The following is a 144179-nucleotide window of genomic DNA, read 5'->3' on the forward strand; positions in this document are numbered from 1 at the left end:
TGCAACTTGCTTTAACATGTTTAACAGTGCATGAATTGTTGTCTAAAACAAAAAAGAATGATGCATTGTATGGCCGGATCTGGTTTTATCACATTCTGAATTGAACGTTGAAAATGAGCTTTTCAGAGCCAGCAGAGGTCAAAATAAGCAGTAATGCAAACTCAGTCAGAGACATAGATTTTCACTTGCAACTTGCTTTAACATGTTTAACAGTGCATGAATTGTTGTCTAAAACAAAAAAGAATGATGCATTTTATGGCTGGATCTGTTTTTATCACTTTCTGAATTGGACGTTGAAAATGGTGCATTTTATGGCTGGATCTGTTTTTATCACTTTCTGAATTGGACGTTGAAAATGAGCTTATCTCAGCGAGCAGAGAGGTCAAATCACAGTAATGCAAACTCAGTCAGAGACATAGATTTTCACCTGCAACTTGCTTTAACATGTTTAACAGTGCATGAAATGTTGTCTAAAACAAAAAAGAATGATGCATTTTATGGCTGGATCTGTTTTATCACTTTCTGAATTGGACGTTGAAAATGAGCTTATCTCAGCCAGCAGAGAGGTCAAATCACAGTAATGCAAACTCAGTCAGAGACATAGATTTTCACTTGCAACTTGCTTTAACATGTTTAACAGTGCATGAATTGTTGTCTTAAACAAAAAAGAATGATGCATTTTATGGTTGGATCTGTTTTATCACTTTCTGAATTGCACGTTGAAAATGAGCTTATCTCAGCCAGCAGAGAGGTCAAATCACAGTAATGCAAACTCAGTCAGAGACATAGATTTTCACTTGCAACTTGCTTTAACATGTTTAACAGTGCATGAATTGTTGTCTAAAACAAAAAAGAATGATGCATTTTATGGCTGGATCTGTTTTTATCACTTTCTGAATTGCACGTTGAAAATGAGCTTATCTCAGCCAGCAGAGAGGTCAAATCACAGTAATGCAAACTCAGTCAGAGACATAGATTTTCACTTGCAACTTGCTTTAACATGTTTAACAGTGCATGAATTGTTGTCTAAAACAAAAAAGAATGATGCATTTTATGGCTGGATCTGGTTTTATCACATTCTGAATTGAACGTTGAAAATGAGCTTTTCAGAGCCAGCAGAGGTCAAAATAAGCAGTAATGCAAACTCAGTCAGAGACGTAGATTTTCACTTGCAACTTGCTTTAACATGTTTAACAATGCATGAATTGTTGTCTAAAACAAAAAAGAATGATGCATTTTATGGCTGGATCTGTTTTATCACTTTCTGAATTGGACGTTGAAAATGAGCTTATCTCAGCCAGCAGCGAGGTCAAATCACATTAATGCAAACTCAGTCAGAGACATAGATTTTCACTTGCAACTTGTTTTAACATGTTTAACAGTGCTTGAAATGTTGTCTAAAACAAAAAAGTATGGTGCATTTTATGGCTGGATCTGGTTTTATCACACTCTGAATTGAACGTTGAAAATGAGCTTTTCAGAGCCAGCAGAGGTCAAAATAAGCAGTAATGCAAACTCAGTCAGAGACATAGATATTCACTTGCAACTTGCTTTAACATGTTTAACAGTGCATGAATTGTTGTTTAAAACAAAAAAGAATGATGCATTTTATGGCTGGATCTGTTTTATCACTTTCTGAATTGGACGTTGAAAATGAGCTTATCTCAGCCAGCAGAGAGGTCAAATCACAGTAATGCAAACTCAGTCAGAGACATAGATTTTCACTTGCAACTTGCTTTAACATGTTTAACAATGCATGAATTGTTGTCTAAAACAAAAAAGAATGATGCATTTTATGGCTGGATCTGTTTTATCACTTTCTGAATTGGACGTTGAAAATGAGCTTATCTCAGCCAGCAGAGAGGTCAAATCACAGTAATGCAAACTCAGTCAGAGACATAGATTTTCACCTGCAACTTGCTTTAACATGTTTAACAGTGCATGAATTGTTGTCTAAAACAAAAAAGAATGATGCATTTTATGGCTGGATCTGTTTTTATCACTTTCTGAATTGCACGTTGAAAATGAGCTTATCTCAGCCAGCAGAGAGGTCAAATCACAGTAATGCAAACTCAGTCAGAGACATAGATTTTCACTTGCAACTTGCTTTAACATGTTTAACAGTGCATGAATTGTTGTCTAAAACAAAAAAGAATGATGCATTTTATGGCTGGATCTGGTTTTATCACATTCTGAATTGAACGTTGAAAATGAGCTTTTCAGAGCCAGCAGAGGTCAAAATAAGCAGTAATGCAAACTCAGTCAGAGACATAGATTTTCACTTGCAACTTGCTTTAACATGTTTAACAGTGCATGAATTGTTGTCTAAAACAAAAAAGAATGATGCATTGTATGGCTGGATCTGGTTTTATCACATTCTGAATTGAACATTGAAAATGAGCTTTTCAGAGCCAGCAGAGGTCAAAATAAGCAGTAATGCAAACTCAGTCAGAGACGTAGATTTTCACTTGCAACTTGCTTTAACATGTTTAACAGTGCATGAATTGTTGTCTAAAACAAAAAAGAATGATGCATTTTATGGCTGGATCTGGTTTTATCACATTCTGAATTGAACGTTGAAAATGAGCTTTTCAGAGCCAGCAGAGGTCAAAATAAGCAGTAATGCAAACTCAGTCAGAGACGTAGATTTTCACTTGCAACTTGCTTTAACATGTTTAACAATGCATGAATTGTTGTCTAAAACAAAAAAGAATGATGCATTTTATGGCTGGATCTGTTTTATCACTTTCTGAATTGGACGTTGAAAATGAGCTTATCTCAGCCAGCAGCGAGGTCAAATCACATTAATGCAAACTCAGTCAGAGACATAGATTTTCACTTGCAACTTGCTTTAACATGTTTAACAGTGCATGAAATGTTGTCTAAAACAAAAAAGTATGGTGCATTTTATGGCTGGATCTGGTTTTATCACATTCTGAATTGAACGTTGAAAATGAGCTTTTCAGAGCCAGCAGAGGTCAAAATAAGCAGTAATGCAAACTCAGTCAGAGACATAGATATTCACTTGCAACTTGCTTTAACATGTTTAACAGTGCATGAATTGTTGTTTAAAACAAAAAAGAATGATGCATTTTATGGCTGGATCTGTTTTATCACTTTCTGAATTGGACGTTGAAAATGAGCTTATCTCAGCCAGCAGAGAGGTCAAATCACAGTAATGCAAACTCAGTCAGAGACATAGATTTTCACTTGCAACTTGCTTTAACATGTTTAACAATGCATGAATTGTTGTCTAAAACAAAAAAGAATGATGCATTTTATGGCTGGATCTGTTTTATCACTTTCTGAATTGGACGTTGAAAATGAGCTTATCTCAGCCAGCAGAGAGGTCAAATCACAGTAATGCAAACTCAGTCAGAGACATAGATTTTCACCTGCAACTTGCTTTAACATGTTTAACAGTGCATGAATTGTTGTCTAAAACAAAAAAGAATGATGCATTTTATGGCTGGATCTGTTTTATCACTTTCTGAATTGGACGTTGAAAATGAGCTTATCTCAGCCAGCAGAGAGGTCAAATCACAGTAATGCAAACTCAGTCAGAGACATAGATTTTCACTTGCAACTTGCTTTAACATGTTTAACAGTGCATGAATTGTTGTCTAAAACAAAAAAGAATGATGCATTTTATGGCTGGATCTGTTTTATCACTTTCTGAATTGCACGTTGAAAATGAGCTTATCTCAGCCAGCAGAGAGGTCAAATCACAGTAATGCAAACTCAGTCAGAGACATAGATTTTCACTTGCAACTTGCTTTAACATGTTTAACAGTGCGTGAATTGTTGTCTAAAACAAAAAAGAATGATGCGTTTTATGGCTGGATCTGGTTTTATCACATTCTGAATTGAACGTTGAAAATGAGCTTTTCAGAGCCAGCAGAGGTCAAAATAAGCAGTAATGCAAACTCAGTCAGAGACATAGATTTTCACTTGCAACTTGCTTTAACATGTTTAACAGTGCATGAATTGTTGTCTAAAACAAAAAAGAATGATGCATTTTATGGCTGGATCTGTTTTATCACTCTCTGAATTGGACGTTGAAAATGAGCTTATCTCAGCCAGCAGAGAGGTCAAATCACAGTATTGCAAACTCAGTCAGAGACATAGATTTTCACTTGCAACTTGCTTTAACATGTTTAACAGTGCATGAATTGTTGTCTAAAACAAAAAAGAATGATGCATTTTATGGCTGGATCTGGTTTTATCACATTCTGAATTGAATGTTGAAAATGAGCTTTTCAGAGCCAGCAGAGGTCAAAATAAGCAGTAATGCAAACTCAGTCAGAGACATAGATTTTCACTTGCAACTTGCTTTAACATGTTTAACAATGCATGAATTGTTGTCTAAAACAAAAAAGAATGATGCATTTTATGGCTGGATCTGTATTTATCACTTTCTGAATTGGACGTTGAAAATGAGCTTATCTTAGCCAGCAGAGAGGTCAAATCACAGTAATGCAAACTCAGTCAGAGACATAGATTTTCACTTGCAACTTGCTTTAACATGTTTAACAGTGCATGAATTGTTGTCTAAAACAAAAAAGAATGATACATTTTATGGCTGGATCTGTTTTATCACTTTCTGAATTGCACGTTGAAAATGAGCTTATCTCAGCCAGCAGAGAGATCAAATCACAGTAATGCAAACTCAGTCAGAGACAAAGATTTTCACTTGCAACTTGCTTTAACATGTTTAACAGTGCATGAATTGTTGTCTAAAACAAAAAAGAATGATGCATTTTATGGCTGGATCTGTTTTTATCACTTTCTGAATTGGACGTTGAAAATGAGCTTATCTCAGCCAGCAGAGAGGTCAAATCACAGTAATGCAAACTCAGTCAGAGACATAGATTTTCACTTGCAACTTGCTTTAACATGTTTAACAGTGCATGAATTGTTGTCTAAAACAAAAAAGAATGATGCATTTTATGGCTGGATCTGGTTTTATCACATTCTGAATTGAACGTTGAAAATGAGCTTTTCAGAGCCAGCAGAGGTCAAAATAAGCAGTAATGCAAACTCAGTCAGAGACATAGATTTTCACTTGCAACTTGCTTTAACATGTTTAACAGTGCATGAATTGTTGTCTAAAACAAAAAAGAATGATGCATTTTATGGCTGGATCTGTTTTATCACTTTCTGAATTGGACGTTGAAAATGAGCTTATCTCAGCCAGCAGAGAGGTCAAATCACAGTAATGCAAACTCAGTCAGAGACATAGATTTTCACTTGCAACTTGCTTTAACATGTTTAACAGTGCATGAATTGTTGTCTAAAACAAAAAAGAATGATGCATTGTATGGCCGGATCTGGTTTTATCACATTCTGAATTGAACGTTGAAAATGAGCTTTTCAGAGCCAGCAGAGGTCAAAATAAGCAGTAATGCAAACTCAGTCAGAGACATAGATTTTCACTTGCAACTTGCTTTAACATGTTTAACAGTGCATGAATTGTTGTCTAAAACAAAAAAGAATGATGCATTTTATGGCTGGATCTGTTTTTATCACTTTCTGAATTGGACGTTGAAAATGGTGCATTTTATGGCTGGATCTGTTTTTATCACTTTCTGAATTGGACGTTGAAAATGAGCTTATCTCAGCGAGCAGAGAGGTCAAATCACAGTAATGCAAACTCAGTCAGAGACATAGATTTTCACCTGCAACTTGCTTTAACATGTTTAACAGTGCATGAAATGTTGTCTAAAACAAAAAAGAATGATGCATTTTATGGCTGGATCTGTTTTATCACTTTCTGAATTGGACGTTGAAAATGAGCTTATCTCAGCCAGCAGAGAGGTCAAATCACAGTAATGCAAACTCAGTCAGAGACATAGATTTTCACTTGCAACTTGCTTTAACATGTTTAACAGTGCATGAATTGTTGTCTTAAACAAAAAAGAATGATGCATTTTATGGCTGGATCTGTTTTATCACTTTCTGAATTGCACGTTGAAAATGAGCTTATCTCAGCCAGCAGAGAGGTCAAATCACAGTAATGCAAACTCAGTCAGAGACATAGATTTTCACTTGCAACTTGCTTTAACATGTTTAACAGTGCATGAATTGTTGTCTAAAACAAAAAAGAATGATGCATTTTATGGCTGGATCTGTTTTTATCACTTTCTGAATTGCACGTTGAAAATGAGCTTATCTCAGCCAGCAGAGAGGTCAAATCACAGTAATGCAAACTCAGTCAGAGACATAGATTTTCACTTGCAACTTGCTTTAACATGTTTAACAGTGCATGAATTGTTGTCTAAAACAAAAAAGAATGATGCATTTTATGGCTGGATCTGGTTTTATCACATTCTGAATTGAACGTTGAAAATGAGCTTTTCAGAGCCAGCAGAGGTCAAAATTAGCAGTAATGCAAACTCAGTCAGAGACATAGATTTTCACTTGCAACTTGCTTTAACATGTTTAACAGTGCATGAAATGTTGTCTAAAACAAAAAAGAATGATGCATTGTATGGCTGGATCTGGTTTTATCACATTCTGAATTGAACGTTGAAAATGAGCTTTTCAGAGCCAGCAGAGGTCAAAATAAGCAGCAATGCAAACTCAGTCAGAGACATAGATTTTCACTTGCAACTTGCTTTAACATGTTTAACAATGCATGAATTGTTGTCTAAAACAAAAAAGAATGATGCATTTTATGGCTGGATCTGTTTTATCACTTTCTGAATTGGACGTTGAAAATGAGCTTATCTCAGCCAGCAGAGAGGTCAAATCACAGTAATGCAAACTCAGTCAGAGACATAGATTTTCACTTGCAACTTGCTTTAACATGTTTAACAGTGCATGAATTGTTGTCTAAAACAAAAAAGAATGATGCATTTTATGGCTGGATCTGGTTTTATCACATTCTGAATTGAACGTTGAAAATGAGCTTTTCAGAGCCAGCAGAGGTCAAAATAAGCAGCAATGCAAACTCAGTCAGATACATAGATTTTCACTTGCAACTTGCTTTAACATGTTTAACAGTGCATGAAATGTTGTCTAAAACAAAAAAGAATGGTGCATTTTATGGCTGGATCTGTTTTATCACTTTCTGAATTGGACGTTGAAAATGAGCTTATCTCAGCCAGCAGAGAGGTCAAATCACAGTAATGCAAACTCAGTCAGAGACATAGATTTTCACTTGCAACTTGCTTTAACATGTTTAACAGTGCATGAATTGTTGTCTAAAACAAAAAAGAATGATGCATTTTATGGCTGGATCTGGTTTTATCACATTCTGAATTGAATGTTGAAAATGAGCTTTTCAGAGCCAGCAGGGGTCAAAATAAGCAGTATTGCAAACTCAGTCAGAGACATAGATTTTCACTTGCAACTTGCTTTAACATGTTTAACAATGCATGAATTGTTGTCTAAAACAAAAAAGAATGATGCATTTTATGGCTGGATCTGTTTTATCACTTTCTGAATTGGACGTTGAAAATGAGCTTATCTCAGCCAGCAGAGAGGTCAAATCACAGTAATGCAAACTCAGTCAGAGACATAGATTTTCACTTGCAACTTGCTTTAACATGTTTAACAGTGCATGAATTGTTGTCTAAAACAAAAAAGAATGATGCATTTTATGGCTGGATCTGGTTTTATCACATTCTGAATTGAACGTTGAAAATGAGCTTTTCAGAGCCAGCAGAGGTCAAAATAAGCAGCAATGCAAACTCAGTCAGAGACATAGATTTTCACTTGCAACTTGCTTTAACATGTTTAACAATGCATGAATTGTTGTCTAAAACAAAAAAGAATGATGCATTTTATGGCTGGATCTGTTTTATCACTTTCTGAATTGGACGTTGAAAATGAGCTTATCTCAGCCAGCAGAGAGGTCAAATCACAGTAATGCAAACTCAGTCAGAGACATAGATTTTCACTTGCAACTTGCTTTAACATGTTTAACAGTGCATGAATTGTTGTCTAAAACAAAAAAGAATGATGCATTTTATGGCTGGATCTGGTTTTATCACATTCTGAATTGAACGTTGAAAATGAGCTTTTCAGAGCCAGCAGAGGTCAAAATAAGCAGCAATGCAAACTCAGTCAGATACATAGATTTTCACTTGCAACTTGCTTTAACATGTTTAACAGTGCATGAAATGTTGTCTAAAACAAAAAAGAATGGTGCATTTTATGGCTGGATCTGTTTTATCACTTTCTGAATTGGACGTTGAAAATGAGCTTATCTCAGCCAGCAGAGAGGTCAAATCACAGTAATGCAAACTCAGTCAGAGACATAGATTTTCACTTGCAACTTGCTTTAACATGTTTAACAGTGCATGAATTGTTGTCTAAAACAAAAAAGAATGATGCATTTTATGGCTGGATCTGGTTTTATCACATTCTGAATTGAATGTTGAAAATGAGCTTTTCAGAGCCAGCAGAGGTCAAAATAAGCAGTAATGCAAACTCAGTCAGAGACATAGATTTTCACTTGCAACTTGCTTTAACATGTTTAACAGTGCATGAATTGCTGTTTAAAACAAAAAAGAATGATGCATTTTATGGCTGGATCTGGTTTTATCACATTCTGAATTGAACGTTGAAAATGAGCTTTTCAGAGCCAGCAGAGGTCAAAATAAGCAGTAATGCAAACTCAGTCAGAGACATAGATTTTCACTTGCAACTTGCTTTAACATGTTTAACAGTGCATGAAATGTTGTCTAAAACAAAAAAGAATGGTGCATTTTATGGCTGGATCTGTTTTTATCACTTTCTGAATTGGACGTTGAAAATGAGCTTATCTTAGCGAGCAGAGAGGTCAAATCACAGTAATGCAAACTCAGTCAGAGACATAGATTTTCACCTGCAACTTGCTTTAACATGTTTAACAGTGCATGAAATGTTGTCTAAAACAAAAAAGAATGATGCATTTTATGGCTGGATCTGGTTTTATCACATTCTGAATTGAATGTTGAAAATGAGCTTTTCAGAGCCAGCAGAGGTCAAAATAAGCAGTAATGCAAACTCAGACAGAGACATAGATTTTCACTTGCAACTTGCTTTAACATGTTTAACAATGCATGAATTGTTGTCTAAAACAAAAAAGAATGATGCATTTTATGGCTGGATCTGTTTTATCACTTTCTGAATTGGACGTTGAAAATGAGCTTATCTCAGCCAGCAGAGAGGTCAAATCACAGTAATGCAAACTCAGTCAGAGACATAGATTTTCACTTGCAACTTGCTTTAACATGTTTAACAGTGCATGAATTGTTGTCTAAAACAAAAAAGAATGATGCATTTTATGGCTGGATCTGTTTTTATCACTTTCTGAATTGGACGTTGAAAATGAGCTTATCTCAGCCAGCAGAGAGGTCAAATCACAGTAATGCAAACTCAGTCAGAGACATAGATTTTCACTTGCAACTTGCTTTAACATGTTTAACAGTGCATGAATTGTTGTCTAAAACAAAAAAGAATGATGCATTTTATGGCTGGATCTGTTTTATCACTTTCTGAATTGGACGTTGAAAATGAGCTTATCTCAGCCAGCAGAGAGGTCAAATCACAGTAATGCAAACTCAGTCAGAGACATAGATTTTCACTTGCAACTTGCTTTAACATGTTTAACAGTGCATGAATTGTTGTCTAAAACAAAAAAGAATGATGCATTTTATGGCTGGATCTGTTTTTATCACTTTCTGAATTGGACGTTGAAAATGAGCTTATCTCAGCCAGCAGAGAGGTCAAATCACAGTAATGCAAACTCAGTCAGAGACATAGATTTTCATTTGCAACTTGCTTTAACATGTTTAACAGTGCATGAATTGTTGTCTAAAACAAAAAAAGAATGATGCATTTTATGGCTGGATCTGGTTTTATCACATTCTGAATTGAATGTTGAAAATGAGCTTTTCAGAGCCAGCAGAGGTCAAAATAAGCAGTATTGCAAACTCAGTCAGAGACATAGATTTTCACTTGCAACTTGCTTTAACATGTTTAACAATGCATGAATTGTTGTCTAAAACAAAAAAGAATGATGCATTTTATGGCTGGATCTGTTTTATCACTTTCTGAATTGGACGTTGAAAATGAGCTTATCTCAGCCAGCAGAGAGGTCAAATCACAGTAATGCAAACTCAGTCAGAGACATAGATTTTCACTTGCAACTTGCTTTAACATGTTTAACAGTGCATGAATTGTTGTCTAAAACAAAAAAGAATGATGCATTTTATGGCTGGATCTGGTTTTATCACATTCTGAATTGAACGTTGAAAATGAGCTTTTCAGAGCCAGCAGAGGTCAAAATAAGCAGCAATGCAAACTCAGTCAGAGACATAGATTTTCACTTGCAACTTGCTTTAACATGTTTAACAGTGCATGAAATGTTGTCTAAAACAAAAAAGAATGGTGCATTTTATGGCTGGATCTGTTTTTATCACTTTCTGAATTGGACGTTGAAAATGAGCTTATCTCAGCGAGCAGAGAGGTCAAATCACAGTAATGCAAACTCAGTCAGAGACATAGATTTTCACCTGCAACTTGCTTTAACATGTTTAACAGTGCATGAAATGTTGTCTAAAACAAAAAAGAATGATGCATTTTATGGCTGGATCTGTTTTATCACTTTCTGAATTGGACGTTGAAAATGAGCTTATCTCAGCCAGCAGAGAGGTCAAATCACAGTAATGCAAACTCAGTCAGAGACATAGATTTTCACTTGCAACTTGCTTTAACATGTTTAACAGTGCATGAATTGTTGTCTTAAACAAAAAAGAATGATGCATTTTATGGCTGGATCTGTTTTATCACTTTCTGAATTGCACGTTGAAAATGAGCTTATCTCAGCCAGCAGAGAGGTCAAATCACAGTAATGCAAACTCAGTCAGAGACATATATTTTCACTTGCAACTTGCTTTAACATGTTTAACAGTGCATGAATTGTTGTCTAAAACAAAAAAGAATGATGCATTTTATGGCTGGATCTGTTTTTATCACTTTCTGAATTGCACGTTGAAAATGAGCTTATCTCAGCCAGCAGAGAGGTCAAATCACAGTAATGCAAACTCAGTCAGAGACATAGATTTTCACTTGCAACTTGCTTTAACATGTTTAACAGTGCATGAATTGTTGTCTAAAACAAAAAAGAATGATGCATTTTATGGCTGGATCTGGTTTTATCACATTCTGAATTGAACGTTGAAAATGAGCTTTTCAGAGCCAGCAGAGGTCAAAATAAGCAGTAATGCAAACTCAGTCAGAGACATAGATTTTCACTTGCAACTTGCTTTAACATGTTTAACAATGCATGAATTGTTGTCTAAAACAAAAAAGAATGATGCATTTTATGGCTGGATCTGTTTTATCACTTTCTGAATTGGACGTTGAAAATGAGCTTATCTCAGCCAGCAGAGAGGTCAAATCACAGTAATGCAAACTCAGTCAGAGACATAGATTTTCACTTGCAACTTGCTTTAACATGTTTAACAGTGCATGAAATGTTGTCTAAAACAAAAAAGWATGGTGCATTTTATGGCTGGATCTGGTTTTATCACATTCTGAATTGAACGTTGAAAATGAGCTTTTCAGAGCCAGCAGAGGTCAAAATAAGCAGGAATGCAAACTCAGTCAGAGACATAGATTTTCACTTGCAACTTGCTTTAACATGTTTAACAGTGCATGAATTGTTGTYTAAAACAAAAAAGAATGATGCATTTTATGGCTGGATCTGTTTTATCACTTTCTGAATTGGACGTTGAAAATGAGCTTATCTCAGCCAGCAGAGAGGTCAAATCACAGTAATGCAAACTCAGTCAGAGACATAGATTTTCACCTGCAACTTGCTTTAACATGTTTAACAGTGCATGAATTGTTGTCTAAAACAAAAAAGAATGATGCATTTTATGGCTGGATCTGTTTTATCACTTTCTGAATTGGACGTTGAAAATGAGCTTATCTCAGCCAGCAGAGAGGTCAAATCACAGTAATGCAAACTCAGTCAGAGACATAGATTTTCACTTGCAACTTGCTTTAACATGTTTAACAGTGCATGAATTGTTGTCTAAAACAAAAAAGAATGATGCATTTTATGGCTGGATCTGGTTTTATCACATTCTGAATTGAACGTTGAAAATGAGCTTTTCAGAGCCAGCAGAGGTCAAAATGAGCAGTAATGCAAACTCAGTCAGAGACATAGATTTTCACTTGCAACTTGCTTTAACATGTTTAACAGTGCATGAATTGTTGTCTAAAACAAAAAAGAATGATGCATTTTATGGCTGGATCTGTTTTTATCACTTTCTGAATTGGACGTTGAAAATGAGCTTATCTCAGCCAGCAGAGAGGTCAAATCACAGTAATGCAAACTCAGTCAGAGACAAAGATTTTCACTTGCAACTTGCTTTAACATGTTTAACAGTGCATGAATTGTTGTCTAAAACAAAAAAGAATGATGCATTTTATGGCTGGATCTGGTTTTATCACATTCTGAATTGAACGTTGAAAATGAGCTTTTCAGAGCCAGCAGAGGTCAAAATAAGCAGTAATGCAAACTCAGTTAGAGACAGAGATTTTCACTTGCAACTTGCTTTAACATGTTTAACAGTGCATGAATTGTTGTCTAAAACAAAAAAGAATGATGCTTTTTATGGCTGGATCTGTTTTATCACTTTCTGAATTGGACGTTGAAAATGAGCTTATCTCAGCCAGCAGAGAGGTCAAATCACAGTAATGCAAACTCAGTCAGAGACATAGATTTTCACTTGCAACTTGCTTTAACATGTTTAACAATGCATGAATTGTTGTCTAAAACAAAAAAGAATGATGCATTTTATGGCTGGATCTGTTTTATCACTTTCTGAATTGGACGTTGAAAATGAGCTTATCTCAGCCAGCAGAGAGGTCAAATCACAGTAATGCAAACTCAGTCAGAGACATAGATTTTCACTTGCAACTTGCTTTAACATGTTTAACAGTGCATGAATTGTTGTCTAAAACAAAAAAGAATGATGCATTTTATGGCTGGATCTGTTTTATCACTTTCTGAATTGCACGTTGAAAATGAGCTTATCTCAGCCAGCAGAGAGGTCAAATCACAGTAATGCAAACTCAGTCAGAGACATAGATTTTCACTTGCAACTTGCTTTAACATGTTTAACAGTGCATGAATTGTTGTCTAAAACAAAAAAGAATGATGCATTTTATGGCTGGATCTGTTTTATCACTTTCTGAATTGCACGTTGAAAATGAGCTTATCTCAGCCAGCAGAGAGGTCAAATCACAGTAATGCAAACTCAGTCAGAGACATAGATTTTCACTTGCAACTTGCTTTAACATGTTTAACAGTGCATGAATTGTTGTCTAAAACAAAAAAGAATGATGCATTTTATGGCTGGATCTGGTTTTATCACATTCTGAATTGAACGTTGAAAATGAGCTTTTCAGAGCCAGCAGAGGTCAAAATAAGCAGTAATAAAAACTCAGTCAGAGACATAGATTTTCACTTGCAACTTGCTTTAACATGTTTAACAGTGCATGAAATGTTGTCTAAAACAAAAAAGAATGGTGCATTTTATGGCTGGATCTGTTTTTATCACTTTCTGAATTGGACGTTGAAAATGAGCTTATCTCAGCGAGCAGAGAGGTCAAATCACAGTAATGCAAACTCAGTCAGAGACATTAATTTTCACCTGCAACTTGCTTTAACATGTTTAACAGTGCATGAAATGTTGTCTAAAACAAAAAAGAATGATGCATTTTATGGCTGGATCTGTTTTATCACTTTCTGAATTGGACGTTGAAAATGAGCTTATCTCAGCCAGCAGAGAGGTCAAATCACAGTAATGCAAACTCAGTCAGAGACATAGATTTTCACTTGCAACTTGCTTTAACATGTTTAACAGTGCATGAATTGTTGTCTAAAACAAAAAAGAATGATGCATTTTATGGCTGGATCTGTTTTTATCACTTTCTGAATTGGACGTTGAAAATGAGCTTATCTCAGCCAGCAGAGAGGTCAAATCACAGTAATGCAAACTCAGTCAGAGACATAGATTTTCACTTGCAACTTGCTTTAACATGTTTAACAGTGCATGAATTGTTGTCTAAAACAAAAAAGAATGATGCATTTTATGGCTGGATCTGGTTTTATCACATTCTGAATTGAACGTTGAAAATGAGCTTTTCAGAGCCAGCAGAGGTCAAAATAAGCAGTAATGCAAACTCAGTCAGAGACATAGATTTTCACTTGCAACTTGCTTTAACATGTTTAACAGTGCATGAATTGTTGTTTAAAACAAAAAAGAATGATGCATTTTATGGCTGGATCTGTTTTATCACTTTCTGAATTGGACGTTGAAAATGAGCTTATCTCAGCCAGCAGAGAGGTCAAATCACAGTAATGCAAACTCAGTCAGAGACATAGATTTTCACTTGCAACTTGCTTTAACATGTTTAACAGTGCATGAATTGTTGTCTAAAACAAAAAAGAATGATGCATTTTATGGCTGGATCTGGTTTTATCACATTCTGAATTGAATGTTGAAAATGAGCTTTTCAGAGCCAGCAGAGGTCAAAATAAGCAGTAATGCAAACTCAGTCAGAGACATAGATTTTCACTTGCAACTTGCTTTAACATGTTTAACAATGCATGAATTGTTGTCTAAAACAAAAAAGAATGATGCATTTTATGGCTGGATCTGTTTTTATCACTTTCTGAATTGGACGTTGAAAATGAGCTTATCTCAGCCAGCAGAGAGGTCAAATCACAGTAATGCAAACTCAGTCAGAGACATAGATTTTCACTTGCAACTTGCTTTAACATGTTTAACAGTGCATGAATTGTTGTCTAAAACAAAAAAGAATGATGCATTTTATGGCTGGATCTGTTTTATCACTTTCTGAATTGGACGTTGAAAATGAGCTTATCTCAGCCAGCAGAGAGGTCAAATCACAGTAATGCAAACTCAGTCAGAGACATAGATTTTCACTTGCAACTTGCTTTAACATGTTTAACAGTGCATGAATTGTTGTCTAAAACAAAAAAGAATGATGCATTTTATGGCTGGATCTGATTTATCACTTTCTGAATTGGACGTTGAAAATGAGCTTATCTCAGCCAGCAGAGAGGTCAAATCACAGTAATGCAAACTCAGTCAGAGACATAGATTTTCACTTGCAACTTGCTTTAACATGTTTAACAGTGCATGAATTGTTGTCTAAAACAAAAAAGAATGATGCATTTTATGGCTGGATCTGGTTTTATCACATTCTGAATTGAATGTTGAAAATGAGCTTTTCAGAGCCAGCAGAGGTCAAAATAAGCAGTATTGCAAACTCAGTCAGAGACATAGATTTTCACTTGCAACTTGCTTTAACATGTTTAACAATGCATGAATTGTTGTCTAAAACAAAAAAGAATGATGCATTTTATGGCTGGACCTGTTTTATCATTTTCTGAATTGGACGTTGAAAATGAGCTTATCTCAGCCAGCAGAGAGGTCAAATCACAGTAATGCAAACTCAGTCAGAGACATAGATTTTCACTTGCAACTTGCTTTAACATGTTTAACAATGCATGAATTGTTGTCTAAAACAAAAAAGAATGATGCATTTTATGGCTGGATCTGGTTTTATCACATTCTGAATTGAACGTTGAAAATGAGGTTTTCAGAGCCAGCAGAGGTCAAAATAAGCAGTAATGCAAACTCAGTCAGAGACATAGATTTTCACTTGCAACTTGCTTTAACATGTTTAACAGTGCATGAAATGTTGTCTAAAACAAAAAAGAATGGTGCATTTTATGGCTGGATCTATTTTTATCACTTTCTGAATTGGACGTTGAAAATGAGCTTATCTCAGCGAGCAGAGAGGTCAAATCACAGTAATGCAAACTCAGTCAGAGACATAGATTTTCACCTGCAACTTGCTTTAACATGTTTAACAGTGCATGAAATGTTGTCTAAAACAAAAAAGAAAGATGCATTTTATGGCTGGATCTGTTTTATCACTTTCTGAATTGGACGTTGAAAATGAGCTTATCTCAGCCAGCAGAGAGGTCAAATCACAGTAATGCAAACTCAGTCAGAGACATAGATTTTCACTTGCAACTTGCTTTAACATGTTTAACAGTGCATGAATTGTTGTCTTAAACAAAAAAGAATGATGCATTTTATGGCTGGATCTGTTTTATCACTTTCTGAATTGCACGTTGAAAATGAGCTTATCTCAGCCAGCAGAGAGGTCAAATCACAGTAATGCAAACTCAGTCAGAGACATAGATTTTCACTTGCAACTTGCTTTAACATGTTTAACAGTGCATGAATTGTTGTCTAAAACAAAAAAGAATGATGCATTTTATGGCTGGATCTGTTTTTATCACTTTCTGAATTGCACGTTGAAAATGAGCTTATCTCAGCCAGCAGAGAGGTCAAATCACAGTAATGCAAACTCAGTCAGAGACATAGATTTTCACTTGCAACTTGCTTTAACATGTTTAACAGTGCATGAATTGTTGTCTAAAACAAAAAAGAATGATGCATTTTATGGCTGGATCTGGTTTTATCACATTCTGAATTGAACGTTGAAAATGAGCTTTTCAGAGCCAGCAGAGGTCAAAATAAGCAGTAATGCAAACTCAGTCAGAGACATAGATTTTCACTTGCAACTTGCTTTAACATGTTTAACAGTGCATGAATTGTTGTCTAAAACAAAAAAGAATGATGCATTGTATGGCTGGATCTGGTTTTATCACATTCTGAATTGAACATTGAAAATGAGCTTTTCAGAGCCAGCAGAGGTCAAAATAAGCAGTAATGCAAACTCAGTCAGAGACGTAGATTTTCACTTGCAACTTGCTTTAACATGTTTAACAGTGCATGAATTGTTGTCTAAAACAAAAAAGAATGATGCATTTTATGGCTGGATCTGGTTTTATCACATTCTGAATTGAACGTTGAAAATGAGCTTTTCAGAGCCAGCAGAGGTCAAAATAAGCAGTAATGCAAACTCAGTCAGAGACATAGATTTTCACTTGCAACTTGCTTTAACATGTTTAACAATGCATGAATTGTTGTCTAAAACAAAAAAGAATGATGCATTTTATGGCTGGATCTGTTTTATCACTTTCTGAATTGGACGTTGAAAATGAGCTTATCTCAGCCAGCAGCGAGGTCAAATCACATTAATGCAAACTCAGTCAGAGACATAGATTTTCACTTGCAACTTGCTTTAACATGTTTAACAGTGCATGAAATGTTGTCTAAAACAAAAAAGTATGGTGCATTTTATGGCTGGATCTGGTTTTATCACATTCTGAATTGAACGTTGAAAATGAGCTTTTCAGAGCCAGCAGAGGTCAAAATAAGCAGTAATGCAAACTCAGTCAGAGACATAGATATTCACTTGCAACTTGTTTTAACATGTTTAACAGTGCATGAATTGTTGTTTAAAACAAAAAAGAATGATGCATTTTATGGCTGGATCTGTTTTATCACTTTCTGAATTGGACGTTGAAAATGAGCTTATCTCAGCCAGCAGAGAGGTCAAATCACAGTAATGCAAACTCAGTCAGAGACATAGATTTTCACTTGCAACTTGCTTTAACATGTTTAACAATGCATGAATTGTTGTCTAAAACAAAAAAGAATGATGCATTTTATGGCTGGATCTGTTTTATCACTTTCTGAATTGGACGTTGAAAATGAGCTTATCTCAGCCAGCAGAGAGGTCAAATCACAGTAATGCAAACTCAGTCAGAGACATAGATTTTCACCTGCAACTTGCTTTAACATGTTTAACAGTGCATGAATTGTTGTCTAAAACAAAAAAGAATGATGCATTTTATGGCTGGATCTGGTTTTATCACATTCTGAATTGAACGTTGAAAATGAGCTTTTCAGAGCAAGCAGAGGTCAAAATAAGCAGTAATGCAAACTCAGTCAGAGACATAGATTTTCACTTGCAACTTGCTTTAACATGTTTAACAGTGCATGAATTGTTGTCTAAAACAAAAAAGAATGATGCATTGTATGGCCGGATCTGGTTTTATCACATTCTGAATTGAACGTTGAAAATGAGCTTTTCAGAGCCAGCAGAGGTCAAAATAAGCAGTAATGCAAACTCAGTCAGAGACGTAGATTTTCACTTGCAACTTGCTTTAACATGTTTAACAGTGCATGAATTGTTGTCTAAAACAAAAAAGAATGATGCATTTTATGGCTGGATCTGGTTTTATCACATTCTGAATTGAACGTTGAAAATGAGCTTTTCAGAGCCAGCAGAGGTCAAAATAAGCAGTAATGTAAACTCAGTCAGAGACATAGATTTTCACTTGCAACTTGCTTTAACATGTTTAACAGTGCATGAATTGTTGTCTAAAACAAAAAAGAATGATGCATTTTATGGCTGGATCTGGTTTTATCACATTCTGAATTGAACGTTGAAAATGAGCTTTTCAGAGCCAGCAGAGGTCAAAATAAGCAGCAATGCAAACTCAGTCAGAGACATAGATTTTCACTTGCAACTTGCTTTAACATGTTTAACAGTGCATGAAATGTTGTCTAAAACAAAAAAGAATGGTGCATTTTATGGCTGGATCTGTTTTTATCACTTTCTGAATTGGACGTTGAAAATGAGCTTATCTCAGCGAGCAGAGAGGTCAAATCACAGCGAGCAGAGAGGTCAAATCACAGTAATGCAAACTCAGTCAGAGACATAGATTTTCACCTGCAACTTGCTTTAACATGTTTAACAGTGCATGAAATGTTGTCTAAAACAAAAAAGAATGATGCATTTTATGGCTGGATCTGTTTTATCACTTTCTGAATTGGACGTTGAAAATGAGCTTATCTCAGCCAGCAGAGAGGTCAAATCACAGTAATGCAAACTCAGTCAGAGACATAGATTTTCACTTGCAACTTGCTTTAACATGTTTAACAGTGCATGAATTGTTGTCTTAAACAAAAAAGAATGATGCATTTTATGGCTGGATCTGTTTTATCACTTTCTGAATTGCACGTTGAAAATGAGCTTATCTCAGCCAGCAGAGAGGTCAAATCACAGTAATGCAAACTCAGTCAGAGACATAGATTTTCACTTGCAACTTGCTTTAACATGTTTAACAGTGCATGAATTGTTGTCTAAAACAAAAAAGAATGATGCATTTTATGGCTGGATCTGTTTTTATCACTTTCTGAATTGCACGTTGAAAATGAGCTTATCTCAGCCAGCAGAGAGGTCAAATCACAGTAATGCAAACTCAGTCAGAGACATAGATTTTCACTTGCAACTTGCTTTAACATGTTTAACAGTGCATGAATTGTTGTCTAAAACAAAAAAGAATGATGCATTTTATGGCTGGATCTGGTTTTATCACATTCTGAATTGAACGTTGAAAATGAGCTTTTCAGAGCCAGCAGAGGTCAAAATAAGCAGTAATGCAAACTCAGTCAGAGACATAGATTTTCACTTGCAACTTGCTTTAACATGTTTAACAGTGCATGAATTGTTGTCTAAAACAAAAAAGAATGATGCATTGTATGGCTGGATCTGGTTTTATCACATTCTGAATTGAACGTTGAAAATGAGCTTTTCAGAGCCAGCAGAGGTCAAAATAAGCAGTAATGCAAACTCAGTCAGAGACGTAGATTTTCACTTGCAACTTGCTTTAACATGTTTAACAGTGCATGAATTGTTGTCTAAAACAAAAAAGAATGATGCATTTTATGGCTGGATCTGGTTTTATCACATTCTGAATTGAACGTTGAAAATGAGCTTTTCAGAGCCAGCAGAGGTCAAAATAAGCAGTAATGCAAACTCAGTCAGAGACATAGATTTTCACTTGCAACTTGCTTTAACATGTTTAACAATGCATGAATTGTTGTCTAAAACAAAAAAGAATGATGCATTTTATGGCTGGATCTGTTTTATCACTTTCTGAATTGGACGTTGAAAATGAGCTTATCTCAGCCAGCAGAGAGGTCAAATCACAGTAATGCAAACTCAGTCAGAGACATAGATTTTCACTTGCAACTTGCTTTAACATGTTTAACAGTGCATGAAATGTTGTCTAAAACAAAAAAGTATGGTGCATTTTATGGCTGGATCTGGTTTTATCACATTCTGAATTGAACGTTGAAAATGAGCTTTTCAGAGCCAGCAGAGGTCAAAATAAGCAGTAATGCAAACTCAGTCAGAGACATAGATTTTCACTTGCAACTTGCTTTAACATGTTTAACAGTGCATGAATTGTTGTTTAAAACAAAAAAGAATGATGCATTTTATGGCTGGATCTGTTTTATCACTTTCTGAATTGGACGTTGAAAATGAGCTTATCTCAGCCAGCAGAGAGGTCAAATCACAGTAATGCAAACTCAGTCAGAGACATAGATTTTCACCTGCAACTTGCTTTAACATGTTTAACAGTGCATGAATTGTTGTCTAAAACAAAAAAGAATGATGCATTTTATGGCTGGATCTGTTTTATCACTTTCTGAATTGGACGTTGAAAATGAGCTTATCTCAGCCAGCAGAGAGGTCAAATCACAGTAATGCAAACTCAGTCAGAGACATAGATTTTCACTTGCAACTTGCTTTAACATGTTTAACAGTGCATGAATTGTTGTCTAAAACAAAAAAGAATGATGCATTTTATGGCTGGATCTGGTTTTATCACTTTCTGAATTGGACGTTGAAAATGAGCTTATCTCAGCCAGCAGAGAGGTCAAATCACAGTAATGCAAACTCAGTCAGAGACATAGATTTTCACTTGCAACTTGCTTTAACATGTTTAACAGTGCATGAATTGTTGTCTAAAACAAAAAAGAATGATGCATTTTATGGCTGGATCTGTTTTATCACTTTCTGAATTGCACGTTGAAAATGAGCTTATCTCAGCCAGCAGAGAGGTCAAATCACAGTAATGCAAACTCAGTCAGAGACATAGATTTTCACTTGCAACTTGCTTTAACATGTTTAACAGTGCATGAATTGTTGTCTAAAACAAAAAAGAATGATGCATTTTATGGCTGGATCTGTTTTATCACTTTCTGAATTGCACGTTGAAAATGAGCTTATCTCAGCCAGCAGAGAGGTCAAATCACAGTAATGCAAACTCAGTCAGAGACATAGATTTTCACTTGCAACTTGCTTTAACATGTTTAACAGTGCATGAATTGTTGTCTAAAACAAAAAAGAATGATGCATTTTATGGCTGGATCTGGTTTTATCACATTCTGAATTGAACGTTGAAAATGAGCTTTTCAGAGCCAGCAGAGGTCAAAATAAGCAGTAATAAAAACTCAGTCAGAGACATAGATTTTCACTTGCAACTTGCTTTAACATGTTTAACAGTGCATGAAATGTTGTCTAAAACAAAAAAGAATGGTGCATTTTATGGCTGGATCTGTTTTTATCACTTTCTGAATTGGACGTTGAAAATGAGCTTATCTCAGCCAGCAGAGAGGTCAAATCACAGTAATGCAAACTCAGTCAGAGACATTAATTTTCACTTGCAACTTGCTTTAACATGTTTAACAGTGCATGAAATGTTGTCTAAAACAAAAAAGAATGATGCATTTTATGGCTGGATCTGTTTTATCACTTTCTGAATTGGACGTTGAAAATGAGCTTATCTCAGCCAGCAGAGAGGTCAAATCACAGTAATGCAAACTCAGTCAGAGACATAGATTTTCACTTGCAACTTGCTTTAACATGTTTAACAGTGCATGAATTGTTGTCTAAAACAAAAAAGAATGATGCATTTTATGGCTGGATCTGGTTTTATCACATTCTGAATTGAACGTTGAAAATGAGCTTTTCAGAGCCAGCAGAGGTCAAAATAAGGAGTAATGCAAACTCAGTCAGAGACATAGATTTTCACTTGCAACTTGCTTTAACATGTTTAACAGTGCATGAATTGTTGTTTAAAACAAAAAAGAATGATGCATTTTATGGCTGGATCTGTTTTTATCACTTTCTGAATTGGACGTTGAAAATGAGCTTATCTCAGCCAGCAGAGAGGTCAAATCACAGTAATGCAAACTCAGTCAGAGACATAGATTTTCACTTGCAACTTGCTTTAACATGTTTAACAGTGCATGAATTGTTGTCTAAAACAAAAAAGAATGATGCATTTTATGGCTGGATCTGGTTTTATCACATTCTGAATTGACTATTGAAAATGAGCTTTTCAGAGCCAGCAGAGGTCAAAATAAGCAGTAATGCAAACTCAGTCAGAGACATAGATTTTCACTTGCAACTTGCTTTAACATGTTTAACAATGCATGAATTGTTGTCTAAAACAAAAAAGAATGATGCATTTTATGGCTGGATCTGTTTTTATCACTTTCTAAATTGGACGTTGAAAATGAGCTTATCTCAGCCAGCAGAGAGGTCAAATCACAGTAATGCAAACTCAGTCAGAGACATAGATTTTCACTTGCAACTTGCTTTAACATGTTTAACAGTGCATGAATTGTTGTCTAAAACAAAAAAGAATGATGCATTTTATGGCTGGATCTGTTTTATCACTTTCTGAATTGGACGTTGAAAATGAGCTTATCTCAGCCAGCAGAGAGATCAAATCACAGTAATGCAAACTCAGTCAGAGACAAAGATTTTCACTTGCAACTTGCTTTAACATGTTTAACAGTGCATGAGTTGTTGTCTAAAACAAAAAAGAATGATGCATTTTATGGCTGGATCTGTTTTTATCACTTTCTGAATTGGACGTTGAAAATGAGCTTATCTCAGCCAGCAGAGAGGTCAAATCACAGTAATGCAAACTCAGTCAGAGACATAGATTTTCACTTGCAACTTGCTTTAACATGTTTAACAGTGCTTGAATTGTTGTCTAAAACAAAAAAGAATGATGCATTTTATGGCTGGATCTGGTTTTATCACATTCTGAATTGAACGTTGAAAATGAGCTTTTCAGAGCCAGCAGAGGTCAAAATAAGCAGTAATGCAAACTCAGTCAGAGACATAGATTTTCACTTGCAACTTGCTTTAACATGTTTAACAGTGCATGAATTGTTGTCTAAAACAAAAAAGAATGATGCATTGTATGGCCGGATCTGGTTTTATCACATTCTGAATTGAACGTTGAAAATGAGCTTTTCAGAGCCAGCAGAGGTCAAAATAAGCAGTAATGCAAACTCAGTCAGAGACGTAGATTTTCACTTGCAACTTGCTTTAACATGTTTAACAGTGCATGAATTGTTGTCTAAAACAAAAAAGAATGATGCATTTTATGGCTGGATCTGGTTTTATCACATTCTGAATTGAACGTTGAAAATGAGCTTTTCAGAGCCAGCAGAGGTCAAAATAAGCAGTAATGCAAACTCAGTCAGAGACATAGATTTTCACTTGCAACTTGCTTTAACATGTTTAACAGTGCATGAATTGTTGTCTAAAACAAAAAAGAATGATGCATTTTATGGCTGGATCTGTTTTTATCACTTTCTGAATTGGACGTTGAAAATGAGCTTATCTCAGCCAGCAGAGAGGTCAAATCACAGTAATGCAAACTCAGTCAGAGACATAGATTTTCACTTGCAACTTGCTTTAACATGTTTAACAGTGCATGAATTGTTGTCTAAAACAAAAAAGAATGATGCATTTTATGGCTGGATCTGGTTTTATCACATTCTGAATTGAATGTTGAAAATGAGCTTTTCAGAGCCAGCAGAGGTCAAAATAAGCAGTATTGCAAACTCAGTCAGAGACATAGATTTTCACTTGCAACTTGCTTTAACATGTTTAACAATGCATGAATTGTTGTCTAAAACAAAAAAGAATGATGCATTTTATGGCTGGATCTGTTTTATCACTTTCTGAATTGGACGTTGAAAATGAGCTTATCTCAGCCAGCAGAGAGGTCAAATCACAGTAATGCAAACTCAGTCAGAGACATAGATTTTCACTTGCAACTTGCTTTAACATGTTTAACAGTGCATGAATTGTTGTCTAAAACAAAAAAGAATGATGCATTTTATGGCTGGATCTGGTTTTATCACATTCTGAATTGAACGTTGAAAATGAGCTTTTCAGAGCCAGCAGAGGTCAAAATAAGCAGCAATGCAAACTCAGTCAGAGACATAGATTTTCACTTGCAACTTGCTTTAACATGTTTAACAGTGCATGAAATGTTGTCTAAAACAAAAAAGAATGGTGCATTTTATGGCTGGATCTGTTTTTATCACTTTCTGAATTGGACGTTGAAAATGAGCTTATCTCAGCGAGCAGAGAGGTCAAATCACAGTAATGCAAACTCAGTCAGAGACATAGATTTTCACCTGCAACTTGCTTTAACATGTTTAACAGTGCATGAAATGTTGTCTAAAACAAAAAAGAATGATGCATTTTATGGCTGGATCTGTTTTATCACTTTCTGAATTGGACGTTGAAAATGAGCTTATCTCAGCCAGCAGAGAGGTCAAATCACAGTAATGCAAACTCAGTCAGAGACATAGATTTTCACTTGCAACTTGCTTTAACATGTTTAACAGTGCATGAATTGTTGTCTTAAACAAAAAAGAATGATGCATTTTATGGCTGGATCTGTTTTATCACTTTCTGAATTGCACGTTGAAAATGAGCTTATCTCAGCCAGCAGAGAGGTCAAATCACAGTAATGCAAACTCAGTCAGAGACATAGATTTTCACTTGCAACTTGCTTTAACATGTTTAACAGTGCATGAATTGTTGTCTAAAACAAAAAAGAATGATGCATTTTATGGCTGGATCTGTTTTTATCACTTTCTGAATTGCACGTTGAAAATGAGCTTATCTCAGCCAGCAGAGAGGTCAAATCACAGTAATGCAAACTCAGTCAGAGACATAGATTTTCACTTGCAACTTGCTTTAACATGTTTAACAGTGCATGAATTGTTGTCTAAAACAAAAAAGAATGATGCATTTTATGGCTGGATCTGGTTTTATCACATTCTGAATTGAACGTTGAAAATGAGCTTTTCAGAGCCAGCAGAGGTCAAAATAAGCAGTAATGCAAACTCAGTCAGAGACATAGATTTTCACTTGCAACTTGCTTTAACATGTTTAACAGTGCATGAATTGTTGTCTAAAACAAAAAAGAATGATGCATTGTATGGCTGGATCTGGTTTTATCACATTCTGAATTGAACGTTGAAAATGAGCTTTTCAGAGCCAGCAGAGGTCAAAATAAGCAGTAATGCAAACTCAGTCAGAGACGTAGATTTTCACTTGCAACTTGCTTTAACATGTTTAACAGTGCATGAATTGTTGTCTAAAACAAAAAAGAATGATGCATTTTATGGCTGGATCTGGTTTTATCACATTCTAAATTGAACGTTGAAAATGAGCTTTTCAGAGCCAGCAGAGGTCAAAATAAGCAGTAATGCAAACTCAGTCAGAGACATAGATTTTCACTTGCAACTTGCTTTAACATGTTTAACAATGCATGAATTGTTGTCTAAAACAAAAAAGAATGATGCATTTTATGGCTGGATCTGTTTTATCACTTTCTGAATTGGACGTTGAAAATGAGCTTATCTCAGCCAGCAGAGAGGTCAAATCACAGTAATGCAAACTCAGTCAGAGACATAGATTTTCACTTGCAACTTGCTTTAACATGTTTAACAGTGCATGAAATAATGTCTAAAACAAAAAAGTATGGTGCATTTTATGGCTGGATCTGGTTTTATCACATTCTGAATTGAACGTTGAAAATGAGCTTTTCAGAGCCAGCAGAGGTCAAAATAAGCAGTAATGCAAACTCAGTCAGAGACATAGATTTTCACTTGCAACTTGCTTTAACATGTTTAACAGTGCATGAATTGTTGTTTAAAACAAAAAAGAATGATGCATTTTATGGCTGGATCTGTTTTATCACTTTCTGAATTGGACGTTGAAAATGAGCTTATCTCAGCCAGCAGAGAGGTCAAATCACAGTAATGCAAACTCAGTCAGAGACATAGATTTTCACCTGCAACTTGCTTTAACATGTTTAACAGTGCATGAATTGTTGTCTAAAACAAAAAAGAATGATGCATTTTATGGCTGGATCTGTTTTATCACTTTCTGAATTGGACGTTGAAAATGAGCTTATCTCAGCCAGCAGAGAGGTCAAATCACAGTAATGCAAACTCAGTCAGAGACATAGATTTTCACTTGCAACTTGCTTTAACATGTTTAACAGTGCATGAATTGTTGTCTAAAACAAAAAAGAATGATGCATTTTATGGCTGGATCTGTTTTATCACTTTCTGAATTGGACGTTGAAAATGAGCTTATCTCAGCCAGCAGAGAGGTCAAATCACATTAATGCAAACTCAGTCAGAGACATAGATTTTCACTTGCAACTTGCTTTAACATGTTTAACAGTGCATGAATTGTTGTCTAAAACAAAAAAGAATGATGCATTTTATGGCTGGATCTGTTTTATCACTTTCTGAATTGCACGTTGAAAATGAGCTTATCTCAGCCAGCAGAGAGGTCAAATCACAGTAATGCAAACTCAGTCAGAGACATAGATTTTCACTTGCAACTTGCTTTAACATGTTTAACAGTGCATGAATTGTTGTCTAAAACAAAAAAGAATGATGCATTTTATGGCTGGATCTGTTTTATCACTTTCTGAATTGCACGTTGAAAATGAGCTTATCTCAGCCAGCAGAGAGGTCAAATCACAGTAATGCAAACTCAGTCAGAGACATAGATTTTCACTTGCAACTTGCTTTAACATGTTTAACAGTGCATGAATTGTTGTCTAAAACAAAAAAGAATGATGCATTTTATGGCTGGATCTGGTTTTATCACATTCTGAATTGAACGTTGAAAATGAGCTTTTCAGAGCCAGCAGAGGTCAAAATAAGCAGTAATAAAAACTCAGTCAGAGACATAGATTTTCACTTGCAACTTGCTTTAACATGTTTAACAGTGCATGAAATGTTGTCTAAAACAAAAAAGAATGGTGCATTTTATGGCTGGATCTGTTTTTATCACTTTCTGAATTGGACGTTGAAAATGAGCTTATCTCAGCCAGCAGAGAGGTCAAATCACAGTAATGCAAACTCAGTCAGAGACATTAATTTTCACCTGCAACTTGCTTTAACATGTTTAACAGTGCATGAAATGTTGTCTAAAACAAAAAAGAATGATGCATTTTATGGCTGGATCTGTTTTATCACTTTCTGAATTGGACGTTGAAAATGAGCTTATCTCAGCCAGCAGAGAGGTCAAATCACAGTAATGCAAACTCAGTCAGAGACATAGATTTTCACTTGCAACTTGCTTTAACATGTTTAACAGTGCATGAATTGTTGTCTAAAACAAAAAAGAATGATGCATTTTATGGCTGGATCTGGTTTTATCACATTCTGAATTGAACGTTGAAAATGAGCTTTTCAGAGCCAGCAGAGGTCAAAATAAGGAGTAATGCAAACTCAGTCAGAGACATAGATTTTCACTTGCAACTTGCTTTAACATGTTTAACAGTGCATGAATTGTTGTTTAAAACAAAAAAGAATGATGCATTTTATGGCTGGATCTGTTTTATCACTTTCTGAATTGGACGTTGAAAATGAGCTTATCTCAGCCAGCAGAGAGGTCAAATCACAGTAATGCAAACTCAGTCAGAGACATAGATTTTCACTTGCAACTTGCTTTAACATGTTTAACAGTGCATGAATTGTTGTCTAAAACAAAAAAGAATGATGCATTTTATGGCTGGATCTGGTTTTATCACATTCTGAATTGACTATTGAAAATGAGCTTTTCAGAGCCAGCAGAGGTCAAAATAAGCAGTAATGCAAACTCAGTCAGAGACATAGATTTTCACTTGCAACTTGCTTTAACATGTTTAACAATGCATGAATTGTTGTCTAAAACAAAAAAGAATGATGCATTTTATGGCTGGATCTGTTTTTATCACTTTCTGAATTGGACGTTGAAAATGAGCTTATCTCAGCCAGCAGAGAGGTCAAATCACAGTAATGCAAACTCAGTCAGAGACATAGATTTTCACTTGCAACTTGCTTTAACATGTTTAACAGTGCATGAATTGTTGTCTAAAACAAAAAAGAATGATGCATTTTATGGCTGGATCTGTTTTATCACTTTCTGAATTGGACGTTGAAAATGAGCTTATCTCAGCCAGCAGAGAGATCAAATCACAGTAATGCAAACTCAGTCAGAGACAAAGATTTTCACTTGCAACTTGCTTTAACATGTTTAACAGTGCATGAATTGTTGTCTAAAACAAAAAAGAATGATGCATTTTATGGCTGGATCTGTTTTTATCACTTTCTGAATTGGACGTTGAAAATGAGCTTATCTCAGCCAGCAGAGAGGTCAAATCACAGTAATGCAAACTCAGTCAGAGACATAGATTTTCACTTGCAACTTGCTTTAACATGTTTAACAGTGCATGAATTGTTGTCTAAAACAAAAAAGAATGATGCATTTTATGGCTGGATCTGGTTTTATCACATTCTGAATTGAATGTTGAAAATGAGCTTTTCAGAGCCAGCAGAGGTCAAAATAAGCAGTATTGCAAACTCAGTCAGAGACATAGATTTTCGCTTGCAACTTGCTTTAACATGTTTAACAATGCATGAATTGTTGTCTAAAACAAAAAAGAATGATGCATTTTATGGCTGGATCTGTTTTATCACTTTCTGAATTGGACGTTGAAAATGAGCTTATCTCAGCCAGCAGAGAGGTCAAATCACAGTAATGCAAACTCAGTCAGAGACATAGATTTTCACTTGCAACTTGCTTTAACATGTTTAACAGTGCATGAATTGTTGTCTAAATCAAAAAAGAATGATGCATTTTATGGCTGGATCTGGTTTTATCACATTCTGAATTGAACGTTGAAAATGAGCTTTTCAGAGCCAGCAGAGGTCAAAATAAGCAGCAATGCAAACTCAGTCAGAGACATAGATTTTCACTTGCAACTTGCTTTAACATGTTTAACAATGCATGAATTGTTGTCTAAAACAAAAAAGAATGATGCATTTTATGGCTGGATCTGTTTTATCACTTTCTGAATTGGACGTTGAAAATGAGCTTATCTCAGCCAGCAGAGAGGTCAAATCACAGTAATGCAAACTCAGTCAGAGACATAGATTTTCACTTGCAACTTGCTTTAACATGTTTAACAGTGCATGAATTGTTGTCTAAAACAAAAAAGAATGATGCATTTTATGGCTGGATCTGGTTTTATCACATTCTGAATTGAACGTTGAAAATGAGCTTTTCAGAGCCAGCAGAGGTCAAAATAAGCAGCAATGCAAACTCAGTCAGATACATAGATTTTCACTTGCAACTTGCTTTAACATGTTTAACAGTGCATGAAATGTTGTCTAAAACAAAAAAGAATGGTGCATTTTATGGCTGGATCTGTTTTATCACTTTCTGAATTGGACGTTGAAAATGAGCTTATCTCAGCCAGCAGAGAGGTCAAATCACAGTAATGCAAACTCAGTCAGAGACATAGATTTTCACTTGCAACTTGCTTTAACATGTTTAACAGTGCATGAATTGTTGTCTAAAACAAAAAAGAATGATGCATTTTATGGCTGGATCTGGTTTTATCACATTCTGAATTGAATGTTGAAAATGAGCTTTTCAGAGCCAGCAGAGGTCAAAATAAGCAGTATTGCAAACTCAGTCAGAGACATAGATTTTCACTTGCAACTTGCTTTAACATGTTTAACAGTGCATGAATTGTTGTCTAAAACAAAAAAGAATGATGCATTGTATGGCTGGATCTGGTTTTATCACATTCTGAATTGAACGTTGAAAATGAGCTTTTCAGAGCCAGCAGAGGTCAAAATAAGCAGTAATGCAAACTCAGTCAGAGACGTAGATTTTCACTTGCAACTTGCTTTAACATGTTTAACAGTGCATGAATTGTTGTCTAAAACAAAAAAGAATGATGCATTTTATGGCTGGATCTGGTTTTATCACATTCTAAATTGAACGTTGAAAATGAGCTTTTCAGAGCCAGCAGAGGTCAAAATAAGCAGTAATGCAAACTTAGTCAGAGACATAGATTTTCACTTGCAACTTGCTTTAACATGTTTAACAATGCATGAATTGTTGTCTAAAACAAAAAAGAATGATGCATTTTATGGCTGGATCTGTTTTATCACTTTCTGAATTGGACGTTGAAAATGAGCTTATCTCAGCCAGCAGAGAGGTCAAATCACAGTAATGCAAACTCAGTCAGAGACATAGATTTTCACTTGCAACTTGCTTTAACATGTTTAACAGTGCATGAAATAATGTCTAAAACAAAAAAGTATGGTGCATTTTATGGCTGGATCTGGTTTTATCACATTCTGAATTGAACGTTGAAAATGAGCTTTTCAGAGCCAGCAGAGGTCAAAATAAGCAGTAATGCAAACTCAGTCAGAGACATAGATTTTCACTTGCAACTTGCTTTAACATGTTTAACAGTGCATGAATTGTTGTTTAAAACAAAAAAGAATGATGCATTTTATGGCTGGATCTGTTTTATCACTTTCTGAATTGGACGTTGAAAATGAGCTTATCTCAGCCAGCAGAGAGGTCAAATCACAGTAATGCAAACTCAGTCAGAGACATAGATTTTCACCTGCAACTTGCTTTAACATGTTTAACAGTGCATGAATTGTTGTCTAAAACAAAAAAGAATGATGCATTTTATGGCTGGATCTGTTTTATCACTTTCTGAATTGGACGTTGAAAATGAGCTTATCTCAGCCAGCAGAGAGGTCAAATCACAGTAATGCAAACTCAGTCAGAGACATAGATTTTCACTTGCAACTTGCTTTAACATGTTTAACAGTGCATGAATTGTTGTCTAAAACAAAAAAGAATGATGCATTTTATGGCTGGATCTGTTTTATCACTTTCTGAATTGGACGTTGAAAATGAGCTTATCTCAGCCAGCAGAGAGGTCAAATCACATTAATGCAAACTCAGTCAGAGACATAGATTTTCACTTGCAACTTGCTTTAACATGTTTAACAGTGCATGAATTGTTGTCTAAAACAAAAAAGAATGATGCATTTTATGGCTGGATCTGTTTTATCACTTTCTGAATTGCACGTTGAAAATGAGCTTATCTCAGCCAGCAGAGAGGTCAAATCACAGTAATGCAAACTCAGTCAGAGACATAGATTTTCACTTGCAACTTGCTTTAACATGTTTAACAGTGCATGAATTGTTGTCTAAAACAAAAAAGAATGATGCATTTTATGGCTGGATCTGTTTTATCACTTTCTGAATTGCACGTTGAAAATGAGCTTATCTCAGCCAGCAGAGAGGTCAAATCACAGTAATGCAAACTCAGTCAGAGACATAGATTTTCACTTGCAACTTGCTTTAACATGTTTAACAGTGCATGAATTGTTGTCTAAAACAAAAAAGAATGATGCATTTTATGGCTGGATCTGGTTTTATCACATTCTGAATTGAACGTTGAAAATGAGCTTTTCAGAGCCAGCAGAGGTCAAAATAAGCAGTAATAAAAACTCAGTCAGAGACATAGATTTTCACTTGCAACTTGCTTTAACATGTTTAACAGTGCATGAAATGTTGTCTAAAACAAAAAAGAATGGTGCATTTTATGGCTGGATCTGTTTTTATCACTTTCTGAATTGGACGTTGAAAATGAGCTTATCTCAGCCAGCAGAGAGGTCAAATCACAGTAATGCAAACTCAGTCAGAGACATTAATTTTCACCTGCAACTTGCTTTAACATGTTTAACAGTGCATGAAATGTTGTCTAAAACAAAAAAGAATGATGCATTTTATGGCTGGATCTGTTTTATCACTTTCTGAATTGGACGTTGAAAATGAGCTTATCTCAGCCAGCAGAGAGGTCAAATCACAGTAATGCAAACTCAGTCAGAGACATAGATTTTCACTTGCAACTTGCTTTAACATGTTTAACAGTGCATGAATTGTTGTCTAAAACAAAAAAGAATGATGCATTTTATGGCTGGATCTGGTTTTATCACATTCTGAATTGAACGTTGAAAATGAGCTTTTCAGAGCCAGCAGAGGTCAAAATAAGGAGTAATGCAAACTCAGTCAGAGACATAGATTTTCACTTGCAACTTGCTTTAACATGTTTAACAGTGCATGAATTGTTGTTTAAAACAAAAAAGAATGATGCATTTTATGGCTGGATCTGTTTTATCACTTTCTGAATTGGACGTTGAAAATGAGCTTATCTCAGCCAGCAGAGAGGTCAAATCACAGTAATGCAAACTCAGTCAGAGACATAGATTTTCACTTGCAACTTGCTTTAACATGTTTAACAGTGCATGAATTGTTGTCTAAAACAAAAAAGAATGATGCATTTTATGGCTGGATCTGGTTTTATCACATTCTGAATTGACTATTGAAAATGAGCTTTTCAGAGCCAGCAGAGGTCAAAATAAGCAGTAATGCAAACTCAGTCAGAGACATAGATTTTCACTTGCAACTTGCTTTAACATGTTTAACAATGCATGAATTGTTGTCTAAAACAAAAAAGAATGATGCATTTTATGGCTGGATCTGTTTTTATCACTTTCTGAATTGGACGTTGAAAATGAGCTTATCTCAGCCAGCAGAGAGGTCAAATCACAGTAATGCAAACTCAGTCAGAGACATAGATTTTCACTTGCAACTTGCTTTAACATGTTTAACAGTGCATGAATTGTTGTCTAAAACAAAAAAGAATGATGCATTTTATGGCTGGATCTGTTTTATCACTTTCTGAATTGGACGTTGAAAATGAGCTTATCTCAGCCAGCAGAGAGATCAAATCACAGTAATGCAAACTCAGTCAGAGACAAAGATTTTCACTTGCAACTTGCTTTAACATGTTTAACAGTGCATGAATTGTTGTCTAAAACAAAAAAGAATGATGCATTTTATGGCTGGATCTGTTTTTATCACTTTCTGAATTGGACGTTGAAAATGAGCTTATCTCAGCCAGCAGAGAGGTCAAATCACAGTAATGCAAACTCAGTCAGAGACATAGATTTTCACTTGCAACTTGCTTTAACATGTTTAACAGTGCATGAATTGTTGTCTAAAACAAAAAAGAATGATGCATTTTATGGCTGGATCTGGTTTTATCACATTCTGAATTGAATGTTGAAAATGAGCTTTTCAGAGCCAGCAGAGGTCAAAATAAGCAGTATTGCAAACTCAGTCAGAGACATAGATTTTCGCTTGCAACTTGCTTTAACATGTTTAACAATGCATGAATTGTTGTCTAAAACAAAAAAGAATGATGCATTTTATGGCTGGATCTGTTTTATCACTTTCTGAATTGGACGTTGAAAATGAGCTTATCTCAGCCAGCAGAGAGGTCAAATCACAGTAATGCAAACTCAGTCAGAGACATAGATTTTCACTTGCAACTTGCTTTAACATGTTTAACAGTGCATGAATTGTTGTCTAAAACAAAAAAGAATGATGCATTTTATGGCTGGATCTGGTTTTATCACATTCTGAATTGAACGTTGAAAATGAGCTTTTCAGAGCCAGCAGAGGTCAAAATAAGCAGCAATGCAAACTCAGTCAGAGACATAGATTTTCACTTGCAACTTGCTTTAACATGTTTAACAATGCATGAATTGTTGTCTAAAACAAAAAAGAATGATGCATTTTATGGCTGGATCTGTTTTATCACTTTCTGAATTGGACGTTGAAAATGAGCTTATCTCAGCCAGCAGAGAGGTCAAATCACAGTAATGCAAACTCAGTCAGAGACATAGATTTTCACTTGCAACTTGCTTTAACATGTTTAACAGTGCATGAATTGTTGTCTAAAACAAAAAAGAATGATGCATTTTATGGCTGGATCTGGTTTTATCACATTCTGAATTGAACGTTGAAAATGAGCTTTTCAGAGCCAGCAGAGGTCAAAATAAGCAGCAATGCAAACTCAGTCAGATACATAGATTTTCACTTGCAACTTGCTTTAACATGTTTAACAGTGCATGAAATGTTGTCTAAAACAAAAAAGAATGGTGCATTTTATGGCTGGATCTGTTTTATCACTTTCTGAATTGGACGTTGAAAATGAGCTTATCTCAGCCAGCAGAGAGGTCAAATCACAGTAATGCAAACTCAGTCAGAGACATAGATTTTCACTTGCAACTTGCTTTAACATGTTTAACAGTGCATGAATTGTTGTCTAAAACAAAAAAGAATGATGCATTTTATGGCTGGATCTGGTTTTATCACATTCTGAATTGAATGTTGAAAATGAGCTTTTCAGAGCCAGCAGAGGTCAAAATAAGCAGTATTGCAAACTCAGTCAGAGACATAGATTTTCACTTGCAACTTGCTTTAACATGTTTAACAATGCATGAATTGTTGTCTAAAACAAAAAAGAATGATGCATTTTATGGCTGGATCTGTTTTTATCACTTTCTGAATTGGACGTTGAAAATGAGCTTATCTCAGCCAGCAGAGAGGTCAAATCACAGTAATGCAAACTCAGTCAGAGACATAGATTTTCACTTGCAACTTGCTTTAACATGTTTAACAGTGCATGAATTGTTGTCTAAAACAAAAAAGAATGATGCATTTTATGGCTGGATCTGGTTTTATCACATTCTGAATTGAACGTTGAAAATGAGCTTTTCAGAGCCAGCAGAGGTCAAAATAAGCAGCAATGCAAACTCAGTCAGAGACATAGATTTTCACTTGCAACTTGCTTTAACATGTTTAACAATGCATGAATTGTTGTCTAAAACAAAAAAGAATGATGCATTTTATGGCTGGATCTGTTTTATCACTTTCTGAATTGGACGTTGAAAATGAGCTTATCTCAGCCAGCAGAGAGGTCAAATCACAGTAATGCAAACTCAGTCAGAGACATAGATTTTCACTTGCAACTTGCTTTAACATGTTTAACAGTGCATGAATTGTTGTCTAAAACAAAAAAAGAATGATGCATTTTATGGCTGGATCTGGTTTTATCACATTCTGAATTGAAAGTTGAAAATGAGCTTTTCAGAGCCAGCAGAGGTCAAAATAAGCAGCAATGCAAACTCAGTCAGATACATAGATTTTCACTTGCAACTTGCTTTAACATGTTTAACAGTGCATGAAATGTTGTCTAAAACAAAAAAGAATGGTGCATTTTATGGCTGGATCTGTTTTATCACTTTCTGAATTGGACGTTGAAAATGAGCTTATCTCAGCCAGCAGAGAGGTCAAATCACAGTAATGCAAACTCAGTCAGAGACATAGATTTTCACTTGCAACTTGCTTTAACATGTTTAACAGTGCATGAATTGTTGTCTAAAACAAAAAAGAATGATGCATTTTATGGCTGGATCTGGTTTTATCACATTCTGAATTGAATGTTGAAAATGAGCTTTTCAGAGCCAGCAGAGGTCAAAGTAAGCAGTAATGCAAACTCAGTCAGAGACATAGATTTTCACTTGCAACTTGCTTTAACATGTTTAACAGTGCATGAATTGCTGTTTAAAACAAAAAAGAATGATGCATTTTATGGCTGGATCTGTTTTATCACTTTCTGAATTGGACGTTGAAAATGAGCTCATCTCAGCCAGCAGAGAGGTCAAATCACAGTAATGCAAACTCAGTCAGAGACATAGATTTTCACTTGCAACTTGCTTTAACATGTTTAACAGTGCATGAATTGTTGTCTAAAACAAAAAAGAATGATGCATTTTATGGCTGGATCTGGTTTTATCACATTCTGAATTGAACGTTGAAAATGAGCTTTTCAGAGCCAGCAGAGGTCAAAATAAGCAGTAATGCAAACTCAGTCAGAGACATAGATTTTCACTTGCAACTTGCTTTAAAATGTTTAACAGTGCATGAAATGTTGTCTAAAACAAAAAAGAATGGTGCATTTTATGGCTGGATCTGTTTTTATCACTTTCTGAATTGGACGTTGAAAATGAGCTTATCTTAGCGAGCAGAGAGGTCAAATCACAGTAATGCAAACTCAGTCAGAGACATAGATTTTCACCTGCAACTTGCTTTAACATGTTTAACAGTGCATGAAATGTTGTCTAAAACAAAAAAGAATGATGCATTTTATGGCTGGATCTGGTTTTATCACATTCTGAATTGAATGTTGAAAATGAGCTTTTCAGAGCCAGCAGAGGTCAAAATAAGCAGTAATGCAAACTCAGGCAGAGACATAGATTTTCACTTGCAACTTGCTTTAACATGTTTAACAATGCATGATTTGTTGTCTAAAACAAAAAAGAATTATGCATTTTATGGCTGGATCTGTTTTATCACTTTCTGAATTGGACGTTGAAAATGAGCTTATCTCAGCCAGCAGAGAGGTCAAATCACAGTAATGCAAACTCAGTCAGAGACATAGATTTTCACTTGCAACTTGCTTTAACATGTTTAACAGTGCATGAATTGTTGTCTAAAACAAAAAAGAATGATGCATTTTATGGCTGGATCTGTTTTTATCACTTTCTGAATTGGACGTTGAAAATGAGCTTATCTCAGCCAGCAGAGAGGTCAAATCACAGTAATGCAAACTCAGTCAGAGACATAGATTTTCACTTGCAACTTGCTTTAACATGTTTAACAGTGCATGAATTGTTGTCTAAAACAAAAAAGAATGATGCATTTTATGGCTGGATCTGTTTTATCACTTTCTGAATTGGACGTTGAAAATGAGCTTATCTCAGCCAGCAGAGAGGTCAAATCACAGTAATGCAAACTCAGTCAGAGACATAGATTTTCACTTGCAACTTGCTTTAACATGTTTAACAGTGCATGAATTGTTGTCTAAAACAAAAAAGAATGATGCATTTTATGGCTGGATCTGTTTTTATCACTTTCTGAATTGGACGTTGAAAATGAGCTTATCTCAGCCAGCAGAGAGGTCAAATCACAGTAATGCAAACTCAGTCAGAGACATAGATTTTCATTTGCAACTTGCTTTAACATGTTTAACAGTGCATGAATTGTTGTCTAAAACAAAAAAAGAATGATGCATTTTATGGCTGGATCTGGTTTTATCACATTCTGAATTGAATGTTGAAAATGAGCTTTTCAGAGCCAGCAGAGGTCAAAATAAGCAGTATTGCAAACTCAGTCAGAGACATAGATTTTCACTTGCAACTTGCTTTAACATGTTTAACAATGCATGAATTGTTGTCTAAAACAAAAAAGAATGATGCATTTTATGGCTGGATCTGTTTTATCACTTTCTGAATTGGACGTTGAAAATGAGCTTATCTCAGCCAGCAGAGAGGTCAAATCACAGTAATGCAAACTCAGTCAGAGACATAGATTTTCACTTGCAACTTGCTTTAACATGTTTAACAGTGCATGAATTGTTGTCTAAAACAAAAAAGAATGATGCATTTTATGGCTGGATCTGGTTTTATCACATTCTGAATTGGACGTTGAAAATGAGCTTTTCAGAGCCAGCAGAGGTCAAAATAAGCAGCAATGCAAACTCAGTCAGAGACATAGATTTTCACTTGCAACTTGCTTTAACATGTTTAACAGTGCATGAAATGTTGTCTAAAACAAAAAAGAATGGTGCATTTTATGGCTGGATCTGTTTTTATCACTTTCTGAATTGGACGTTGAAAATGAGCTTATCTCAGCGAGCAGAGAGGTCAAATCACAGTAATGCAAACTCAGTCAGAGACATAGATTTTCACCTGCAACTTGCTTTAACATGTTTAACAGTGCATGAAATGTTGTCTAAAACAAAAAAGAATGATGCATTTTATGGCTGGATCTGTTTTATCACTTTCTGAATTGGACGTTGAAAATGAGCTTATCTCAGCCAGCAGAGAGGTCAAATCACAGTAATGCAAACTCAGTCAGAGACATAGATTTTCACTTGCAACTTGCTTTAACATGTTTAACAGTGCATGTCTTAAACAAAAAAGAATGATGCATTTTATGGCTGGATCTGTTTTATCACTTTCTGAATTGCACGTTGAAAATGAGCTTATCTCAGCCAGCAGAGAGGTCAAATCACAGTAATGCAAACTCAGTCAGAGACATAGATTTTCACTTGCAACTTGCTTTAACATGTTTAACAGTGCATGAATTGTTGTCTAAAACAAAAAAAGAATGATGCATTTTATGGCTGGATCTGGTTTTATCACATTCTGAATTGAACGTTGAAAATGAGCTTTTCAGAGCCAGCAGAGGTCAAAATAAGCAGTAATGCAAACTCAGTCAGAGACATAGATTTTCACTTGCAACTTGCTTTAACATGTTTAACAGTGCATGAATTGTTGTCTAAAACAAAAAAGAATGATGCATTGTATGGCTGGATCTGGTTTTATCACATTCTGAATTGAACGTTGAAAATGAGCTTTTCAGAGCCAGCAGAGGTCAAAATAAGCAGTAATGCAAACTCAGTCAGAGACATAGATTTTCACTTGCAACTTGCTTTAACATGTTTAACAGTGCATGAATTGTTGTCCAAAACAAAAAAGAATGATGCATTTTATGGCTGGATCTGGTTTTATCACATTCTGAATTGAACGTTGAAAATGAGCTTTTCAGAGCCAGCAGAGGTCAAAATAAGCAGTAATGCAAACTCAGTCAGAGACATAGATTTTCACTTGCAACTTGCTTTAACATGTTTAACAATGCATGAATTGTTGTCTAAAACAAAAAAGAATGATGCATTTTATGGCTGGATCTGTTTTATCACTTTCTGAATTGGACGTTGAAAATGAGCTTATCTCAGCCAGCAGAGAGGTCAAATCACAGTAATGCAAACTCAGTCAGAGACATAGATTTTCACTTGCAACTTGCTTTAACATGTTTAACAGTGCATGAAATGTTGTCTAAAACAAAAAAGTATGGTGCATTTTATGGCTGGATCTGGTTTTATCACATTCTGAATTGAACGTTGAAAATGAGCTTTTCAGAGCCAGCAGAGGTCAAAATAAGCAGTAATGCAAACTCAGTCAGAGACATAGATTTTCACTTGCAACTTGCTTTAACATGTTTAACAGTGCATGAATTGTTGTTTAAAACAAAAAAGAATGATGCATTTTATGGCTGGATCTGTTTTATCACCTTCTGAATTGGACGTTGAAAATGAGCTTATCTCAGCCAGCAGAGAGGTCAAATCACAGTAATGCAAACTCAGTCAGAGACATAGATTTTCACCTGCAACTTGCTTTAACATGTTTAACAGTGCATGAATTGTTGTCTAAAACAAAAAAGAATGATGCATTTTATGGCTGGATCTGTTTTATCACTTTCTGAATTGGACGTTGAAAATGAGCTTATCTCAGCCAGCAGAGAGGTCAAATCACAGTAATGCAAACTCAGTCAGAGACATAGATTTTCACTTGCAACTTGCTTTAACATGTTTAACAGTGCATGAATTGTTGTCTAAAACAAAAAAGAATGATGCATTTTATGGCTGGATCTGGTTTTATCACATTCTGAATTGAACGTTGAAAATGAGCTTTTCAGAGCCAGCAGAGGTCAAAATGAGCAGTAATGCAAACTCAGTCAGAGACATAGATTTTCACTTGCAACTTGCTTTAACATGTTTAACAGTGCATGAATTGTTGTCTAAAACAAAAAAGAATGATGCATTTTATGGCTGGATCTGTTTTTATCACTTTCTGAATTGGACGTTGAAAATGAGCTTATCTCAGCCAGCAGAGAGGTCAAATCACAGTAATGCAAACTCAGTCAGAGACAAAGATTTTCACTTGCAACTTGCTTTAACATGTTTAACAGTGCATGAATTGTTGTCTAAAACAAAAAAGAATGATGCATTTTATGGCTGGATCTGGTTTTATCACATTCTGAGTTGAACGTTGAAAATGAGCTTTTCAGAGCCAGCAGAGGTCAAAATAAGCAGTAATGCAAACTCAGTTAGAGACAGAGATTTTCACTTGCAACTTGCTTTAACATGTTTAACAGTGCATGAATTGTTGTCTAAAACAAAAAAGAATGATGCTTTTTATGGCTGGATCTGTTTTATCACTTTCTGAATTGGACGTTGAAAATGAGCTTATCTCAGCCAGCAGAGAGGTCAAATCACAGTAATGCAAACTCAGTCAGAGACATAGATTTTCACTTGCAACTTGCTTTAACATGTTTAACAATGCATGAATTGTTGTCTAAAACAAAAAAGAATGATGCATTTTATGGCTGGATCTGTTTTATCACTTTCTGAATTGGACGTTGAAAATGAGCTTATCTCAGCCAGCAGAGAGGTCAAATCACAGTAATGCAAACTCAGTCAGAGACATAGATTTTCACTTGCAACTTGCTTTAACATGTTTAACAGTGCATGAATTGTTGTCTAAAACAAAAAAGAATGATGCATTTTATGGCTGGATCTGTTTTATCACTTTCTGAATTGCACGTTGAAAATGAGCTTATCTCAGCCAGCAGAGAGGTCAAATCACAGTAATGCAAACTCAGTCAGAGACATAGATTTTCACTTGCAACTTGCTTTAACATGTTTAACAGTGCATGAATTGTTGTCTAAAACAAAAAAGAATGATGCATTTTATGGCTGGATCTGTTTTATCACTTTCTGAATTGCACGTTGAAAATGAGCTTATCTCAGCCAGCAGAGAGGTCAAATCACAGTAATGCAAACTCAGTCAGAGACATAGATTTTCACTTGCAACTTGCTTTAACATGTTTAACAGTGCATGAATTGTTGTCTAAAACAAAAAAGAATGATGCATTTTATGGCTGGATCTGGTTTTATCACATTCTGAATTGAACGTTGAAAATGAGCTTTTCAGAGCCAGCAGAGGTCAAAATAAGCAGTAATAAAAACTCAGTCAGAGACATAGATTTTCACTTGCAACTTGCTTTAACATGTTTAACAGTGCATGAAATGTTGTCTAAAACAAAAAAGAATGGTGCATTTTATGGCTGGATCTGTTTTTATCACTTTCTGAATTGGACGTTGAAAATGAGCTTATCTCAGCGAGCAGAGAGGTCAAATCACAGTAATGCAAACTCAGTCAGAGACATTAATTTTCACCTGCAATTTGCTTTAACATGTTTAACAGTGCATGAAATGTTGTCTAAAACAAAAAAGAATGATGCATTTTATGGCTGGATCTGTTTTATCACTTTCTGAATTGGACGTTGAAAATGAGCTTATCTCAGCCAGCAGAGAGGTCAAATCACAGTAATGCAAACTCAGTCAGAGACATAGATTTTCACTTGCAACTTGCTTTAACATGTTTAACAGTGCATGAATTGTTGTCTAAAACAAAAAAGAATGATGCATTTTATGGCTGGATCTGTTTTTATCACTTTCTGAATTGGACGTTGAAAATGAGCTTATCTCAGCCAGCAGAGAGGTCAAATCACAGTAATGCAAACTCAGTCAGAGACATAGATTTTCACTTGCAACTTGCTTTAACATGTTTAACAGTGCATGAATTGTTGTCTAAAACAAAAAAGAATGATGCATTTTATGGCTGGATCTGGTTTTATCACATTCTGAATTGAACGTTGAAAATGAGCTTTTCAGAGCCAGCAGAGGTCAAAATAAGGAGTAATGCAAACTCAGTCAGAGACATAGATTTTCACTTGCAACTTGCTTTAACATGTTTAACAGTGCATGAATTGTTGTTTAAAACAAAAAAGAATGATGCATTTTATGGCTGGATCTGTTTTATCACTTTCTGAATTGGACGTTGAAAATGAACTTATCTCAGCCAGCAGAGAGGTCAAATCACAGTAATGCAAACTCAGTCAGAGACATAGATTTTCACTTGCAACTTGCTTTAACATGTTTAACAGTGCATGAATTGTTGTCTAAAACAAAAAAGAATGATGCATTTTATGGCTGGATCTGGTTTTATCACATTCTGAATTGACTATTGAAAATGAGCTTTTCAGAGCCAGCAGAGGTCAAAATAAGCAGTAATGCAAACTCAGTCAGAGACATAGATTTTCACTTGCAACTTGCTTTAACATGTTTAACAATGCATGAATTGTTGTCTAAAACAAAAAAGAATGATGCATTTTATGGCTGGATCTGTTTTTATCACTTTCTGAATTGGACGTTGAAAATGAGCTTATCTCAGCCAGCAGAGAGGTCAAATCACAGTAATGCAAACTCAGTCAGAGACATAGATTTTCACTTGCAACTTGCTTTAACATGTTTAACAGTGCATGAATTGTTGTCTAAAACAAAAAAGAATGATGCATTTTATGGCTGGATCTGTTTTATCACTTTCTGAATTGGACGTTGAAAATGAGCTTATCTCAGCCAGCAGAGAGATCAAATCACAGTAATGCAAACTAAGTCAGAGACAAAGATTTTCACTTGCAACTTGCTTTAACATGTTTAACAGTGCATGAATTGTTGTCTAAAACAAAAAAGAATGATGCATTTTATGGCTGGATCTGTTTTTATCACTTTCTGAATTGGACGTTGAAAATGAGCTTATCTCAGCCAGCAGAGAGGTCAAATCACAGTAATGCAAACTCAGTCAGAGACATAGATTTTCACTTGCAACTTGCTTTAACATGTTTAACAGTGCATGAATTGTTGTCTAAAACAAAAAAGAATGATGCATTTTATGGCTGGATCTGGTTTTATCACATTCTGAATTGAAAGTTGAAAATGAGCTTTTCAGAGCCAGCAGAGGTCAAAATAAGCAGTATTGCAAACTCAGTCAGAGACATAGATTTTCACTTGCAACTTGCTTTAACATGTTTAACAATGCATGAATTGTTGTCTAAAACAAAAAAGAATGATGCATTTTATGGCTGGATCTGTTTTATCACTTTCTGAATTGGACGTTGAAAATGAGCTTATCTCAGCCAGCAGAGAGGTCAAATCACAGTAATGCAAACTCAGTCAGAGACATAGATTTTCACTTGCAACTTGCTTTAACATGTTTAACAGTGCATGAATTGTTGTCTAAAACAAAAAAGAATGATGCATTTTATGGCTGGATCTGTTTTATCACTTTCTGAATTGCACGTTGAAAATGAGCTTATCTCAGCCAGCAGAGAGGTCAAATCACAGTAATGCAAACTCAGTCAGAGACATAGATTTTCACTTGCAACTTGCTTTAACATGTTTAACAGTGCATGAATTGTTGTCTAAAACAAAAAAGAATGATGCATTTTATGGCTGGATCTGGTTTTATCACATTCTGAATTGAACGTTGAAAATGAGCTTTTCAGAGCCAGCAGAAGTCAAAATAAGCAGTAATGCAAACTCAGTCAGAGACATAGATTTTCACTTGCAACTTGCTTTAACATGTTTAACAGTGCATAAATTGTTGTCTAAAACAAAAAAGAATGATGCATTTTATGGCTGGACCTGGTTTTATCACATTCTGAATTGAACGTTGAAAATGAGCTTTTCAGAGCCAGCAGAGGTCAAAATAAGCAGTAATGCAAACTCAGTCAGAGACATAGATTTTCACTTGCAACTTGCTTTAACATGTTTAACAATGCATGAATTGTTGTCTAAAACAAAAAAGAATGATGCATTTTATGGCTGGATCTGTTTTATCACTTTCTGAATTGGACGTTGAAAATGAGCTTATCTCAGCCAGCAGAGAGGTCAAATCACAGTAATGCAAACTCAGTCAGAGACAAAGATTTTCACTTGCAACTTGCTTTAACATGTTTACAGTGCATGAAATGTTGTCTAAAACAAAAAAGTATGGTGCATTTTATGGCTGGATCTGGTTTTATCACATTCTGAATTGAACGTTGAAAATGAGCTTTTCAGAGCCAGCAGAGGTCAAAATAAGCAGTAATGCAAACTCAGTCAGAGACATAGATTTTCACTTGCAACTTGCTTTAACATGTTTAACAGTGCATGAATTGTTGTTTAAAACAAAAAAGAATGATGCATTTTATGGCTGGATCTGTTTTATCACTTTCTGAATTGGACGTTGAAAATGAGCTTATCTCAGCCAGCAGAGAGGTCAAATCACAGTAATGCAAACTCAGTCAGAGACAAAGATTTTCACTTGCAACTTGCTTTAACATGTTTAACAGTGCATGAATTGTTGTCTAAAACAAAAAAGAATGATGCATTTTATGGCTGGATCTGGTTTTATCACATTCTGAATTGAACGTTGAAAATGAGCTTTTCAGAGCCAGCAGAGGTCAAAATAAGCAGTAATGCAAACTCAGTCAGAGACGTAGATTTTCACTTGCAACTTGCTTTAACATGTTTAACAGTGCATAAATTGTTGTCTAAAACAAAAAAAGAATGATGCATTTTATGGCTGGATCTGGTTTTATCACATTCTGAATTGAACGTTGAAAATGAGCTTTTCAGAGCCAGCAGAGGTCAAAATAAGCAGTAATGCAAATTCAGTCAGAGACATAGATTTTCACTTGCAACTTGCTTTAACATGTTTAACAGTGCATGAATTGTTGTCTAAAACAAAAAAGAATGATGCATTTTATGGCTGGATCTGTTTTATCACTTTCTGAATTGCACGTTGAAAATGAGCTTATCTCGGCCAGCAGAGAGGTCAAATCACAGTAATGCAAACTCAGTCAGAGACATAGATTTTCACTTGCAACTTGCTTTAACATGTTTAACAGTGCATGAATTGTTGTCTAAAACAAAAAAGAATGATGCATTTTATGGCTGGATCTGGTTTTATCACATTCTGAATTGAACGTTGAAAATGAGCTTTTCAGAGCCAGCAGAGGTCAAAATAAGCAGTAATAAAAACTCAGTCAGAGACATAGATTTTCACTTGCAACTTGCTTTAACATGTTTAACAGTGCATGAAATGTTGTCTAAAACAAAAAAGAATGGTGCATTTTATGGCTGGATCTGTTTTTATCACTTTCTGAATTGGACGTTGAAAATGAGCTTATCTCAGCGAGCAGAGAGGTCAAATCACAGTAATGCAAACTCAGTCAGAGACATTAATTTTCACCTGCAACTTGCTTTAACATGTTTAACAGTGCATGAAATGTTGTCTAAAACAAAAAAGAATGATGCATTTTATGGCTGGATCTGTTTTATCACTTTCTGAATTGGACGTTGAAAATGAGCTTATCTCAGCCAGCAGAGAGGTCAAATCACAGTAATGCAAACTCAGTCAGAGACATAGATTTTCACTTGCAACTTGCTTTAACATGTTTAACAGTGCATGAATTGTTGTCTAAAACAAAAAAGAATGATGCATTTTATGGCTGGATCTGTTTTTATCACTTTCTGAATTGGACGTTGAAAATGAGCTTATCTCAGCCAGCAGAGAGGTCAAATCACAGTAATGCAAACTCAGTCAGAGACATAGATTTTCACTTGCAACTTGCTTTAACATGTTTAACAGTGCATGAATTGTTGTCTAAAACAAAAAAGAATGATGCATTTTATGGCTGGATCTGGTTTTATCACATTCTGAATTGAACGTTGAAAATGAGCTTTTCAGAGCCAGCAGAGGTCAAAATAAGGAGTAATGCAAACTCAGTCAGAGACATAGATTTTCACTTGCAACTTGCTTTAACATGTTTAACAGTGCATGAATTGTTGTTTAAAACAAAAAAGAATGATGCATTTTATGGCTGGATCTGTTTTATCACTTTCTGAATTGGACGTTGAAAATGAGCTTATCTCAGCCAGCAGAGAGGTCAAATCACAGTAATGCAAACTCAGTCAGAGACATAGATTTTCACTTGCAACTTGCTTTAACATGTTTAACAGTGCATGAATTGTTGTCTAAAACAAAAAAGAATGATGCATTTTATGGCTGGATCTGGTTTTATCACATTCTGAATTGACTATTGAAAATGAGCTTTTCAGAGCCAGCAGAGGTCAAAATAAGCAGTAATGCAAACTCAGTCAGAGACATAGATTTTCACTTGCAACTTGCTTTAACATGTTTAACAATGCATGAATTGTTGTCTAAAACAAAAAAGAATGATGCATTTTATGGCTGGATCTGTTTTTATCACTTTCTGAATTGGACGTTGAAAATGAGCTTATCTCAGCCAGCAGAGAGGTCAAATCACAGTAATGCAAACTCAGTCAGAGACATAGATTTTCACTTGCAACTTGCTTTAACATGTTTAACAGTGCATGAATTGTTGTCTAAAACAAAAAAGAATGATGCATTTTATGGCTGGATCTGTTTTATCACTTTCTGAATTGGACGTTGAAAATGAGCTTATCTCAGCCAGCAGAGAGATCAAATCACAGTAATGCAAACTCAGTCAGAGACAAAGATTTTCACTTGCAACTTGCTTTAACATGTTTAACAGTGCATGAATTGTTGTCTAAAACAAAAAAGAATGATGCATTTTATGGCTGGATCTGTTTTATCACTTTCTGAATTGCACGTTGAAAATGAGCTTATCTCAGCCAGCAGAGAGGTCAAATCACAGTAATGCAAACTCAGTCAGAGACATAGATTTTCACTTGCAACTTGCTTTAACATGTTTAACAGTGCATGAATTGTTGTCTAAAACAAAAAAGAATGATGCATTTTATGGCTGGATCTGGTTTTATCACATTCTGAATTGAACGTTGAAAATGAGCTTTTCAGAGCCAGCAGAAGTCAAAATAAGCAGTAATGCAAACTCAGTCAGAGACATAGATTTTCACTTGCAACTTGCTTTAACATGTTTAACAGTGCATGAATTGTTGTCTAAAACAAAAAAGAATGATGCATTTTATGGCTGGATCTGTTTTATGACTTTCTGAATTGGACGTTGAAAATGAGCTTATCTCAGCCAGCAGAGAGGTCAAATCACAGTAATGCAAACTCAGTCAGAGACATAGATTTTCACTTGCAACTTGCTTTAACATGTTTAACAGTGCATGAATTTTTGTCTAAAACAAAAAAGAATGATGCATTTTATGGCTGAATCTGTTTTATCACTTTCTGAATTGCACGTTGAAAATAAGCTTATCTCAGCCAGCAGAGAGGTCAAATCACAGTAATGCAAACTCAGTCAGAGACATAGATTTTCACTTGCAACTTGCTTTAACATGTTTAACAGTGCATGAATTGTTGTCTAAAACAAAAAAGAATGATGCATTTTATGGCTGGATCTGGTTTTATCACATTCTGAATTGAAAGTTGAAAATGAGCTTTTCAGAGCCAGCAGAGGTCAAAATAAGCAGTATTGCAAACTCAGTCAGAGACATAGATTTTCACTTGCAACTTGCTTTAACATGTTTAACAGTGCATGAATTGTTGTCTAAAACAAAAAAGAATGATGCATTTTATGGCTGGATCTGTTTTATCACTTTCTGAATTGCACGTTGAAAATGAGCTTATCTCAGCCAGCAGAGAGGTCAAATCACAGTAATGCAAACTCAGTCAGAGACATAGATTTTCACTTGCAACTTGCTTTAACATGTTTAACAGTGCATGAATTGTTGTCTAAAACAAAAAAGAATGATGCATTTTATGGCTGGATCTGGTTTTATCACATTCTGAATTGAACGTTGAAAATGAGCTTTTCAGAGCCAGCAGAAGTCAAAATAAGCAGTAATGCAAACTCAGTCAGAGACATAGATTTTCACTTGCAACTTGCTTTAACATGTTTAACAGTGCATGAATTGTTGTCTAAAACAAAAAAGAATGATGCATTTTATGGCTGGATCTGTTTTATGACTTTCTGAATTGGACGTTGAAAATGAGCTTATCTCAGCCAGCAGAGAGGTCAAATCACAGTAATGCAAACTCAGTCAGAGACATAGATTTTCACTTGCAACTTGCTTTAACATGTTTAACAGTGCATGAATTTTTGTCTAAAACAAAAAAGAATGATGCATTTTATGGCTGAATCTGTTTTATCACTTTCTGAATTGCACGTTGAAAATAAGCTTATCTCAGCCAGCAGAGAGGTCAAATCACAGTAATGCAAACTCAGTCAGAGACATAGATTTTCACTTGCAACTTGCTTTAACATGTTTAACAGTGCATGAATTGTTGTCTAAAACAAAAAAGAATGATGCATTTTATGGCTGGATCTGGTTTTATCACATTCTGAATTGAAAGTTGAAAATGAGCTTTTCAGAGCCAGCAGAGGTCAAAATAAGCAGTATTGCAAACTCAGTCAGAGACATAGATTTTCACTTGCAACTTGCTTTAACATGTTTAACAATGCATGAATTGTTGTCTAAAACAAAAAAGAATGATGCATTTTATGGCTGGATCTGTTTTATCACTTTCTGAATTGGACGTTGAAAATGAGCTTATCTCAGCCAGCAGAGAGGTCAAATCACAGTAATGCAAACTCAGTCAGAGACATAGATTTTCACTTGCAACTTGCTTTAACATGTTTAACAGTGCATGAAATGTTGTCTAAAACAAAAAAGTATGGTGCATTTTATGGCCGGATCTGGTTTTATCACATTCTGAATTGAACGTTGAAAATGAGCTTTTCAGAGCCAGCAGAGGTCAAAATAAGCAGTATTGCAAACTCAGTCAGAGACATAGATTTTCACTTGCAACTTGCTTTAACATGTTTAACAATGCATGAATTGTTGTCTAAAACAAAAAAGAATGATGCATTTTATGGCTGGATCTGTTTTATCACTTTCTGAATTGGACGTTGAAAATGAGCTTATCTCAGCCAGCAGAGAGGTCAAATCACAGTAATGCAAACTCAGTCAGAGACATAGATTTTCACTTGCAACTTGCTTTAACATGTTTAACAGTGCATGAAATGTTGTCTAAAACAAAAAAGTATGGTGCATTTTATGGCTGGATCTGGTTTTATTACATTCTGAATTGAACGTTGAAAATGAGCTTTTCAGAGCCAGCAGAGGTCAAAATAAGCAGTAATGCAAACTCAGTCAGAGACATAGATTTTCACTTGCAACTTGCTTTAACATGTTTAACAGTGCATGAATTGTTGTTTAAAACAAAAAAGAATGATGCATTTTATGGCTGGATCTGTTTTATCACTTTCTGAATTGGACGTTGAAAATGAGCTTATCTCAGCCAGCAGAGAGGTCAAATCACAGTAATGCAAACTCAGTCAGAGACATAGATTTTCACCTGCAACTTGCTTTAACATGTTTAACAGTGCATGAATTGTTGTCTAAAACAAAAAAGAATGATGCATTTTATGGCTGGATCTGTTTTATCACTTTCTGAATTGGACGTTGAAAATGAGCTTATCTCAGCCAGCAGAGAGGTCAAATCACAGTAATGCAAACTCAGTCAGAGACATAGATTTTCACTTGCAACTTGCTTTAACATGTTTAACAGTGCATGAATTGTTGTCTAAAACAAAAAAGAATGATGCATTTTATGGCTGGATCTGGTTTTATCACATTCTGAATTGAACGTTGAAAATGAGCTTTTCAGAGCCAGCAGAGGTCAAAATGAGCAGTAATGCAAACTCAGTCAGAGACATAGATTTTCACTTGCAACTTGCTTTAACATGTTTAACAGTGCATGAATTGTTGTCTAAAACAAAAAAGAATGATGCATTTTATGGCTGGATCTGTTTTTATCACTTTCTGAATTGGACGTTGAAAATGAGCTTATCTCAGCCAGCAGAGAGGTCAAATCACAGTAATGCAAACTCAGTCAGAGACAAAGATTTTCACTTGCAACTTGCTTTAACATGTTTAACAGTGCATGAATTGTTGTCTAAAACAAAAAAGAATGATGCATTTTATGGCTGGATCTGGTTTTATCACATTCTGAGTTGATTGTTGAAAATGAGCTTTTCAGAGCCAGCAGAGGTCAAAATAAGGAGTAATGCAAACTCAGTCAGAGACATAGATTTTCACTTGCAACTTGCTTTAACATGTTTAACAGTGCATGAATTGTTGTTTAAAACAAAAAAGAATGATGCATTTTATGGCTGGATCTGTTTTATCACTTTCTGAATTGGACGTTGAAAATGAGCTTATCTCAGCCAGCAGAGAGGTCAAATCACAGTAATGCAAACTCAGTCAGAGACATAGATTTTCACTTGCAACTTGCTTTAACATGTTTAACAGTGCATGAATTGTTGTCTAAAACAAAAAAAGAATGATGCATTTTATGGCTGGATCTGGTTTTATCACATTCTGAATTGACTATTGAAAATGAGCTTTTCAGAGCCAGCAGAGGTCAAAATAAGCAGTAATGCAAACTCAGTCAGAGACATAGATTTTCACTTGCAACTTGCTTTAACATGTTTAACAATGCATGAATTGTTGTCTAAAACAAAAAAGAATGATGCATTTTATGGCTGGATCTGTTTTTATCACTTTCTGAATTGGACGTTGAAAATGAGCTTATCTCAGCCAGCAGAGAGGTCAAATCACAGTAATGCAAACTCAGTCAGAGACATAGATTTTCACTTGCAACTTGCTTTAACATGTTTAACAGTGCATGAATTGTTGTCTAAAACAAAAAAGAATGATGCATTTTATGGCTGGATCTGTTTTATCACTTTCTGAATTGGACGTTGAAAATGAGCTTATCTCAGCCAGCAGAGAGATCAAATCACAGTAATGCAAACTCAGTCAGAGACAAAGATTTTCACTTGCAACTTGCTTTAACATGTTTAACAGTGCATGAATTGTTGTCTAAAACAAAAAAGAATGATGCATTTTATGGCTGGATCTGTTTTTATCACTTTCTGAATTGGACGTTGAAAATGAGCTTATCTCAGCCAGCAGAGAGGTCAAATCACAGTAATGCAAACTCAGTCAGAGACATAGATTTTCACTTGCAACTTGCTTTAACATGTTTAACAGTGCATGAATTGTTGTCTAAAACAAAAAAGAATGATGCATTTTATGGCTGGATCTGGTTTTATCACATTCTGAATTGAAAGTTGAAAATGAGCTTTTCAGAGCCAGCAGAGGTCAAAATAAGCAGTATTGCAAACTCAGTCAGAGACATAGATTTTCACTTGCAACTTGCTTTAACATGTTTAACAATGCATGAATTGTTGTCTAAAACAAAAAAGAATGATGCATTTTATGGCTGGATCTGTTTTATCACTTTCTGAATTGGACGTTGAAAATGAGCTTATCTCAGCCAGCAGAGAGGTCAAATCACAGTAATGCAAACTCAGTCAGAGACATAGATTTTCACTTGCAACTTGCTTTAACATGTTTAACAGTGCATGAATTGTTGTCTAAAACAAAAAAGAATGATGCATTTTATGGCTGGATCTGTTTTATGACTTTCTGAATTGGACGTTGAAAATGAGCTTATCTCAGCCAGCAGAGAGGTCAAATCACAGTAATGCAAACTCAGTCAGAGACATAGATTTTCACTTGCAACTTGCTTTAACATGTTTAACAGTGCATGAATTTTTGTCTAAAACAAAAAAGAATGATGCATTTTATGGCTGAATCTGTTTTATCACTTTCTGAATTGCACGTTGAAAATAACCTTATCTCAGCCAGCAGAGAGGTCAAATCACAGTAATGCAAACTCAGTCAGAGACATAGATTTTCACTTGCAACTTGCTTTAACATGTTTAACAGTGCATGAATTGTTGTCTAAAACAAAAAAGAATGATGCATTTTTTGGCTGGATCTGTTTTTATCACTTTCTGAATTGGACGTTGAAAATGAGCTTATCTCAGCCAGCAGAGAGGTCAAATCACAGTAATGCAAACTCAGTCAGAGACATAGATTTTCACTTGCAACTTGCTTTAACATGTTTAACAGTGCATGAATTGTTGTCTAAAACAAAAAAGAATGATGCATTTTATGGCTGGATCTGGTTTTATCACATTCTGAATTGAACGTTGAAAATGAGCTTTTCAGAGCCAGCAGAGGTCAAAATAAGCAGTAATGCAAACTCAGTCAGAGACATAGATTTTCACTTGCAACTTGCTTTAACATGTTTAACAGTGCATGAAATGTTGTCTAAAACAAAAAAGAATGGTGCATTTTATGGCTGGATCTGTTTTTATCACTTTCTGAATTGGACGTTGAAAATGAGCTTATCTCAGCGAGCAGAGAGGTCAAATCACAGTAATGCAAACTCAGTCAGAGACATAGATTTTCACCTGCAACTTGCTTTAACATGTTTAACAGTGCATGAAATGTTGTCTAAAACAAAAAAGAATGATGCATTTTATGGCTGGATCTGTTTTATCACTTTCTGAATTGGACGTTGAAAATGAGCTTATCTCAGCCAGCAGAGAGGTCAAATCACAGTAATGCAAACTCAGTCAGAGACATAGATTTTCACTTGCAACTTGCTTTAACATGTTTAACAGTGCATGAATTGTTGTCTAAAACAAAAAAGAATGATGCATTTTATGGCTGGATCTGTTTTTATCACTTTCTGAATTGCACGTTGAAAATGAGCTTATCTCAGCCAGCAGAGAGGTCAAATCACAGTAATGCAAACTCAGTCAGAGACATAGATTTTCACTTGCAACTTGCTTTAACATGTTTAACAGTGCATGAATTGTTGTCTAAAACAAAAAAGAATGATGCATTTTATGGCTGGATCTGGTTTTATCACATTCTGAATTGAACGTTGAAAATGAGCTTTTCAGAGCCAGCAGAGGTCAAAATAAGCAGTAATGCAAACTCAGTCAGAGACATAGATTTTCACTTGCAACTTGCTTTAACATGTTTAACAGTGCATGAATTGATGTCTAAAACAAAAAAGAATGATGCATTGTATGGCTGGATCTGGTTTTATCACATTCTGAATTGAACGTTGAAAATGAGCTTTTCAGAGCCAGCAGAGGTCAAAATAAGCAGTAATGCAAACTCAGTCAGAGACGTAGATTTTCACTTGCAACTTGCTTTAACATGTTTAACAGTGCATAAATTGTTGTCTAAAACAAAAAAGAATGATGCATTTTATGGCTGGATCTGGTTTTATCACATTCTGAATTGAACGTTGAAAATGAGCTTTTCAGAGCCAGCAGAGGTCAAAATAAGCAGTAATGCAAACTCAGTCAGAGACATAGATTTTCACTTGCAACTTGCTTTAACATGTTTAACAATGCATGAATTGTTGTCTAAAACAAAAAAGAATGATGCATTTTATGGCTGGATCTGTTTTATCACTTTCTGAATTGGACGTTGAAAATGAGCTTATCTCAGCCAGCAGAGAGGTCAAATCACAGTAATGCAAACTCAGTCAGAGACATAGATTTTCACTTGCAACTTGCTTTAACATGTTTAACAGTGCATGAAATGTTGTCTAAAGCAAAAAAGTATGGTGCATTTTATGGCTGGATCTGGTTTTATCACATTCTGAATTGAACGTTGAAAATGAGCTTTTCAGAGCCAGCAGAGGTCAAAATAAGCAGTAATGCAAACTCAGTCAGAGACATAGATTTTCACTTGCAACTTGCTTTAACATGTTTAACAGTGCATGAATTGTTGTTTAAAACAAAAAAGAATGATGCATTTTATGGCTGGATCTGTTTTATCACTTTCTGAATTGGACGTTGAAAATGAGCTTATCTCAGCCAGCAGAGAGGTCAAATCACAGTAATGCAAACTCAGTCAGAGACAAAGATTTTCACTTGCAACTTGCTTTAACATGTTTAACAGTGCATGAATTGTTGTCTAAAACAAAAAAGAATGATGCATTTTATGGCTGGATCTGGTTTTATCACATTCTGAATTGAACGTTGAAAATGAGCTTTTCAGAGCCAGCAGAGGTCAAAATAAGCAGTAATGCAAACTCAGTCAGAGACATAGATTTTCACTTGCAACTTGCTTTAACATGTTTAACAGTGCATGAATTGTTGTCTAAAACAAAAAAGAATGATGCATTTTATGGCTGGATCTGTTTTATCACTTTCTGAATTGGACGTTGAAAATGAGCTTATCTCAGCCAGCAGAGAGGTCAAATCACAGTAATGCAAACTCAGTCAGAGACATAGATTTTCACCTGCAACTTTTTTTAACATGTTTAACAGTGCATGAAATGTTGTCTAAAACAAAAAAGAATGATGCATTTTATGGCTGGATCTGTTTTATCACTTTCTGAATTGGACGTTGAAAATGAGCTTATCTCAGCCAGCAGAGAGGTCAAATCACAGTAATGCAAACTCAGTCAGAGACATAGATTTTCACTTGCAACTTGCTTTAACATGTTTAACAGTGCATGAATTGTTGTCTAAAACAAAAAAGAATGATGCATTTTATGGCTGGATCTGGTTTTATCACTTTCTGAATTGCACATTGAAAATGAGCTTATCTCAGCCAGCAGAGAGGTCAAATCACAGTAATGCAAACTCAGTCAGAGACATAGATTTTCACTTGCAACTTGCTTTAACATGTTTAACAGTGCATAAATTGTTGTCTAAAACAAAAAAGAATGATGCATTTTATGGCTGGATCTGGTTTTATCACATTCTGAATTGAACGTTGAAAATGAGCTTTTCAGAGCCAGCAGAGGTCAAAATAAGCAGTAATGCAAACTCAGTCAGAGACATAGATTTTCACTTGCAACTTGCTTTAACATGTTTAACAATGCATGAATTGTTGTCTAAAACAAAAAAGAATGATACATTTTATGGCTGGATCTGTTTTATCACTTTCTGAATTGGACATTGAAAATGAGCTTATCTCAGCCAGCAGAGAGGTCAAATCACAGTAATGCAAACTCAGTCAGAGACATAGATTTTCACTTGCAACTTGCTTTAACATGTTTAACAGTGCATGAAATGTTGTCTAAAACAAAAAAGTATGGTGCATTTTATGGCTGAATCTGGTTTTATCACATTCTGAATTGAACGTTGAAAATGAGCTTTTCAGAGCCAGCAGAGGTCAAAATAAGCAGTAATGCAAACTCAGTCAGAGACATAGATTTTCACTTGCAACTTGCTTTAACATGTTTAACAGTGCATGAATTGTTGTCTAAAACAAAAAAGAATGATGCATTTTATGGCTGGATCTGTTTTATCACTTTCTGAATTGGACGTTGAAAATGAGCTTATCTCAGCCAGCAGAGAGGTCAAATCACAGTAATGCAAACTCAGTCAGAGACATAGATTTTCACCTGCAACTTTTTTTAACATGTTTAACAGTGCATGAAATGTTGTCTAAAACAAAAAAGAATGATGCATTTTATGGCTGGATCTGTTTTATCACTTTCTGAATTGGACGTTGAAAATGAGCTTATCTCAGCCAGCAGAGAGGTCAAATCACAGTAATGCAAACTCAGTCAGAGACATAGATTTTCACTTGCAACTTGCTTTAACATGTTTAACAGTGCATGAATTGTTGTCTAAAACAAAAAAGAATGATGCATTTTATGGCTGGATCTGGTTTTATCACTTTCTGAATTGCACGTTGAAAATGAGCTTATCTCAGCCAGCAGAGAGGTCAAATCACAGTAATGCAAACTCAGTCAGAGACATAGATTTTCACTTGCAACTTGCTTTAACATGTTTAACAGTGCATAAATTGTTGTCTAAAACAAAAAAGAATGATGCATTTTATGGCTGGATCTGGTTTTATCACATTCTGAATTGAACGTTGAAAATGAGCTTTTCAGAGCCAGCAGAGGTCAAAATAAGCAGTAATGCAAACTCAGTCAGAGACATAGATTTTCACTTGCAACTTGCTTTAACATGTTTAACAATGCATGAATTGTTGTCTAAAACAAAAAAGAATGATACATTTTATGGCTGGATCTGTTTTATCACTTTCTGAATTGGACATTGAAAATGAGCTTATCTCAGCCAGCAGAGAGGTCAAATCACAGTAATGCAAACTCAGTCAGAGACATAGATTTTCACTTGCAACTTGCTTTAACATGTTTAACAGTGCATGAAATGTTGTCTAAAACAAAAAAGTATGGTGCATTTTATGGCTGAATCTGGTTTTATCACATTCTGAATTGAACGTTGAAAATGAGCTTTTCAGAGCCAGCAGAGGTCAAAATAAGCAGTAATGCAAACTCAGTCAGAGACATAGATTTTCACCTGCAACTTGCTTTAACATGTTTAACAGTGCATGAAATGTTGTCTAAAACAAAAAAGAATGATGCATTTTATGGCTGGATCTGTTTTATCACTTTCTGAATTGGACGTTGAAAATGAGCTTATCTCAGCCAGCAGAGAGGTCAAATCACAGTAATGCAAACTCAGTCAGAGACATAGATTTTCACTTGCAACTTGCTTTAACATGTTTAACAGTGCATGAATTGTTGTCTAAAACAAAAAAGAATGATGCATTTTATGGCTGGATCTGTTTTTATCACTTTCTGAATTGCACGTTGAAAATGAGCTTATCTCAGCCAGCAGAGAGGTCAAATCACAGTAATGCAAACTCAGTCAGAGACATAGATTTTCACTTGCAACTTGCTTTAACATGTTTAACAGTGCATGAATTGTTGTCTAAAACAAAAAAGAATGATGCATTTTATGGCTGGATCTGGTTTTATCACATTCTGAATTGAACGTTGAAAATGAGCTTTTCAGAGCCAGCAGAGGTCAAAATAAGCAGTAATGCAAACTCAGTCAGAGACATAGATTTTCACTTGCAACTTGCTTTAACATGTTTAACAGTGCATGAATTGATGTCTAAAACAAAAAAGAATGATGCATTGTATGGCTGGATCTGGTTTTATCACATTCTGAATTGAACGTTGAAAATGAGCTTTTCAGAGCCAGCAGAGGTCAAAATAAGCAGTAATGCAAACTCAGTCAGAGACGTAGATTTTCACTTGCAACTTGCTTTAACATGTTTAACAGTGCATAAATTGTTGTCTAAAACAAAAAAGAATGATGCATTTTATGGCTGGACCTGGTTTTATCACATTCTGAATTGAACGTTGAAAATGAGCTTTTCAGAGCCAGCAGAGGTCAAAATAAGCAGTAATGCAAACTCAGTCAGAGACATAGATTTTCACTTGCAACTTGCTTTAACATGTTTAACAATGCATAAATTGTTGTCTAAAACAAAAAAGAATGATGCATTTTATGGCTGGATCTGTTTTATCACTTTCTGAATTGGACGTTGAAAATGAGCTTATCTCAGCCAGCAGAGAGGTCAAATCACAGTAATGCGAACTCAGTCAGAGACAAAGATTTTCACTTGCAACTTGCTTTAACATGTTTACAGTGCATGAAATGTTGTCTAAAACAAAAAAGTATGGTGCATTTTATGGCTGGATCTGGTTTTATCACATTCTGAATTGAACGTTGAAAATGAGCTTTTCAGAGCCAGCAGAGGTCAAAATAAGCAGTAATGCAAACTCAGTCAGAGACATAGATTTTCACTTGCAACTTGCTTTAACATGTTTAACAGTGCATGAATTGTTGTTTAAAACAAAAAAGAATGATGCATTTTATGGCTGGATCTGTTTTATCACTTTCTGAATTGGACGTTGAAAATGAGCTTATCTCAGCCAGCAGAGAGGTCAAATCACAGTAATGCAAACTCAGTCAGGGACAAAGATTTTCACTTGCAACTTGCTTTAACATGTTTAACAGTGCATGAATTGTTGTCTAAAACAAAAAAGAATGATGCATTTTATGGCTGGATCTGGTTTTATCACATTCTGAATTGAACGTTGAAAATGAGCTTTTCAGAGCCAGCAGAGGTCAAAATAAGCAGTAATGCAAACTCAGTCAGAGACGTAGATTTTCACTTGCAACTTGCTTTAACATGTTTAACAGTGCATAAATTGTTGTCTAAAACAAAAAAGAATGATGCATTTTATGGCTGGATCTGGTTTTATCACATTCTGAATTGAACGTTGAAAATGAGCTTTTCAGAGCCAGCAGAGGTCAAAATAAGCAGTAATGCAAACTCAGTCAGAGACATAGATTTTCACTTGCAACTTGCTTTAACATGTTTAACAATGCATGAATTGTTGTCTAAAACAAAAAAGAATGATGCATTTTATGGCTGGATCTGTTTTATCACTTTCTGAATTGGACGTTGAAAATGAGCTTATCTCAGCCAGCAGAGAGGTCAAATCACAGTAATGCAAACTCAGTCAGAGACATAGATTTTCACTTGCAACTTGCTTTAACATGTTTAACAGTGCATGAAATGTTGTCTAGAGCAAAAAAGTATGGTGCATTTTATGGCTGGATCTGGTTTTATCACATTCTGAATTGAACGTTGAAAATGAGCTTTTCAGAGCCAGCAGAGGTCAAAATAAGCAGTAATGCAAACTCAGTCAGAGACATAGATTTTCACTTGCAACTTCCTTTAACATGTTTAACAGTGCATGAATTGTTGTTTAAAACAAAAAAGAATGATGCATTTTATGGCTGGATCTGTTTTATCACTTTCTGAATTGGACGTTGAAAATGAGCTTATCTCAGCCAGCAGAGAGGTCAAATCACAGTAATGCAAACTCAGTCAGAGACAAAGATTTTCACTTGCAACTTGCTTTAACATGTTTAACAGTGCATGAATTGTTGTCTAAAACAAAAAAGAATGATGCATTTTATGGCTGGATCTGGTTTTATCACATTCTGAATTGAACGTTGAAAATGAGCTTTTCAGAGCCAGCAGAGGTCAAAATAAGCAGTAATGCAAACTCAGTCAGAGACATAGATTTTCACTTGCAACTTGCTTTAACATGTTTAACAGTGCATGAATAGTTGTCTAAAACAAAAAAGAATGATGCATTTTATGGCTGGATCTGTTTTATCACTTTCTGAATTGGACGTTGAAAATGAGCTTATCTCAGCCAGCAGAGAGGTCAAATCACAGTAATGCAAACTCAGTCAGAGACATAGATTTTCACCTGCAACTTTTTTTAACATGTTTAACAGTGCATGAAATGTTGTCTAAAACAAAAAAGAATGATGCATTTTATGGCTGGATCTGTTTTATCACTTTCTGAATTGGACGTTGAAAATGAGCTTATCTCAGCCAGCAGAGAGGTCAAATCACAGTAATGCAAACTCAGTCAGAGACATAGATTTTCACTTGCAACTTGCTTTAACATGTTTAACAGTGCATGAATTGTTGTCTAAAACAAAAAAGAATGATGCATTTTATGGCTGGATCTGGTTTTATCACTTTCTGAATTGCACGTTGAAAATGAGCTTATCTCAGCCAGCAGAGAGGTCAAATCACAGTAATGCAAACTCAGTCAGAGACATAGATTTTCACTTGCAACTTGCTTTAACATGTTTAACAGTGCATAAATTGTTGTCTAAAACAAAAAAGAATGATGCATTTTATGGCTGGATCTGGTTTTATCACATTCTGAATTGAACGTTGAAAATGAGCTTTTCAGAGCCAGCAGAGGTCAAAATAAGCAGTAATGCAAACTCAGTCAGAGACATAGATTTTCACTTGCAACTTGTTTTAACATGTTTAACAATGCATGAATTGTTGTCTAAAACAAAAAAGAATGATACATTTTATGGCTGGATCTGTTTTATCACTTTCTGAATTGGACATTGAAAATGAGCTTATCTCAGCCAGCAGAGAGGTCAAATCACAGTAATGCAAACTCAGTCAGAGACATAGATTTTCACTTGCAACTTGCTTTAACATGTTTAACAGTGCATGAAATGTTGTCTAAAACAAAAAAGTATGGTGCATTTTATGGCTGAATCTGGTTTTATCACATTCTGAATTGAACGTTGAAAATGAGCTTTTCAGAGCCAGCAGAGGTCAAAATAAGCAGTAATGCAAACTCAGTCAGAGACATAGATTTTCACTTGCAACTTGCTTTAACATGTTTAACAGTGCATGAATTGTTGTTTAAAACAAAAAAGAATGATGCATTTTATGGCTGGATCTGTTTTATCACTTTCTGAATTGGACGTTGAAAATGAGCTTATCTCAGACAGCAGAGAGGTCAAATCACAGTAATGCAAACTCAGTCAGAGACAAAGATTTTCACTTGCAACTTGCTTTAACATGTTTAACAGTGCATGAATTGTTGTCTAAAACAAAAAAGAATGATGCATTTTATGGCTGGATCTGTTTTATCACTTTCTGAATTGGACGTTGAAAATGAGCTTATCTCAGCCAGCAGAGAGGTCAAATCACAGTAATGCAAACTCAGTCAGAGACATAGATTTTCACTTGCAACTTGCTTTAACATGTTTAACAGTGCATGAATTGTTGTCTAAAACAAAAAAGAATGATGCATTTTATGGCTGGATCTGGTTTTATCACTTTCTGAATTGCACGTTGAAAATGAGCTTATCTCAGCCAGCAGAGAGGTCAAATCACAGTAATGCAAACTCAGTCAGAGACATAGATTTTCACTTGCAACTTGCTTTAACATGTTTAACAGTGCATAAATTGTTGTCTAAAACAAAAAAGAATGATGCATTTTATGGCTGGATCTGGTTTTATCACATTCTGAATTGAACGTTGAAAATGAGCTTTTCAGAGCCAGCAGAGGTCAAAATAAGCAGTAATGCAAACTCAGTCAGAGACATAGATTTTCACTTGCAACTTGCTTTAACATGTTTAACAATGCATGAATTGTTGTCTAAAACAAAAAAGAATGATACATTTTATGGCTGGATCTGTTTTATTACTTTCTGAATTGGACATTGAAAATGAGCTTATCTCAGCCAGCAGAGAGGTCAAATCACAGTAATGCAAACTCAGTCAGAGACATAGATTTTCACTTGCAACTTGCTTTAACATGTTTAACAGTGCATGAAATGTTGTCTAAAACAAAAAAGTATGGTGCATTTTATGGCTGAATCTGGTTTTATCACATTCTGAATTGAACGTTGAAAATGAGCTTTTCAGAGCCAGCAGAGGTCAAAATAAGCAGTAATGCAAACTCAGTCAGAGACATAGATTTTCACTTGCAACTTGCTTTAACATGTTTAACAGTGCATGAATTGTTGTTTAAAACAAAAAAGAATGATGCATTTTATGGCTGGATCTGTTTTATCACTTTCTGAATTGGACGTTGAAAATGAGCTTATCTCAGACAGCAGAGAGGTCAAATCACAGTAATGCAAACTCAGTCAGAGACAAAGATTTTCACTTGCAACTTGCTTTAACATGTTTAACAGTGCATGAATTGTTGTCTAAAACAAAAAAGAATGATGCATTTTATGGCTGGATCTGGTTTTATCACATTCTGAATTGAACGTTGAAAATGAGCTTTTCAGAGCCAGCAGAGGTCAAAATAAGCAGTAATGCAAACTCAGTCAGAGACATAGATTTTCACTTGCAACTTGCTTTAACATGTTTAACAGTGCATGAATTGTTGTCTAAAACAAAAAAGAATGATGCATTTTATGGCTGGATCTGTTTTATCACTTTCTGAATTGGACGTTGAAAATGAGCTTATCTCAGCCAGCAGAGAGGTCAAATCACAGTAATGCAAACTCAGTCAGAGACATAGATTTTCACTTGCAACTTGCTTTAACATGTTTAACAGTGCATGAATTTTTGTCTAAAACAAAAAAGAATGATGCATTTTATGGCTGAATCTGTTTTATCACTTTCTGAATTGCACGTTGAAAATAAGCTTATCTCAGCCAGCAGAGAGGTCAAATCACAGTAATGCAAACTCAGTCAGAGACATAGATTTTCACTTGCAACTTGCTTTAACATGTTTAACAGTGCATGAATTGTGGTCTAAAACAAAAAAGAATGATGCATTTTATGGCTGGATCTGTTTTTATCACTTTCTGAATTGGACGTTGAAAATGAGCTTATCTCAGCCAGCAGAGAGGTCAAATCACAGTAATGCAAACTCAGTCAGAGACATAGATTTTCACTTGCAACTTGCTTTAACATGTTTAACAGTGCATGAATTGTTGTCTAAAACAAAAAAGAATGATGCATTTTATGGCTGGATCTGGTTTTATCACATTCTGAATTGAACGTTGAAAATGAGCTTTTCAGAGCCAGCAGAGGTCAAAATAAGCAGTAATGCAAACTCAGTCAGAGACATAGATTTTCACCTGCAACTTGCTTTAACATGTTTAACAGTGCATGAATTGTTGTCTAAAACAAAAAATAATGATGCATTTTATGGCTGGATCTGTTTTATCACTTTCTGAATTGCACGTTGAAAATGAGCTTATCTCAGCCAGCAGAGAGGTCAAATCACAGTAATGCAAACTCAGTCAGAGACATAGATTTTCACTTGCAACTTGCTTTAACATGTTTAACAGTGCATGAATTGTTGTCTAAAACAAAAAAGAATGATGCATTTTATGGCTGGATCTGTTTTTATCACTTTCTGAATTGGACGTTGAAAATGAGCTTATCTCAGCCAGCAGAGAGGTTAAATCACAGTAATGCAAACTCAGTCAGAGACATAGATTTTCACTTGCAACTTGCTTTAACATGTTTAACAGTGCATGAATTGTTGTCTAAAACAAAAAAGAATGATGCATTTTATGGCTGGGTCTGGTTTTATCACATTCTGAATTGAACGTTGAAAATGAGCTTTTCAGAGCCAGCAGAGGTCAAAATAAGCAGTAATGCAAACTCAGTCAGAGACATAGATTTTCACTTGCAACTTGCTTTAACATGTTTAACAGTGCATGAATTGTTGTCTAAAACAAAAAAGAATGATGCATTTTATGGCTGGATCTGTTTTATCACTTTCTGAATTGGACGTTGAAAATGAGCTTATCTCAGCCAGCAGAGAGGTCAAATCACAGTAATGCAAACTCAGTCAGAGACATAGATTTTCACTTGCAACTTGCTTTAACATGTTTAACAGTGCATGAATTGTTGTCTAAAACAAAAAAGAATGATGCATTTTATGGCTGGATCTGTTTTATCACTTTCTGAATTGCACGTTGAAAATGAGCTTATCTCAGCCAGCAGAGAGGTCAAATCACAGTAATGCAAACTCAGTCAGAGACATAGATTTTCACTTGCAACTTGCTTTAACATGTTTAACAGTGCATGAATTGTCTAAAACAAAAAAGAATGATGCATTGTATGGCTGGATCTGGTTTTATCACATTCTGAATTGAACGTTGAAAATGAGCTTTTCAGAGCCAGCAGAGGTCAAAATAAGCAGTAATGCAAACTCAGTCAGAGACGTAGATTTTCACTTGCAACTTGCTTTAACATGTTTAACAGTGCATAAATTGTTGTCTAAAACAAAAAAGAATGATGCATTTTATGGCTGGATCTGGTTTTATCACATTCTGAATTGAACGTTGAAAATGAGCTTTTCAGAGCCAGCAGAGGTCAAAATAAGCAGTAATGCAAACTCAGTCAGAGACATAGATTTTCACTTGCAACTTGCTTTAACATGTTTAACAATGCATGAATTGTTGTCTAAAACAAAAAAGAATGATGCATTTTATGGCTGGATCTGTTTTATCACTTTCTGAATACGACATTGAAAATGAGCTTATCTCAGCCAGCAGAGAGGTCAAATCACAGTAATGCAAACTCAGTCAGAGACATAGATTTTCACTTGCAACTTGCTTTAACATGTTTAACAGTGCATGAAATGTTGTCTAAAACAAAAAAGTATGGTGTATTTTATGGCTGGATCTGGTTTTATCACATTCTGAATTGAACGTTGAAAATGAGCTTTTCAGAGCCAGCAGAGGTCAAAATAAGCAGTAATGCAAACTCAGTCAGAGACATAGATTTTCACTTGCAACTTGCTTTAACATGTTTAACAGTGCATGAAATGTTGTCTAAAACAAAAAAGAATGGTGCTTTTTATGGCTGGATCTGTTTTTATCACTTTCTGAATTGGACGTTGAAAATGAGCTTATCTCAGCGAGCAGAGAGGTCAAATCACAGTAATGCAAACTCAGTCAGAGACATAGATTTTCACCTGCAACTTGCTTTAACATGTTTAACAGTGCATGAAATGTTGTCTAAAACAAAAAAGAATGATGCATTTTATGGCTGGATCTGTTTTATCACTTTCTGAATTGGACGTTGAAAATGAGCTTATCTCAGCCAGCAGAGAGGTCAAATCACAGTAATGCAAACTCAGTCAGAGACATAGATTTTCACTTGCAACTTGCTTTAACATGTTTAACAGTGCATGAAATGTTGTCTAAAACAAAAAAGAATGGTGCTTTTTATGGCTGGATCTGTTTTTATCACTTTCTGAATTGGACGTTGAAAATGAGCTTATCTCAGCGAGCAGAGAGGTCAAATCACAGTAATGCAAACTCAGTCAGAGACATAGATTTTCACCTGCAACTTGCTTTAACATGTTTAACAGTGCATGAAATGTTGTCTAAAACAAAAAAGAATGATGCATTTTATGGCTGGATCTGTTTTATCACTTTTTGAATTGGACGTTGAAAATGAGCTTATCTCAGCCAGCAGAGAGGTCAAATCACAGTAATGCAAACTCAGTCAGAGACATAGATTTTCACTTGCAACTTGCTTTAACATGTTTAACAGTGCATGAATTGTTGTCTTAAACAAAAAAGAATGATGCATTTTATGGCTGGATCTATTTTTATCACTTTCTGAATTGCACGTTGAAAATGAGCTTATCTCAGCCAGCAGAGAGGTCAAATCACAGTAATGCAAACTCAGTCAGAGACATAGATTTTCACTTGCAACTTGCTTTAACATGTTTAACAGTGCATGAATTGTTGTCTAAAACAAAAAAGAATGATGCATTTTATGGCTGGATCTGGTTTTATCACATTCTGAATTGAACGTTGAAAATGAGCTTTTCAGAGCCAGCAGAGGTCAAAATAAGCAGTAATGCAAACTCAGTCAGAGACATAGATTTTCACTTGCAACTTGCTTTAACATGTTTAACAGTGCATGAATTGTTGTCTAAAACAAAAAAGAATGATGCATTGTATGGCTGGATCTGGTTTTATCACATTCTCAATTGAACGTTGAAAATGAGCTTTTCAGAGCCAGCAGAGGTCAAAATAAGCAGTAATGCAAACTCAGTCAGAGACGTAGATTTTCACTTGCAACTTGCTTTAACATGTTTAACAGTGCATGAATTGTTGTCTAAAACAAAAAAGAATGATGCATTTTATGGCTGGATCTGGTTTTATCACATTCTGAATTGAACGTTGAAAATGAGCTTTTCAGAGCCAGCAGAGGTCAAAATAATTAGTAATGCAAACTCAGTCAGAGACATAGATTTTCACTTGCAACTTGCTTTAACATGTTTAACAATGCATGAATTGTTGTCTAAAACAAAAAAGAATGATGCATTTTATGGCTGGATCTGTTTTATCACTTTCTGAATTGGACGTTGAAAATGAGCTTATCTCAGCCAGCAGAGAGGTCAAATCACAGTAATGCAAACTCAGTCAGAGACATAGATTTTCACTTGCAACTTGCTTTAACATGTTTAACAGTGCATGAAATGTTGTCTAAAACAAAAAAGTATGGTGCATTTTATGGCTGGATCTGGTTTTATCACATTCTGAATTGAACGTTGAAAATGAGCTTTTCAGAGCCAGCAGAGGTCAAAATAAGCAGTAATGCAAACTCAGTCAGAGACATAGATTTTCACTTGCAACTTGCTTTAACATGTTTAACAGTGCATGAATTGTTGTTTAAAACAAAAAAGAATGATGCATTTTATGGCTGGATCTGTTTTATCACTTTCTGAATTGGACGTTGAAAATGAGCTTATCTCAGCCAGCAGAGAGGTCAAATCACAGTAATGCAAACTCAGTCAGAGACATAGATTTTTACTTGCAACTTGCTTTAACATGTTTAACAATGCATGAATTGTTGTCTAAAACAAAAAAGAATGATGCATTTTATGGCTGGATCTGTTTTATGACTTTCTGAATTGGACGTTGAAAATGAGCTTATCTCAGCCAGCAGAGAGGTCAAATCACAGTAATGCAAACTCAGTCAGAGACATAGATTTTCACTTGCAACTTGCTTTAACATGTTTAACAGTGTATGAATTGTTGTCTAAAACAAAAAAGAATTATGCATTTTATGGCTGGATCTGTTTTATGACTTTCTGAATTGGACGTTGAAAATGAGCTTATCTCAGCCAGCAGAGAGGTCAAATCACAGTAATGCAAACTCAGTCAGAGACATAGATTTTCACTTGCAACTTGCTTTAACATGTTTAACAGTGCATGAATTTTTGTCTAAAACAAAAAAGAATGATGCATTTTATGGCTGAATCTGTTTTATCACTTTCTGAATTGCACGTTGAAAATAAGCTTATCTCAGCCAGCAGAGAGGTCAAATCACAGTAATGCAAACTCAGTCAGAGACATAGATTTTCACTTGCAACTTGCTTTAACATGTTTAACAGTGCATGAATTGTTGTCTAAAACAAAAAAGAATGATGCATTTTATGGCTGGATCTGTTTTTATCACTTTCTGAATTGGACGTTGAAAATGAGCTTATCTCAGCCAGCAGAGAGGTCAAATCACAGTAATGCAAACTCAGTCAGAGACATAGATTTTCACTTGCAACTTGCTTTAACATGTTTAACAGTGCATGAATTGTTGTCTAAAACAAAAAAGAATGATGCATTTTATGGCTGGATCTGGTTTTATCACATTCTGAATTGAACGTTGAAAATGAGCTTTTCAGAGCCAGCAGAGGTCAAAATAAGCAGTAATGCAAACTCAGTCAGAGACATAGATTTTCACTTGCAACTTGCTTTAACATGTTTAACAGTGCATGAAATGTTGTCTAAAACAAAAAAGAATGGTGCATTTTATGGCTGGATCTGTTTTTATCACTTTCTGAATTGGACGTTGAAAATGAGCTTATCTCAGCGAGCAGAGAGGTCAAATCACAGTAATGCAAACTCAGTCAGAGACATAGATTTTCACCTGCAACTTGCTTTAACATGTTTAACAGTGCATGAAATGTTGTCTAAAACAAAAAAGAATGGTGCATTTTATGGCTGGATCTGTTTTTATCACTTTCTGAATTGGACGTTGAAAATGAGCTTATCTCAGCGAGCAGAGAGGTCAAATCACAGTAATGCAAACTCAGTCAGAGACATTAATTTTCACCTGCAACTTGCTTTAACATGTTTAACAGTGCATGAAATGTTGTCTAAAACAAAAAAGAATGATGCATTTTATGGCTGGATCTGTTTTATCACTTTCTGAATTGGACGTTGAAAATGAGCTTATCTCAGCCAGCAGAGAGGTCAAATCACAGTAATGCAAACTCAGTCAGAGACATAGATTTTCACTTGCAACTTGCTTTAACATGTTTAACAGTGCATGAATTGTTGTCTAAAACAAAAAAGAATGATGCATTTTATGGCTGGATCTGTTTTTATCACTTTCTGAATTGGACGTTGAAAATGAGCTTATCTCAGCCAGCAGAGAGGTCAAATCACAGTAATGCAAACTCAGTCAGAGACATAGATTTTCACTTGAAACTTGCTTTAACATGTTTAACAGTGCATGAATTGTTGTCTAAAACAAAAAAGAATGATGCATTTTATGGCTGGATCTGGTTTTATCACATTCTGAATTGAACGTTGAAAATGAGCTTTTCAGAGCCAGCAGAGGTCAAAATAAGGAGTAATGCAAACTCAGTCAGAGACATAGATTTTCACTTGCAACTTGCTTTAACATGTTTAACAGTGCATGAATTGTTGTTTAAAACAAAAAAGAATGATGCATTTTATGGCTGGATCTGTTTTATCACTTTCTGAATTGGACGTTGAAAATGAGCTTATCTCAGCCAGCAGAGAGGTCAAATCACAGTAATGCAAACTCAGTCAGAGACATAGATTTTCACTTGCAACTTGCTTTAACATGTTTAACAGTGCATGAATTGTTGTCTAAAACAAAAAAGAATGATGCATTTTATGGCTGGATCTGGTTTTATCACATTCTGAATTGAACGTTGAAAATGAGCTTTTCAGAGCCAGCAGAGGTCAAAATAAGCAGTAATGCAAACTCAGTCAGAGACATAGATTTTCACTTGCAACTTGCTTTAACATGTTTAACAGTGCATGAATTGTTGTCTAAAACAAAAAAGAATGATGCATTTTATGGCTGGATCTGTTTTTATCACTTTCTGAATTGGACGTTGAAAATGAGCTTATCTCAGCCAGCAGAGAGGTCAAATCACAGTAATGCAAACTCAGTCAGAGACATAGATTTTCACTTGCAACTTGCTTTAACATGTTTAACAGTGCATGAATTTTTGTCTAAAACAAAAAAGAATGATGCATTTTATGGCTGAATCTGTTTTATCACTTTCTGAATTGCACGTTGAAAATAAGCTTATCTCAGCCAGCAGAGAGGTCAAATCACAGTAATGCAAACTCAGTCAGAGACATAGATTTTCACTTGCAACTTGCTTTAACATGTTTAACAGTGCATGAATTGTTGTCTAAAACAAAAAAGAATGATGCATTTTATGGCTGGATCTGTTTTTATCACTTTCTGAATTGGACGTTGAAAATGAGCTTATCTCAGCCAGCAGAGAGGTCAAATCACAGTAATGCAAACTCAGTCAGAGACATAGATTTTCACTTGCAACTTGCTTTAACATGTTTAACAGTGCATGAATTGTTGTCTAAAACAAAAAAGAATGATGCATTTTATGGCTGGATCTGGTTTTATCACATTCTGAATTGAACGTTGAAAATGAGCTTTTCAGAGCCAGCAGAGGTCAAAATAAGCAGTAATGCAAACTCAGTCAGAGACATAGATTTTCACTTGCAACTTGCTTTAACATGTTTAACAGTGCATGAAATGTTGTCTAAAACAAAAAAGAATGGTGCATTTTATGGCTGGATCTGTTTTTATCACTTTCTGAATTGGACGTTGAAAATGAGCTTATCTCAGCGAGCAGAGAGGTCAAATCACAGTAATGCAAACTCAGTCAGAGACATAGATTTTCACTTGCAACTTGCTTTAACATGTTTAACAGTGCATGAAATGTTGTCTAAAACAAAAAAGAATGATGCATTTTATGGCTGGATCTGTTTTATCACTTTCTGAATTGGACGTTGAAAATGAGCTTATCTCAGCCAGCAGAGAGGTCAAATCACAGTAATGCAAACTCAGTCAGAGACATAGATTTTCACTTGCAACTTGCTTTAACATGTTTAACAGTGCATGAATTGTTGTCTAAAACAAAAAAGAATGATGCATTTTATGGCTGAATCTGTTTTATCACTTTCTGAATTGCACGTTGAAAATAAGCTTATCTCAGCCAGCAGAGAGGTCAAATCACAGTAATGCAAACTCAGTCAGAGACAAAGATTTTCACTTGCAACTTGCTTTAACATGTTTAACAGTGCATGAATTGTTGTCTAAAACAAAAAAGAATGATGCATTTTATGGCTGGATCTGGTTTTATCACATTCTGAATTGAACGTTGAAAATGAGCTTTTCAGAGCCAGCAGAGGTCAAAATAAGCAGTAATGCAAACTCAGTCAGAGACGTAGATTTTCACTTGCAACTTGCTTTAACATGTTTAACAGTGCATAAATTGTTGTCTAAAACAAAAAAGAATGATGCATTTTATGGCTGGATCTGGTTTTATCACATTCTGAATTGAACGTTGAAAATGAGCTTTTCAGAGCCAGCAGAGGTCAAAATAAGCAGTAATGCAAACTCAGTCAGAGACATAGTGTTTCACTTGCAACTTGCTTTAACATGTTTAACAATGCATGAATTGTTGTCTAAAACAAAAAAGAATGATGCATTTTATGGCTGGATCTGTTTTATCACTTTCTGAATTGGACGTTGAAAATGAGCTTATCTCAGCCAGCAGAGAGGTCAAATCACAGTAATGCAAACTCAGTCAGAGACATAGATTTTCACTTGCAACTTGCTTTAACATGTTTAACAGTGCATGAATTGTTGTTTAAAACAAAAAAGAATGATGCATTTTATGGCTGGATCTGTTTTATCACTTTCTGAATTGGACGTTGAAAATGAGCTTATCTCAGCCAGCAGAGAGGTCAAATCACAGTAATGCAAACTCAGTCAGAGACAAAGATTTTCACTTGCAACTTGCTTTAACATGTTTAACAGTGCATGAATTGTTGTCTAAAACAAAAAAGAATGATGCATTTTATGGCTGGATCTGGTTTTATCACATTCTGAATTGAACGTTGAAAATGAGCTTTTCAGAGCCAGCAGAGGTCAAAATAAGCAGTAATGCAAACTCAGTCAGAGACATAGATTTTCACTTGCAACTTGCTTTAACATGTTTAACAGTGCATGAATTGTTGTCTAAAACAAAAAAGAATGATGCATTTTATGGCTGGATCTGTTTTATCACTTTCTGAATTGGACGTTGAAAATGAGCTTATCTCAGCCAGCAGAGAGGTCAAATCACAGTAATGCAAACTCAGTCAGAGACATAGATTTTCACTTGCAACTTGCTTTAACATGTTTAACAGTGCATGAATTTTTGTCTAAAACAAAAAAGAATGATGCATTTTATGGCTGAATCTGTTTTATCACTTTCTGAATTGCACGTTGAAAATAAGCTTATCTCAGCCAGCAGAGAGGTCAAATCACAGTAATGCAAACTCAGTCAGAGACATAGATTTTCACTTGCAACTTGCTTTAACATGTTTAACAGTGCATGAATTGTGGTCTAAAACAAAAAAGAATGATGCATTTTATGGCTGGATCTGTTTTTATCACTTTCTGAATTGGACGTTGAAAATGAGCTTATCTCAGCCAGCAGAGAGGTCAAATCACAGTAATGCAAACTCAGTCAGAGACATAGATTTTCACTTGCAACTTGCTTTAACATGTTTAACAGTGCATGAATTGTTGTCTAAAACAAAAAATAATGATGCATTTTATGGCTGGATCTGTTTTATCACTTTCTGAATTGCACGTTGAAAATGAGCTTATCTCAGCCAGCAGAGAGGTCAAATCACAGTAATGCAAACTCAGTCAGAGACATAGATTTTCACTTGCAACTTGCTTTAACATGTTTAACAGTGCATGAATTGTTGTCTAAAACAAAAAAGAATGATGCATTTTATGGCTGGATCTGTTTTTATCACTTTCTGAATTGGACGTTGAAAATGAGCTTATCTCAGCCAGCAGAGAGGTCAAATCACAGTAATGCAAACTCAGTCAGAGACATAGATTTTCACTTGCAACTTGCTTTAACATGTTTAACAGTGCATGAATTGTTGTCTAAAACAAAAAAGAATGATGCATTTTATGGCTGGATCTGGTTTTATCACATTCTGAATTGAACGTTGAAAATGAGCTTTTCAGAGCCAGCAGAGGTCAAAATAAGCAGTAATGCAAACTCAGTCAGAGACATAGATTTTCACTTGCAACTTGCTTTAACATGTTTAACAGTGCATGAAATGTTGTCTAAAACAAAAAAGAATGGTGCATTTTATGGCTGGATCTGTTTTTATCACTTTCTGAATTGGACGTTGAAAATGAGCTTATCTCAGCGAGCAGAGAGGTCAAATCACAGTAATGCAAACTCAGTCAGAGACATAGATTTTCACTTGCAACTTGCTTTAACATGTTTAACAGTGCATGAAATGTTGTCTAAAACAAAAAAGAATGATGCATTTTATGGCTGGATCTGTTTTATCACTTTCTGAATTGGACGTTGAAAATGAGCTTATCTCAGCCAGCAGAGAGGTCAAATCACAGTAATGCAAACTCAGTCAGAGACATAGATTTTCACTTGCAACTTGCTTTAACATGTTTAACAGTGCATGAATTGTTGTCTAAAACAAAAAAGAATGATGCATTTTATGGCTGAATCTGTTTTATCACTTTCTGAATTGCACGTTGAAAATAAGCTTATCTCAGCCAGCAGAGAGGTCAAATCACAGTAATGCAAACTCAGTCAGAGACAAAGATTTTCACTTGCAACTTGCTTTAACATGTTTAACAGTGCATGAATTGTTGTCTAAAACAAAAAAGAATGATGCATTTTATGGCTGGATCTGGTTTTATCACATTCTGAATTGAACGTTGAAAATGAGCTTTTCAGAGCCAGCAGAGGTCAAAATAAGCAGTAATGCAAACTCAGTCAGAGACGTAGATTTTCACTTGCAACTTGCTTTAACATGTTTAACAATGCATGAATTGTTGTCTAAAACAAAAAATAATGATGCATTTTATGGCTGGATCTGTTTTATCACTTTCTGAATTGCACGTTGAAAATGAGCTTATCTCAGCCAGCAGAGAGGTCAAATCACAGTAATGCAAACTCAGTCAGAGACATAGATTTTCACTTGCAACTTGCTTTAACATGTTTAACAGTGCATGAATTGTTGTCTAAAACAAAAAAGAATGATGCATTTTATGGCTGGATCTGTTTTTATCACTTTCTGAATTGGACGTTGAAAATGAGCTTATCTCAGCCAGCAGAGAGGTCAAATCACAGTAATGCAAACTCAGTCAGAGACATAGATTTTCACTTGCAACTTGCTTTAACATGTTTAACAGTGCATGAATTGTTGTCTAAAACAAAAAAGAATGATGCATTTTATGGCTGGATCTGGTTTTATCACATTCTGAATTGAACGTTGAAAATGAGCTTTTCAGAGCCAGCAGAGGTCAAAATAAGCAGTAATGCAAACTCAGTCAGAGACATAGATTTTCACTTGCAACTTGCTTTAACATGTTTAACAGTGCATGAAATGTTGTCTAAAACAAAAAAGAATGGTGCATTTTATGGCTGGATCTGTTTTTATCACTTTCTGAATTGGACGTTGAAAATGAGCTTATCTCAGCGAGCAGAGAGGTCAAATCACAGTAATGCAAACTCAGTCAGAGACATAGATTTTCACTTGCAACTTGCTTTAACATGTTTAACAGTGCATGAAATGTTGTCTAAAACAAAAAAGAATGATGCATTTTATGGCTGGATCTGTTTTATCACTTTCTGAATTGGACGTTGAAAATGAGCTTATCTCAGCCAGCAGAGAGGTCAAATCACAGTAATGCAAACTCAGTCAGAGACATAGATTTTCACTTGCAACTTGCTTTAACATGTTTAACAGTGCATGAATTGTTGTCTAAAACAAAAAAGAATGATGCATTTTATGGCTGAATCTGTTTTATCACTTTCTGAATTGCACGTTGAAAATAAGCTTATCTCAGCCAGCAGAGAGGTCAAATCACAGTAATGCAAACTCAGTCAGAGACAAAGATTTTCACTTGCAACTTGCTTTAACATGTTTAACAGTGCATGAATTGTTGTCTAAAACAAAAAAGAATGATGCATTTTATGGCTGGATCTGGTTTTATCACATTCTGAATTGAACGTTGAAAATGAGCTTTTCAGAGCCAGCAGAGGTCAAAATAAGCAGTAATGCAAACTCAGTCAGAGACGTAGATTTTCACTTGCAACTTGCTTTAACATGTTTAACAGTGCATAAATTGTTGTCTAAAACAAAAAAGAATGATGCATTTTATGGCTGGATCTGGTTTTATCACATTCTGAATTGAACGTTGAAAATGAGCTTTTCAGAGCCAGCAGAGGTCAAAATAAGCAGTAATGCAAACTCAGTCAGAGACATAGTGTTTCACTTGCAACTTGCTTTAACATGTTTAACAATGCATGAATTGTTGTCTAAAACAAAAAAGAATGATGCATTTTATGGCTGGATCTGTTTTATCACTTTCTGAATTGGACGTTGAAAATGAGCTTATCTCAGCCAGCAGAGAGGTCAAATCACAGTAATGCAAACTCAGTCAGAGACATAGATTTTCACTTGCAACTTGCTTTAACATGTTTAACAGTGCATGAATTGTTGTTTAAAACAAAAAAGAATGATGCATTTTATGGCTGGATCTGTTTTATCACTTTCTGAATTGGACGTTGAAAATGAGCTTATCTCAGCCAGCAGAGAGGTCAAATCACAGTAATGCAAACTCAGTCAGAGACAAAGATTTTCACTTGCAACTTGCTTTAACATGTTTAACAGTGCATGAATTGTTGTCTAAAACAAAAAAGAATGATGCATTTTATGGCTGGATCTGGTTTTATCACATTCTGAATTGAACGTTGAAAATGAGCTTTTCAGAGCCAGCAGAGGTCAAAATAAGCAGTAATGCAAACTCAGTCAGAGACATAGATTTTCACTTGCAACTTGCTTTAACATGTTTAACAGTGCATGAATTGTTGTCTAAAACAAAAAAGAATGATGCATTTTATGGCTGGATCTGTTTTATCACTTTCTGAATTGGACGTTGAAAATGAGCTTATCTCAGCCAGCAGAGAGGTCAAATCACAGTAATGCAAACTCAGTCAGAGACATAGATTTTCACTTGCAACTTGCTTTAACATGTTTAACAGTGCATGAATTTTTGTCTAAAACAAAAAAGAATGATGCATTTTATGGCTGAATCTGTTTTATCACTTTCTGAATTGCACGTTGAAAATAAGCTTATCTCAGCCAGCAGAGAGGTCAAATCACAGTAATGCAAACTCAGTCAGAGACATAGATTTTCACTTGCAACTTGCTTTAACATGTTTAACAGTGCATGAATTGTGGTCTAAAACAAAAAAGAATGATGCATTTTATGGCTGGATCTGTTTTTATCACTTTCTGAATTGGACGTTGAAAATGAGCTTATCTCAGCCAGCAGAGAGGTCAAATCACAGTAATGCAAACTCAGTCAGAGACATAGATTTTCACTTGCAACTTGCTTTAACATGTTTAACAGTGCATGAATTGTTGTCTAAAACAAAAAATAATGATGCATTTTATGGCTGGATCTGTTTTATCACTTTCTGAATTGCACGTTGAAAATGAGCTTATCTCAGCCAGCAGAGAGGTCAAATCACAGTAATGCAAACTCAGTCAGAGACATAGATTTTCACTTGCAACTTGCTTTAACATGTTTAACAGTGCATGAATTGTTGTCTAAAACAAAAAAGAATGATGCATTTTATGGCTGGATCTGTTTTTATCACTTTCTGAATTGGACGTTGAAAATGAGCTTATCTCAGCCAGCAGAGAGGTTAAATCACAGTAATGCAAACTCAGTCAGAGACATAGATTTTCACTTGCAACTTGCTTTAACATGTTTAACAGTGCATGAATTGTTGTCTAAAACAAAAAAGAATGATGCATTTTATGGCTGGATCTGGTTTTATCACATTCTGAATTGAACGTTGAAAATGAGCTTTTCAGAGCCAGCAGAGGTCAAAATAAGCAGTAATGCAAACTCAGTCAGAGACATAGATTTTCACTTGCAACTTGCTTTAACATGTTTAACAGTGCATGAATTGTTGTCTAAAACAAAAAAGAATGATGCATTTTATGGCTGGATCTGTTTTATCACTTTCTGAATTGGACGTTGAAAATGAGCTTATCTCAGCCAGCAGAGAGGTCAAATCACAGTAATGCAAACTCAGTCAGAGACATAGATTTTCACTTGCAACTTGCTTTAACATGTTTAACAGTGCATGAATTGTTGTCTAAAACAAAAAAGAATGATGCATTTTATGGCTGGATCTGTTTTATCACTTTCTGAATTGCACGTTGAAAATGAGCTTATCTCAGCCAGCAGAGAGGTCAAATCACAGTAATGCAAACTCAGTCAGAGACATAGATTTTTACTTGCAACTTGCTTTAACATGTTTAACAGTGCATGAATTGTTGTCTAAAACAAAAAAGAATGATGCATTGTATGGCTGGATCTGGTTTTATCACATTCTGAATTGAACGTTGAAAATGAGCTTTTCAGAGCCAGCAGAGGTCAAAATAAGCAGTAATGCAAACTCAGTCAGAGACGTAGATTTTCACTTGCAACTTGCTTTAACATGTTTAACAGTGCATAAATTGTTGTCTAAAACAAAAAAGAATGATGCATTTTATGGCTGGATCTGGTTTTATCACATTCTGAATTGAACGTTGAAAATGAGCTTTTCAGAGCCAGCAGAGGTCAAAATAAGCAGTAATGCAAACTCAGTCAGAGACATAGATTTTCACTTGCAACTTGCTTTAACATGTTTAACAATGCATGAATTGTTGTCTAAAACAAAAAAGAATGATGCATTTTATGGCTGGATCTGTTTTATCACTTTCTGAATCCGACGTTGAAAATGAGCTTATCTCAGCCAGCAGAGAGGTCAAATCACAGTAATGCAAACTCAGTCAGAGACATAGATTTTCACTTGCAACTTGCTTTAACATGTTTAACAGTGCATGAAATGTTGTCTAAAACAAAAAAGTATGGTGCATTTTATGGCTGGATCTGGTTTTATCACATTCTGAATTGAACGTTGAAAATGAGCTTTTCAGAGCCAGCAGAGGTCAAAATAAGCAGTAATGCAAACTCAGTCAGAGACATAGATTTTCACTTGCAACTTGCTTTAACATGTTTAACAGTGCATGAAATGTTGTCTAAAACAAAAAAGAATGGTGCATTTTATGGCTGGATCTGTTTTTATCACTTTCTGAATTGGACGTTGAAAATGAGCTTATCTCAGCGAGCAGAGAGGTCAAATCACAGTAATGCAAACTCAGTCAGAGACATAGATTTTCACCTGCAACTTGCTTTAACATGTTTAACAGTGCATGAAATGTTGTCTAAAACAAAAAAGAATGATGCATTTTATGGCTGGATCTGTTTTATCACTTTCTGAATTGGACGTTGAAAATGAGCTTATCTCAGCCAGCAGAGAGGTCAAATCACAGTAATGCAAACTCAGTCAGAGACATAGATTTTCACTTGCAACTTGCTTTAACATGTTTAACAGTGCATGAATTGTTGTCTTAAACAAAAAAGAATGATGCATTATATGGCTGGATCTGTTTTATCACTTTCTGAATTGCACGTTGAAAATGAGCTTATCTCAGCCAGCAGAGAGGTCAAATCACAGTAATGCAAACTCAGTCAGAGACATAGATTTTCACTTGCAACTTGCTTTAACATGTTTAACAGTGCATGAATTGTTGTCTAAAACAAAAAAGAATGATGCATTTTATGGCTGGATCTGTTTTTATCACTTTCTGAATTGCACGTTGAAAATGAGCTTATCTCAGCCAGCAGAGAGGTCAAATCACAGTAATGCAAACTCAGTCAGAGACATAGATTTTCACTTGCAACTTGCTTTAACATGTTTAACAGTGCATGAATTGTTGTCTAAAACAAAAAAGAATGATGCATTTTATGACTGGATCTGGTTTTATCACATTCTGAATTGAACGTTGAAAATGAGCTTTTCAGAGCCAGCAGAGGTCAAAATAAGCAGTAATGCAAACTCAGTCAGAGACATAGATTTTCACTTGCAACTTGCTTTAACATGTTTAACAGTGCATGAATTGTTGTCTAAAACAAAAAAGAATGATGCATTTTATGGCTGGATCTGTTTTATCACTTTCTGAATTGGACGTTGAAAATGAGCTTATCTCAGCCAGCAGAGAGGTCAAATCACAGTAATGCAAACTCAGTCAGAGACATAGATTTTCACTTGCAACTTGCTTTAACATGTTTAACAGTGCATGAATTGTTGTCTAAAACAAAAAAGAATGATGCATTTTATGGCTGGATCTGTTTTATCACTTTCTGAATTGCACGTTGAAAATGAGCTTATCTCAGCCAGCAGAGAGGTCAAATCACAGTAATGCAAACTCAGTCAGAGACATAGATTTTCACTTGCAACTTGCTTTAACATGTTTAACAGTGCATGAATTGTTGTCTAAAACAAAAAAGAATGATGCATTGTATGGCTGGATCTGGTTTTATCACATTCTGAATTGAACGTTGAAAATGAGCTTTTCAGAGCCAGCAGAGGTCAAAATAAGCAGTAATGCAAACTCAGTCAGAGACGTAGATTTTCACTTGCAACTTGCTTTAACATGTTTAACAGTGCATAAATTGTTGTCTAAAACAAAAAAGAATGATGCATTTTATGGCTGGATCTGGTTTTATCACATTCTGAATTGAACGTTGAAAATGAGCTTTTCAGAGCCAGCAGAGGTCAAAATAAGCAGTAATGCAAACTCAGTCAGAGACATAGATTTTCACTTGCAACTTGCTTTAACATGTTTAACAATGCATGAATTGTTGTCTAAAACAAAAAAGAATGATGCATTTTATGGTTGGATCTGTTTTATCACTTTCTGAATACGACGTTGAAAATGAGCTTATCTCAGCCAGCAGAGAGGTCAAATCACAGTAATGCAAACTCAGTCAGAGACATAGATTTTCACTTGCAACTTGCTTTAACATGTTTAACAGTGCATGAAATGTTGTCTAAAACAAAAAAGTATGGTGCATTTTATGGCTGGATCTGTTTTATCACTTTCTGAATTGGACGTTGAAAATGAGCTTATCTCAGCCAGCAGAGAGGTCAAAATAAGCAGTAATGCAAACTCAGTCAGAGACATAGATTTTCACTTGCAACTTGCTTTAACATGTTTAACAGTGCATGAATTGTTGTTTAAAACAAAAAAGAATGATGCATTTTATGGCTGGATCTGTTTTATCACTTTCTGAATTGGACGTTGAAAATGAGCTTATCTCAGCCAGCAGAGAGGTCAAATCACAGTAATGCAAACTCAGTCAGAGACAAAGATTTTCACTTGCAACTTGCTTTAACATGTTTAACAGTGCATGAATTGTTGTCTAAAACAAAAAAGAATGATGCATTTTATGGCTGGATCTGGTTTTATCACATTCTGAATTGAACGTTGAAAATGAGCTTTTCAGAGCCAGCAGAGGTCAAAATAAGCAGTAATGCAAACTCAGTCAGAGACATAGATTTTCACTTGCAACTTGCTTTAACATGTTTAACAGTGCATGAATTGTTGTCTAAAACAAAAAAGAATGATGCATTTTATGGCTGGATCTGTTTTATCACTTTCTGAATTGGACGTTGAAAATGAGCTTATCTCAGCCAGCAGAGAGGTCAAATCACAGTAATGCAAACTCAGTCAGAGACATAGATTTTCACTTGCAACTTGCTTTAACATGTTTAACAGTGCATGAATTTTTGTCTAAAACAAAAAAGAATGATGCATTTTATGGCTGAATCTGTTTTATCACTTTCTGAATTGCACGTTGAAAATAAGCTTATCTCAGCCAGCAGAGAGGTCAAATCACAGTAATGCAAACTCAGTCAGAGACATAGATTTTCACTTGCAACTTGCTTTAACATGTTTAACAGTGCATGAATTGTGGTCTAAAACAAAAAAGAATGATGCATTTTATGGCTGGATCTGTTTTTATCACTTTCTGAATTGGACGTTGAAAATGAGCTTATCTCAGCCAGCAGAGAGGTCAAATCACAGTAATGCAAACTCAGTCAGAGACATAGATTTTCACTTGCAACTTGCTTTAACATGTTTAACAGTGCATGAATTGTTGTCTAAAACAAAAAAGAATGATGCATTTTATGGCTGGATCTGGTTTTATCACATTCTGAATTGAACGTTGAAAATGAGCTTTTCAGAGCCAGCAGAGGTCAAAATAAGCAGTAATGCAAACTCAGTCAGAGACATAGATTTTCACCTGCAACTTGCTTAAACATGTTTAACAGTGCATGAATTGTTGTCTAAAACAAAAAATAATGATGCATTTTATGGCTGGATCTGTTTTATCACTTTCTGAATTGCACGTTGAAAATGAGCTTATCTCAGCCAGCAGAGAGGTCAAATCACAGTAATGCAAACTCAGTCAGAGACATAGATTTTCACTTGCAACTTGCTTTAACATGTTTAACAGTGCATGAATTGTTGTCTAAAACAAAAAAGAATGATGCATTTTATGGCTGGATCTGTTTTTATCACTTTCTGAATTGGACGTTGAAAATGAGCTTATCTCAGCCAGCAGAGAGGTTAAATCACAGTAATGCAAACTCAGTCAGAGACATAGATTTTCACTTGCAACTTGCTTTAACATGTTTAACAGTGCATGAATTGTTGTCTAAAACAAAAAAGAATGATGCATTTTATGGCTGGGTCTGGTTTTATCACATTCTGAATTGAACGTTGAAAATGAGCTTTTCAGAGCCAGCAGAGGTCAAAATAAGCAGTAATGCAAACTCAGTCAGAGACATAGATTTTCACTTGCAACTTGCTTTAACATGTTTAACAGTGCATGAATTGTTGTCTAAAACAAAAAAGAATGATGCATTTTATGGCTGGATCTGTTTTATCACTTTCTGAATTGGACGTTGAAAATGAGCTTATCTCAGCCAGCAGAGAGGTCAAATCACAGTAATGCAAACTCAGTCAGAGACATAGATTTTCACTTGCAACTTGCTTTAACATGTTTAACAGTGCATGAATTGTTGTCTAAAACAAAAAAGAATGATGCATTTTATGGCTGGATCTGTTTTATCACTTTCTGAATTGGACGTTGAAAATGAGCTTATCTCAGCCAGCAGAGAGGTCAAATCACAGTAATGCAAACTCAGTCAGAGACATAGATTTTCACTTGCAACTTGCTTTAACATGTTTAACAGTGCATGAATTGTCTAAAACAAAAAAGAATGATGCATTGTATGGCTGGATCTGGTTTTATCACATTCTGAATTGAACGTTGAAAATGAGCTTTTCAGAGCCAGCAGAGGTCAAAATAAGCAGTAATGCAAACTCAGTCAGAGACGTAGATTTTCACTTGCAACTTGCTTTAACATGTTTAACAGTGCATAAATTGTTGTCTAAAACAAAAAAGAATGATGCATTTTATGGCTGGATCTGGTTTTATCACATTCTGAATTGAACGTTGAAAATGAGCTTTTCAGAGCCAGCAGAGGTCAAAATAAGCAGTAATGCAAACTCAGTCAGAGACATAGATTTTCACTTGCAACTTGCTTTAACATGTTTAACAATGCATGAATTGTTGTCTAAAACAAAAAAGAATGATGCATTTTATGGCTGGATCTGTTTTATCACTTTCTGAATACGACATTGAAAATGAGCTTATCTCAGCCAGCAGAGAGGTCAAATCACAGTAATGCAAACTCAGTCAGAGACATAGATATTCACTTGCAACTTGCTTTAACATGTTTAACAGTGCATGAAATGTTGTCTAAAACAAAAAAGTATGGTGTATTTTATGGCTGGATCTGGTTTTATCACATTCTGAATTGAACGTTGAAAATGAGCTTTTCAGAGCCAGCAGAGGTCAAAATAAGCAGTAATGCAAACTCAGTCAGAGACATAGATTTTCACTTGCAACTTGCTTTAACATGTTTAACAGTGCATGAAATGTTGTCTAAAACAAAAAAGAATGGTGCTTTTTATGGCTGGATCTGTTTTTATCACTTTCTGAATTGGACGTTGAAAATGAGCTTATCTCAGCGAGCAGAGAGGTCAAATCACAGTAATGCAAACTCAGTCAGAGACATAGATTTTCACCTGCAACTTGCTTTAACATGTTTAACAGTGCATGAAATGTTGTCTAAAACAAAAAAGAATGATGCATTTTATGGCTGGATCTGTTTTATCACTTTCTGAATTGGACGTTGAAAATGAGCTTATCTCAGCCAGCAGAGAGGTCAAATCACAGTAATGCAAACTCAGTCAGAGACATAGATTTTCACTTGCAACTTGCTTTAACATGTTTAACAGTGCATGAAATGTTGTCTAAAACAAAAAAGAATGGTGCTTTTTATGGCTGGATCTGTTTTTATCACTTTCTGAATTGGACGTTGAAAATGAGCTTATCTCAGCGAGCAGAGAGGTCAAATCACAGTAATGCAAACTCAGTCAGAGACATAGATTTTCACCTGCAACTTGCTTTAACATGTTTAACAGTGCATGAAATGTTGTCTAAAACAAAAAAGAATGATGCATTTTATGGCTGGATCTGTTTTATCACTTTTTGAATTGGACGTTGAAAATGAGCTTATCTCAGCCAGCAGAGAGGTCAAATCACAGTAATGCAAACTCAGTCAGAGACATAGATTTTCACTTGCAACTTGCTTTAACATGTTTAACAGTGCATGAATTGTTGTCTTAAACAAAAAAGAATGATGCATTTTATGGCTGGATCTATTTTTATCACTTTCTGAATTGCACGTTGAAAATGAGCTTATCTCAGCCAGCAGAGAGGTCAAATCACAGTAATGCAAACTCAGTCAGAGACATAGATTTTCACTTGCAACTTGCTTTAACATGTTTAACAGTGCATGAATTGTTGTCTAAAACAAAAAAGAATGATGCATTTTATGGCTGGATCTGTTTTTATCACATTCTGAATTGAACGTTGAAAATGAGCTTTTCAGAGCCAGCAGAGGTCAAAATAAGCAGTAATGCAAACTCAGTCAGAGACATAGATTTTCACTTGCAACTTGCTTTAACATGTTTAACAGTGCATGAATTGTTGTCTAAAACAAAAAAGAATGATGCATTGTATGGCTGGATCTGGTTTTATCACATTCTCAATTGAACGTTGAAAATGAGCTTTTCAGAGCCAGCAGAGGTCAAAATAAGCAGTAATGCAAACTCAGTCAGAGACGTAGATTTTCACTTGCAACTTGCTTTAACATGTTTAACAGTGCATGAATTGTTGTCTAAAACAAAAAAGAATGATGCATTTTATGGCTGGATCTGGTTTTATCACATTCTGAATTGAACGTTGAAAATGAGCTTTTCAGAGCCAGCAGAGGTCAAAATAATTAGTAATGCAAACTCAGTCAGAGACATAGATTTTCACTTGCAACTTGCTTTAACATGTTTAACAATGCATGAATTGTTGTCTAAAACAAAAAAGAATGATGCATTTTATGGCTGGATCTGTTTTATCACTTTCTGAATTGGACGTTGAAAATGAGCTTATCTCAGCCAGCAGAGAGGTCAAATCACAGTAATGCAAACTCAGTCAGAGACATAGATTTTCACTTGCAACTTGCTTTAACATGTTTAACAGTGCATGAAATGTTGTCTAAAACAAAAAAGTATGGTGCATTTTATGGCTGGATCTGGTTTTATCACATTCTGAATTGAACGTTGAAAATGAGCTTTTCAGAGCCAGCAGAGGTCAAAATAAGCAGTAATGCAAACTCAGTCAGAGACATAGATTTTCACTTGCAACTTGCTTTAACATGTTTAACAGTGCATGAATTGTTGTTTAAAACAAAAAAGAATGATGCATTTTATGGCTGGATCTGTTTTATCACTTTCTGAATTGGACGTTGAAAATGAGCTTATCTCAGCCAGCAGAGAGGTCAAATCACAGTAATGCAAACTCAGTCAGAGACATAGATTTTTACTTGCAACTTGCTTTAACATGTTTAACAATGCATGAATTGTTGTCTAAAACAAAAAAGAATGATGCATTTTATGGCTGGATCTGTTTTATCACTTTCTGAATTGGACGTTGAAAATGAGCTTATCTCAGCCAGCAGAGAGGTCAAATCACAGTAATGCAAACTCAGTCAGAGACATAGATTTTCACTTGCAACTTGCTTTAACATGTTTAACAGTGTATGAATTGTTGTCTAAAACAAAAAAGAATGATGCATTTTATGGCTGGATCTGTTTTATGACTTTCTGAATTGGACGTTGAAAATGAGCTTATCTCAGCCAGCAGAGAGGTCAAATCACAGTAATGCAAACTCAGTCAGAGACATAGATTTTCACTTGCAACTTGCTTTAACATGTTTAACAGTGCATGAATTGTTGTCTAAAACAAAAAAGAATGATGCATTTTATGGCTGGATCTGTTTTTATCACTTTCTGAATTGGACGTTGAAAATGAGCTTATCTCAGCCAGCAGAGAGGTCAAATCACAGTAATGCAAACTCAGTCAGAGACATAGATTTTCACTTGCAACTTGCTTTAACATGTTTAACAGTGCATGAATTGTTGTCTAAAACAAAAAAGAATGATGCATTTTATGGCTGGATCTGGTTTTATCACATTCTGAATTGAACGTTGAAAATGAGCTTTTCAGAGCCAGCAGAGGTCAAAATAAGCAGTAATGCAAACTCAGTCAGAGACATAGATTTTCACTTGCAACTTGCTTTAACATGTTTAACAGTGCATGAAATGTTGTCTAAAACAAAAAAGAATGGTGCATTTTATGGCTGGATCTGTTTTTATCACTTTCTGAATTGGACGTTGAAAATGAGCTTATCTCAGCGAGCAGAGAGGTCAAATCACAGTAATGCAAACTCAGTCAGAGACATAGATTTTCACCTGCAACTTGCTTTAACATGTTTAACAGTGCATGAAATGTTGTCTAAAACAAAAAAGAATGGTGCATTTTATGGCTGGATCTGTTTTTATCACTTTCTGAATTGGACGTTGAAAATGAGCTTATCTCAGCGAGCAGAGAGGTCAAATCACAGTAATGCAAACTCAGTCAGAGACATTAATTTTCACCTGCAACTTGCTTTAACATGTTTAACAGTGCATGAAATGTTGTCTAAAACAAAAAAGAATGATGCATTTTATGGCTGGATCTGTTTTATCACTTTCTGAATTGGACGTTGAAAATGAGCTTATCTCAGCCAGCAGAGAGGTCAAATCACAGTAATGCAAACTCAGTCAGAGACATAGATTTTCACTTGCAACTTGCTTTAACATGTTTAACAGTGCATGAATTGTTGTCTAAAACAAAAAAGAATGATGCATTTTATGGCTGGATCTGTTTTTATCACTTTCTGAATTGGACGTTGAAAATGAGCTTATCTCAGCCAGCAGAGAGGTCAAATCACAGTAATGCAAACTCAGTCAGAGACATAGATTTTCACTTGAAACTTGCTTTAACATGTTTAACAGTGCATGAATTGTTGTCTAAAACAAAAAAGAATGATGCATTTTATGGCTGGATCTGGTTTTATCACATTCTGAATTGAACGTTGAAAATGAGCTTTTCAGAGCCAGCAGAGGTCAAAATAAGGAGTAATGCAAACTCAGTCAGAGACATAGATTTTCACTTGCAACTTGCTTTAACATGTTTAACAGTGCATGAATTGTTGTTTAAAACAAAAAAGAATGATGCATTTTATGGCTGGATCTGTTTTATCACTTTCTGAATTGGACGTTGAAAATGAGCTTATCTCAGCCAGCAGAGAGGTCAAATCACAGTAATGCAAACTCAGTCAGAGACATAGATTTTCACTTGCAACTTGCTTTAACATGTTTAACAGTGCATGAATTGTTGTCTAAAACAAAAAAGAATGATGCATTTTATGGCTGGATCTGGTTTTATCACATTCTGAATTGACTATTGAAAATGAGCTTTTCAGAGCCAGCAGAGGTCAAAATAAGCAGTAATGCAAACTCAGTCAGAGACATAGATTTTCACTTGCAACTTGCTTTAACATGTTTAACAATGCATGAATTGTTGTCTAAAACAAAAAAGAATGATGCATTTTATGGCTGGATCTGTTTTTATCACTTTCTGAATTGGACGTTGAAAATGAGCTTATCTCAGCCAGCAGAGAGGTCAAATCACAGTAATGCAAACTCAGTCAGAGACATAGATTTTCACTTGCAACTTGCTTTAACATGTTTAACAGTGCATGAATTGTTGTCTAAAACAAAAAAGAATGATGCATTTTATGGCTGGATCTGTTTTATCACTTTCTGAATTGGACGTTGAAAATGAGCTTATCTCAGCCAGCAGAGAGATCAAATCACAGTAATGCAAACTCAGTCAGAGACAAAGATTTTCACTTGCAACTTGCTTTAACATGTTTAACAGTGCATGAATTGTTGTCTAAAACAAAAAAGAATGATGCATTTTATGGCTGGATCTGTTTTTATCACTTTCTGAATTGGACGTTGAAAATGAGCTTATCTCAGCCAGCAGAGAGGTCAAATCACAGTAATGCAAACTCAGTCAGAGACATAGATTTTCACTTGCAACTTGCTTTAACATGTTTAACAGTGCATGAATTGTTGTCTAAAACAAAAAAGAATGATGCATTTTATGGCTGGATCTGGTTTTATCACATTCTGAATTGAATGTTGAAAATGAGCTTTTCAGAGCCAGCAGAGGTCAAAATAAGCAGTATTGCAAACTCAGTCAGAGACATAGATTTTCACTTGCAACTTGCTTTAACATGTTTAACAATGCATGAATTGTTGTCTAAAACAAAAAAGAATGATGCATTTTATGGCTGGATCTGTTTTATCACTTTCTGAATTGGACGTTGAAAATGAGCTTATCTCAGCCAGCAGAGAGGTCAAATCACAGTAATGCAAACTCAGTCAGAGACATAGATTTTCACTTGCAACTTGCTTTAACATGTTTAACAGTGCATGAATTTTTGTCTAAAACAAAAAAGAATGATGCATTTTATGGCTGGATCTGGTTTTATCACATTCTGAATTGAACGTTGAAAATGAGCTTTTCAGAGCCAGCAGAGGTCAAAATAAGCAGTAATGCAAACTCAGTCAGAGACATAGATTTTCACTTGCAACTTGCTTTAACATGTTTAACAGTGCATGAATTGTTGTCTAAAACAAAAAAGAATGATGCATTTTATGGCTGGATCTGTTTTTATCACTTTCTGAATTGGACGTTGAAAATGAGCTTATCTCAGCCAGCAGAGAGGTCAAATCACAGTAATGCAAACTCAGTCAGAGACATAGATTTTCACTTGCAACTTGCTTTAACATGTTTAACAGTGCATGAATTTTTGTCTAAAACAAAAAAGAATGATGCATTTTATGGCTGAATCTGTTTTATCACTTTCTGAATTGCACGTTGAAAATAAGCTTATCTCAGCCAGCAGAGAGGTCAAATCACAGTAATGCAAACTCAGTCAGAGACATAGATTTTCACTTGCAACTTGCTTTAACATGTTTAACAGTGCATGAATTGTTGTCTAAAACAAAAAAGAATGATGCATTTTATGGCTGGATCTGTTTTTATCACTTTCTGAATTGGACGTTGAAAATGAGCTTATCTCAGCCAGCAGAGAGGTCAAATCACAGTAATGCAAACTCAGTCAGAGACATAGATTTTCACTTGCAACTTGCTTTAACATGTTTAACAGTGCATGAATTGTTGTCTAAAACAAAAAAGAATGATGCATTTTATGGCTGGATCTGGTTTCATCACATTCTGAATTGAACGTTGAAAATGAGCTTTTCAGAGCCAGCAGAGGTCAAAATAAGCAGTAATGCAAACTCAGTCAGAGACATAGATTTTCACTTGCAACTTGCTTTAACATGTTTAACAGTGCATGAAATGTTGTCTAAAACAAAAAAGAATGGTGCATTTTATGGCTGGATCTGTTTTTATCACTTTCTGAATTGGACGTTGAAAATGAGCTTATCTCAGCGAGCAGAGAGGTCAAATCACAGTAATGCAAACTCAGTCAGAGACATAGATTTTCACTTGCAACTTGCTTTAACATGTTTAACAGTGCATGAAATGTTGTCTAAAACAAAAAAGAATGATGCATTTTATGGCTGGATCTGTTTTATCACTTTCTGAATTGGACGTTGAAAATGAGCTTATCTCAGCCAGCAGAGAGGTCAAATCACAGTAATGCAAACTCAGTCAGAGACATAGATTTTCACTTGCAACTTGCTTTAACATGTTTAACAGTGCATGAATTGTTGTCTAAAACAAAAAAGAATGATGCATTTTATGGCTGAATCTGTTTTATCACTTTCTGAATTGCACGTTGAAAATAAGCTTATCTCAGCCAGCAGAGAGGTCAAATCACAGTAATGCAAACTCAGTCAGAGACAAAGATTTTCACTTGCAACTTGCTTTAACATGTTTAACAGTGCATGAATTGTTGTCTAAAACAAAAAAGAATGATGCATTTTATGGCTGGATCTGGTTTTATCACATTCTGAATTGAACGTTGAAAATGAGCTTTTCAGAGCCAGCAGAGGTCAAAATAAGCAGTAATGCAAACTCAGTCAGAGACGTAGATTTTCACTTGCAACTTGCTTTAACATGTTTAACAGTGCATAAATTGTTGTCTAAAACAAAAAAGAATGATGCATTTTATGGCTGGATCTGGTTTTATCACATTCTGAATTGAACGTTGAAAATGAGCTTTTCAGAGCCAGCAGAGGTCAAAATAAGCAGTAATGCAAACTCAGTCAGAGACATAGTGTTTCACTTGCAACTTGCTTTAACATGTTTAACAATGCATGAATTGTTGTCTAAAACAAAAAAGAATGATGCATTTTATGGCTGGATCTGTTTTATCACTTTCTGAATTGGACGTTGAAAATGAGCTTATCTCAGCCAGCAGAGAGGTCAAATCACAGTAATGCAAACTCAGTCAGAGACATAGATTTTCACTTGCAACTTGCTTTAACATGTTTAACAGTGCATGAATTGTTGTTTAAAACAAAAAAGAATGATGCATTTTATGGCTGGATCTGTTTTATCACTTTCTGAATTGGACGTTGAAAATGAGCTTATCTCAGCCAGCAGAGAGGTCAAATCACAGTAATGCAAACTCAGTCAGAGACAAAGATTTTCACTTGCAACTTGCTTTAACATGTTTAACAGTGCATGAATTGTTGTCTAAAACAAAAAAGAATGATGCATTTTATGGCTGGATCTGGTTTTATCACATTCTGAATTGAACGTTGAAAATGAGCTTTTCAGAGCCAGCAGAGGTCAAAATAAGCAGTAATGCAAACTCAGTCAGAGACATAGATTTTCACTTGCAACTTGCTTTAACATGTTTAACAGTGCATGAATTGTTGTCTAAAACAAAAAAGAATGATGCATTTTATGGCTGGATCTGTTTTATCACTTTCTGAATTGGACGTTGAAAATGAGCTTATCTCAGCCAGCAGAGAGGTCAAATCACAGTAATGCAAACTCAGTCAGAGACATAGATTTTCACTTGCAACTTGCTTTAACATGTTTAACAGTGCATGAATTTTTGTCTAAAACAAAAAAGAATGATGCATTTTATGGCTGAATCTGTTTTATCACTTTCTGAATTGCACGTTGAAAATAAGCTTATCTCAGCCAGCAGAGAGGTCAAATCACAGTAATGCAAACTCAGTCAGAGACATAGATTTTCACTTGCAACTTGCTTTAACATGTTTAACAGTGCATGAATTGTGGTCTAAAACAAAAAAGAATGATGCATTTTATGGCTGGATCTGTTTTTATCACTTTCTGAATTGGACGTTGAAAATGAGCTTATCTCAGCCAGCAGAGAGGTCAAATCACAGTAATGCAAACTCAGTCAGAGACATAGATTTTCACTTGCAACTTGCTTTAACATGTTTAACAGTGCATGAATTGTTGTCTAAAACAAAAAATAATGATGCATTTTATGGCTGGATCTGTTTTATCACTTTCTGAATTGCACGTTGAAAATGAGCTTATCTCAGCCAGCAGAGAGGTCAAATCACAGTAATGCAAACTCAGTCAGAGACATAGATTTTCACTTGCAACTTGCTTTAACATGTTTAACAGTGCATGAATTGTTGTCTAAAACAAAAAAGAATGATGCATTTTATGGCTGGATCTGTTTTTATCACTTTCTGAATTGGACGTTGAAAATGAGCTTATCTCAGCCAGCAGAGAGGTTAAATCACAGTAATGCAAACTCAGTCAGAGACATAGATTTTCACTTGCAACTTGCTTTAACATGTTTAACAGTGCATGAATTGTTGTCTAAAACAAAAAAGAATGATGCATTTTATGGCTGGATCTGGTTTTATCACATTCTGAATTGAACGTTGAAAATGAGCTTTTCAGAGCCAGCAGAGGTCAAAATAAGCAGTAATGCAAACTCAGTCAGAGACATAGATTTTCACTTGCAACTTGCTTTAACATGTTTAACAGTGCATGAATTGTTGTCTAAAACAAAAAAGAATGATGCATTTTATGGCTGGATCTGTTTTATCACTTTCTGAATTGGACGTTGAAAATGAGCTTATCTCAGCCAGCAGAGAGGTCAAATCACAGTAATGCAAACTCAGTCAGAGACATAGATTTTCACTTGCAACTTGCTTTAACATGTTTAACAGTGCATGAATTGTTGTCTAAAACAAAAAAGAATGATGCATTTTATGGCTGGATCTGTTTTATCACTTTCTGAATTGCACGTTGAAAATGAGCTTATCTCAGCCAGCAGAGAGGTCAAATCACAGTAATGCAAACTCAGTCAGAGACATAGATTTTCACTTGCAACTTGCTTTAACATGTTTAACAGTGCATGAATTGTTGTCTAAAACAAAAAAGAATGATGCATTGTATGGCTGGATCTGGTTTTATCACATTCTGAATTGAACGTTGAAAATGAGCTTTTCAGAGCCAGCAGAGGTCAAAATAAGCAGTAATGCAAACTCAGTCAGAGACGTAGATTTTCACTTGCAACTTGCTTTAACATGTTTAACAGTGCATAAATTGTTGTCTAAAACAAAAAAGAATGATGCATTTTATGGCTGGATCTGGTTTTATCACATTCTGAATTGAACGTTGAAAATGAGCTTTTCAGAGCCAGCAGAGGTCAAAATAAGCAGTAATGCAAACTCAGTCAGAGACATAGATTTTCACTTGCAACTTGCTTTAACATGTTTAACAATGCATGAATTGTTGTCTAAAACAAAAAAGAATGATGCATTTTATGGTTGGATCTGTTTTATCACTTTCTGAATACGACGTTGAAAATGAGCTTATCTCAGCCAGCAGAGAGGTCAAATCACAGTAATGCAAACTCAGTCAGAGACATAGATTTTCACTTGCAACTTGCTTTAACATGTTTAACAGTGCATGAAATGTTGTCTAAAACAAAAAAGTATGGTGCATTTTATGGCTGGATCTGTTTTATCACTTTCTGAATTGGACGTTGAAAATGAGCTTATCTCAGCCAGCAGAGAGGTCAAATCACAGTAATGCAAACTCAGTCAGAGACATAGATTTTCACTTGCAACTTGCTTTAACATGTTTAACAGTGCATGAATTGTTGTCTAAAACAAAAAAGAATGATGCATTTTATGGCTGGATCTGTTTTTATCACTTTCTGAATTGGACGTTGAAAATGAGCTTATCTCAGCCAGCAGAGAGGTTAAATCACAGTAATGCAAACTCAGTCAGAGACATAGATTTTCACTTGCAACTTGCTTTAACATGTTTAACAGTGCATGAATTGTTGTCTAAAACAAAAAAGAATGATGCATTTTATGGCTGGATCTGGTTTTATCACATTCTGAATTGAACGTTGAAAATGAGCTTTTCAGAGCCAGCAGAGGTCAAAATAAGCAGTAATGCAAACTCAGTCAGAGACATAGATTTTCACTTGCAACTTGCTTTAACATGTTTAACAGTGCATGAATTGTTGTCTAAAACAAAAAAGAATGATGCATTTTATGGCTGGATCTGTTTTATCACTTTCTGAATTGGACGTTGAAAATGAGCTTATCTCAGCCAGCAGAGAGGTCAAATCACAGTAATGCAAACTCAGTCAGAGACATAGATTTTCACTTGCAACTTGCTTTAACATGTTTAACAGTGCATGAATTGTTGTCTAAAACAAAAAAGAATGATGCATTTTATGGCTGGATCTGTTTTATCACTTTCTGAATTGCACGTTGAAAATGAGCTTATCTCAGCCAGCAGAGAGGTCAAATCACAGTAATGCAAACTCAGTCAGAGACATAGATTTTCACTTGCAACTTGCTTTAACATGTTTAACAGTGCATGAATTGTTGTCTAAAACAAAAAAGAATGATGCATTGTATGGCTGGATCTGGTTTTATCACATTCTGAATTGAACGTTGAAAATGAGCTTTTCAGAGCCAGCAGAGGTCAAAATAAGCAGTAATGCAAACTCAGTCAGAGACGTAGATTTTCACTTGCAACTTGCTTTAACATGTTTAACAGTGCATAAATTGTTGTCTAAAACAAAAAAGAATGATGCATTTTATGGCTGGATCTGGTTTTATCACATTCTGAATTGAACGTTGAAAATGAGCTTTTCAGAGCCAGCAGAGGTCAAAATAAGCAGTAATGCAAACTCAGTCAGAGACATAGATTTTCACTTGCAACTTGCTTTAACATGTTTAACAATGCATGAATTGTTGTCTAAAACAAAAAAGAATGATGCATCTTATGGCTGGATCTGTTTTATCACTTTCTGAATACGACGTTGAAAATGAGCTTATCTCAGCCAGCAGAGAGGTCAAATCACAGTAATGCAAACTCAGTCAGAGACATAGATTTTCACTTGCAACTTGCTTTAACATGTTTAACAGTGCATGAAATGTTGTCTAAAACAAAAAAGTATGGTGCATTTTATGGCTGGATCTGGTTTTATCACATTCTGAATTGAACGTTGAAAATGAGCTTTTCAGAGCCAGCAGAGGTCAAAATAAGCAGTAATGCAAACTCAGTCAGAGACATAGATTTTCACTTGCAACTTGCTTTAACATGTTTAACAGTGCATGAAATGTTGTCTAAAACAAAAAAGAATGGTGCATTTTATGGCTGGATCTGTTTTTATCACTTTCTGAATTGGACGTTGAAAATGAGCTTATCTCAGCGAGCAGAGAGGTCAAATCACAGTAATGCAAACTCAGTCAGAGACATAGATTTTCACCTGCAACTTGCTTTAACATGTTTAACAGTGCATGAAATGTTGTCTAAAACAAAAAAGAATGATGCATTTTATGGCTGGATCTGTTTTATCACTTTCTGAATTGGACGTTGAAAATGAGCTTATCTCAGCCAGCAGAGAGGTCAAATCACAGTAATGCAAACTCAGTCAGAGACATAGATTTTCACTTGCAACTTGCTTTAACATGTTTAACAGTGCATGAATTGTTGTCTTAAACAAAAAAGAATGATGCATTATATGGCTGGATCTGTTTTATCACTTTCTGAATTGCACGTTGAAAATGAGCTTATCTCAGCCAGCAGAGAGGTCAAATCACAGTAATGCAAACTCAGTCAGAGACATAGATTTTCACTTGCAACTTGCTTTAACATGTTTAACAGTGCATGAATTGTTGTCTAAAACAAAAAAGAATGATGCATTTTATGGCTGGATCTGTTTTTATCACTTTCTGAATTGCACGTTGAAAATGAGCTTATCTCAGCCAGCAGAGAGGTCAAATCACAGTAACGCAAACTCAGTCAGAGACATAGATTTTCACTTGCAACTTGCTTTAACATGTTTAACAGTGCATGAATTGTTGTCTAAAACAAAAAAGAATGATGCATTTTATGACTGGATCTGGTTTTATCACATTCTGAATTGAACGTTGAAAATGAGCTTTTCAGAGCCAGCAGAGGTCAAAATAAGCAGTAATGCAAACTCAGTCAGAGACATAGATTTTCACTTGCAACTTGCTTTAACATGTTTAACAGTGCATGAATTGTTGTCTAAAACAAAAAAGAATGATGCATTTTATGGCTGGATCTGTTTTATCACTTTCTGAATTGGACGTTGAAAATGAGCTTATCTCAGCCAGCAGAGAGGTCAAATCACAGTAATGCAAACTCAGTCAGAGACATAGATTTTCACTTGCAACTTGCTTTAACATGTTTAACAGTGCATGAATTGTTGTCTAAAACAAAAAAGAATGATGCATTTTATGGCTGGATCTGTTTTATCACTTTCTGAATTGCACGTTGAAAATGAGCTTATCTCAGCCAGCAGAGAGGTCAAATCACAGTAATGCAAACTCAGTCAGAGACATAGATTTTCACTTGCAACTTGCTTTAACATGTTTAACAGTGCATGAATTGTTGTCTAAAACAAAAAAGAATGATGCATTGTATGGCTGGATCTGGTTTTATCACATTCTGAATTGAACGTTGAAAATGAGCTTTTCAGAGCCAGCAGAGGTCAAAATAAGCAGTAATGCAAACTCAGTCAGAGACGTAGATTTTCACTTGCAACTTGCTTTAACATGTTTAACAGTGCATAAATTGTTGTCTAAAACAAAAAAGAATGATGCATTTTATGGCTGGATCTGGTTTTATCACATTCTGAATTGAACGTTGAAAATGAGCTTTTCAGAGCCAGCAGAGGTCAAAATAAGCAGTAATGCAAACTCAGTCAGAGACATAGATTTTCACTTGCAACTTGCTTTAACATGTTTAACAATGCATGAATTGTTGTCTAAAACAAAAAAGAATGATGCATTTTATGGCTGGATCTGTTTTATCACTTTCTGAATACGACGTTGAAAATGAGCTTATCTCAGCCAGCAGAGAGGTCAAATCACAGTAATGCAAACTCAGTCAGAGACATAGATTTTCACTTGCAACTTGCTTTAACATGTTTAACAGTGCATGAAATGTTGTCTAAAACAAAAAAGTATGGTGCATTTTATGGCTGGATCTGGTTTTATCACATTCTGAATTGAACGTTGAAAATGGGCTTTTCAGAGCCAGCAGAGGTCAAAATAAGCAGTAATGCAAACTCAGTCAGAGACATAGATTTTCACTTGCAACTTGCTTTAACATGTTTAACAGTGCATGAAATGTTGTCTAAAACAAAAAAGAATGGTGCATTTTATGGCTGGATCTGTTTTTATCACTTTCTGAATTGGACGTTGAAAATGAGCTTATCTCAGCGAGCAGAGAGGTCAAATCACAGTAATGCAAACTCAGTCAGAGACATAGATTTTCACCTGCAACTTGCTTTAACATGTTTAACAGTGCATGAAATGTTGTCTAAAACAAAAAAGAATGATGCATTTTATGGCTGGATCTGTTTTATCACTTTCTGAATTGGACGTTGAAAATGAGCTTATCTCAGCCAGCAGAGAGGTCAAATCACAGTAATGCAAACTCAGTCAGAGACATAGATTTTCACTTGCAACTTGCTTTAACATGTTTAACAGTGCATGAATTGTTGTCTTAAACAAAAAAGAATGATGCATTATATGGCTGGATCTGTTTTATCACTTTCTGAATTGCACGTTGAAAATGAGCTTATCTCAGCCAGCAGAGAGGTCAAATCACAGTAATGCAAACTCAGTCAGAGACATAGATTTTCACTTGCAACTTGCTTTAACATGTTTAACAGTGCATGAATTGTTGTCTAAAACAAAAAAGAATGATGCATTTTATGGCTGGATCTGTTTTTATCACTTTCTGAATTGCACGTTGAAAATGAGCTTATCTCAGCCAGCAGAGAGGTCAAATCACAGTAATGCAAACTCAGTCAGAGACATAGATTTTCACTTGCAACTTGCTTTAACATGTTTAACAGTGCATGAATTGTTGTCTAAAACAAAAAAGAATGATGCATTTTATGGCTGGATCTGTTTTTATCACATTCTGAATTGAACGTTGAAAATGAGCTTATCTCAGCCAGCAGAGAGGTCAAATCACAGTAATGCAAACTCAGTCAGAGACATAGATTTTCACTTGCAACTTGCTTTAACATGTTTAACAGTGCATGAATTGTTGTCTAAAACAAAAAAGAATGATGCATTTTATGGCTGGATCTGGTTTTATCACATTCTGAATTGAACGTTGAAAATGAGCTTTTCAGAGCCAGCAGAGGTCAAAATAAGCAGTAATGCAAACTCAGTCAGAGACATAGATTTTCACTTGCAACTTGCTTTAACATGTTTAACAGTGCATGAATTGTTGTCTAAAACAAAAAAGAATGATGCATTGTATGGCTGGATCTGGTTTTATCACATTCTGAATTGAACGTTGAAAATGAGCTTTTCAGAGCCAGCAGAGGTCAAAATAAGCAGTAATGCAAACTCAGTCAGAGACGTAGATTTTCACTTGCAACTTGCTTTAACATGTTTAACAGTGCATGAATTGTTGTCTAAAACAAAAAAGAATGATGCATTTTATGGCTGGATCTGGTTTTATCACATTCTGAATTGAACGTTGAAAATGAGCTTTTCAGAGCCAGCAGAGGTCAAAATAATTAGTAATGCAAACTCAGTCAGAGACATAGATTTTCACTTGCAACTTGCTTTAATATGTTTAACAATGCATGAATTGTTGTCTAAAACAAAAAAGAATGATGCATTTTATGGCTGGATCTGTTTTATCACTTTCTGAATTGGACGTTGAAAATGAGCTTATCTCAGCCAGCAGAGAGGTCAAATCACAGTAATGCAAACTCAGTCAGAGACATAGATTTTCACTTGCAACTTGCTTTAACATGTTTAACAGTGCATGAAATGTTGTCTAAAACAAAAAAGTATGGTGCATTTTATGGCTGGATCTGGTTTTATCACATTCTGAATTGAACGTTGAAAATGAGCTTTTCAGAGCCAGCAGAGGTCAAAATAAGCAGTAATGCAAACTCAGTCAGAGACATAGATTTTCACTTGCAACTTGCTTTAACATGTTTAACAGTGCATGAATTGTTGTTTAAAACAAAAAAGAATGATGCATTTTATGGCTGGATCTGTTTTATCACTTTCTGAATTGGACGTTGAAAATGAGCTTATCTCAGCCAGCAGAGAGGTCAAATCACAGTAAAGCAAACTCAGTCAGAGACATAGATTTTTACTTGCAACTTGCTTTAACATGTTTAACAATGCATGAATTGTTGTCTAAAACAAAAAAGAATGATGCATTTTATGGCTGGATCTGTTTTATCACTTTCTGAATTGGACGTTGAAAATGAGCTTATCTCAGCCAGCAGAGAGGTCAAATCACAGTAATGCAAACTCAGTCAGAGACATAGATTTTCACTTGCAACTTGCTTTAACATGTTTAACAGTGCATGAATTGTTGTCTAAAACAAAAAAGAATGATGCATTTTATGGCTGGATCTGTTTTATCACTTTCTGAATTGGACGTTGAAAATGAGCTTATCTCAGCCAGCAGAGAGGTCAAATCACAGTAATGCAAACTCAGTCAGAGACATAGATTTTCACTTGCAACTTGCTTTAACATGTTTAACAGTGCATGAATTTTTGTCTAAAACAAAAAAGAATGATGCATTTTATGGCTGAATCTGTTTTATCACTTTCTGAATTGCACGTTGAAAATAAGCTTATCTCAGCCAGCAGAGAGGTCAAATCACAGTAATGCAAACTCAGTCAGAGACATAGATTTTCACTTGCAACTTGCTTTAACATGTTTAACAGTGCATGAATTGTTGTCTAAAACAAAAAAGAATGATGCATTTTATGGCTGGATCTGTTTTTATCACTTTCTGAATTGGACGTTGAAAATGAGCTTATCTCAGCCAGCAGAGAGGTCAAATCACAGTAATGCAAACTCAGTCAGAGACATAGATTTTCACTTGCAACTTGCTTTAACATGTTTAACAGTGCATGAATTGTTGTCTAAAACAAAAAAGAATGATGCATTTTATGGCTGGATCTGGTTTTATCACATTCTGAATTGAACGTTGAAAATGAGCTTTTCAGAGCCAGCAGAGGTCAAAATAAGCAGTAATGCAAACTCAGTCAGAGACATAGATTTTCACTTGCAACTTGCTTTAACATGTTTAACAGTGCATGAAATGTTGTCTAAAACAAAAAAGAATGGTGCATTTTATGGCTGGATCTGTTTTTATCACTTTCTGAATTGGACGTTGAAAATGAGCTTATCTCAGCGAGCAGAGAGGTCAAATCACAGTAATGCAAACTCAGTCAGAGACATAGATTTTCACCTGCAACTTGCTTTAACATGTTTAACAGTGCATGAAATGTTGTCTAAAACAAAAAAGAATGATGCATTTTATGGCTGGATCTGTTTTATCACTTTCTGAATTGGACGTTGAAAATGAGCTTATCTCAGCCAGCAGAGAGGTCAAATCACAGTAATGCAAACTCAGTCAGAGACATAGATTTTCACTTGCAACTTGCTTTAACATGTTTAACAGTGCATGAATTGTTGTCTAAAACAAAAAAGAATGATGCATTTTATGGCTGGATCTGTTTTTATCACTTTCTGAATTGCACGTTGAAAATGAGCTTATCTCAGCCAGCAGAGAGGTCAAATCACAGTAATGCAAACTCAGTCAGAGACATAGATTTTCACTTGCAACTTGCTTTAACATGTTTAACAGTGCATGAATTGTTGTCTAAAACAAAAAAGAATGATGCATTTTATGGCTGGATCTGGTTTTATCACATTCTGAATTGAACGTTGAAAATGAGCTTTTCAGAGCCAGCAGAGGTCAAAATAAGCAGTAATGCAAACTCAGTCAGAGACATAGATTTTCACTTGCAACTTGCTTTAACATGTTTAACAGTGCATGAATTGATGTCTAAAACAAAAAAGAATGATGCATTGTATGGCTGGATCTGGTTTTATCACATTCTGAATTGAACGTTGAAAGTGAGCTTTTCAGAGCCAGCAGAGGTCAAAATAAGCAGTAATGCAAACTCAGTCAGAGACGTAGATTTTCACTTGCAACTTGCTTTAACATGTTTAACAGTGCATAAATTGTTGTCTAAAACAAAAAAGAATGATGCATTTTATGGCTGGACCTGGTTTTATCACATTCTGAATTGAATGTTGAAAATGAGCTTTTCAGAGCCAGCAGAGGTCAAAATAAGCAGTAATGCAAACTCAGTCAGAGACATAGATTTTCACTTGCAACTTGCTTTAACATGTTTAACAATGCATAAATTGTTGTCTAAAACAAAAAAGAATGATGCATTTTATGGCTGGATCTGTTTTATCACTTTCTGAATTGGACGTTGAAAATGAGCTTATCTCAGCCAGCAGAGAGGTCAAATCACAGTAATGCAAACTCAGTCAGAGACAATGATTTTCACTTGCAACTTGCTTTAACATGTTTACAGTGCATGAAATGTTGTCTAAAACAAAAAAGTATGGTGCATTTTATGGCTGGATCTGGTTTTATCACATTCTGAATTGAACGTTGAAAATGAGCTTTTCAGAGCCAGCAGAGGTCAAAATAAGCAGTAATGCAAACTCAGTCAGAGACATAGATTTTCACTTGCAACTTGCTTTAACATGTTTAACAGTGCATGAATTGTTGTTTAAAACAAAAAAGAATGATGCATTTTATGGCTGGATCTGTTTTATCACTTTCTGAATTGGACGTTGAAAATGAGCTTATCTCAGCCAGCAGAGAGGTCAAATCACAGTAATGCAAACTCAGTCAGAGACAAAGATTTTCACTTGCAACTTGCTTTAACATGTTTAACAGTGCATGAATTGTTGTCTAAAACAAAAAAGAATGATGCATTTTATGGCTGGATCTGGTTTTATCACATTCTGAATTGAACGTTGAAAATGAGCTTTTCAGAGCCAGCAGAGGTCAAAATAAGCAGTAATGCAAACTCAGTCAGAGACGTAGATTTTCACTTGCAACTTGCTTTAACATGTTTAACAGTGCATAAATTGTTGTCTAAAACAAAAAAGAATGATGCATTTTATGGCTGGATCTGGTTTTATCACATTCTGAATTAAACGTTGAAAATGAGCTTTTCAGAGCCAGCAGAGGTCAAAATAAGCAGTAATGCAAACTCAGTCAGAGACATAGATTTTCACTTGCAACTTGCTTTAACATGTTTAACAATGCATGAATTGTTGTCTAAAGCAAAAAAGAATGATGCATTTTATGGCTGGATCTGTTTTATCACTTTCTGAATTGGACGTTGAAAATGAGCTTATCTCAGCCAGCAGAGAGGTCAAATCACAGTAATGCAAACTCAGTCAGAGACATAGATTTTCACTTGCAACTTGCTTTAACATGTTTAACAGTGCATGAAATGTTGTCTAAAACAAAAAAGTATGGTGCATTTTATGGCTGGATCTGGTTTTATCACATTCTGAATTGAACGTTGAAAATGAGCTTTTCAGAGCCAGCAGAGGTCAAAATAAGCAGTAATGCAAACTCAGTCAGAGACATAGATTTTCACTTGCAACTTGCTTTAACATGTTTAACAGTGCATGAATTGTTGTTTAAAACAAAAAAGAATGATGCATTTTATGGCTGGATCTGTTTTATCACTTTCTGAATTGGACGTTGAAAATGAGCTTATCTCAGCCAGCAGAGAGGTCAAATCACAGTAATGCAAACTCAGTCAGAGACAAAGATTTTCACTTGCAACTTGCTTTAACATGTTTAACAGTGCATGAATTGTTGTCTAAAACAAAAAAGAATGATGCATTTTATGGCTGGATCTGGTTTTATCACATTCTGAATTGAACGTTGAAAATGAGCTTTTCAGAGCCAGCAGAGGTCAAAATAAGCAGTAATGCAAACTCAGTCAGAGACGTAGATTTTCACTTGCAACTTGCTTTAACATGTTTAACAGTGCATAAATTGTTGTCTAAAACAAAAAAGAATGATGCATTTTATGGCTGGATCTGGTTTTATCACATTCTGAATTGAACGTTGAAAATGAGCTTTTCAGAGCCAGCAGAGGTCAAAATAAGCAGTAATGCAAACTCAGTCAGAGACATAGATTTTCACTTGCAACTTGCTTTAACATGTTTAACAATGCATGAATTGTTGTCTAAAACAAAAAAGAATGATGCATTGTATGGCTGGATCTGTTTTATCACTTTCTGAATTGGACGTTGAAAATGAGCTTATCTCAGCCAGCAGAGAGGTCAAATCACAGTAATGCAAACTCAGTCAGAGACATAGATTTTCACTTGCAACTTGCTTTAACATGTTTAACAGTGCATGAAATGTTGTCTAAAACAAAAAAGTATGGTGCATTTTATGGCTGGATCTGGTTTTATCACATTCTGAATTGAACGTTGAAAATGAGCTTTTCAGAGCCAGCAGAGGTCAAAATAAGCAGTAATGCAAACTCAGTCAGAGACATAGATTTTCACTTGCAACTTGCTTTAACATGTTTAACAGTGCATGAATTGTTGTTTAAAACAAAAAAGAATGATGCATTTTATGGCTGGATCTGTTTTATCACTTTCTGAATTGGACGTTGAAAATGAGCTTATCTCAGCCAGCAGAGAGGTCAAATCACAGTAATGCAAACTCAGTCAGAGACAAAGATTTTCACTTGCAACTTGCTTTAACATGTTTAACAGTGCATGAATTGTTGTCTAAAACAAAAAAGAATGATGCATTTTATGGCTGGATCTGGTTTTATCACATTCTGAATTGAACGTTGAAAATGAGCTTTTCAGAGCCAGCAGAGGTCAAAATAAGCAGTAATGCAAACTCAGTCAGAGACATAGATTTTCACTTGCAACTTGCTTTAACATGTTTAACAGTGCATGAATTGTTGTTTAAAACAAAAAAGAATGATGCATTTTATGGCTGGATCTGTTTTATCACTTTCTGAATTGGACGTTGAAAATGAGCTTATCTCAGCCAGCAGAGAGGTCAAATCACAGTAATGCACACTCAGTCAGAGACATAGATTTTCACTTGCAACTTGCTTTAACATGTTTAACAGTGCATGAATTGTGGTCTAAAACAAAAAAGAATGATGCATTTTATGGCTGGATCTGTTTTTATCACTTTCTGAATTGGACGTTGAAAATGAGCTTATCTCAGCCAGCAGAGAGGTCAAATCACAGTAATGCAAACTCAGTCAGAGACATAGATTTTCACTTGCAACTTGCTTTAACATGTTTAACAGTGCATGAATTGTTGTCTAAAACAAAAAAGAATGATGCATTTCATGGCTGGATCTGGTTTTATCACATTCTGAATTGAACGTTGAAAATGAGCTTTTCAGAGCCAGCAGAGGTCAAAATAAGCAGTAATGCAAACTCAGTCAGAGACATAGATTTTCACCTGCAACTTGCTTTAACATGTTTAACAGTGCATGAATTGTTGTCTAAAACAAAAAATAATGATGCATTTTATGGCTGGATCTGTTTTATCACTTTCTGAATTGGACGTTGAAAATGAGCTTATCTCAGCCAGCAGAGAGGTCAAATCACAGTAATGCAAACTCAGTCAGAGACATAGATTTTCACTTGCAACTTGCTTTAACATGTTTAACAGTGCATGAATTGTTGTCTAAAACAAAAAAGAATGATGCATTTTATGGCTGGATCTGTTTTATCACTTTCTGAATTGCACGTTGAAAATGAGCTTATCTCAGCCAGCAGAGAGGTCAAATCACAGTAATGCAAACTCAGTCAGAGACATAGATTTTCACTTGCAACTTGCTTTAACATGTTTAACAGTGCATGAATTGTTGTCTAAAACAAAAAAGAATGATGCATTGTATGGCTGGATCTGGTTTTATCACATTCTGAATTGAACCTTAAAAATGAGCTTTTCAGAGCCAGCAGAGGTCAAAATAAGCAGTAATGCAAACTCAGTCAGAGACGTAGATTTTCACTTGCAACTTGCTTTAACATGTTTAACAGTGCATAAATTGTTGTCTAAAACAAAAAAGAATGATGCATTTTATGGCTGGATCTGGTTTTATCACATTCTGAATTGAACGTTGAAAATGAGCTTTTCAGAGCCAGCAGAGGTCAAAATAAGCAGTAATGCAAACTCAGTCAGAGACATAGATTTTCACTTGCAACTTGCTTTAACATGTTTAACAATGCATGAATTGTTGTCTAAAACAAAAAATAATGATGCATTTTATGGCTGGATCTGTTTTATCACTTTCTGAATTGGACGTTGAAAATGAGCTTATCTCAGCCAGCAGAGAGGTCAAATCACAGTAATGCAAACTCAGTCAGAGACAAAGATTTTCACTTGCAACTTGCTTTAACATGTTTAACAGTGCATGAATTGTTGTCTAAAACAAAAAAGAATGATGCATTTTATGGCTGGATCTGGTTTTATCACATTCTGAATTGAACGTTGAAAATGAGCTTTTCAGAGCCAGCAGAGGTCAAAATAAGCAGTAATGCAAACTCAGTCAGAGACGTAGATTTTCACTTGCAACTTGCTTTAACATGTTTAACAGTGCATAAATTGTTGTCTAAAACAAAAAAGAATGATGCATTTTATGGCTGGATCTGGTTTTATCACATTCTGAATTGAACGTTGAAAATGAGCTTTTCAGAGCCAGCAGAGGTCAAAATAAGCAGTAATGCAAACTCAGTCAGAGACATAGATTTTCACTTGCAACTTGCTTTAACATGTTTAACAATGCATGAATTGTTGTCTAAAGCAAAAAAGAATGATGCATTTTATGGCTGGATCTGTTTTATCACTTTCTGAATTGGACGTTGAAAATGAGCTTATCTCAGCCAGCAGAGAGGTCAAATCACAGTAATGCAAACTCAGTCAGAGACATAGATTTTCACTTGCAACTTGCTTTAACATGTTTAACAGTGCATGAAATGTTGTCTAAAACAAAAAAGTATGGTGCATTTTATGGCTGGATCTGGTTTTATCACATTCTGAATTGAACGTTGAAAATGAGCTTTTCAGAGCCAGCAGAGGTCAAAATAAGCAGTAATGCAAACTCAGTCAGAGACATAGATTTTCACTTGCAACTTGCTTTAACATGTTTAACAGTGCATGAATTGTTGTTTAAAACAAAAAAGAATGATGCATTTTATGGCTGGATCTGTTTTATCACTTTCTGAATTGGACGTTGAAAATGAGCTTATCTCAGCCAGCAGAGAGGTCAAATCACAGTAATGCAAACTCAGTCAGAGACAAAGATTTTCACTTGCAACTTGCTTTAACATGTTTAACAGTGCATGAATTGTTGTCTAAAACAAAAAAGAATGATGCATTTTATGGCTGGATCTGGTTTTATCACATTCTGAATTGAACGTTGAAAATGAGCTTTTCAGAGCCAGCAGAGGTCAAAATAAGCAGTAATGCAAACTCAGTCAGAGACGTAGATTTTCACTTGCAACTTGCTTTAACATGTTTAACAGTGCATAAATTGTTGTCTAAAACAAAAAAGAATGATGCATTTTATGGCTGGATCTGGTTTTATCACATTCTGAATTGAACGTTGAAAATGAGCTTTTCAGAGCCAGCAGAGGTCAAAATAAGCAGTAATGCAAACTCAGTCAGAGACATAGATTTCACTTGCAACTTGCTTTAACATGTTTAACAATGCATGAATTGTTGTCTAAAACAAAAAAGAATGATGCATTGTATGGCTGGATCTGTTTTATCACTTTCTGAATTGGACGTTGAAAATGAGCTTATCTCAGCCAGCAGAGAGGTCAAATCACAGTAATGCAAACTCAGTCAGAGACATAGATTTTCACTTGCAACTTGCTTTAACATGTTTAACAGTGCATGAAATGTTGTCTAAAACAAAAAAGTATGGTGCATTTTATGGCTGGATCTGGTTTTATCACATTCTGAATTGAACGTTGAAAATGAGCTTTTCAGAGCCAGCAGAGGTCAAAATAAGCAGTAATGCAAACTCAGTCAGAGACATAGATTTTCACTTGCAACTTGCTTTAACATGTTTAACAGTGCATGAATTGTTGTTTAAAACAAAAAAGAATGATGCATTTTATGGCTGGATCTGTTTTATCACTTTCTGAATTGGACGTTGAAAATGAGCTTATCTCAGCCAGCAGAGAGGTCAAATCACAGTAATGCAAACTCAGTCAGAGACAAAGATTTTCACTTGCAACTTGCTTTAACATGTTTAACAGTGCATGAATTGTTGTCTAAAACAAAAAAGAATGATGCATTTTATGGCTGGATCTGGTTTTATCACATTCTGAATTGAACGTTGAAAATGAGCTTTTCAGAGCCAGCAGAGGTCAAAATAAGCAGTAATGCAAACTCAGTCAGAGACGTAGATTTTCACTTGCAACTTGCTTTAACATGTTTAACAGTGCATAAATTGTTGTCTAAAACAAAAAAGAATGATGCATTTTATGGCTGGATCTGGTTTTATCACATTCTGAATTGAACGTTGAAAATGAGCTTTTCAGAGCCAGCAGAGGTCAAAATAAGCAGTAATGCAAACTCAGTCAGAGACATAGATTTTCACTTGCAACTTGCTTTAACATGTTTAACAATGCATGAATTGTTGTCTAAAGCAAAAAAGAATGATGCATTTTATGGCTGGATCTGTTTTATCACTTTCTGAATTGGACGTTGAAAATGAGCTTATCTCAGCCAGCAGAGAGGTCAAATCACAGTAATGCAAACTCAGTCAGAGACATAGATTTTCACTTGCAACTTGCTTTAACATGTTTAACAGTGCATGAAATGTTGTCTAAAACAAAAAAGTATGGTGCATTTTATGGCTGGATCTGGTTTTATCACATTCTGAATTGAACGTTGAAAATGAGCTTTTCAGAGCCAGCAGAGGTCAAAATAAGCAGTAATGCAAACTCAGTCAGAGACATAGATTTTCACTTGCAACTTGCTTTAACATGTTTAACAGTGCATGAATTGTTGTTTAAAACAAAAAAGAATGATGCATTTTATGGCTGGATCTGTTTTATCACTTTCTGAATTGGACGTTGAAAATGAGCTTATCTCAGCCAGCAGAGAGGTCAAATCACAGTAATGCAAACTCAGTCAGAGACAAAGATTTTCACTTGCAACTTGCTTTAACATGTTTAACAGTGCATGAATTGTTGTCTAAAACAAAAAAGAATGATGCATTTTATGGCTGGATCTGGTTTTATCACATTCTGAATTGAACGTTGAAAATGAGCTTTTCAGAGCCAGCAGAGGTCAAAATAAGCAGTAATGCAAACTCAGTCAGAGACGTAGATTTTCACTTGCAACTTGCTTTAACATGTTTAACAGTGCATAAATTGTTGTCTAAAACAAAAAAGAATGATGCATTTTATGGCTGGATCTGGTTTTATCACATTCTGAATTGAACGTTGAAAATGAGCTTTTCAGAGCCAGCAGAGGTCAAAATAAGCAGTAATGCAAACTCAGTCAGAGACATAGATTTCACTTGCAACTTGCTTTAACATGTTTAACAATGCATGAATTGTTGTCTAAAACAAAAAAGAATGATGCATTGTATGGCTGGATCTGTTTTATCACTTTCTGAATTGGACGTTGAAAATGAGCTTATCTCAGCCAGCAGAGAGGTCAAATCACAGTAATGCAAACTCAGTCAGAGACATAGATTTTCACTTGCAACTTGCTTTAACATGTTTAACAGTGCATGAAATGTTGTCTAAAACAAAAAAGTATGGTGCATTTTATGGCTGGATCTGGTTTTATCACATTCTGAATTGAACGTTGAAAATGAGCTTTTCAGAGCCAGCAGAGGTCAAAATAAGCAGTAATGCAAACTCAGTCAGAGACATAGATTTTCACTTGCAACTTGCTTTAACATGTTTAACAGTGCATGAATTGTTGTYTAAAACAAAAAAGAATGATGCATTTTATGGCTGGATCTGTTTTATCACTTTCTGAATTGGACGTTGAAAATGAGCTTATCTCAGCCAGCAGAGAGGTCAAATCACAGTAATGCAAACTCAGTCAGAGACAAAGATTTTCACTTGCAACTTGCTTTAACATGTTTAACAGTGCATGAATTGTTGTCTAAAACAAAAAAGAATGATGCATTTTATGGCTGGATCTGGTTTTATCACATTCTGAATTGAACGTTGAAAATGAGCTTTTCAGAGCCAGCAGAGGTCAAAATAAGCAGTAATGCAAACTCAGTCAGAGACATAGATTTTCACTTGCAACTTGCTTTAACATGTTTAACAGTGCATGAATTGTTGTTTAAAACAAAAGAGAATGATGCATTTTATGGCTGGATCTGTTTTATCACTTTCTGAATTGGACGTTGAAAATGAGCTTATCTCAGCCAGCAGAGAGGTCAAATCACAGTAATGCACACTCAGTCAGAGACATAGATTTTCACTTGCAACTTGCTTTAACATGTTTAACAGTGCATGAATTTTTGTCTAAAACAAAAAAGAATGATGCATTTTATGGCTGAATCTGTTTTATCACTTTCTGAATTGCACGTTGAAAATAAGCTTATCTCAGCCAGCAGAGAGGTCAAATCACAGTAATGCAAACTCAGTCAGAGACATAGATTTTCACTTGCAACTTGCTTTAACATGTTTAACAGTGCATGAATTGTGGTCTAAAACAAAAAAGAATGATGCATTTTATGGCTGGATCTGTTTTTATCACTTTCTGAATTGGACGTTGAAAATGAGCTTATCTCAGCCAGCAGAGAGGTCAAATCACAGTAATGCAAACTCAGTCAGAGACATAGATTTTCACTTGCAACTTGCTTTAACATGTTTAACAGTGCATGAATTGTTGTCTAAAACAAAAAAGAATGATGCATTTTATGGCTGGATCTGGTTTTATCACATTCTGAATTGAACGTTGAAAATGAGCTTTTCAGAGCCAGCAGAGGTCAAAATAAGCAGTAATGCAAACTCAGTCAGAGACATAGATTTTCACCTGCAACTTGCTTTAACATGTTTAACAGTGCATGAATTGTTGTCTAAAACAAAAAATAATGATGCATTTTATGGCTGGATCTGTTTTATCACTTTCTGAATTGGACGTTGAAAATGAGCTTATCTCAGCCAGCAGAGAGGTCAAATCACAGTAATGCAAACTCAGTCAGAGACATAGATTTTCACTTGCAACTTGCTTTAACATGTTTAACAGTGCATGAATTGTTGTCTAAAACAAAAAAGAATGATGCATTTTATGGCTGGATCTGTTTTATCACTTTCTGAATTGCACGTTGAAAATGAGCTTATCTCAGCCAGCAGAGAGGTCAAATCACAGTAATGCAAACTCAGTCAGAGACATAGATTTTCACTTGCAACTTGCTTTAACATGTTTAACAGTGCATGAATTGTTGTCTAAAACAAAAAAGAATGATGCATTGTATGGCTGGATCTGGTTTTATCACATTCTGAATTGAACCTTAAAAATGAGCTTTTCAGAGCCAGCAGAGGTCAAAATAAGCAGTAATGCAAACTCAGTCAGAGACGTAGATTTTCACTTGCAACTTGCTTTAACATGTTTAACAGTGCATAAATTGTTGTCTAAAACAAAAAAGAATGATGCATTTTATGGCTGGATCTGGTTTTATCACATTCTGAATTGAACGTTGAAAATGAGCTTTTCAGAGCCAGCAGAGGTCAAAATAAGCAGTAATGCAAACTCAGTCAGAGACATAGATTTTCACTTGCAACTTGCTTTAACATGTTTAACAATGCATGAATTGTTGTCTAAAACAAAAAATAATGATGCATTTTATGGCTGGATCTGTTTTATCACTTTCTGAATACGACGTTGAAAATGAGCTTATCTCAGCCAGCAGAGAGGTCAAATCACAGTAATGCAAACTCAGTCAGAGACATAGATTTTCACTTGCAACTTGCTTTAACATGTTTAACAGTGCATGAAATGTTGTCTAAAACAAAAAAGTATGGTGCATTTTATGGCTGGATCTGGTTTTATCACATTCTGAATTGAACGTTGAAAATGAGCTTTTCAGAGCCAGCAGAGGTCAAAATAAGCAGTAATGCAAACTCAGTCAGAGACATAGATTTTCACTTGCAACTTGCTTTAACATGTTTAACAGTGCATGAAATGTTGTCTAAAACAAAAAAGAATGGTGCATTTTATGGCTGGATCTGTTTTTATCACTTTCTGAATTGGACGTTGAAAATGAGCTTATCTCAGCGAGCAGAGAGGTCAAATCACAGTAATGCAAACTCAGTCAGAGACATAGATTTTCACCTGCAACTTGCTTTAACATGTTTAACAGTGCATGAAATGTTGTCTAAAACAAAAAAGAATGATGCATTTTATGGCTGGATCTGTTTTATCACTTTCTGAATTGGACGTTGAAAATGAGCTTATCTCAGCCAGCAGAGAGGTCAAATCACAGTAATGCAAACTCAGTCAGAGACATAGATTTTCACTTGCAACTTGCTTTAACATGTTTAACAGTGCATGAATTGTTGTCTTAAACAAAAAAGAATGATGCATTATATGGCTGGATCTGTTTTATCACTTTCTGAATTGCACGTTGAAAATGAGCTTATCTCAGCCAGCAGAGAGGTCAAATCACAGTAATGCAAACTCAGTCAGAGACATAGATTTTCACTTGCAACTTGCTTTAACATGTTTAACAGTGCATGAATTGTTGTCTAAAACAAAAAAGAATGATGCATTTTATGGCTGGATCTGGTTTTATCACATTCTGAATTGAACGTTGAAAATGAGCTTTTCAGAGCCAGCAGAGGTCAAAATAAGCAGTAATGCAAACTCAGTCAGAGACATAGTGTTTCACTTGCAACTTGCTTTAACATGTTTAACAATGCATGAATTGTTGTCTAAAACAAAAAAGAATGATGCATTTTATGGCTGGATCTGTTTTATCACTTTCTGAATTGGACGTTGAAAATGAGCTTATCTCAGCCAGCAGAGAGGTCAAATCACAGTAATGCAAACTCAGTCAGAGACATAGATTTTCACTTGCAACTTGCTTTAACATGTTTAACAGTGCATGAATTGTTGTCTAAAACAAAAAAGAATGATGCATTGTATGGCTGGATCTGGTTTTATCACATTCTGAATTGAACGTTGAAAATGAGCTTTTCAGAGCCAGCAGAGGTCAAAATAAGCAGTAATGCAAACTCAGTCAGAGACATAGATTTTCACTTGCAACTTGCTTTAACATGTTTAACAGTGCATGAATTGTTGTTTAAAACAAAAAAGAATGATGCATTTTATGGCTGGATCTGTTTTATCACTTTCTGAATTGGACGTTGAAAATGAGCTTATCTCAGCCAGCAGAGAGGTCAAATCACAGTAATGCAAACTCAGTCAGAGACAAAGATTTTCACTTGCAACTTGCTTTAACATGTTTAACAGTGCATGAATTGTTGTCTAAAACAAAAAAGAATGATGCATTTTATGGCTGGATCTGGTTTTATCACATTCTGAATTGAACGTTGAAAATGAGCTTTTCAGAGCCAGCAGAGGTCAAAATAAGCAGTAATGCAAACTCAGTCAGAGACATAGATTTTCACTTGCAACTTGCTTTAACATGTTTAACAGTGCATGAATTGTTGTCTAAAACAAAAAAGAATGATGCATTTTATGGCTGGATCTGTTTTATCACTTTCTGAATTGGACGTTGAAAATGAGCTTATCTCAGCCAGCAGAGAGGTCAAATCACAGTAATGCAAACTCAGTCAGAGACATAGATTTTCACTTGCAACTTGCTTTAACATGTTTAACAGTGCATGAATTTTTGTCTAAAACAAAAAAGAATGATGCATTTTATGGCTGAATCTGTTTTATCACTTTCTGAATTGCACGTTGAAAATAAGCTTATCTCAGCCAGCAGAGAGGTCAAATCACAGTAATGCAAACTCAGTCAGAGACATAGATTTTCACTTGCAACTTGCTTTAACATGTTTAACAGTGCATAAATTGTTGTCTAAAACAAAAAAGAATGATGCATTTTATGGCTGGATCTGTTTTTATCACTTTCTGAATTGGACGTTGAAAATGAGCTTATCTCAGCCAGCAGAGAGGTCAAATCACAGTAATGCAAACTCAGTCAGAGACATAGATTTTCACTTGCAACTTGCTTTAACATGTTTAACAGTGCATGAATTGTTGTCTAAAACAAAAAAGAATGATGCATTTTATGGCTGGATCTGGTTTTATCACATTCTGAATTGAACGTTGAAAATGAGCTTTTCAGAGCCAGCAGAGGTCAAAATAAGCAGTAATGCAAACTCAGTCAGAGACATAGATTTTCACCTGCAACTTGCTTTAACATGTTTAACAGTGCATGAATTGTTGTCTAAAACAAAAAATAATGATGCATTTTATGGCTGGATCTGTTTTATCACTTTCTGAATTGCACGTTGAAAATGAGCTTATCTCAGCCAGCAGAGAGGTCAAATCACAGTAATGCAAACTCAGTCAGAGACATAGATTTTCACTTGCAACTTGCTTTAACATGTTTAACAGTGCATGAATTGTTGTCTAAAACAAAAAAGAATGATGCATTTTATGGCTGGATCTGTTTTTATCACTTTCTGAATTGGACGTTGAAAATGAGCTTATCTCAGCCAGCAGAGAGGTTAAATCACAGTAATGCAAACTCAGTCAGAGACATAGATTTTCACTTGCAACTTGCTTTAACATGTTTAACAGTGCATGAATTGTTGTCTAAAACAAAAAAGAATGATGCATTTTATGGCTGGATCTGGTTTTATCACATTCTGAATTGAACGTTGAAAATGAGCTTTTCAGAGCCAGCAGAGGTCAAAATAAGCAGTAATGCAAACTCAGTCAGAGACATAGATTTTCACTTGCAACTTGCTTTAACATGTTTAACAGTGCATGAATTGTTGTCTAAAACAAAAAAGAATGATGCATTTTATGGCTGGATCTGTTTTATCACTTTCTGAATTGGACGTTGAAAATGAGCTTATCTCAGCCAGCAGAGAGGTCAAATCACAGTAATGCAAACTCAGTCAGAGACATAGATTTTCACTTGCAACTTGCTTTAACATGTTTAACAGTGCATGAATTGTTGTCTAAAACAAAAAAGAATGATGCATTTTATGGCTGGATCTGTTTTTATCACTTTCTGAATTGCACGTTGAAAATGAGCTTATCTCAGCCAGCAGAGAGGTCAAATCACAGTAATGCAAACTCAGTCAGAGACATAGATTTTCACTTGCAACTTGCTTTAACATGTTTAACAGTGCATGAATTGTTGTCTAAAACAAAAAAGAATGATGCATTTTATGACTGGATCTGGTTTTATCACATTCTGAATTGAACGTTGAAAATGAGCTTTTCAGAGCCAGCAGAGGTCAAAATAAGCAGTAATGCAAACTCAGTCAGAGACATAGATTTTCACTTGCAACTTGCTTTAACATGTTTAACAGTGCATGAATTGTTGTCTAAAACAAAAAAGAATGATGCATTTTATGGCTGGATCTGTTTTATCACTTTCTGAATTGGACGTTGAAAATGAGCTTATCTCAGCCAGCAGAGAGGTCAAATCACAGTAATGCAAACTCAGTCAGAGACATAGATTTTCACTTGCAACTTGCTTTAACATGTTTAACAGTGCATGAATTGTTGTCTAAAACAAAAAAGAATGATGCATTTTATGGCTGGATCTGTTTTATCACTTTCTGAATTGCACGTTGAAAATGAGCTTATCTCAGCCAGCAGAGAGGTCAAATCACAGTAATGCAAACTCAGTCAGAGACATAGATTTTCACTTGCAACTTGCTTTAACATGTTTAACAGTGCATGAATTGTTGTCTAAAACAAAAAAGAATGATGCATTGTATGGCTGGATCTGGTTTTATCACATTCTGAATTGAACGTTGAAAATGAGCTTTTCAGAGCCAGCAGAGGTCAAAATAAGCAGTAATGCAAACTCAGTCAGAGACGTAGATTTTCACTTGCAACTTGCTTTAACATGTTTAACAGTGCATAAATTGTTGTCTAAAACAAAAAAGAATGATGCATTTTATGGCTGGATCTGGTTTTATCACATTCTGAATTGAACGTTGAAAATGAGCTTTTCAGAGCCAGCAGAGGTCAAAATAAGCAGTAATGCAAACTCAGTCAGAGACATAGATTTTCACTTGCAACTTGCTTTAACATGTTTAACAATGCATGAATTGTTGTCTAAAACAAAAAAGAATGATGCATTTTATGGCTGGATCTGTTTTATCACTTTCTGAATACGACGTTGAAAATGAGCTTATCTCAGCCAGCAGAGAGGTCAAATCACAGTAATGCAAACTCAGTCAGAGACATAGATTTTCACTTGCAACTTGCTTTAACATGTTTAACAGTGCATGAAATGTTGTCTAAAACAAAAAAGTATGGTGCATTTTATGGCTGGATCTGGTTTTATCACATTCTGAATTGAACGTTGAAAATGAGCTTTTCAGAGCCAGCAGAGGTCAAAATAAGCAGTAATGCAAACTCAGTCAGAGACATAGATTTTCACTTGCAACTTGCTTTAACATGTTTAACAGTGCATGAAATGTTGTCTAAAACAAAAAAGAATGGTGCATTTTATGGCTGGATCTGTTTTTATCACTTTCTGAATTGGACGTTGAAAATGAGCTTATCTCAGCGAGCAGAGAGGTCAAATCACAGTAATGCAAACTCAGTCAGAGACATAGATTTTCACCTGCAACTTGCTTTAACATGTTTAACAGTGCATGAAATGTTGTCTAAAACAAAAAAGAATGATGCATTTTATGGCTGGATCTGTTTTATCACTTTCTGAATTGGACGTTGAAAATGAGCTTATCTCAGCCAGCAGAGAGGTCAAATCACAGTAATGCAAACTCAGTCAGAGACATAGATTTTCACTTGCAACTTGCTTTAACATGTTTAACAGTGCATGAATTGTTGTCTTAAACAAAAAAGAATGATGCATTATATGGCTGGATCTGTTTTTATCACTTTCTGAATTGCACGTTGAAAATGAGCTTATCTCAGCCAGCAGAGAGGTCAAATCACAGTAATGCAAACTCAGTCAGAGACATAGATTTTCACTTGCAACTTGCTTTAACATGTTTAACAGTGCATGAATTGTTGTCTAAAACAAAAAAGAATGATGCATTTTATGGCTGGATCTGTTTTTATCACTTTCTGAATTGCACGTTGAAAATGAGCTTATCTCAGCCAGCAGAGAGGTCAAATCACAGTAATGCAAACTCAGTCAGAGACATAGATTTTCACTTGCAACTTGCTTTAACATGTTTAACAGTGCATGAATTGTTGTCTAAAACAAAAAAGAATGATGCATTTTATGGCTGGATCTGTTTTTATCACATTCTGAATTGAACGTTGAAAATGAGCTTATCTCAGCCAGCAGAGAGGTCAAATCACAGTAATGCAAACTCAGTCAGAGACATAGATTTTCACTTGCAACTTGCTTTAACATGTTTAACAGTGCATGAATTGTTGTCTAAAACAAAAAAGAATGATGCATTTTATGGCTGGATCTGGTTTTATCACATTCTGAATTGAACGTTGAAAATGAGCTTTTCAGAGCCAGCAGAGGTCAAAATAAGCAGTAATGCAAACTCAGTCAGAGACATAGATTTTCACTTGCAACTTGCTTTAACATGTTTAACAGTGCATGAATTGTTGTCTAAAACAAAAAAGAATGATGCATTGTATGGCTGGATCTGGTTTTATCACATTCTGAATTGAACGTTGAAAATGAGCTTTTCAGAGCCAGCAGAGGTCAAAATAAGCAGTAATGCAAACTCAGTCAGAGACGTAGATTTTCACTTGCAACTTGCTTTAACATGTTTAACAGTGCATGAATTGTTGTCTAAAACAAAAAAGAATGATGCATTTTATGGCTGGATCTGGTTTTATCACATTCTGAATTGAACGTTGAAAATGAGCTTTTCAGAGCCAGCAGAGGTCAAAATAATTAGTAATGCAAACTCAGTCAGAGACATAGATTTTCACTTGCAACTTGCTTTAATATGTTTAACAATGCATGAATTGTTGTCTAAAACAAAAAAGAATGATGCATTTTATGGCTGGATCTGTTTTATCACTTTCTGAATTGGACGTTGAAAATGAGCTTATCTCAGCCAGCAGAGAGGTCAAATCACAGTAATGCAAACTCAGTCAGAGACATAGATTTTCACTTGCAACTTGCTTTAACATGTTTAACAGTGCATGAAATGTTGTCTAAAACAAAAAAGTATGGTGCATTTTATGGCTGGATCTGGTTTTATCACATTCTGAATTGAACGTTGAAAATGAGCTTTTCAGAGCCAGCAGAGGTCAAAATAAGCAGTAATGCAAACTCAGTCAGAGACATAGATTTTCACTTGCAACTTGCTTTAACATGTTTAACAGTGCATGAATTGTTGTTTAAAACAAAAAAGAATGATGCATTTTATGGCTGGATCTGTTTTATCACTTTCTGAATTGGACGTTGAAAATGAGCTTATCTCAGCCAGCAGAGAGGTCAAATCACAGTAAAGCAAACTCAGTCAGAGACATAGATTTTTACTTGCAACTTGCTTTAACATGTTTAACAATGCATGAATTGTTGTCTAAAACAAAAAAGAATGATGCATTTTATGGCTGGATCTGTTTTATCACTTTCTGAATTGGACGTTGAAAATGAGCTCATCTCAGCCAGCAGAGAGGTCAAATCACAGTAATGCAAACTCAGTCAGAGACATAGATTTTCACTTGCAACTTGCTTTAACATGTTTAACAGTGCATGAATTGTTGTCTAAAACAAAAAAGAATGATGCATTTTATGGCTGGATCTGTTTTATGACTTTCTGAATTGGACATTGAAAATGAGCTTATCTCAGCCAGCAGAGAGGTCAAATCACAGTAATGCAAACTCAGTCAGAGACATAGATTTTCACTTGCAACTTGCTTTAACATGTTTAACAGTGCATGAATTTTTGTCTAAAACAAAAAAGAATGATGCATTTTATGGCTGAATCTGTTTTATCACTTTCTGAATTGCACGTTGAAAATAAGCTTATCTCAGCCAGCAGAGAGGTCAAATCACAGTAATGCAAACTCAGTCAGAGACATAGATTTTCACTTGCAACTTGCTTTAACATGTTTAACAGTGCATGAATTGTTGTCTAAAACAAAAAAGAATGATGCATTTTATGGCTGGATCTGTTTTTATCACTTTCTGAATTGAACGTTGAAAATGAGCTTATCTCAGCCAGCAGAGAGGTCAAATCACAGTAATGCAAACTCAGTCAGAGACATAGATTTTCACTTGCAACTTGCTTTAACATGTTTAACAGTGCATGAATTGTTGTCTAAAACAAAAAAGAATGATGCATTTTATGGCTGGATCTGGTTTTATCACATTCTGAATTGAACGTTGAAAATGAGCTTTTCAGAGCCAGCAGAGGTCAAAATAAGCAGTAATGCAAACTCAGTCAGAGACATAGATTTTCACTTGCAACTTGCTTTAACATGTTTAACAGTGCATGAATTGATGTCTAAAACAAAAAAGAATGATGCATTGTATGGCTGGATCTGGTTTTATCACATTCTGAATTGAACGTTGAAAATGAGCTTTTCAGAGCCAGCAGAGGTCAAAATAAGCAGTAATGCAAACTCAGTCAGAGACGTAGATTTTCACTTGCAACTTGCTTTAACATGTTTAACAGTGCATAAATTGTTGTCTAAAACAAAAAAGAATGATGCATTTTATGGCTGGACCTGGTTTTATCACATTCTGAATTGAACGTTGAAAATGAGCTTTTCAGAGCCAGCAGAGGTCAAAATAAGCAGTAATGCAAACTCAGTCAGAGACATAGATTTTCACTTGCAACTTGCTTTAACATGTTTAACAATGCATAAATTGTTGTCTAAAACAAAAAAGAATGATGCATTTTATGGCTGGATCTGTTTTATCACTTTCTGAATTGGACGTTGAAAATGAGCTTATCTCAGCCAGCAGAGAGGTCAAATCACAGTAATGCAAACTCAGTCAGAGACAAAGATTTTCACTTGCAACTTGCTTTAACATGTTTACAGTGCATGAAATGTTGTCTAAAACAAAAAAGTATGGTGCATTTTATGGCTGGATCTGGTTTTATCACATTCTGAATTGAACGTTGAAAATGAGCTTTTCAGAGCCAGCAGAGGTCAAAATAAGCAGTAATGCAAACTCAGTCAGAGACGTAGATTTTCACTTGCAACTTGCTTTAACATGTTTAACAGTGCATAAATTGTTGTCTAAAACAAAAAAGAATGATGCATTTTATGGCTGGATCTGGTTTTATCACATTCTGAATTGAACGTTGAAAATGAGCTTTTCAGAGCCAGCAGAGGTCAAAATAAGCAGTAATGCAAACTCAGTCAGAGACATAGATTTTCACTTGCAACTTGCTTTAACATGTTTAACAATGCATGAATTATTGTCTAAAACAAAAAAGAATGATGCATTTTATGGCTGGATCTGTTTTATCACTTTCTGAATTGGACGTTGAAAATGAGCCTATCTCAGCCAGCAGAGAGGTCAAATCACAGTAATGCAAACTCAGTCAGAGACATAGATTTTCACTTGCAACTTGCTTTAACATGTTTAACAGTGCATGAAATGTTGTCTAAAACAAAAAAGTATGGTGCATTTTATGGCTGGATCTGGTTTTATCACATTCTGAATTGAACGTTGAAAATGAGCTTTTCAGAGCCAGCAGAGGTCAAAATAAGCAGTAATGCAAACTCAGTCAGAGACATAGATTTTCACTTGCAACTTGCTTTAACATGTTTAACAGTGCATGAATTGTTGTTTAAAACAAAAAAGAATGATGCATTTTATGGCTGGATCTGTTTTATCACTTTCTGAATTGGACGTTGAAAATGAGCTTATCTCAGCCAGCAGAGAGGTCAAATCACAGTAATGCAAACTCAGTCAGAGACAAAGATTTTCACTTGCAACTTGCTTTAACATGTTTAACAGTGCATGAATTGTTGTCTAAAACAAAAAAGAATGATGCATTTTATGGCTGGATCTGGTTTTATCACATTCTGAATTGAACGTTGAAAATGAGCTTTTTAGAGCCAGCAGAGGTCAAAATAAGCAGTAATGCAAACTCAGTCAGAGACGTAGATTTTCACTTGCAACTTGCTTTAACATGTTTAACAGTGCATAAATTGTTGTCTAAAACAAAAAAGAATGATGCATTTTATGGCTGGATCTGGTTTTATCACATTCTGAATTGAACGTTGAAAATGAGCTTTTCAGAGCCAGCAGAGGTCAAAATAAGCAGTAATGCAAACTCAGTCAGAGACATAGATTTTCACTTGCAACTTGCTTTAACATGTTTAACAATGCATGAATTGTTGTCTAAAACAAAAAAGAATGATGCATTTTATGGCTGGATCTGTTTTATCACTTTCTGAATTGGACGTTGAAAATGAGCTTATCTCAGCCAGCAGAGAGGTCAAATCACAGTAATGCAAACTCAGTCAGAGACATAGATTTTCACTTGCAACTTGCTTTAACATGTTTAACAGTGCATGAAATGTTGTCTAAAACAAAAAAGTATGGTGCATTTTATGGCTGGATCTGGTTTTATCACATTCTGAATTGAACGTTGAAAATGAGCTTTTCAGAGCCAGCAGAGGTCAAAATAAGCAGTAATGCAAACTCAGTCAGAGACATAGATTTTCACTTGCAACTTGCTTTAACATGTTTAACAGTGCATGAATTGTTGTTTAAAACAAAAAAGAATGATGCATTTTATGGCTGGATCTGTTTTATCACTTTCTGAATTGGACGTTGAAAATGAGCTTATCTCAGCCAGCAGAGAGGTCAAATCACAGTAATGCAAACTCAGTCAGAGACATAGATTTTCACTTGCAACTTGCTTTAACATGTTTAACAGTGCATGAATTTTTGTCTAAAACAAAAAAGAATGATGCATTTTATGGCTGAATCTGTTTTATCACTTTCTGAATTGCACGTTGAAAATAAGCTTATCTCAGCCAGCAGAGAGGTCAAATCACAGTAATGCAAACTCAGTCAGAGACATAGATTTTCACTTGCAACTTGCTTTAACATGTTTAACAGTGCATGAATTGTGGTCTAAAACAAAAAAGAATGATGCATTTTATGGCTGGATCTGTTTTTATCACTTTCTGAATTGGACGTTGAAAATGAGCTTATCTCAGCCAGCAGAGAGGTCAAATCACAGTAATGCAAACTCAGTCAGAGACGTAGATTTTCACTTGCAACTTGCTTTAACATGTTTAACAGTGCATGAATTGTTGTCTAAAACAAAAAAGAATGATGCATTTTATGGCTGGATCTGGTTTTATCACATTCTGAATTGAACGTTGAAAATGAGCTTTTCAGAGCCAGCAGAGGTCAAAATAAGCAGTAATGCAAACTCAGTCAGAGACATAGATTTTCACCTGCAACTTGCTTTAACATGTTTAACAGTGCATGAATTGTTGTCTAAAACAAAAAATAATGATGCATTTTATGGCTGGATCTGTTTTATCACTTTCTGAATTGCACGTTGAAAATGAGCTTATCTCAGCCAGCAGAGAGGTCAAATCACAGTAATGCAAACTCAGTCAGAGACATAGATTTTCACTTGCAACTTGCTTTAACATGTTTAACAGTGCATGAATTGTTGTCTAAAACAAAAAAGAATGATGCATTTTATGGCTGGATCTGTTTTTATCACTTTCTGAATTGGACGTTGAAAATGAGCTTATCTCAGCCAGCAGAGAGGTTAAATCACAGTAATGCAAACTCAGTCAGAGACATAGATTTTCACTTGCAACTTGCTTTAACATGTTTAACAGTGCATGAATTGTTGTCTAAAACAAAAAAGAATGATGCATTTCATGGCTGGATCTGGTTTTATCACATTCTGAATTGAACGTTGAAAATGAGCTTTTCAGAGCCAGCAGAGGTCAAAATAAGCAGTAATGCAAACTCAGTCAGAGACATAGATTTTCACTTGCAACTTGCTTTAACATGTTTAACAGTGCATGAATTGTTGTCTAAAACAAAAAAGAATGATGCATTTTATGGCTGGATCTGTTTTATCACTTTCTGAATTGGACGTTGAAAATGAGCTTATCTCAGCCAGCAGAGAGGTCAAATCACAGTAATGCAAACTCAGTCAGAGACATAGATTTTCACTTGCAACTTGCTTTAACATGTTTAACAGTGCATGAATTGTTGTCTAAAACAAAAAAGAGTGATGCATTTTATGGCTGGATCTGTTTTATCACTTTCTGAATTGCACGTTGAAAATGAGCTTATCTCAGCCAGCAGAGAGGTCAAATCACAGTAATGCAAACTCAGTCAGAGACATAGATTTTCACTTGCAACTTGCTTTAACATGTTTAACAGTGCATGAATTGTTGTCTAAAACAAAAAAGAATGATGCATTGTATGGCTGGATCTGGTTTTATCACATTCTGAATTGAACGTTGAAAATGAGCTTTTCAGAGCCAGCAGAGGTCAAAATAAGCAGTAATGCAAACTCAGTCAGAGACGTAGATTTTCACTTGCAACTTGCTTTAACATGTTTAACAGTGCATAAATTGTTGTCTAAAACAAAAAAGAATGATGCATTTTATGGCTGGATCTGGTTTTATCACATTCTGAATTGAACGTTGAAAATGAGCTTTTCAGAGCCAGCAGAGGTCAAAATAAGCAGTAATGCAAACTCAGTCAGAGACATAGATTTTCACTTGCAACTTGCTTTAACATGTTTAACAATGCATGAATTGTTGTCTAAAACAAAAAAGAATGATGCATTTTATGGCTGGATCTGTTTTATCACTTTCTGAATACGACGTTGAAAATGAGCTTATCTCAGCCAGCAGAGAGGTCAAATCACAGTAATGCAAACTCAGTCAGAGACATAGATTTTCACTTGCAACTTGCTTTAACATGTTTAACAGTGCATGAATTGTTGTCTAAAACAAAAAAGTATGGTGCATTTTATGGCTGGATCTGGTTTTATCACATTCTGAATTGAATGTTGAAAATGAGCTTTTCAGAGCCAGCAGAGGTCAAAATAAGCAGTAATGCAAACTCAGTCAGAGACATAGATTTTCACTTGCAACTTGCTTTAACATGTTTAACAGTGCATGAAATGTTGTCTAAAACAAAAAAGAATGGTGCATTTTATGGCTGGATCTGTTTTTATCACTTTCTGAATTGGACGTTGAAAATGAGCTTATCTCAGCCAGCAGAGAGGTCAAATCACAGTAATGCAAACTCAGTCAGAGACGTAGATTTTCACTTGCAACTTGCTTTAACATGTTTAACAGTGCATGAATTGTTGTCTAAAACAAAAAAGAATGATGCATTTTATGGCTGGATCTGGTTTTATCACATTCTGAATTGAACGTTGAAAATGAGCTTTTCAGAGCCAGCAGAGGTCAAAATAAGCAGTAATGCAAACTCAGTCAGAGACATAGATTTTCACCTGCAACTTGCTTTAACATGTTTAACAGTGCATGAATTGTTGTCTAAAACAAAAAATAATGATGCATTTTATGGCTGGATCTGTTTTATCACTTTCTGAATTGCACGTTGAAAATGAGCTTATCTCAGCCAGCAGAGAGGTCAAATCACAGTAATGCAAACTCAGTCAGAGACATAGATTTTCACTTGCAACTTGCTTTAACATGTTTAACAGTGCATGAATTGTTGTCTAAAACAAAAAAGAATGATGCATTTTATGGCTGGATCTGTTTTTATCACTTTCTGAATTGGACGTTGAAAATGAGCTTATCTCAGCCAGCAGAGAGGTTAAATCACAGTAATGCAAACTCAGTCAGAGACATAGATTTTCACTTGCAACTTGCTTTAACATGTTTAACAGTGCATGAATTGTTGTCTAAAACAAAAAAGAATGATGCATTTTATGGCTGGATCTGGTTTTATCACATTCTGAATTGAACGTTGAAAATGAGCTTTTCAGAGCCAGCAGAGGTCAAAATAAGCAGTAATGCAAACTCAGTCAGAGACATAGATTTTCACTTGCAACTTGCTTTAACATGTTTAACAGTGCATGAATTGTTGTCTAAAACAAAAAAGAATGATGCATTTTATGGCTGGATCTGTTTTATCACTTTCTGAATTGGACGTTGAAAATGAGCTTATCTCAGCCAGCAGAGAGGTCAAATCACAGTAATGCAAACTCAGTCAGAGACATAGATTTTCACTTGCAACTTGCTTTAACATGTTTAACAGTGCATGAATTGTTGTCTAAAACAAAAAAGAGTGATGCATTTTATGGCTGGATCTGTTTTATCACTTTCTGAATTGCACGTTGAAAATGAGCTTATCTCAGCCAGCAGAGAGGTCAAATCACAGTAATGCAAACTCAGTCAGAGACATAGATTTTCACTTGCAACTTGCTTTAACATGTTTAACAGTGCATGAATTGTTGTCTAAAACAAAAAAGAATGATGCATTGTATGGCTGGATCTGGTTTTATCACATTCTGAATTGAACGTTGAAAATGAGCTTTTCAGAGCCAGCAGAGGTCAAAATAAGCAGTAATGCAAACTCAGTCAGAGACGTAGATTTTCACTTGCAACTTGCTTTAACATGTTTAACAGTGCATAAATTGTTGTCTAAAACAAAAAAGAATGATGCATTTTATGGCTGGATCTGGTTTTATCACATTCTGAATTGAACGTTGAAAATGAGCTTTTCAGAGCCAGCAGAGGTCAAAATAAGCAGTAATGCAAACTCAGTCAGAGACATAGATTTTCACTTGCAACTTGCTTTAACATGTTTAACAATGCATGAATTGTTGTCTAAAACAAAAAAGAATGATGCATTTTATGGCTGGATCTGTTTTATCACTTTCTGAATACGACGTTGAAAATGAGCTTATCTCAGCCAGCAGAGAGGTCAAATCACAGTAATGCAAACTCAGTCAGAGACATAGATTTTCACTTGCAACTTGCTTTAACATGTTTAACAGTGCATGAAATGTTGTCTTTAACAAAAAAGTATGGTGCATTTTATGGCTGGATCTGGTTTTATCACATTCTGAATTGAATGTTGAAAATGAGCTTTTCAGAGCCAGCAGAGGTCAAAATAAGCAGTAATGCAAACTCAGTCAGAGACATAGATTTTCACTTGCAACTTGCTTTAACATGTTTAACAGTGCATGAAATGTTGTCTAAAACAAAAAAGAATGGTGCATTTTATGGCTGGATCTGTTTTTATCACTTTCTGAATTGGACGTTGAAAATGAGCTTATCTCAGCGAGCAGAGAGGTCAAATCACAGTAATGCAAACTCAGTCAGAGACATAAATTTTCACCTGCAACTTGCTTTAACATGTTTAACAGTGCATGAAATGTTGTCTAAAACAAAAAAGAATGATGCATTTTATGGCTGGATCTGTTTTATCACTTTCTGAATTGGACGTTGAAAATGAGCTTATCTCAGCCAGCAGAGAGGTCAAATCACAGTAATGCAAACTCAGTCAGAGACATAGATTTTCACTTGCAACTTGCTTTAACATGTTTAACAGTGCATGAATTGTTGTCTTAAACAAAAAAGAATGATGCATTATATGGCTGGATCTGTTTTATCACTTTCTGAATTGCACGTTGAAAATGAGCTTATCTCAGCCAGCAGAGAGGTCAAATCACAGTAATGCAAACTCAGTCAGAGACATAGATTTTCACTTGCAACTTGCTTTAACATGTTTAACAGTGCATGAATTGTTGTCTAAAACAAAAAAGAATGATGCATTTTATGGCTGGATCTGTTTTTATCACTTTCTTAATTGCACGTTGAAAATGAGCTTATCTCAGCCAGCAGAGAGGTCAAATCACAGTAATGCAAACTCAGTCAGAGACATAGATTTTCACTTGCAACTTGCTTTAACATGTTTAACAGTGCATGAATTGTTGTCTAAAACAAAAAAGAATGATGCATTTTATGGCTGGATCTGGTTTTATCACATTCTGAATTGAACGTTGAAAATGAGCTTTTCAGAGCCAGCAGAGGTCAAAATAAGCAGTAATGCAAACTCAGTCAGAGACATAGATTTTCACTTGCAACTTGCTTTAACATGTTTAACAGTGCATGAATTGTTGTCTAAAACAAAAAAGAATGATGCATTGTATGGCTGGATCTGGTTTTATCACATTCTGAATTGAACGTTGAAAATGAGCTTTTCAGAGCCAGCAGAGGTCAAAATAAGCAGTAATGCAAACTCAGTCAGAGACGTAGATTTTCACTTGCAACTTGCTTTAACATGTTTAACAGTGCATGAATTGTTGTCTAAAACAAAAAAGAATGATGCATTTTATGGCTGGATCTGGTTTTATCACATTCTGAATTGAACGTTGAAAATGAGCTTTTCAGAGCCAGCAGAGGTCAAAATAATTAGTAATGCAAACTCAGTCAGAGACATAGATTTTCACTTGCAACTTGCTTTAACATGTTTAACAATGCATGAATTGTTGTCTAAAACAAAAAAGAATGATGCATTTTATGGCTGGATCTGTTTTATCACTTTCTGAATTGGACGTTGAAAATGAGCTTATCTCAGCCAGCAGAGAGGTCAAATCACAGTAATGCAAACTCACTCAGAGACATAGATTTTCACTTGCAACTTGCTTTAACATGTTTAACAGTGCATGAAATGTTGTCTAAAACAAAAAAGTATGGTGCATTTTATGGCTGGATCTGGTTTTATCACATTCTGAATTGAACGTTGAAAATGAGCTTTTCAGAGCCAGCAGAGGTCAAAATAAGCAGTAATGCAAACTCAGTCAGAGACATAGATTTTCACTTGCAACTTGCTTTAACATGTTTAACAGTGCATGAATTGTTGTTTAAAACAAAAAAGAATGATGCATTTTATGGCTGGATCTGTTTTATCACTTTCTGAATTGGACGTTGAAAATGAGCTTATCTCAGCCAGCAGAGAGGTCAAATCACAGTAATGCAAACTCAGTCAGAGACATAGATTTTTACTTGCAACTTGCTTTAACATGTTTAACAATGCATGAATTGTTGTCTAAAACAAAAAAGAATGATGCATTTTATGGCTGGATCTGTTTTATCACTTTCTGAATTGGACGTTGAAAATGAGCTTATCTCAGCCAGCAGAGAGGTCAAATCACAGTAATGCAAACTCAGTCAGAGACATAGATTTTCACTTGCAACTTGCTTTAACATGTTTAACAGTGCATGAATTGTTGTCTAAAACAAAAAAGAATGATGCATTTTATGGCTGGATCTGTTTTATGACTTTCTGAATTGGACGTTGAAAATGAGCTTATCTCAGCCAGCAGAGAGGTCAAATCACAGTAATGCAAACTCAGTCAGAGACATAGATTTTCACTTGCAACTTGCTTTAACATGTTTAACAGTGCATGAATTTTTGTCTAAAACAAAAAAGAATGATGCATTTTATGGCTGAATCTGTTTTATCACTTTCTGAATTGCACGTTGAAAATAAGCTTATCTCAGCCAGCAGAGAGGTCAAATCACAGTAATGCAAACTCAGTCAGAGACATAGATTTTCACTTGCAACTTGCTTTAACATGTTTAACAGTGCATGAATTGTTGTCTAAAACAAAAAAGAATGATGCATTTTATGGCTGGATCTGTTTTTATCACTTTCTGAATTGGACGTTGAAAATGAGCTTATCTCAGCCAGCAGAGAGGTCAAATCACAGTAATGCAAACTCAGTCAGAGACATAGATTTTCACTTGCAACTTGCTTTAACATGTTTAACAGTGCATGAATTGTTGTCTAAAACAAAAAAGAATGATGCATTTTATGGCTGGATCTGGTTTTATCACATTCTGAATTGAACGTTGAAAATGAGCTTTTCAGAGCCAGCAGAGGTCAAAATAAGCAGTAATGCAAACTCAGTCAGAGACATAGATTTTCACTTGCAACTTGCTTTAACATGTTTAACAGTGCATGAAATGTTGTCTAAAACAAAAAAGAATGGTGCATTTTATGGCTGGATCTGTTTTTATCACTTTCTGAATTGGACGTTGAAAATGAGCTTATCTCAGCGAGCAGAGAGGTCAAATCACAGTAATGCAAACTCAGTCAGAGACATAGATTTTCACCTGCAACTTGCTTTAACATGTTTAACAGTGCATGAAATGTTGTCTAAAACAAAAAAGAATGATGCATTTTATGGCTGGATCTGTTTTATCACTTTCTGAATTGGACGTTGAAAATGAGCTTATCTCAGCCAGCAGAGAGGTCAAATCACAGTAATGCAAACTCAGTCAGAGACATAGATTTTCACTTGCAACTTGCTTTAACATGTTTAACAGTGCATGAATTGTTGTCTAAAACAAAAAAGAATGATGCATTTTATGGCTGGATCTGTTTTTATCACTTTCTGAATTGCACGTTGAAAATGAGCTTATCTCAGCCAGCAGAGAGGTCAAATCACAGTAATGCAAACTCAGTCAGAGACATAGATTTTCACTTGCAACTTGCTTTAACATGTTTAACAGTGCATGAATTGTTGTCTAAAACAAAAAAGAATGATGCATTTTATGGCTGGATCTGGTTTTATCACATTCTGAATTGAACGTTGAAAATGAGCTTTTCAGAGCCAGCAGAGGTCAAAATAAGCAGTAATGCAAACTCAGTCAGAGACATAGATTTTCACTTGCAACTTGCTTTAACATGTTTAACAGTGCATGAATTGATGTCTAAAACAAAAAAGAATGATGCATTGTATGGCTGGATCTGGTTTTATCACATTCTGAATTGAACGTTGAAAATGAGCTTTTCAGAGCCAGCAGAGGTCAAAATAAGCAGTAATGCAAACTCAGTCAGAGACGTAGATTTTCACTTACAACTTGCTTTAACATGTTTAACAGTGCATAAATTGTTGTCTAAAACAAAAAAGAATGATGCATTTTATGGCTGGACCTGGTTTTATCACATTCTGAATTGAACGTTGAAAATGAGCTTTTCAGAGCCAGCAGAGGTCAAAATAAGCAGTAATGCAAACTCAGTCAGAGACATAGATTTTCACTTGCAACTTGCTTTAACATGTTTAACAATGCATAAATTGTTGTCTAAAACAAAAAAGAATGATGCATTTTATGGCTGGATCTGTTTTATCACTTTCTGAATTGGACGTTGAAAATGAGCTTATCTCAGCCAGCAGAGAGGTCAAATCACAGTAATGCAAACTCAGTCAGAGACAAAGATTTTCACTTGCAACTTGCTTTAACATGTTTACAGTGCATGAAATGTTGTCTAAAACAAAAAAGTATGGTGCATTTTATGGCTGGATCTGGTTTTATCACATTCTGAATTGAACGTTGAAAATGAGCTTTTCAGAGCCAGCAGAGGTCAAAATAAGCAGTAATGCAAACTCAGTCAGAGACATAGATTTTCACTTGCAACTTGCTTTAACATGTTTAACAGTGCATGAATTGTTGTTTAAAACAAAAAAGAATGATGCATTTTATGGCTGGATCTGTTTTATCACTTTCTGAATTGGACGTTGAAAATGAGCTTATCTCAGCCAGCAGAGAGGTCAAATCACAGTAATGCAAACTCAGTCAGAGACAAAGATTTTCACTTGCAACTTGCTTTAACATGTTTAACAGTGCATGAATTGTTGTCTAAAACAAAAAAGAATGATGCATTTTATGGCTGGATCTGGTTTTATCACATTCTGAATTGAACGTTGAAAATGAGCTTTTCAGAGCCAGCAGAGGTCAAAATAAGCAGTAATGCAAACTCAGTCAGAGACGTAGATTTTCACTTGCAACTTGCTTTAACATGTTTAACAGTGCATAAATTGTTGTCTAAAACAAAAAAGAATGATGCATTTTATGGCTGGATCTGGTTTTATCACATTCTGAATTGAACGTTGAAAATGAGCTTTTCAGAGCCAGCAGAGGTCAAAATAAGCAGTAATGCAAACTCAGTCAGAGACATAGATTTTCACTTGCAACTTGCTTTAACATGTTTAACAATGCATGAATTGTTGTCTAAAACAAAAAAGAATGATGCATTTTATGGCTGGATCTGTTTTATCACTTTCTGAATTGGACGTTGAAAATGAGCTTATCTCAGCCAGCAGAGAGGTCAAATCACAGTAATGCAAACTCAGTCAGAGACATAGATTTTCACTTGCAACTTGCTTTAACATGTTTAACAGTGCATGAAATGTTGTCTAAAACAAAAAAGTATGGTGCATTTTATGGCTGGATCTGGTTTTATCACATTCTGAATTGAACGTTGAAAATGAGCTTTTCAGAGCCAGCAGAGGTCAAAATAAGCAGTAATGCAAACTCAGTCAGAGACATAGATTTTCACTTGCAACTTGCTTTAACATGTTTAACAGTGCATGAATTGTTGTTTAAAACAAAAAAGAATAATGCATTTTATGGCTGGATCTGTTTTATCACTTTCTGAATTGGACGTTAAAAATGAGCTTATCTCAGCCAGCAGAGAGGTCAAATCACAGTAATGCAAACTCAGTCAGAGACAAAGATTTTCACTTGCAACTTGCTTTAACATGTTTAACAGTGCATGAATTGTTGTCTAAAACAAAAAAGAATGATGCATTTTATGGCTGGATCTGGTTTTATCACATTCTGAATTGAACGTTGAAAATGAGCTTTTCAGAGCCAGCAGAGGTCAAAATAAGCAGTAATGCAAACTCAGTCAGAGACGTAGATTTTCACTTGCAACTTGCTTTAACATGTTTAACAGTGCATAAATTGTTGTCTAAAACAAAAAAGAATGATGCATTTTATGGCTGGATCTGGTTTTATCACATTCTGAATTGAACGTTGAAAATGAGCTTTTCAGAGCCAGCAGAGGTCAAAATAAGCAGTAATGCAAACTCAGTCAGAGACATAGATTTTCACTTGCAACTTGCTTTAACATGTTTAACAATGCATGAATTGTTGTCTAAAACAAAAAAGAATGATGCATTTTATGGCTGGATCTGTTTTATCACTTTCTGAATTGGACGTTGAAAATGAGCTTATCTCAGCCAGCAGAGAGGTCAAATCACAGTAATGCAAACTCAGTCAGAGACATAGATTTTCACTTGCAACTTGCTTTAACATGTTTAACAGTGCATGAAATGTTGTCTAAAACAAAAAAGTATGGTGCATTTTATGGCTGGATCTGGTTTTATCACATTCTGAATTACTCCGTTGAAAATGAGCTTTTCAGAGCCAGCAGAGGTAAAAATAAGCAGTAATGCAAACTCAGTCAGAGACATAGATTTTCACTTGCAACTTGCTTTAACATGTTTAACAGTGCATGAATTGTTGTTTAAAACAAAAAAGAATGATGCATTTTATGGCTGGATCTGTTTTATCACTTTCTGAATTGGACGTTGAAAATGAGCTTATCTCAGCCAGCAGAGAGGTCAAATCACAGTAATGCAAACTCAGTCAGAGACAAAGATTTTCACTTGCAACTTGCTTTAACATGTTTAACAGTGCATGAATTGTTGTCTAAAACAAAAAAGAATGATGCATTTTATGGCTGGATCTGGTTTTATCACATTCTGAATTGAACGTTGAAAATGAGCTTTTCAGAGCCAGCAGAGGTCAAAATAAGCAGTAATGCAAACTCAGTCAGAGACATAGATTTTCACTTGCAACTTGCTTTAACATGTTTAACAGTGCATGAATTGTTGTCTAAAACAAAAAAGAATGATGCATTTTATGGCTGGATCTGTTTTATCACTTTCTGAATTGGACGTTGAAAATGAGCTTATCTCAGCCAGCAGAGAGGTCAAATCACAGTAATGCAAACTCAGTCAGAGACATAGATTTTCACTTGCAACTTGCTTTAACATGTTTAACAGTGCATGAATTTTTGTCTAAAACAAAAAAGAATGATGCATTTTATGGCTGAATCTGTTTTATCACTTTCTGAATTGCACGTTGAAAATAAGCTTATCTCAGCCAGCAGAGAGGTCAAATCACAGTAATGCAAACTCAGTCAGAGACATAGATTTTCACTTGCAACTTGCTTTAACATGTTTAACAGTGCATGAATTGTGGTCTAAAACAAAAAAGAATGATGCATTTTATGGCTGGATCTGTTTTTATCACTTTCTGAATTGGACGTTGAAAATGAGCTTGTCTCAGCCAGCAGAGAGGTCAAATCACAGTAATGCAAACTCAGTCAGAGACATAGATTTTCACTTGCAACTTGCTTTAACATGTTTAACAGTGCATGAATTGTTGTCTAAAACAAAAAAGAATGATGCATTTTATGGCTGGATCTGGTTTTATCACATTCTGAATTGAACGTTGAAAATGAGCTTTTCAGAGCCAGCAGAGGTCAAAATAAGCAGTAATGCAAACTCAGTCAGAGACATAGATTTTCACCTGCAACTTGCTTTAACATGTTTAACAGTGCATGAATTGTTGTCTAAAACAAAAAATAATGATGCATTTTATGGCTGGATCTGTTTTATCACTTTCTGAATTGCACGTTGAAAATGAGCTTATCTCAGCCAGCAGAGAGGTCAAATCACAGTAATGCAAACTCAGTCAGAGACATAGATTTTCTCTTGCAACTTGCTTTAACATGTTTAACAGTGCATGAATTGTTGTCTAAAACAAAAAAGAATGATGCATTTTATGGCTGGATCTGTTTTTATCACTTTCTGAATTGGACGTTGAAAATGAGCTTATCTCAGCCAGCAGAGAGGTTAAATCACAGTAATGCAAACTCAGTCAGAGACATAGATTTTCACTTGCAACTTGCTTTAACATGTTTAACAGTGCATGAATTGTTGTCTAAAACAAAAAAGAATGATGCATTTTATGGCTGGATCTGGTTTTATCACATTCTGAATTGAACGTTGAAAATGAGCTTTTCAGAGCCAGCAGAGGTCAAAATAAGCAGTAATGCAAACTCAGTCAGAGACATAGATTTTCACTTGCAACTTGCTTTAACATGTTTAACAGTGCATGAATTGTTGTCTAAAACAAAAAAGAATGATGCATTTTATGGCTGGATCTGTTTTATCACTTTCTGAATTGGACGTTGAAAATGAGCTTATCTCAGCCAGCAGAGAGGTCAAATCACAGTAATGCAAACTCAGTCAGAGACATAGATTTTCACCTGCAACTTGCTTTAACATGTTTAACAGTGCATGAAATGTTGTCTAAAACAAAAAAGAATGATGCATTTTATGGCTGGATCTGTTTTATCACTTTCTGAATTGGACGTTGAAAATGAGCTTATCTCAGCCAGCAGAGAGGTCAAATCACAGTAATGCAAACTCAGTCAGAGACATAGATTTTCACTTGCAACTTGCTTTAACATGTTTAACAGTGCATGAATTGTTGTCTTAAACAAAAAAGAATGATGCATTATATGGCTGGATCTGTTTTATCACTTTCTGAATTGCACGTTGAAAATGAGCTTATCTCAGCCAGCAGAGAGGTCAAATCACAGTAATGCAAACTCAGTCAGAGACATAGATTTTCACTTGCAACTTGCTTTAACATGTTTAACAGTGCATGAATTGTTGTCTAAAACAAAAAAGAATGATGCATTTTATGGCTGGATCTGTTTTTATCACTTTCTGAATTGCACGTTGAAAATGAGCTTATCTCAGCCAGCAGAGAGGTCAAATCACAGTAATGCAAACTCAGTCAGAGACATAGATTTTCACTTGCAACTTGCTTTAACATGTTTAACAGTGCATGAATTGTTGTCTAAAACAAAAAAGAATGATGCATTTTATGGCTGGATCTGGTTTTATCACATTCTGAATTGAACGTTGAAAATGAGCTTTTCAGAGCCAGCAGAGGTCAAAATAAGCAGTAATGCAAACTCAGTCAGAGACATAGATTTTCACTTGCAACTTGCTTTAACATGTTTAACAGTGCATGAATTGTTGTCTAAAACAAAAAAGAATGATGCATTTTATGGCTGGATCTGGTTTTATCACATTCTGAATTGAACGTTGAAAATGAGCTTTTCAGAGCCAGCAGAGGTCAAAATAAGCAGTAATGCAAACTCAGTCAGAAACATAGATTTTCACTTGCAACTTGCTTTAACATGTTTAACAGTGCATGAATTGATGTCTAAAACAAAAAAGAATGATGCATTGTATGGCTGGATCTGGTTTTATCACATTCTGAATTGAACGTTGAAAATGAGCTTTTCAGAGCCAGCAGAGGTCAAAATAAGCAGTAATGCAAACTCAGTCAGAGACGTAGATTTTCACTTGCAACTTGCTTTAACATGTTTAACAGTGCATAAATTGTTGTCTAAAACAAAAAAGAATGATGCATTTTATGGCTGGACCTGGTTTTATCACATTCTGAATTGAACGTTGAAAATGAGCTTTTCAGAGCCAGCAGAGGTCAAAATAAGCAGTAATGCAAACTCAGTCAGAGACATAGATTTTCACTTGCAACTTGCTTTAACATGTTTAACAATGCATAAATTGTTGTCTAAAACAAAAAAGAATGATGCATTTTATGGCTGGATCTGTTTTATCACTTTCTGAATTGGACGTTGAAAATGAGCTTATCTCAGCCAGCAGAGAGGTCAAATCACAGTAATGCAAACTCAGTCAGAGACATAGATTTTCACTTGCAACTTGCTTTAACATGTTTACAGTGCATGAAATGTTGTCTAAAACAAAAAAGTATGGTGCATTTTATGGCTGGATCTGGTTTTATCACATTCTGAATTGAACGTTGAAAATGAGCTTTTCAGAGCCAGCAGAGGTCAAAATAAGCAGTAATGCAAACTCAGTCAGAGACATAGATTTTCACTTGCAACTTGCTTTAACATGTTTAACAGTGCATGAATTGTTGTTTAAAACAAAAAAGAATGATGCATTTTATGGCTGGATCTGTTTTATCACTTTCTGAATTGGACGTTGAAAATGAGCTTATCTCAGCCAGCAGAGAGGTCAAATCACAGTATTGCAAACTCAGTCAGAGACAAAGATTTTCACTTGCAACTTGCTTTAACATGTTTAACAGTGCATGAATTGTTGTCTAAAACAAAAAAGAATGATGCATTTTATGGCTGGATCTGGTTTTATCACATTCTGAATTGAACGTTGAAAATGAGCTTTTCAGAGCCAGCAGAGGTCAAAATAAGCAGTAATGCAAACTCAGTCAGAGACGTAGATTTTCACTTGCAACTTGCTTTAACATGTTTAACAGTGCATAAATTGTTGTCTAAAACAAAAAAGAATGATGCATTTTATGGCTGGATCTGGTTTTATCACATTCTGAATTGAACGTTGAAAATGAGCTTTTCAGAGCCAGCAGAGGTCAAAATAAGCAGTAATGCAAACTCAGTCAGAGACATAGATTTTCACTTGCAACTTGCTTTAACATGTTTAACAATGCATGAATTGTTGTCTAAAACAAAAAAGAATGATGCATTTTATGGCTGGATCTGTTTTATCACTTTCTGAATTGGACGTTGAAAATGAGCTTATCTCAGCCAGCAGAGAGGTCAAATCACAGTAATGCAAACTCAGTCAGAGACATAGATTTTCACTTGCAACTTGCTTTAACATGTTTAACAGTGCATGAAATGTTGTCTAAAACAAAAAAGTATGGTGCATTTTATGGCTGGATCTGGTTTTATCACATTCTGAATTGAACGTTGAAAATGAGCTTTTCAGAGCCAGCAGAGGTCAAAATAAGCAGTAATGCAAACTCAGTCAGAGACGTAGATTTTCACTTGCAACTTGCTTTAACATGTTTAACAGTGCATAAATTGTTGTCTAAAACAAAAAAGAATGATGCATTTTATGGCTGGATCTGGTTTTATCACATTCTGAATTGAACGTTGAAAATGAGCTTTTCAGAGCCAGCAGAGGTCAAAATAAGCAGTAATGCAAACTCAGTCAGAGACATAGATTTTCACTTGCAACTTGCTTTAACATGTTTAACAATGCATGAATTGTTGTCTAAAACAAAAAAGAATGATGCATTTTATGGCTGGATCTGTTTTATCACTTTCTGAATTGGACGTTGAAAATGAGCTTATCTCAGCCAGCAGAGAGGTCAAATCACAGTAATGCAAACTCAGTCAGAGACATAGATTTTCACTTGCAACTTGCTTTAACATGTTTAACAGTGCATGAAATGTTGTCTAAAACAAAAAAGTATGGTGCATTTTATGGCTGGATCTGGTTTTATCACATTCTGAATTGAACGTTGAAAATGAGCTTTTCAGAGCCAGCAGAGGTCAAAATAAGCAGTAATGCAAACTCAGTCAGAGACATAGATTTTCACTTGCAACTTGCTTTAACATGTTTAACAGTGCATGAATTGTTGTCTAAAACAAAAAAGAATGATGCATTTTATGGCTGGATCTGTTTTATCACTTTCTGAATTGGACGTTGAAAATGAGCTTATCTCAGCCAGCAGAGAGGTCAAATTCTAGTAATGCAAACTCAGTCAGAGACATAGATTTTCACTTGCAACTTGCTTTAACATGTTTAACAGTGCATGAATTGTTGTTTAAAACAAAAAAGAATGATGCATTTTATGGCTGGATCTGTTTTATCACTTTCTGAATTGGACGTTGAAAATGAGCTTATCTCAGCCAGCAGAGAGGTCAAATCACAGTAATGCAAACTCAGTCAGAGACATAGATTTTTACTTGCAACTTGCTTTAACATGTTTAACAATGCATGAATTGTTGTCTAAAACAAAAAAGAATGATGCATTTTATGGCTGGATCTGTTTTATCACTTTCTGAATTGGACGTTGAAAATGAGCTTATCTCAGCCAGCAGAGAGGTCAAATCACAGTAATGCAAACTCAGTCAGAGACATAGATTTTCACTTGCAACTTGCTTTAACATGTTTAACAGTGCATGAATTGTTGTCTAAAACAAAAAAGAATGATGCATTTTATGGCTGGATCTGTTTTATGACTTTCTGAATTGGACGTTGAAAATGAGCTTATCTCAGCCAGCAGAGAGGTCAAATCACAGTAATGCAAACTCAGTCAGAGACATAGATTTTCACTTGCAACTTGCTTTAACATGTTTAACAGTGCATGAATTTTTGTCTAAATCAAAAAAGAATGATGCATTTTATGGCTGAATCTGTTTTATCACTTTCTGAATTGCACGTTGAAAATAAGCTTATCTCAGCCAGCAGAGAGGTCAAATCACAGTAATGCAAACTCAGTCAGAGACATAGATTTTCACTTGCAACTTGCTTTAACATGTTTAACAGTGCATGAATTGTTGTCTAAAACAAAAAAGAATGATGCATTTTATGGCTGGATCTGTTTTTATCACTTTCTGAATTGGACGTTGAAAATGAGCTTATCTCAGCCAGCAGAGAGGTCAAATCACAGTAATGCAAACTCAGTCAGAGACATAGATTTTTACTTGCAACTTGCTTTAACATGTTTAACAGTGCATGAATTGTTGTCTAAAACAAAAAAGAATGATGCATTTTATGGCTGGATCTGGTTTTATCACATTCTGAATTGAACGTTGAAAATGAGCTTTTCAGAGCCAGCAGAGGTCAAAATAAGCAGTAATGCAAACTCAGTCAGAGACATAGATTTTCACTTGCAACTTGCTTTAACATGTTTAACAGTGCATGAAATGTTGTCTAAAACAAAAAAGAATGGTGCATTTTATGGCTGGATCTGTTTTTATCACTTTCTGAATTGGACGTTGAAAATGAGCTTATCTCAGCGAGCAGAGAGGTCAAATCACAGTAATGCAAACTCAGTCAGAGACATAGATTTTCACCTGCAACTTGCTTTAACATGTTTAACAGTGCATGAAATGTTGTCTAAAACAAAAAAGAATGATGCATTTTATGGCTGGATCTGTTTTATCACTTTCTGAATTGGACGTTGAAAATGAGCTTATCTCAGCCAGCAGAGAGGTCAAATCACAGTAATGCAAACTCAGTCAGAGACATAGATTTTCACTTGCAACTTGCTTTAACATGTTTAACAGTGCATAAATTGTTGTCTAAAACAAAAAAGAATGATGCATTTTATGGCTGGATCTGGTTTTATCACATTCTGAATTGAACGTTGAAAATGAGCTTTTCAGAGCCAGCAGAGGTCAAAATAAGCAGTAATGCAAACTCAGTCAGAGACATAGATTTTCACTTGCAACTTGCTTTAACATGTTTAACAATGCATGAATTGTTGTCTAAAACAAAAAAGAATGATGCATTTTATGGCTGGATCTGTTTTATCACTTTCTGAGTTGGACGTTGAAAATGAGCTTATCTCAGCCAGCAGAGAGGTCAAATCACAGTAATGCAAACTCAGTCAGAGACATAGATTTTCACTTGCAACTTGCTTTAACATGTTTAACAGTGCATGAAATGTTGTCTAAAACAAAAAAGTATGGTGCATTTTATGGCTGGATCTGGTTTTATCACATTCTGAATTGAACGTTGAAAATGAGCTTTTCAGAGCCAGCAGAGGTCAAAATAAGCAGTAATGCAAACTCAGTCAGAGACATAGATTTTCACTTGCAACTTGCTTTAACATGTTTAACAGTGCATGAATTGTTGTTTAAAACAAAAAAGAATAATGCATTTTATGGCTGGATCTGTTTTTATCACTTTCTGAATTGGACGTTGAAAATGAGCTTATCTCAGCCAGCAGAGAGGTCAAATCACAGTAATGCAAACTCAGTCAGAGACATAGATTTTTACTTGCAACTTGCTTTAACATGTTTAACAGTGCATGAATTGTTGTCTAAAACAAAAAAGAATGATGCATTTTATGGCTGGATCTGGTTTTATCACATTCTGAATTGAACGTTGAAAATGAGCTTTTCAGAGCCAGCAGAGGTCAAAATAAGCAGTAATGCAAACTCAGTCAGAGACATAGATTTTCACTTGCAACTTGCTTTAACATGTTTAACAGTGCATGAAATGTTGTCTAAAACAAAAAAGAATGGTGCATTTTATGGCTGGATCTGTTTTTATCACTTTCTGAATTGGACGTTGAAAATGAGCTTATCTCAGCGAGCAGAGAGGTCAAATCACAGTAATGCAAACTCAGTCAGAGACATAGATTTTCACCTGCAACTTGCTTTAACATGTTTAACAGTGCATGAAATGTTGTCTAAAACAAAAAAGAATGATGCATTTTATGGCTGGATCTGTTTTATCACTTTCTGAATTGGACGTTGAAAATGAGCTTATCTCAGCCAGCAGAGAGGTCAAATCACAGTAATGCAAACTCAGTCAGAGACATAGATTTTCACTTGCAACTTGCTTTAACATGTTTAACAGTGCATAAATTGTTGTCTAAAACAAAAAAGAATGATGCATTTTATGGCTGGATCTGGTTTTATCACATTCTGAATTGAACGTTGAAAATGAGCTTTTCAGAGCCAGCAGAGGTCAAAATAAGCAGTAATGCAAACTCAGTCAGAGACATAGATTTTCACTTGCAACTTGCTTTAACATGTTTAACAATGCATGAATTGTTGTCTAAAACAAAAAAGAATGATGCATTTTATGGCTGGATCTGTTTTATCACTTTCTGAGTTGGACGTTGAAAATGAGCTTATCTCAGCCAGCAGAGAGGTCAAATCACAGTAATGCAAACTCAGTCAGAGACATAGATTTTCACTTGCAACTTGCTTTAACATGTTTAACAGTGCATGAAATGTTGTCTAAAACAAAAAAGTATGGTGCATTTTATGGCTGGATCTGGTTTTATCACATTCTGAATTGAACGTTGAAAATGAGCTTTTCAGAGCCAGCAGAGGTCAAAATAAGCAGTAATGCAAACTCAGTCAGAGACATAGATTTTCACTTGCAACTTGCTTTAACATGTTTAACAGTGCATGAATTGTTGTTTAAAACAAAAAAGAATAATGCATTTTATGGCTGGATCTGTTTTATCACTTTCTGAATTGGACGTTGAAAATGAGCTTATCTCAGCCAGCAGAGAGGTCAAATCACAGTAATGCAAACTCAGTCAGAGACAAAGATTTTCACTTGCAACTTGCTTTAACATGTTTAACAGTGCATGAATTGTTGTCTAAAACAAAAAAGAATGATGCATTTTATGGCTGGATCTGGTTTTATCACATTCTGAATTGAACGTTGAAAATGAGCTTTTCAGAGCCAGCAGAGGTCAAAATAAGCAGTAATGCAAACTCAGTCAGAGACGTAGATTTTCACTTGCAACTTGCTTTAACATGTTTAACAGTGCATAAATTGTTGTCTAAAACAAAAAAGAATGATGCATTTTATGGCTGGATCTGGTTTTATCACATTCTGAATTGAACGTTGAAAATGAGCTTTTCAGAGCCAGCAGAGGTCAAAATAAGCAGTAATGCAAACTCAGTCAGAGACATAGATTTTCACTTGCAACTTGCTTTAACATGTTTAACAATGCATGAATTGTTGTCTAAAACAAAAAAGAATGATGCATTTTATGGCTGGATCTGTTTTATCACTTTCTGAATTGGACGTTGAAAATGAGCTTATCTCAGCCAGCAGAGAGGTCAAATCACAGTAATGCAAACTCAGTCAGAGACATAGATTTTCACTTGCAACTTGCTTTAACATGTTTAACAGTGCATGAAATGTTGTCTAAAACAAAAAAGTATGGTGCATTTTATGGCTGGATCTGGTTTTATCACATTCTGAATTGAACGTTGAAAATGAGCTTTTCAGAGCCAGCAGAGGTCAAAATAAGCAGTAATGCAAACTCAGTCAGAGACATAGATTTTCACTTGCAACTTGCTTTAACATGGTTAACAGTGCATGAATTGTTGTTTAAAACAAAAAAGAATGATGCATTTTATGGCTGGATCTGTTTTATCACTTTCTGAATTGGACGTTGAAAATGAGCTTATCTCAGCCAGCAGAGAGGTCAAATCACAGTAATGCAAACTCAGTCAGAGACAAAGATTTTCACTTGCAACTTGCTTTAACATGTTTAACAGTGCATGAATTGTTGTCTAAAACAAAAAAGAATGATGCATTTTATGGCTGGATCTGGTTTTATCAAATTCTGAATTGAACGTTGAAAATGAGCTTTTCAGAGCCAGCAGAGGTCAAAATAAGCAGTAATGCAAACTCAGTCAGAGACATAGATTTTCACTTGCAACTTGCTTTAACATGTTTAACAATGCATGAATTGTTGTCTAAAACAAAAAAGAATGATGCATTTTATGGCTGGATCTGTTTTATCACTTTCTGAATTGGACGTTGAAAATGAGCTTATCTCAGCCAGCAGAGAGGTCAAATCACAGTAATGCAAACTCAGTCAGAGACATAGATTTTCACTTGCAACTTGCTTTAACATGTTTAACAGTGCATGAAATGTTGTCTAAAACAAAAAAGTATGGTGCATTTTATGGCTGGATCTAGTTTTATCACATTCTGAATTGAACGTTGAAAATGAGCTTTTCAGAGCCAGCAGAGGTCAAAATAAGCAGTAATGCAAACTCAGTCAGAGACATAGATTTTCACTTGCAACTTGCTTTAACATGTTTAACAGTGCATGAATTGTTGTCTAAAACAAAAAAGAATGATGCATTTTATGGCTGGATCTGTTTTATCACTTTCTGAATTGGACGTTGAAAATGAGCTTATCTCAGCCAGCAGAGAGGTCAAATTCTAGTAATGCAAACTCAGTCAGAGACATAGATTTTCACTTGCAACTTGCTTTAACATGTTTAACAGTGCATGAATTGTTGTTTAAAACAAAAAAGAATGATGCATTTTATGGCTGGATCTGTTTTATCACTTTCTGAATTGGACGTTGAAAATGAGCTTATCTCAGCCAGCAGAGAGGTCAAATCACAGTAATGCAAACTCAGTCAGAGACATAGATTTTTACTTGCAACTTGCTTTAACATGTTTAACAATGCATGAATTGTTGTCTAAAACAAAAAAGAATGATGCATTTTATGGCTGGATCTGTTTTATCACTTTCTGAATTGGACGTTGAAAATGAGCTTATCTCAGCCAGCAGAGAGGTCAAATCACAGTAATGCAAACTCAGTCAGAGACATAGATTTTCACTTGCAACTTGCTTTAACATGTTTAACAGTGCATGAATTGTTGTCTAAAACAAAAAAGAATGATGCATTTTATGGCTGGATCTGTTTTATGACTTTCTGAATTGGACGTTGAAAATGAGCTTATCTCAGCCAGCAGAGAGGTCAAATCACAGTAATGCAAACTCAGTCAGAGACATAGATTTTCACTTGCAACTTGCTTTAACATGTTTAACAGTGCATGAATTTTTGTCTAAATCAAAAAAGAATGATGCATTTTATGGCTGAATCTGTTTTATCACTTTCTGAATTGCACGTTGAAAATAAGCTTATCTCAGCCAGCAGAGAGGTCAAATCACAGTAATGCAAACTCAGTCAGAGACATAGATTTTCACTTGCAACTTGCTTTAACATGTTTAACAGTGCATGAATTGTTGTCTAAAACAAAAAAGAATGATGCATTTTATGGCTGGATCTGTTTTTATCACTTTCTGAATTGGACGTTGAAAATGAGCTTATCTCAGCCAGCAGAGAGGTCAAATCACAGTAATGCAAACTCAGTCAGAGACATAGATTTTTACTTGCAACTTGCTTTAACATGTTTAACAGTGCATGAATTGTTGTCTAAAACAAAAAAGAATGATGCATTTTATGGCTGGATCTGGTTTTATCACATTCTGAATTGAACGTTGAAAATGAGCTTTTCAGAGCCAGCAGAGGTCAAAATAAGCAGTAATGCAAACTCAGTCAGAGACATAGATTTTCACTTGCAACTTGCTTTAACATGTTTAACAGTGCATGAAATGTTGTCTAAAACAAAAAAGAATGGTGCATTTTATGGCTGGATCTGTTTTTATCACTTTCTGAATTGGACGTTGAAAATGAGCTTATCTCAGCGAGCAGAGAGGTCAAATCACAGTAATGCAAACTCAGTCAGAGACATAGATTTTCACCTGCAACTTGCTTTAACATGTTTAACAGTGCATGAAATGTTGTCTAAAACAAAAAAGAATGATGCATTTTATGGCTGGATCTGTTTTATCACTTTCTGAATTGGACGTTGAAAATGAGCTTATCTCAGCCAGCAGAGAGGTCAAATCACAGTAATGCAAACTCAGTCAGAGACATAGATTTTCACTTGCAACTTGCTTTAACATGTTTAACAGTGCATAAATTGTTGTCTAAAACAAAAAAGAATGATGCATTTTATGGCTGGATCTGGTTTTATCACATTCTGAATTGAACGTTGAAAATGAGCTTTTCAGAGCCAGCAGAGGTCAAAATAAGCAGTAATGCAAACTCAGTCAGAGACATAGATTTTCACTTGCAACTTGCTTTAACATGTTTAACAATGCATGAATTGTTGTCTAAAACAAAAAAGAATGATGCATTTTATGGCTGGATCTGTTTTATCACTTTCTGAGTTGGACGTTGAAAATGAGCTTATCTCAGCCAGCAGAGAGGTCAAATCACAGTAATGCAAACTCAGTCAGAGACATAGATTTTCACTTGCAACTTGCTTTAACATGTTTAACAGTGCATGAAATGTTGTCTAAAACAAAAAAGTATGGTGCATTTTATGGCTGGATCTGGTTTTATCACATTCTGAATTGAACGTTGAAAATGAGCTTTTCAGAGCCAGCAGAGGTCAAAATAAGCAGTAATGCAAACTCAGTCAGAGACATAGATTTTCACTTGCAACTTGCTTTAACATGTTTAACAGTGCATGAATTGTTGTTTAAAACAAAAAAGAATAATGCATTTTATGGCTGGATCTGTTTTATCACTTTCTGAATTGGACGTTGAAAATGAGCTTATCTCAGCCAGCAGAGAGGTCAAATCACAGTAATGCAAACTCAGTCAGAGACAAAGATTTTCACTTGCAACTTGCTTTAACATGTTTAACAGTGCATGAATTGTTGTCTAAAACAAAAAAGAATGATGCATTTTATGGCTGGATCTGGTTTTATCACATTCTGAATTGAACGTTGAAAATGAGCTTTTCAGAGCCAGCAGAGGTCAAAATAAGCAGTAATGCAAACTCAGTCAGAGACGTAGATTTTCACTTGCAACTTGCTTTAACATGTTTAACAGTGCATAAATTGTTGTCTAAAACAAAAAAAGAATGATGCATTTTATGGCTGGATCTGGTTTTATCACATTCTGAATTGAACGTTGAAAATGAGCTTTTCAGAGCCAGCAGAGGTCAAAATAAGCAGTAATGCAAACTCAGTCAGAGACATAGATTTTCACTTGCAACTTGCTTTAACATGTTTAACAATGCATGAATTGTTGTCTAAAACAAAAAAGAATGATGCATTTTATGGCTGGATCTGTTTTATCACTTTCTGAATTGGACGTTGAAAATGAGCTTATCTCAGCCAGCAGAGAGGTCAAATCACAGTAATGCAAACTCAGTCAGAGACATAGATTTTCACTTGCAACTTGCTTTAACATGTTTAACAGTGCATGAAATGTTGTCTAAAACAAAAAAGTATGGTGCATTTTATGGCTGGATCTGGTTTTATCACATTCTGAATTGAACGTTGAAAATGAGCTTTTCAGAGCCAGCAGAGGTCAAAATAAGCAGTAATGCAAACTCAGTCAGAGACATAGATTTTCACTTGCAACTTGCTTTAACATGGTTAACAGTGCATGAATTGTTGTTTAAAACAAAAAAGAATGATGCATTTTATGGCTGGATCTGTTTTATCACTTTCTGAATTGGACGTTGAAAATGAGCTTATCTCAGCCAGCAGAGAGGTCAAATCACAGTAATGCAAACTCAGTCAGAGACAAAGATTTTCACTTGCAACTTGCTTTAACATGTTTAACAGTGCATGAATTGTTGTCTAAAACAAAAAAGAATGATGCATTTTATGGCTGGATCTGGTTTTATCAAATTCTGAATTGAACGTTGAAAATGAGCTTTTCAGAGCCAGCAGAGGTCAAAATAAGCAGTAATGCAAACTCAGTCAGAGACATAGATTTTCACTTGCAACTTGCTTTAACATGTTTAACAGTGCATGAATTGTTGTCTAAAACAAAAAAGAATGATGCATTTTATGGCTGGATCTGTTTTATCACTTTCTGAATTGGACGTTGAAAATGAGCTTATCTCAGCCAGCAGAGAGGTCAAATCACAGTAATGCAAACTCAGTCAGAGACATAGATTTTCACTTGCAACTTGCTTTAACATGTTTAACAGTGCATGAATTGTTGTTTAAAACAAAAAAGAATGATGCATTTTATGGCTGGATCTGTTTTATCACTTTCTGAATTGGACGTTGAAAATGAGCTTATCTCAGCCAGCAGAGAGGTCAAATCACAGTAATGCAAACTCAGTCAGAGACATAGATTTTTACTTGCAACTTGCTTTAACATGTTTAACAATGCATGAATTGTTGTCTAAAACAAAAAAGAATGATGCATTTTATGGCTGGATCTGTTTTATCACTTTCTGAATTGGACGTTGAAAATGAGCTTATCTCAGCCAGCAGAGAGGTCAAATCACAGTAATGCAAACTCAGTCAGAGACATAGATTTTCACTTGCAACTTGCTTTAACATGTTTAACAGTGCATGAATTGTTGTCTAAAACAAAAAAGAATGATGCATTTTATGGCTGGATCTGTTTTATGACTTTCTGAATTGGACGTTGAAAATGAGCTTATCTCAGCCAGCAGAGAGGTCAAATCACAGTAATGCAAACTCAGTCAGAGACATAGATTTTCACTTGCAACTTGCTTTAACATGTTTAACAGTGCATGAATTTTTGTCTAAAACAAAAAAGAATGATGCATTTTATGGCTGAATCTGTTTTATCACTTTCTGAATTGCACGTTGAAAATAAGCTTATCTCAGCCAGCAGAGAGGTCAAATCACAGTAATGCAAACTCAGTCAGAGACATAGATTTTCACTTGCAACTTGCTTTAACATGTTTAACAGTGCATGAATTGTTGTCTAAAACAAAAAAGAATGATGCATTTTATGGCTGGATCTGTTTTTATCACTTTCTGAATTGGACGTTGAAAATGAGCTTATCTCAGCCAGCAGAGAGGTCAAATCACAGTAATGCAAACTCAGTCAGAGACATAGATTTTTACTTGCAACTTGCTTTAACATGTTTAACAGTGCATGAATTGTTGTCTAAAACAAAAAAGAATGATGCATTTTATGGCTGGATCTGGTTTTATCACATTCTGAATTGAACGTTGAAAATGAGCTTTTCAGAGCCAGCAGAGGTCAAAATAAGCAGTAATGCAAACTCAGTCAGAGACATAGATTTTCACTTGCAACTTGCTTTAACATGTTTAACAGTGCATGAAATGTTGTCTAAAACAAAAAAGAATGGTGCATTTTATGGCTGGATCTGTTTTTATCACTTTCTGAATTGGACGTTGAAAATGAGCTTATCTCAGCGAGCAGAGAGGTCAAATCACAGTAATGCAAACTCAGTCAGAGACATAGATTTTCACCTGCAACTTGCTTTAACATGTTTAACAGTGCATGAAATGTTGTCTAAAACAAAAAAGAATGATGCATTTTATGGCTGGATCTGTTTTATCACTTTCTGAATTGGACGTTGAAAATGAGCTTATCTCAGCCAGCAGAGAGGTCAAATCACAGTAATGCAAACTCAGTCAGAGACATAGATTTTCACTTGCAACTTGCTTTAACATGTTTAACAGTGCATAAATTGTTGTCTAAAACAAAAAAGAATGATGCATTTTATGGCTGGATCTGGTTTTATCACATTCTGAATTGAACGTTGAAAATGAGCTTTTCAGAGCCAGCAGAGGTCAAAATAAGCAGTAATGCAAACTCAGTCAGAGACATAGATTTTCACTTGCAACTTGCTTTAACATGTTTAACAATGCATGAATTGTTGTCTAAAACAAAAAAGAATGATGCATTTTATGGCTGGATCTGTTTTATCACTTTCTGAGTTGGACGTTGAAAATGAGCTTATCTCAGCCAGCAGAGAGGTCAAATCACAGTAATGCAAACTCAGTCAGAGACATAGATTTTCACTTGCAACTTGCTTTAACATGTTTAACAGTGCATGAAATGTTGTCTAAAACAAAAAAGTATGGTGCATTTTATGGCTGGATCTGGTTTTATCACATTCTGAATTGAACGTTGAAAATGAGCTTTTCAGAGCCAGCAGAGGTCAAAATAAGCAGTAATGCAAACTCAGTCAGAGACATAGATTTTCACTTGCAACTTGCTTTAACATGTTTAACAGTGCATGAATTGTTGTTTAAAACAAAAAA

The sequence above is a fragment of the Danio rerio genome, chromosome 25 (assembly GCF_049306965.1).
Source record: "Danio rerio strain Tuebingen ecotype United States chromosome 25, GRCz12tu, whole genome shotgun sequence".
Taxonomy (NCBI): Eukaryota; Metazoa; Chordata; class Actinopteri; order Cypriniformes; family Danionidae; genus Danio; species Danio rerio.